Genomic DNA, 117,998 nt, shown 5'->3' with positions numbered 1-117,998 from the left:
TCGGGTAGTGAGCCAGGCCACGGGGAGTTTGAACCAGGGCCACATGTAGGGGGGTTGAACTGTGGGGCCTGGAGGGTTGAGCTGGAGCCACACGTGAGGGGTGATGAGCCGGAGCCAGAGCTGTGTGCAGGGGTGGGGTTGAGCTGGAGCCGCATGTGGGTGGTCAGCCGGCAGGGGAGTTGAACTGGGGCTGGGGAGGTTGAGCTGTAGTCACGTCTGAGGGATGGTGACCTATACCCAGAGGCAGGGGTGAGGAGTGAGTACGAGCTATGTGCAGGTGGTGAGCGGAGCTGAAGGGGCAGAGGCAGGGGCTGAGCCGGGGTTGTGCTGAGCTGGTGGGGTTGAACCAGAGCCGGGGGGGAATGAGTTAAGTGCAACTGGAAATTGCACATTTCCCGGGTTTGCTGTCGGAATCAGGGTGAGCTGCGTAAGAGTGGGGTTGCGTACTCTGGGTTCGCGTACTCTGAGACCTAGATGCCACTGAAATCAATGGGAGTTACCCAAGCATCTTTGAGGATTTGAGTCTGTAATTTCACTTTCAGCATCTGCTGCTCTGGATGCTGTCACACCCCTCCCATAGTATAGGAAATGTAATTAGTCATATCTTGATATTATAATTAAAATGTTGATTAGTAATATATAAAATAATTCGACATAATTAATGACCATGCCTCTTTGCTTTTCTTGGTCAGGCATTTTTTTCCATTTCATAAGGAAATATTGTGTAACATTTATGAAAAGCTCTTATCTATAAATATGATCCCACCCAGATAAGTCACACAATACATAAGAATAGTAACCAAGAGTAAGCCGTGCTAGTCTATACACTATCAAAACAAAAAGCAGTCAAGTAGCAGTTTAAAGACTCGCAAAATAGTTTATTAGGTGAGCTTTCGTGGGACAGACCCACTTCTTTAGACCATAGCCAGACCAGAACAGACTCAATATTTAAATATTAAATACTTAAATATTGAGTTTGTTCTGGTCCGGCTATGGTCTGAAGAAGTGGGTCTGTCCCATGAAAGCTCATCACCTAATAAGCTATTTTGCTAGTCTTTACAGTGCTACTTGACTGCTTTTTGTTTTGAATACATAAGAACTAACTCAGTTGCAAATGTATGAATTGATTAGAAAGGGAAAATGTGTTTTACTTCAGTGCCTGCATCGTGTCTTAAAGAGTAGAACTTTAAAAAACAAATCAATATTAAAAGCTCATTTTGAGCTGAAGACTTTCACACTAGGTGCATTCTTCTCTTTTCAAACAAATCCAATGTTTTGCCTTAATTTTACCTTCATAAAATGTTTTAATAGTTAGAGTTATCTGCTGTGTTTCTGTGGCTGCTGTTACAATACCGAAAGAGATGATGCTTAGGTGATTGAGTTTTGAGGCTGGCTCTAGGAACAGTCACGGTGCTCTCTATGGAGATGGAGAAAGAGAACAATTCCCATGTGTGCTAAGTGCAGGCAGTCATGGTGACTTTCAGCAGACAGACTCTTTGGAGTTAAGCTCATGCATGATGAAATAAATTACTTACCTATTGGTGTTTTCATCTATGGTGCCCTAAAGAGAAATAAGGAAGAAGAGAGTGGTTTTTGTTGTTTAATGGTGGTGATAAAACAAAAACTGGTATCTAAACTGTCCAATACAGCAGACTTGTCTTAGATGACATTGCTTTCTTTGTTGGTGTGGGGACAATGGTTACTTAGGTTGTTTTTGCCCTCTAGTGGCTGCCTATAGATCCATAACTGCGAACTCAAATTTTATTTTCACAGAAATCTTTTTACAATGTCCATGATATGACTTGGTCATGTATTTAACTTTTTATCGTAGTCTGAAGTGTTGCACTCATCACCAGAGCTACAACAAAACTTTAGTAACCTCAAATTACCTTAGTGAAGGCCTTGTTCAAGGTGACCTATTAAATGTTGTTTCTCTGAAGTGTACAAAGAGGGTCTGCATTTTAAAAGCTTTTTTTTCTTCCTGGTTCTTAACATAGGAATCTAAATTATTGTCTGTGCTCTTTTTCCTGAAGAATCTGTTGGAGACCTCATTGAAGGGGAAGTGGCTGAGGGGAGATGAATTTGAACAAATACATTATTTTTGCTATATGTTTTGAAGCCTGACTAAAATCCCTTTCCTTCTCCATTGCTTTCATTCTCTTGGCTCTTATCAGGTAGTAGGCATCCTTCAGTCTGCATAGACTGTGGATCGCGCCCTTTATAGTTTCAATTGAGGACTTCATTTACAGTGTCTACTGTGACTATGAAGACCCACACGAGAGTGACAGTCCTTGCTGCATCTCTTGCAGATGTGGTGGGTGTCTGGCAAGTGGCTCTTGTCATGTCATACCATTTAATAAGTACTACAAGCTAAACAGGTACGGAAAATCTAATGTTAAAAAAATATCAGGAGAAACCCCATTTTATAATTTAAAAAAATGTTCAGGGTTTCTTTATATATCGTAAAGAAGCACCAAAGTACGCAGTCACAATTCTTTTCTGGTCACCTTTAACAAAAAAGTTTAATCCCAGTATTTGCAAACATACATGTAAGTAACCTTCCATTTGTAAATAATTGGTTAGAACTGATCACATAAAGTTACTTATATGTGAATATTTGTAGAATTGGGACCTCACTGTTTAATGTTGGATCATGGCTTTGATCCTCAAGTTGGATCAGCATGGGGGACTCTTGCTGTCACACTGCGCTGCATTGAAGTCAGCGAGCCTCACATGTGCGCAGGGATACCTGGCATGGATCTAGTTGTTAGACAGTGATTTCCCAGCCCTCACCTACACTTTCTTGGCCAGTGTGGTTTGGGGTGTTAACCTGGTGATATAAACATCAACAGAACTGGGCAGCTTCTAGTGCAGTCAGAGTCAGGTGCTGTCACAGCCTATGATGTGTCTGCCTTCCAGATTTTTCTGTGTACTACATCAGGACAACCCCTTTGTGTTGATTCACTGCAATAGTGGAAAAAGAGGGCTTGCAACATTTGTGCAAAAATCCCTGACATAAACAAGCCTTTGGACTCTCTTCAAATGTAAAAAGTATGATACACTGTGTTCATGCAATTATGTAGAAACCACTCTCTATGATTCTTGTCCACTTGGCTGTCTGGCATTCTATTACATTTTTTTGTTTAATATGTTATACAGTATAAAATACTACTGATAATTTACTGTTATATTTGAAGAGGCTGAGCCATGTGCAAGGTAGTTTACTGGAATTGCAGGAGGTACTTCAAACCACAGTGTGATCTCTCTCCACTCAGCTTACTCTTGTGTCTTTGTCCCATTGATTTGGGAAGGTAAAAATGGGTGAAAAAGTTAGGAGGAGGTTAAAATGGTTTTAACTATAGAGTTATCCTTTGGGTTATTATGTAACAGGCTATAATTTTATGTGGGTTTTTATATTTCTATGATAAGCATAAAATTAAATCTATTTCTAACTCATATGAGATGACATACATTGCCAGTTGCATCTTTCATGAGCATTCCATCATGTTGCTTTGTACATAGTCAGAGCTATAATTTAACAATATTTCCATCCCGTGTCAGGAATGGCCATCTGAGCCTTAATTATGGCATCTACCATATATGAAAGAGTATCTGCAGGTGCACAAGCTAAAATGCCAATTGCTGTTTGAAAGCCATTTAAAGGTGGTTTATTTATATCTTTTGTATTCTGTGGCTTTTCTATCATAGAAATCAGAGCTACATTTTAATAAAATCAAGTAAATCTGACATCATGTCAATTGAAAATTTTTTGAGGCAAGGGTTTTCTTCCTTTGTGCATGGGCACAGTACTTAGTGCATTGATGGGGCAGCCTATCACAGTACAAACTAATAATAATAATTATAGTTACGATATTGCTTTTCTGTTTTAAAACCACCTTTCCACTCTAGTGATGCTTTGTTTACACTTAAAATTGTAGCTTGAAAGAAACTTACTGTTAAGTAACATAGCTATGCGAACTTAACCACCAACTTAGACACAGCTATGTTGATGGAAGAATACTTGCATTGATGTCATTTGGGAAGGTGGCTGCTCCTACGTAGTCAGAAAGACCCCTTCTATCAGGGTACATTGCATCTGCATTACAGTGTCATGTCAGAAGATTCTTCATAAACTCCATAGACAAGCCCTAAGCCTGGGGTAAATTGCAGACATGGAGAGTAGATCTATAGGCCTGATGCTTTCCTGAGCTCCACTTGACAGAACTCTGCACCCATGCAGCGGTCATTGCAGGATCAGTGTCATGGTATTTAAAATGCCATTGGGTGCATTGAGTCTATTTGCCATAGGGATGTAAAGTCCCATTTGATTGATAAAGGCTAACTGATCAAATGGGTGGGGGAGTGCTGGGGAGGCTGCTCCAGCCCAGCTGGGCTGGAGTGCCCCCACCAGAGCTGCTGCTGGAGTTGATGGGGCGGGAGGCGCCACCACCACGGCTGGGGACACAGGAACAGCTGGGGCCAGAGGAGCTGCAGGAGTGGCTGGGTCCACCAAGGCTGGAGGAGCCACAGTGCTGAGTGTGGGAGGTGGAAGGAGCCAGACTGGCATGCTGCTCCTCTCTCAGTAATTGGGAGAAGGATATGGAAGTGTGAGGGGAAGAATGGGGCAGGAAGGTGAAAGGGAAGCAGGGGCAGAGGACAGGGCTGGTAAGGTCAGTGCATCCTCATAAGGTATAATGATTTGGATTTAAGAGACTTGGCACTAACGGACACTCCTTCCCCCATTAGTTCGTTAAATCGAGGGTTTACTGTATCCTATCTTCAGACAGTGGCTAATGCCACATGCCACATAGGGAATGACCAGCCTCTGGCAAAGACCAGGGACACCATTCCTACCCATCCTGTCTAATAGCCATTGATGGACCTAACCTCCATGAATGTAAAGTCCTGGTCTTCACAACATCCTCTAGCAACGTGAAGTTGAGGCCTACAGACAGTGGCTGAGGAGTACCCAAGGTTATTGTAGAAGAATGGAGAACGCTCATTCACATGGGAGAGTGCCTAGTTTGTTCGCCAATCGGAGCCCCACGTGCTCTTCGCATGGGCCAATCAGCGAGCAGGGGACGCACATTTAAACACCCTTAGCGGGCGGCAGCCGCGCAGCCTTAAATGCAATAGCGAGAGGCGGGATTGTCTCCTGCGTACCACTCAACGATCGGCGCGATGTGACAGGCAAGCGGGCGCGCCAATCGGGCAGCAAAGAGCGTCTCAGTGGAGCACTTTGGAGGCGTTCGGCATCAGCTACCCCCCAGTGTCAGGAAACCATCCCGGGGGGTTCCCCACCTCCTACCAGGACAGCTCTGAGCCATGGCTAAAGGTACTCGCCCAGACAGGTGCTGGGGGGGAGGGTAAGTTACTGAGGGTCCGCGGGGGCTGGATTTGGGCGGGGGGCGAGGGTTCTGAGTCACACGGGGCTGTCTCGGAGGGGGTAGCAAATGGGTTAGTGGACGCACGTGGGCAGCGAGGGGCGCTGGACTGGGAGCGCGTGCATGTAGTGGGGTTCTCGTGGAGGGGGAGCTGCCCAGGGGTGGGTGTGACGGGCTGCAGGTAATGGGTTCTGTGGGGGGGGGGGCGACCTGCGGGGGCGGCGTGAGCGGGTAGATGAGGGCCTAGAGAGTGTGTTAATTGCGGGGCTCCGATACCCGCTCCCTGCGCCCAGGCTGGCTTGTCCCTGTTCTCTGCGCTCCCCCGGGGGGCAGCGTTTGCGGCGCAGCGCTGGAGGGAGGGGGACTGCGCGGCGCTCCTCCCCCGAGCGGGGTGCGCGCTGGGCCGGCCCCGAAGGGGGCTGGGCTGGCCGGGCTTCCCTCGTTGCACTGAGCCCTTGAAACATGGCGCAGGCAGCGGTGTCCCCGGCCGCCGCCAGGCAGTGAGGCGGGCGCCGGGCATGGCTCTGACGCCCCCCTGCCCTGCTCTCCCCTAGGCAAGGCCATGCCCAAGCCCCGCGGAGGCAAAGCGGAGGAGGTGGCTCCGGAGAGCACAGAGCGGAGGGGTTCCGGCCGCGCCAGGATGAACGGGGTAAGCGCCCTGCCCGCCCCCACCCTGCGGCACTGGGCAATGGCTTTTTCGTGCCCCTTCCAAGCCCGGACCGGCCACCGGGCTGTGGAGGGCGTGGGGAGCCGCCCCGGGGAAGTGGGGCCGGGGAGCAAGGCAAAGCGCCCCCCGCTTCCTCCTAGGGCAGCGGCAGGCTGCTGGCGTCCGGGTGGGGAGAAGGGGCCGCCCCTTGCAGCCAGGCTGGGCCTGCCGCCGCGCTCCCCAGCTAAGGGGCGCGGAGCTGCTCCCCGCCCAGCAGACGTGGCCGTGCAGGCATCCCGCAGGGGCTGTCCTCTGGCCTGGCCCTGCCAGTACTTCCCCGGGGCACTCCCTGCAGCAGATGCGCCGCAGTCAATGGGCCTGTTCCCAGGAGTGAAGCGGCGCACGGTGTTGTTGCTACTGCAGTCGCCTTCCAAGCCCTAGGCAGGGTCAGAGCTTCACTGCAGCCTCACTCTTGCAAGCTGATCCCCATTCACCGGGGCTTTGGCTGGGCTGAAGGGTCTGTCTGTGGGAATCAGATGGCAACAGAACGGCCTATGGGAACTGTAGAAGTGCCTACGTTTTGTATGTCACTGTCTGGAAGCATCGGCCGTCTTAAAGCCCCAGTCCTCCAAAAATTTACCGAGGTGCCCGGCTTCTAGCATGCCATAATTCGCACTGGTTAGAGGGTCTGTAAGCGCCCACAAAACAGGGACCTAAATATGACAGAAAAAGAAGAAAAACACAGCAACGTTAAGTGGTTCATCAGTTTTTAAGGTTAAAATATGCATGTTCCACAGTAGGCTCCCTTTAATTTTCAGTGCTTATGCACCCTTATATTGAACTATGTGGTGCGTTTCATCCTTAACTGAAATGTTCCTTTTTGGGGTGGGGGGAAGTTTTGTTAAATCTTAAATCTGAAAATCGTGATGTATGCAAGGAATGTATGTAGGTAAGCCAAGACAGTCTTGCTTCTGGCTAAATTAGTTAACGTATCTTGAGACAATGGGGTTGAACAATTGGCACGTCTCTACCTAGACCCCTACCAGTCAAACTGGGAGAGGGAGAGAAGATGATGGTGGTACTCTAAACTTCCACATAAGTCCTTCCTGCACAAGTGCAAAGGTTGGGAGTGGATGATGGGGGAGTGGGTGTGGGTGTGGATTATTCAATAAAACAACCTGTCCTGTTCACTTTCTTTGAAGTGTCTGGCACTGGCCACTGTTAGAATACAGGATACTGGCCTTATGGGAAAGCAAGCATGACAGTTGCTGAGGGCCCTTTGCTCTCAGTGGCTGTACCCCCGCTGTCAGCGTGCTGCCTTGGGCACCAGCGGTCAGCTTGCTGCCTTGCACCCTGTGAACACTTTGGCCAGACCTGACTAGACAGCCATTATCTGTACTGGATCAGCCCATTCTTCTGTTCTTAGATCACTGTAATGAGGCACCACTCATGGTAGATTGTGCATGTTTTCTGAATATGCCCAGGAGCTCTGCTGGGCTCCTGGAGCTTGTCTCATTCGCAGTGGGATTTAAATATACCTGTGAAACCCTTAAAGGGGCAAAACTGGGGTCTGTTGTGTTCCTGAAATCATTGATTTGAGTGGGTGGAGGAAAAATTAAAGAAGTTACCTCCCAAACACCCTCTAGTCATGATACCAAAATGAAAAGTTCAGGTCTGATTCTCATCCCCTCCCCAGGTCTGATTCTTGCCCCCTCTCCGCTCCTTTGCTGACTCCCAACTGACTTCTTTCCAATGATGACACTTAAATATTGTGTAAGGTCACACCTTTCAGTCCTATTGTTCCAGACAAATCTTCCCTGCATTGGTTATACTTGCTTTGTGTTTTTGAGATTTTCCTTATAACGGTAGAGACTACTTTAAAATGTAAAGTTAAGATTCTGATCCACAAAACTTGAGATATGTACTGTTAAGTGAAACTGTGCTATACCTGCCCAATATAAATTCTGAAGAGATCATCTTTAAGGGGCGGTAATTTCAAATAAGCCAGTTTGTCATGAAGAGCAAGCAGTAGAATTCAATGTCATTCAGCAGATTTTACATTGTCCGAGTACAGAGGAGCACTGAATGATGCTATCTGTAGATATTGGAGTGCTTTCTAACCTGCTCCGCCAATTTGCTAGAAACAATGCTGCTTAATTTTACAAGTGGGTCAGACTGTTATTTTCTGATGTCATTGATACCTCTGTGTACTGCAGGTATTCATATGTGTCTTCCAGTTTGTTTATTTATTTTTTGAATGGGGTGAAAGGGGAAATGGCAAAGAATAACCAAAGCTGAGGTTTTTAAAAACTAGCCTTGGATTGATTTTGATGTCTTTTTTGTTTTTGTTTTGTTTTGTTTTTATTTTAAATTCAATTTCCTGGGGACAACCAGATTCCTAAACAGTGGAATATATTTGTCTCTGCACTTATGCAGACAAAAATAATCAAAAATAAAATCTATCAAAAATAAGAAAATTTGAGAGAGAACTTGTTACATAGGTTCATGGAAAAAATACTAGCACAAAATTCTGCCCTTGGAAACTAGCAGGTTTAAACCACTTGGAGCTGTGTACACTTCCAAGAAAAGAATTTAGGCTTGTACCCAATATTTAATTTAACTAATCTGATGCATTTATTTATTTTTGAGGAAGTGTCTGTGCTGAGAACTTGCATGTCAAGTTCTGTTCAACTGTTACTAACCATATGCTTTTGATTATAGACTTCTATTTGTCTGTCTTTCTCTCTATGCGTCCTCTGCTATTCAGATGCAAAATATGCTGCAGTAAGGTAGGTGTTGGCCTCTCTAGTGCAATCCAGATAATAACTGGAGGCTTGAGATGGATGACATTTCTTGGATGTAATGAGCTTTGTTGGGTCTCTGTTTTAGGAGAACGTATTTCTTGGCCAGTCCAAAATCTACAGCTATCTAAGTCCTAACAAATCACCTGGTGCTCGTCCTCCACTTCAAGAGGAAAACTCGGTCATGCTTCATGAGGTGAAATGTCAGGGCAAAACACTAAGTGAAACGTGCAAAAGAGGAGACGGTAAGATTGACCTTAAACAGTTAGTTTGTTTGTGGGTTGTCTGGCTCTCTCTCTTTCTCAAGTTTTCAAATTAGGTACAGTTTAAGTTACCTTTTTTGGTAGGTTCCTTGCCCTCCTAGCAAATAGTGGATACGGGATTTCAAGTGTCTTGCTAATACTGACCCCTTTACTAATTTATTTTAAACTGAATAATGCATCTGCTTGGCCCAAATTTCCCTCATTTTGGCTCTTGGTTCATGTGTTTTCTTTTTCCTTGGTGTAGGACTTAAATATTTAGTTCTTAATATCCCGTAAATTGCCTGACTTCTCCATTTGCATTTAATCTCTTTGGCTCATTTTGCAGTTTAGCTTGCCCTCCTTTGCATGTTTGTTACCCAGGGTTAGTTTCTTTTGAAAATTTGATTACTATTAAATTAGTGCCAAGGAAACACCAAGCCAAGAAAGGTGTGAAGCAGCCACATAGTGTGAAAAGAGGTGCCAGTGTTCAGGTTTAATTAATTGGTATCTGTGTGGATAGAGGTATGGGTGCGATAGGGAAAAGCATCTTTTGAAAACTGACTTTTTTGGACTAGATCACTAATGCTAGAAAACTGGTGGCTGCTTTTCCCCATTGTGACAGACTTGGAATTTTTCACGTATCAGTTTGAGAATCGTGGATCCGTTAAACCTTTGGCCTCACCAATTTTATAGCTTCCTAAAACCACCTTTTATTTTGTTGACCAGCATACAAATCTTATATATATGGCTTTTTAGATAAGACACTGGGTTGCATGCAGTAAACATCTCTTTCTGTGATCATGGACTTAGTTCTACCTCACCTAGTCTTACTACTTGCGGATTATTACTAGGATTTCTTGTGCATCAATCACTGTTGTACTTGGGTGCCATTTAAAAAAAAAATAAACAGAAAATAAATGGCTTCATCCTTTAAGCAAGATCCACCTACCAGCAAAAGGAGCAATGACAACAAAAAAGATGATAAAACAAAAGCACATCTTTTCTTACTAGTGTCTAGGATGGACCTGTAGAAAATGTTTCAGAAATACAGAACCTCTCCTATCAAATCTGTGCCATAAATCATTCTAGGGCAGGTGAAGCTCTAGAATGTTGTATCTGAGGTGTCCATTCTGAGTCAGTAGCAAAGGACTGCAGCTTCAGCATATAAATTTGTTACATTGTGTACAATAAGGGGAAGCAGAATTGCTGTCCTTCTGCTTCCTTTGCTTTTTCTTGAAAGTCATCTGCTTCTTGAAACCAATAGCTGCAGTCACAATGGACCTTACAGTACCCCATCTGACTCCTTCAGTCACTTGCCTTGCAGAATATTGTCATGTCAGTTTTATCATTCAATATGGCAGGCATGCTGGTTTGGACAAGAGTTCAATTGTTACTACAAAGGGAGTTTTGTATCTGCTATGTTGAAACTTGGGGAAATCATTTCGCTGGATAATATCTTTAACTAGATGAAATACTTGTGCTCAAATCCTTCCCTTTCCCGCTTTGTGAGCTGTAGGAATTAGATGCATAATGGATAATTTGGAACAATTTAGCCCTCTGACTATTTATTTTGTGTTTCCTCTGCTCTCCCCTACAATTAAGGTTTCTAATCTATATTTGTCTACATCTAAAGAGTTTGGGGCAGTTGGGTTGTCAAGCAAAGGAACTTAGAAGACAGCTTATGTTATTCTGTCCTGTATTTTCTATCCACAGGGAAGAAAAGTACTCTTAATACAATAGAAGGTGCTATAAAACCAGAAGACAAGAATGATAAAGAAAGTGGGTGTAATTCTTCAGTGACCTTTCCTAATCAAAAACAAGAAGCTTCAGAAACTCAGAAAAATACAACTTTGCCTTCTGATTCTACTGATGCAGCAAATGCAAAACAAACTCAGAAGGTTGTGAAAACAAAACACGGACCAAGGAGAAAGTAGGTGATACATGGGAGCAACCTCTTATCTTGGATTTTTTTTTAAGCAAATTTGCCTTTTTTTTTTTTTTTTCTTTTTTTGCTATAGAGACTTTAGGATATTTTTCAGAAGGAAATCCCTAAGTCAATGAGGAGTCTGTGGTACCTTAAAGACTAACTGCTTTCATGAGAAATGCCACTTTATCAGATGCAGCTTGGACCAAGGTTTTGCCATCTGATGAAGGGGAGTTTTGCCCATGAAAGTTTATGTCCAAATAAATCTGTTACTTCTGTGACACCTGAACGATTCCTCATTGTTTTTGTGGATATAGACTCATACGTATGTCTTGCTGATAATGTATTACCCTAAAGAATAATTTAACATAAACTGTGTTGTGATGTAAGCATTATGTGCCCTGTAAAGGTGGTTTGTTTGTTTTTTTTTTCCTTGAAAGTACAGGTTTCTTCCTTATATATCAGTTGATGAACATGTCCATTAATTTTTACTAATGGGATCTAACAAAAATGGTAAGAGATCATTTTTGAGAGGAGGGCAGAACAAGAAGTTCTTGGGGAAATATCCAGGATATTTCATTTCTAATTGGTCTGATTGCTGAGCTGGTATCCAAGTTCACTCTTCCTAAGCAATATGAACCAAGGTTCTGCCACATGCTCGATGCATCCCTTTCCAGCAGCAGCCAACCATGGAACAGCTTTAGTGATGCAAATTCTAGAGCATCTTATGTTGAGACACTCAAAGATGTTGTGTAATATCTCAAGAGGTTGAACTGGAATACTGCTGATGGGGTGAGGTAGGGAAAAATGAGTGCGTAGAAGGTGTTGTATCAGAGTGAAGTGTGCAGACAGCAAGGCTTTAGTTCTGACTAGCTATCTTTCAAATCACTATCTTGGCAATAAAAGCTTTTTAATATATTCTCTTGGATTAGGGCAATGAGGGCAAAGAAGCTGAAGTATTTATGTATCCTTTCCTTATCCCTCAGAGCACAAAGAAAAACATCACAGAATCGAAAAGTGACAGACTATTACCCTGTCAGAAGAAGTTCCCGGAAGAGCAAAACTGTGTTGGAGGTGGTGGTTTTTGTATAATCTATCGAAAACTGGATGTTTCTGTGCTGCCAGTCAACTTAAAGCTTCGGAGGATGAATGCAGATGCTTGTAATCTCCAAAGTACCGTTTAGGAAGATTCTTAGATAAAGTACAATATAACTATGTAACACTTCCTCAAAGAACAAAAGCCTAAATTTGGATTCCTTTAGAACGCATTCCAACTGCTCATATAGAAAAAATGCATGTTCCTGGAAAGCAGTTTGAAATTCTTTTCAATGTTGAGTCACATTTCTGACAAAACTGACATGCCTGAACTCCTGAGAGTATCCCAAAGTGCTTAGAAAAGTGAGATTAAGCAGATAAATGTCTCCCTAAAACACTTACCTTAAAAGCCCTGGTGGAAATCCTAGTAGCAATACTATGGGTTTTTCTTTTTGCAGACTGAGGAAAAGAGGAGAATAGATGAATTAATTGAAAGTGGGAGAGAAGAAGGAATGAAGGTAACTGCAACACCAACTTGAATAGCATCACATTATCTGTGCATTGCTATTCATATTTTTTCAATGACTTTAATGTGTTATGATATACCACTTTTAATGTCAAGCTGTGGTGCTAGCCTTCCTTTCCTCTGTTGAAGGGGCAAATATGCAGCTCTGAATATGTGTGTTCTGTAAAATATTGTTGATGAGGAGGCCTTTGTAATCCTTCCAAGGAAATGAGTGAATCATCTGTAGTGTATACCACTCCTTTCACTAGCTTTCAGGAAAGCTTCAGATGCCCATGAACACTGTCTACAAGGCTGAGCTATTTTGGGATACCTCGGTATCCTGAAATAGCTACTCAATGTCTTTTAAACGTGTCCGGTATTTTGAAGTACTTTTCCCAAATTATGAGCACGCTGTTTTGGCATCCCTGTACACCTCATTGCAGGAGTAGTAAGTGATGACACACTGTGCTTCATTATTTCAACATTTGGTGCAGTTTCAAAAGGCCAAAATAGTTTATTTTGAATTACACTAGAAACAAGCTATGCAGTTACTTAGGCTATGCAAAAATACTAAGGCATTCAATTAATATTTCGCTTGTAGGTATAGTCATATTTATGCACATTCCTAATAATATAGTTGTTGTTGTGCGACTCGTGCTGAAACAGACATGCAGAAACACCCTTCCCATTTAAAAAAAAAAAACTGCCAAATATAAGAACACAAAATTTAAAAATATTTTTCCAAACCTAATTTGCTTTGCACTTCTCTTTTTTTTTCCCATAAAAATGTTTTTTAAGCTTAAAGGAAGGACAGACCTTTTTGAACAATATTGTGCTTCCTATTTTAGTACAAAAGAATTACACTAACTTTCCTTCTTTTGGCTATTAAATTGATGTTTTGTTTTGAGTTTATACTTTATACTTTATAGGGTTACTCATTGTCCTCCTGTTAGAAGGTCATTAGTTGTTCATTCAGATGACTTTCTCTTGTTGTTTTGTTCATCTTAAAAACTAATTCTTTTTAATCAACTTTTGAGCATTACCTGTGGCAACTTCTCAGTATAAATCCCCTTCCCTCTCCACGTCCATTGGACCAGCATGTGTTTGTTCCGTCAAAATATTCCAAGCCCCATAGCGTTCCATAGCTAAATTAGTTTGGGAAATGATGAATTAGGTAATAAAATAGAGAATGTGCTTTAAGGAATACGACTATATTGGCTGTGGACTAGACTAGCTTCCATGATTGGTCTTTGTGTCTCTTAATGCCTACTGTGTTGCACTCAAATTGGACACTGATTGTGTCTTTATAGTCTTCAGTATAAAGACTACTTCCTCCCCAACTGCCCACAGAAAGCAAATAATGGCTATAAAGAGGACTAAACCCATTTCTTCATGTACAGTCTTGTTGACATTGGTCTTTTTTTCTCTAGGAAAGCCTCTGTCTAATGACCTACATCCTAAGATCATCCCGTCTATTTTCTTAGACGTGCAATATACTTGTTATCTAAAGTACTTTTTCATATGTGCTGTACTTCTTATATTGGTGCTAATGTCTGAGGCAAATCCTTGTAGGTTTCTTTTCCCACAAGGAGGAAGGAAATAAATTACCTGAACAGTCAAAATATTTTGCAGCTTTGCTAACTGAGCTCCTTTTCTCCTTGATAGATTGACTTCATTGATGGTAAAGGCAGAGGGGTAATTGCTACCAAACACTTCAACAGAGGAGAATTTGTGGTAGAATACCATGGGGATCTCATAGAGATCACTGACGCTAAAAAGCGAGAAGCTGTATATGCCCAAGATCCATCCACAGGCTGCTATATGTACTACTTTCAGTATCTAAGCAAAACGTACTGGTAAGATTTCAGTTCTGTTTGTTTTTAAGTTTATATAAGGAATATAATAAATGGATGAGCTTTGAAGGTGCTGGACCCTTCAGTTTTCCTGCTCAGTGTAAAAGTTCCAAGGTGAAGGTTTACCTTGCGATACTGGCTTTTTATAAGAATATATTTTTTCACTCCTACTGCTTAAATATTTAAAACTACATGCTGGGCATCTCTTCTGGTTATAACAAGTGAAATTGGAATAAGAGCCAGTATGGAAAGGATAGAACTAGGATTTGAGGTTTGTGTATCAGATTCTGAGCTCTGATGCTGGCTTTCTGACTAGCTTTATTTACCTCTCTAATGTTAACCTACCTCACCACGCTGTTTTGTTTATTTATTTATTTATTTATTTGTAAAAACAGCTCAAGCTCTGAGGAGTAATAATACCCCAGGATTTATTTAAAAATAGTGCAGCTAATTAAATCCGTAAGTAGTATCTATTCAATACTGGAATTTAAGTTGTAACAACTCCTCCATAGTTAATATTTTTAACAGTCATGGATTCTAAAAGTCTGACTTTTACTCTGTTGTCCCAATGACACTTTTTTTTTATATTTAGATGTCATAGCAATAAGGACTATTCATCTGTGGACAGATCTTGGCATAGCAACATGTAGGTTCACTTTGGGAATATTCTCAGGTCAGTGGAGGCTGAGCATGTGGTGGACATGAAGGATAGCCACTCCTACAGGAGTAGGGGCAGGGGCGTCTTTATTGCTACCTGCGTATCCTTTTGCTATCTAACACAATGAATACCTCCACAATAGGAGGAAGCTGTGTGTAAGGGAAGCCCTTTTGGGTAGTTGCTCAATGGATGCTAATGAGAAAGGGCTCCAGGATGTCAGTTTTAGAAGTTGTCCGTAGTTGATTTGAAAGATCCATTTTTCACACTTATAGAGATGTAGTGAACATAAGCCACAGGGCATTGACCTGTGGTAATGTAAGGCAGTAACTAGGTTTTCTAGAGCAACTTGGTTGGTGGTCCTGCCTTTCTGGGCAGTGGTGGCATCAGGATATTTAGTATTTTTTTTGTCCATTTTGAAGCCTTTGTGCCGACTGCACACTTCCTTTTGATCTCTTGATTTTATTTTATTCAGTGTAGATTTCTCTCTTCTAGCTGTGAGCCGGAGACTTATGGGTGCTGTGCCGAAACCTTCCAACCTGTTTTTCTGTTCTTTCAGTGTCGATGCTACAAAAGAGACTAATCGTCTGGGAAGGCTGATTAATCACAGCAAATGTGGCAATTGTCAAACAAAGCTTCACGATGTTGACGGTGTACCTCATCTCATACTGATAGCCTCACGAGACATTAAAGTGGGTGAAGAACTATTGTACGACTATGGAGACAGGAGCAAAGCTTCCATTGAGGCTCATCCATGGCTGAAACACTAATCCATGAGCACTGTTGAAGAGAGTTGATGGATTTTTTTTTTTTTCCCTTGAACACGGCTATCTTAGTCGGTTGCTTCTGGTGTTTTAAAATGTTTAAACAAACACCTTTGCTCCGTAGTATTTAAATGTTACAGGTTTCCACACAGGCCTGAACAGATTATCATAGATTACAGAAACTTTTATTAGTTTTGTACATTTTTGTAAATAGATTGATCTGTGCTTCCTGAGCATGCCATCAAAGATTTAACATATATTTTGTAATGGGGGAGGGAAGAAATCAAATCTGAATATCTTGGGTGGTACTCCTGCTTTGGCAATGAAATCTCATGCCCTGCTGGGGAGAATATCAACTGTTTAGCTTGATGGTGACATGTCTCGTGTAGTCCAACTCTTAAGTCGTTTGATGCGATTTCTTGTTAGCCTATTTAAACCTGGCACTGACTGGGCAAGGACCTTTTCATGAATGAAGCATTGCTTCTTAACTAATCTGTGAGGAGTCCAGTTTTCTCCAGCACAGTGCTCCCTGCTGGTAATAAAAGCACCAAATGCACTCTAATAATGGGATTGAGTGATCAAACTGGCTGCTTTTATTCCGGAGACAAAACTCCAATCCAAATGGAGCTGGATTTTTATAAACTGGGTTGATGCTTTTTAGAAATGTGAAGATAAAACAGGCAAGTCATCAAAATTGAGGAATGTTTTTTGGCATTACTCTGTTTTCTAAAGTTTGAGTGGTACCTTTTTATAGCTGGTGGCTGATTTGAGGGAGATTTGTTAGAGGGCTTTTTTAAAAAAAAAAAAAAAAAAAAAATAAAAATACAAAAGGCCTCTCTAAAAGCATATGGCCTCTCCATGTTAATTGGCCACATCAGAAAATGAATTATTTATTTACTGTGAATGCTGGAAGTGGATCAGAGCATTTCCAAAATTAGGAGTCTTGTCTTCATGTGCAGCTTCAGTCTTGCTTTTGGAGCAATGCATATGCATTGAAGAGACTAGATTTCTTTGGGCCTGATCCTGTAAGCTGTCATGCACTGTTGGATCTCATTGACTTCTTCAGTGGGAGTTGAGGGTGCTTAGTACCTTGCAGGAGATGCTCAGTACATCACTGGTTCAGGCTCATTATTGGGGGAACCAAATCTATGGTGTGGGTAGGCTATACAGTGGAGATCCTTTACAGTGAATGAGCTCTTATGAATAGAAACGTTTGCCAAGGCGTGCTTGGCATATGTGTAAGTGAAAGGTGGCCTTAGGCCATCAGCAATGCTTGCTGCTGGAAAATGCCTCCGTAAGAGACTTTGTGGCTTAATAAATGTCCTTTGCTGCTTCGTGTTCTCAGAACTGCTTTTCCTGCTCATGCTGTCCCACGGCAGTCTTGTGCACTTGTGTGACAGCCAGGATGATACAGTCCAGCCTATGTGTTTCAGCAGCAAGAGGGGTGGTGTATTTTTAAAAAAACTTGAAGAAAACGTGTCTGTAAAATAAATAAAATATATATATTTATTAACAACGAATTGGCTGTTTGAAGTGTCTGTCTCTGCATCCTATGTTTTTAAGCAAGCTGCGAAAATGGTTACCCTTACATGCTTGTTTTCTTCTTCTCCATACAGTGAAAGCTCAGGAGGGGAAGATCTGTTCAGGTCCACAGTTTGTGAAGCTTGACAACTCTCTTACCACAAATGTATGTATGTATGTATGTATGTGCAAGCTACTTGGGGACTATGAATTAGATCTGGGCAGAGAACAGAGTTCCTTCTTGTCCCTCTACTAGAGAAGCCAAAAATATGTGCAGATTCCCTTGTTCTGAAAGAGCTCTTGGAGTATGGACAGCAGGGGCTAGTGGCTGAAGCACAGACTTGGAACTGGGATAAACCTGTGATTTATTCTACCACTGGGTTAGTGTGACCTTGGACATATCACTCTTCACCTCTGTTTTCCCCCATTTTTGTAACACAGGGTCTAAGGATAGCTACCCACCTTATTTACAAAAATACACTCTGGCCTTGTTTGTAATTGATAGCTAGATGCTGCTACATTGAAATGCAGCAATAAAGCTAGTGCAACACAGACTGGAGTTCACTGCTTTCCTGTCGGCCATTGTACTGTCTTTCAGCAGTTAGACCTGTATGCTAAGCAGAATACCACCTAATAGCAACATGCAGTTTGGCTTTAGCATGTTTTGTGGAAGGATCCCTAACTTACTGCACTCCCTGCAAGATGATATTTAACGGATTCATAAGTGAGTCAGAAATTGCTTGTGTTAGGGTCAAACTGTCCTATGTATTAACTTATATACATACAAGCTGTCTGAAGAGGCTGGATCTAGTCTTCAATATCTTATTTAAAAAACTTAACAATTTGACTTTTTCAGCCAATCCCCCTCTCCAGCCTCAGAGAGGCTGCTCATACTGTTCTGAAACAGTTTTTAAATCGGGAATTGTAGGCAGTTAGGCCGGGGGCCTCAGTTGTACACCTTTTAGCCTGCTCCCATGTACCTTGTAGTAAGCAGGGTCTAGAATTTTGCAGCAAGACTGGACATAGCATGGCAGCTTTGTACATCACACGGAAGTGAATGCATTAATTAGGGACACAACACAAGAGTACAACATTTCTTACTTACGTACAAAATCTGATGTCCCTCAACTGTCGCCATACTCTCTGCATGTCAGCCCAAGACCAGTAGCGTTGCAGATGTTGGCTATGGTACATTGAACATCTTGGGTGCTGAAAACAGGATATTTGGGGAATTTGGCAGTTGGGAAGGGTTGAAAGGCAGATTGGGATCACAAAAGACCAAAATCTACAAATTTTTCTCTATTGGTAAAATTCAGTGTAAAAGATGTTTAAGTAGCACTAACGAAGATTTAGGTCAACATCCCATTGAAATTAATGGGGTAGCTACCGTCTGTGAGCTGTTGGTTTCAGGTTCCTGGTGGATCTTCTTTCATGACTAGATGGAAGTTGTGGTGAAATTGTGATCAGGCCCATGGTTGCAGGTTGTTTGCTGTGTGTTTTATAGACTACCAAACTCATATGCTTTCTTTGGGGGTAACTGCAACCACTCACTCTGTTCTGAGAGGTGCATTGTTTCCCCATTCCTTGAGGAGCCACTTCAGATGGCCTGATGTTCCTCTTTAGTGGTCCAGACTGGAGTTCTCCATGAATGGCTGTCCTCTCTCATTTAATTCACACAGTGGCTATGGCTACATTAGCAAGTTTTTTTTTTTTTTTTTTTTTTTTTTTTAACCAAAAACCTGAATTTTGTTAACAAACTCACTGCACATCTACGCACAAAATGCATTTTGCTGACACTGTTGACAAAACTTGGCACTTCTGCTGACAACCTTCTGCCTCTCCCAGATGAGGGAGAGTGCCCTCTTTAACAGATTAGGTCAACAAAAAATGCTGTGTGGATGTTCTGCGTGAAGACAGGGCTTCCAGAACACTGGGTAGCCCTGTCTGCTGTGCTTCCAGTTGGCTGTTTTGTCGAGAACAGCTGGACAGTCCGGCCTGTCTGTTGACCGAGCTGTCACTCTTTCAGTCCACTTTAGTGTATGGCTGCACTGTCTACAGATGTTTTTTTTGGGAAATCTCTTCTGACAATGTCTGCCAGATGCTTCTAGTTTAGCTATAGCCAAGATGACAACTTTCTACAGGAATGCTGGAGTGGTCAAGTTTCCTAGTACTTGCATGTCCTGTACAGTGCTATCCTATAAGAAACTCAGAACCTGAGTAGATCTTACCACCCCTCCTCCATCCTAAAAGTAACACTTAATTCAATACTGAGGTATGTTTAATTGACACTCCCTTTGAGTAACAGGAAGAAGTGGTAGAATACACAAACCACTGTCACAAAGTTATGGTTTAATTTTGTTAGCATCAGCTGCTGATGTGGTAGCTACCTTACAAATAGACTATTTTTGGGTTGGTCTAATATTCTTTTTCATTATTGATAGAATGATTCAGTTTAGTCCTCAGACCCAGACAGGTTATACAAAAGGTATACCCAAGGTTTGGGTGTAATAATTTCTTAAAAATTACAAACCCCATGTTGCAATTCTCTGCAATAGGTATGCTTCCTGTAAAGACAAATCTTTTCAAGTTAATCTTTGCTATTGTTTTAACAGTCTGTTAGTGAACACATTTGAAAATGACTATTTTTCTACTTTCTGTGTAGCTATAGTAACATGCAGATTTTGTAACTGAGGATAAATATACGGTACACATCAACTGACCTACATTCTGCCTACTGCTCTCATATAAAATAGAATCAAAGGAAATCTTGAAATTTACTTTCCTTTCGAAGGGGAGAATACTGAGTCTTTTTTTTCCTCTGTGTGTGCGTGCGTGTGCGTGTGCGCGTGCACGCACACACCCCCCCGTCTAATTGGCATAATTTCTAATGTGGTTAAAATAAATTTTGTTTTCTTGGATGTAGATGAACAGTATCTCCCCTACGCCTGCCTTCAATCTGTTTGACCTAAATTCATTTAGTAGCAGAGAGCAGCTAGATAATGAACATTCTTCTCTCCTGTCTCTTCTGTATATGCAACTCGTTTAGCTTATTCTTTGATCAGTGATTTTTCTCAAAACTAGAATTCTCTCTCTTTAGTGGTTCCATTTCCCTTTAGTACCTATGAATATGCTGTAGCTCAGGAATATGTTTATTGCCTCTGAAAGGTTCCAGTTCTAACTGTAGTTCTATATGTCCATCAAGCAGGATGAACACACAAGTGTTAATCCTCTGGTTCCAGTTTGCTTCTGTTTCTGGGTTTCTTTAGCATATGGACATTTCTAGTTGTGCAGTGTTCTGTTACAAAACACACTTTAAATTTAAAGAGACCAATTTTTCTCTGCTGGTTGTTACTTTTATGAACAAAGTTGTAGCTAGAGTAACTCGAGAGAAATGTCAGCAAGATCATTCTAGCCTTTAAGAATCCCCTAACCCAGGCACTGAGATGTGAGTAGAAAAGCAATTATTCTTTCTTCCATAGGATATGTCTTTTCAGTCTTTTGAAGAACTATGCTAAGAGCTATAGCAGTCTTTTTTTAAAAAAAAAAAAAAAAAACTGGCTCCATACCTCATGAGCCTGAATAGGTCTAGAGGAAGTCTCCCCTCCTTTGCAAGAGGTAAAAAAACACTTTTATTCCTTAATACAAACAGTGTAAGAAATGCTATTTTAAAAAGAAATCAAAATATTATACAAATACATATTCTTGATGTGGCCTGAAACTGATGCTTTGCTTTCAAACATTCCTTCTCCAGGGCTTTATATGCTGCAGCTTTCTGAGCAGATGTGTCTTAAGTTCTCAATTATGTTTGTTTTCCATGCTTGAAAGAGAACCTGGAGCAAAAAGAAGCCGGGGGAGGGGAAGCATCTTACAAAAAAGAGGCTACAATCACCAACTGAGTCTGTACTGTCAACACACTGGGATGCTTTAAGCAGCTATAAACCCAGCGCTTGAGCAGGCTCCTGGTGCATCTCACCACTTGAATCTCATCACAAACCTTGACAGATAGTCCATGCCATGCAGAATATGGAGAGTGTTAGTGAAGGGGAGGAAACAGTGGTACAAGACAGTTTAATGATTAGCTCTGAAAGGCTGGTAATTTGTGGATCGAGAAAGCTAAAGCCAAGACAAACAAATATTGTATTATTTCATGTGTCCCCTGGCTGAGACCTTAACTGTTTGCATAGCAAGGATGATTTGGAATGTCTTTGGCTTTATAAGGTACTTTTCACAGGCACAAATCATTTTTATTTGCTATTGTGCTAGTACGTGAAGCTCTCGCACTGTCCAGTGGATGGGTCAGGGGAGCTGATATGAAGGAGAATGAGTTCTCCCTCTCTCTGTACTGCTGAATTGCTGTGACCTCAGGCAAATCACTTCATATGTGCCTCAGTTTCCCCCTCTGTAAAATCCTAATGCTCACCTTTATAAGGTATTTTGAATTCTACACATATAGGCCATGTCTACACTAGCCAAAAACTTTGAAATTGCCATGCAAATGGCCATTTTGAAGTTTACTAATGAAGCGCTGAACTACATATTCAGCGCCTCATTAGCATGCGGGCGGCTGCAGCACTTCAAAATTGATGCAGCTCGCTGCCGCGGGTTTGTCCAGACGGGGCTCCTTTTCGAAAGGACCCCGGCTACTTTGAAGTCCCCTTATTCCTATCTGCTCATAGGAATCAAGGTTCAAGATCAAGGATCTGAGGGGGCAGTATTTTTAAGAATCTCCTTCCTCATACAAGCACTGCTACTAGTTAGAAGAGATTGTGCCTGATACCTTTTATTTAAACTCTGTTTATGCAAAGTTTGTTTATTCATCCTGTCTGTTTCTAGTTCAGAGTATCCCTGTAATGAGATTAACCCACAAGTTAACTGAAGCAGCAATTATTTTCTGCCAGTTTATCAGAGAGGAGTTATGCACAGCTGCAATTTGAACCAATCTGCTTCACCCACCAAAGCAGATGGACTAACAGCGGAGCTACAAGATCGCTGTTATGATTTCTAATGCTTGTATCACTGTCACTAGTGCCTACTGCAATATGTGTTATGAAACGAGGTAACTGTCCTTGTCAATAGAAAGTGTTGTCTTTCAGTACTCTGGAAACACTATAATGTAAGAATCTGGGGTATTACTGTAGCCCCTTGGTATTTTACTGTGCTAAGTGTTGTTTGAATACATAGTTAAAAAAAGTATAAAGGTAAAATAGACAAGACCAGCAAAAGGTGGGAAAGGCAGTAGAAGCACAGAGAGGTGAAGTGATTTGCCCAAGGTCAAAACCAGAATTGGAGCTAGAACCCAGGTTATCAGACTCGCCACACTCCCCAGTCATCCACCAGCCCTTGCTGCATCTCACTCCACAATACAACATTGAGATACTTAGTGCTACCAAATTCTGGTTGATTCCAAGCAGAGGTCTGCCTACTTTAGGCCTCTGGTAGCAGCCCTTAATTTTTATAAGGGGGATATGAGGCATTTGTGGGGGGAGAGCAAGTATCCAGTTAAGTCAGCCTACCGCTATAAAGTGCTGCAAGAGAAGTGACAATACTTACAGACGTTTTATGATTGTGTTCTCTTCGTTAGGCTTGCTTGAGCCAGACGGACTGCGGACAGTGGATTCCTTTTGTATTGGCCCAGCCTGGTCCCCCCTCTGTGAAATGATGCCACTGATATAGGAGGAAGATGGAAATTTCTTTTTAACATATGCTATATATATATATATATATACACACGCACACGCTCTCTCTCCTGGCAAATGTGGCACCTGAGCAGATGATGACAAAATATCCTGCTAAGGACTGTTACACTTGCTGAGCTTTGACCCTTTCCTTTGTGGGTAAGACACTTATGGTTTTCATTTGCTGGGGAAGGAAAAAAAAGGCTTCTAGGAACTATGCTGTGCTAGTCTGAAAGCTAGGACATGCACAACGAACCCAATATTACGTCTTTATTAACACAGGCAACGATTCAGAAGTACGTAACTTATGCTGAAGTCCCACTGAAATCAAATTGTGTGTAAGTGCTGTTCTCAAGAGGAGCTCTAATTTCTTTGGAAACAGCTAACCTGGACTAATACAAACAGTGAATCAGTCTTATTTTCGTTGTGCACTGTAAAGTAATTTAGCTGAGATGTAGTGCAATTAAAGCAGTGTCATTACCAGAGTATTACAGAGCCAAGGCAAGTGAGGTAATATATTTTATTACATCAACTTTTGTAAGTGAGACAGACAAGTTTCTGAGTGAATAAAGCTCTTTTCCAGACCTGAAGATGAGCTCTATATGGCTTGAAAACTTGTCTCTTGCACCAACAGAAGTTGGTCCTATAACAGATCATCCACCTTGTTTCTATAATTTAGGATATTTTTATAGGTACCTCACTGATAACTGTTAGAAGCTTGAATGTCTGGAGAGGGAGTGTTATATAATGATTCAATAGGCAGTGAGAACTGATCTTAATCATGCATTGCATTTGTAAAGCAAGGATCTTAGAGCACTTAAATTCCAAGCTTAGTCATACTGATTCAGATCTAGGGTAAGAGCAGGTTCTGGACCTAATCAGAGCAGGTCACTAAGACCCCTGTGAGGTAGATATGTGTCACCTTCCCCATGCCACTTCCCTTCCCTATACTGGAAATGGTAACAGAGAGGTAGCTGTGTTAGTCTCTATTCTAACCAAACAAGCAGTCATGTAGCACCTTAAAGCCTAACAAAATAATTTATTAGGTGATGAGTTTTTGTGGGGCAGACCCACTTCTTCAGATCTGAAGATACGTAATTTCCAGTACAGCACTGAGAGTTTTATAATACAGCGATTAAAAAAAAAATTGAAATAAACACTGGCAAGTCAGATATTTAGGACTGAAAGCGTGGGGGGGCAAAGGGTCAGGAAGGAGGGGAGCGAAATACTAAGTGTCCCGCATGAGACCACTGTGAATATCAAAGAGCAGGAAACTGTCTTTGTAATGTGTGATGTAATTGCTATCTCTATTAAGGCCAAGCCTCAACATATCAGACTTGAGCATTAACTGCAGTTCATGCATTTCCCTTTGTAATCTGCTGTTAAAGTGTCTTTGTTGGAAGATGCATACTACCTTGTTTTTAACTGGAAATGTTCACTAGGCACAGCGTTAGAAGATATAGCTGCACCAACGCAAACCCCTACTATAAACAGGTAAAGCTACAATTTGAACCAAGGCTACTTCTCCTTTGTGGGCTGGGATAAGCTTCCCCAGTGCAAGCCATGACTACAAGCTTTTCAGGCCTGTACTAGGGCTTTGTACAGCCAGACAGAGGTTACTTAGGTCTGTACCTTCACAGCCATCATGGCACTGACCTAGCCTCGCTGTAATAACAAGCAGTTGCTGAGACTAGACTGACCCTGGTTATCTTGAGGTCTGAGGGGATCAAAGCCCCCAACACATGCAGATAAGCAATACTGTTCAGTGTGGACACGGAAACATACTTCTTTAAAAACACCTGAGCCAAACTCTCTTCTTTAATAATGCACCATCTAGCCACTAAAACATTCTCTATAAGTCTTAAATTTAGAGCATAATATTCACATGTGGTATGTAGCCACACCTATAGAAGTATACACATGAAATTCTAAAACACAGTTTTTATTTCAAAAGTCCCAAATGTATAATACTTTGTTTTATATCTGATGCCTTCAGTTGTTTTTTTTCTGCACTCTGGACACCTTGTTAGGAGGTTACTATGTAAATCAAATTATAATTATTCCTCTGATTTGCTGGCACTGAATCCTACCACTGCCATTATTAGTTGGTCATTGGAGTCCCACCACTCATGAATTAATCATTCACATGGTTAATTTGTAACTTGGATTGAAATGAGCTGTATTAGGCAACTGGAGAGTCAAGGGCCAAATGAGCCATTAATGTGTGACTGAGCTAACTTTAGTACAGGCAGTCAGCTGAGCTGGGGGAGTGGGTCTTTAACTGCAATGTTGACAAAACTGCTGGATAAGTCTGAAACTAGCTTCTCCGCAATAATTTATATTATCCATGTCAGTTACAGAAGTGTACTCAGGGTGGATTTTTGTTATTCACATTATAGTATCATGTGAGGACTTCAACAGAGATCAGAGCCCCATTGTGCCACCCACTGTACAAAGAGAATTAAAGACAGTTCCTGTCCCAAACAGCTGTTGGTTTATGTAGTCAAGCTGGACAAAGTGTGGGAGGTGATAACAGAACCAAAGAGGAGTGATGAGGTTTGCCCAATAGATCAGCAGCAGTGCCAGAAACAGAGCCAGGTCATCAGAATCAGGACGGACCCAATGCCATTTGGTATCCTAGGCAAGGAACATCTTTGGTTCTCCCCACCTCCCTGTGGGGAATTTTTTAATTCCCTATTTTTATTGCATCTGTAGCCCACTTCTTGACATTGATGGCTGATTTGCCAGCATGATTTATCACTGTCGTATAAGACAAACTGGCAGGCTGGGATCTCTAAATCTGTATTTATTCATGCAAATATGGAATACCGGAGCCATCTTACTTCAAACGGTCTGTCTTCATTTTTGTCACTAACAACAAAAACAGCACCACTAGCCTGACGCCACTCAAACCTGGCACCCCAGGCAATCACTCGGGTCACCTGCCTCTAAATATAGCCCTGGTCTGAATACTAGTCCAGTGCCTTATCCCTGGGCAGGTCTTTTATAGTAAGTGCCTTATGCAATATTCAGCTGGTGGTCCTACAAAGTAAATGCTAGTGCTTTCATCCTTTCATCCTGAAGGATCCTAAAATTGTTTGCAGTTATACATACTTTATCACTGAAATGCACACATCTCTGAAGTGAACGAGTGTTAGGATGCATCAGTCTGCACAACAGAAGAAGGGACATTTAACTACAGCCACAACAGAAGTCCCCCTGCTCTCAGGACAAGTGGTATAGAATACCTAGAGCCTAGGTTTCATAAAAGTGCCTGTGTTCAATTAGTATGATTGCATGTGTGAACAAGGTTGTACCTACACATGGGATTTGTGTGCCCAAATTCCTATTTTACACATACAACTGAAGTCACTGCATGCAAATAATGATATGTGCAATGACACTTTTTAATTCACATAAAACAAGCAGGACTTCATTTGTAAGGTTGATTTATATACAAAATTCTGTTTGAAACCCCCCGCCGCCTGACCCCTGTTGGCTTGCTTGTTTTGCTTTATGCTCTAAGTTTTTAGGAGCAGGGAGATCTCTTCATCTTCCTTTTATTACAATTATATTATTTATTGTGGTAGTGCCTAAGGGGACCAACCAAGAATAAGCCCCATTGTGCTAAGTGCTCTATAACCATACAAACCCACAGAGTTTATGGTCTTATCTGGACAGTGCATAGCACACTGTGGGTGTTACAGCAAGCAAACAATAGTAATCGTCTCTGAAATGATCCCCACATAATAAATGGGTTTTATAAACATTTATAAATGTTTTTGCTGACTGGATGACCTTGTGATCTACCTCTTATAGCACTGCAGTTCCTCTTGTGTGATAAGCAGTTGAGCTTTCAGCTGGTTACGTTCCTGAAGTACGTCTCTCAACTCCTGCAATGTGAACCGTGGACGATTTGGATCTGTAAGATCTATTATCATTTTGTCTGGTCCAAGGCTCAGCTGCAGAACAAAAGGCAACAATGTAAAAAACAAAACAACCTTAAAGATGCAACATGTCCAGAAAATAAATCCCCGAGCAGTGGTCAGGCCTGTACCTCTGACAAGTACTCAGACTGACCAATTCCCTTATTTTATGAACATAACAATCTTGATCTTTCATAGCATTTAGGAGCAAAATAATTATTTTTATTTCAAAAGTACTGCCTGTGGGTCCCATTGTGTGAGGCAATGTATGCACATAGTTCCCGCCTCAAAAAGTTTTACCTCTAACCTGCAAAGGAAGTGCTATTATCTCCATTGCTACAAACAGGATAAGAGACCTAGAGAGATTAAGGATAAGCTTGAGGTTGCAAAGTGAATTTGAGCAGAACCAAGAACTGAACCTAGCTTTCCTGAGTTTTCATCTTGTGCCTCATAAACCACAAGGCCATTCCTTCTCTTACACATCCAATTTGCACAAACACAAAGATTTTAACACATACGCAAACGGTAAAATAGATGCTTTTGTATGAGTGATTGTATGTAAAACTTAGCCATGCAGTTTTACATCTAGACTACATGAAAATCAGGGCCTGTATGTTTGAATGTCTCTCTTTAAGCATAGCAAATCTGTTCATCCAAAACCATACCCTGTACCTACAACACCAAAGGACAGTCCAGAGCCAGTCTCTCCTCAGGCAACTGGGTTAGGATTTCCAACAGGGAAGAAAAGGAAACTTCACTAACAGGGCCTGTCCACACAATGGTTTTAATCATATCAGTAAAAGTTCTTTCCAGTGTGGGGTGCCAGAAAGTGCTCCCAATAGGTGGGGATTTTTGACACTGAGAATTCTGCTAGCCTCAGTCTGTGCCATAACCTACACACTCATGAGGTTACCCACAGTAGATTCTCACCGGAACTGTAACTTTGCCAAGAGGTTAAATGGAGTCACTAGTGTAAAGTGTAGTTAACATACCTCCCATATTGTTTCCCAAACTGTATGTTACACAATAAGCAGATCAGTTCTTGAGGTTACACCTGCCGTATACCTACCTGCTCCGCATTCCCTGGAGGACACTCCTTTCTGAGTCCCTCCACCTCCTTTTTCAGATTGTCTCTCTCCATCTTCAGCTCCTCCACCGTCAGGTTACTCTCATTCACCAAAGCTTCCAGCACTTCCAGAATCCTCACGATCTTAAACTGCAACTGGGCCACCCTGGTGGGCAATTCCACGTGAGGCTCGCTGCTTATTTGCAGGAGCTCCCTGCCCAGCACGTAGGAAATGTCATAGACATCCTCTGCTGTCAACTGGAAGGGGCTCTTCCCAAAAGCATTTTCAGGGCCAGGCTCCTCCTCCTTCTCTTCCTCCTCTTGGTGCTGATGATCCTGCATGGCAAGCACCAGTGGGGAGTCCAGCCTGCCGAGGGGCTCCTTCTGGGGCAGGGCTGGTTTCAGAGCAGCTGCTGCAGTTGTAGCCCTCTTCGGCTGTCGCACTCCACGACTTCCTTCCTCCTCCTCCTCCTCTTCGAAACTTAACTTGTGACCATGTCTTTGCCTCTGCCTCCAGGGGAAGCACCTGGGGCCCAATCAGATAAGCAGGACGGGAGGCAGGGGTGGGGCTAAGCGGGAAACTCTCGGACATGTGAGAAGTGAGGCCGGGTGGAGGACCGCTTCCCTTCTGGCTGAGTGGGTTCTGCTGTCGCTCTTAGGCCGTGTCCTGGAGACGGAGATTGGCGGCGGGGCTACTGATCGCTTGCCTGTGTCGTTGCTAGTTGTGCAGACAAAACCACCGCAGTGGGCCAAGGCTCTTGCGAGACAGGGCTGTGGCTGGCGTGGGAGTGATCAGTGAAGTAGAGGGGTGTGGGCAACTGGGCATCTCCCGCTGCATTGTGCAAGAGCTCTGACAAAGCACACATTGGCCGAGGCAGACAGTCCGCAATTCCCTGGCCAGCCTGCGGCGGTTTCCACGGGGAGGGATTCAGACGCACTCCTAGGTAGGGCCAATCCCAGGTCCGCCATGCCTCAGGGTATATGGGGCCAGATCCTTAGCTCAGCCTCCGAAAGTAGGGGCCGGAGGTGCCCTGCGCAGTTAAACCCGTCCCCGGTAACTGCCGCAGCTCCGCCCCTCCGACAGCTAAACCAGGAGACGGGAATTTGTTGCTGCTCACAAGCGCCAGCCACTGGGACAGAGCGCACACGCCAAAAGCCCCTGGCAACGGGCAGGCACGGCAGCTGCGCTCCAGGGTCATTGCAAAGGCGCTGCTGTGTCAGCCATTGCATGGGGAAATAAACCGGCCAGGATTGTTCTGCAAAGAAAGACTCGTCCCAGGAATCCCCATGAATTGTAAAACAGTCTCAGCGGGGTAGCTGTAACCTCACAGATAAGGAGTCCTGTCACATTGACACCATACAGGCTATCAAATGTAGTACAATATGAGCGTTCGTGGGTAAAGCCCAGTTTCAGCCACCTGATGAAGCGGGTTTCACCCACGAAAGCTCAGGACCTAATAAATTCGTGGATTGTAAAAGGGTCCACAAACATGGCAGAAACTTGCCGCTGCCTCTCCGGGACAGAGGATTTAGCTGCTGGAGCCGTCCTCTCCAGGAGCCGATCATCAGCTAAGCAAATGCATCCGCAGCCAGCCCCCGTCAGCAAGGCAAAGACATCAGCCCCAGATCCTCCCGTAGGAGATCAATGCATATGCATCGTGCAGTCAGCCCTCTCCAGCGAGGGATTAGCAAAACAAATGCATCCACACTCACACCTTGCAGGAACGGGTCAGCAATGCAAACGCATATGCAAACGCATTTGCAGCCGTCCCCCTCCAGCAAGGCAAACGCATTTCCGGCCAGGCCAGCCCAGCCCCCTGAGCAGGGGATCAGCACGGCGACGGAATGCATCGGCTTTCCTCTAGCGCCACGTGCGGCTGGCGCGGCTCGGGTGGGGCTCGTCTCGCACAGCCTCCCGCAAAAGCCCACCCCCGCGCGAGGCGATGAGCGGTGGAGGGAGGGGTCGTTTTGCAACGTAGAGTCACTCCGTGACTCGCGCGCCGCGCACGAATCTCCCCTCCCACTCCTGCTACGCGCCGCCCGTTGGGCGGGGAAACGTTCCCGGCGCGCGCCGGGTGGTGGCGGAGGAGAGGCGGTGAGTTGAGTGTCCGGGGGGGGCCCGGCGAATTCGGCACCCCGCCATGTATCCGCGCTGCGGGGGCGGGTAGTCCCCGGGCTCGGCCGGTGTCAAGGGGCCCGTCCCCTGCACCAGCTGTAGGGGAAGGTTCAGCCCCGGGTGGGGGGAGGGGCTCCGCGCTAGGCCGGAGCTGTGCTGAGTTGGGTGGGGGAGGGAAGGGGGGAGGGACCTATTGACCAGTTTCGACTTCTTAAACCGTGTCTCTGGGGCGGGGCTGCCCCGGCGGCTGGGGGAGACTGGACTGTAAAGCGCAGGCCTGGGCTGAAGCGCTCAGAAACACGTGGCCCTGGCTGTGTCCCTCGCTGAGAGGCCTGGGGACCGGCCGCCTGACCCAGGGCCGCTTTTCTGCAGGCCGCCAGCGCCTGGTGCAGAGGATAGGCCCATTGACATCTGCCGGTCTCCTCCTTTTACGCTTAAAACCACCCACCGCCAGAGCCCCCCAAGGCTGTGCTCCTGAAATAACAGGGAGGTCAGGCAGCACTTCCTCCCACACCAGGAAGTAAGCGCTCCCCACCGCCATAGAGACAATCGCTTTCCATAGGGGGCTGGGGGAGTCTAGCAGAAAAGAGGATTCAAGTGGAGTCAGTTTTAATTAACCATATAAGGGATTCTTTGTAATTTCTGCAAAATCTAATGGGATTTATTAGGAGGCTAGAGTTTTCTGTGCTCTTTAGGGCCTGTGGAGGAGCATTAGTAGACAAATCTGTGCTAAGAACTGAACCTCTATGTGTCCTAGTTTTCCCATCTGTAAAATGGGGATTAGCCTCTGTAAAGTGCTTTAATAACCTGGGATGTGAGGTGCTACAGGCAGATGTCAGGTATCGCCATTAACTGCATTTTGCGATTCATCCATGGTGAACATTTATCTCGAATGTTAGCAGTGATACCAGAGCGTGTTTGATGCTTGTGTTCCCTCCAGAAAATGAATGAGTGGGCGCCCATAGCGAAGGAGTATGACCCCCTCAAAGCAGGGAGCATTGATGGCACAGATGAAGAGCCGCATGACCGTGCCATCTGGAGGGCCATGTTAGCACGGTATGTACCCAACAAGGGTGTTACAGGAGATCCCCACCTCACTCTGTTTGTAGCGAGACTGAATCTACAAACCACGGAGGAGAAGTTAAAGGAAGCTTTTTCCAGATATGGAGATATAAGGAAGATTCGTCTGGTTAGAGACTTGGTCACAGGCTTTTCCAAGGGTTATGCATTTATAGAATACAAAGAGGAACGGGCACTGTTGAAAGCCCATAGAGATGCCAACAGACTGGTTATTGACCAGCATGAGATATTTGTGGACTTTGAGCTGGAAAGGACTCTCAAAGGATGGATCCCTCGGAGACTTGGAGGAGGGTTTGGAGGCAAGAAGGAATCTGGGCAGCTGCGGTTTGGAGGGCGGGATAGGCCTTTCCGAAAGCCCATCAATTTGCCAACTATTAAAAATGACTTCTATGGAGAGGGGCCAGTGGAGAAAAGTGAGAGGAGTTGGTCTCGTCAGGGAGTGAGAAACTGGAGAGCAAGGGACCGAGATGCCGAAAGGAACCGAGACAAGAGATGGGCAGAAAAAGAGCGATCGTGGGCTTGGAATGAAAGCGATCGGGAGAGGGAGCGGGATTCCAAAGAGGAAAGGACCAAAGGGAGAGAGAGGAAGGACAGAGAGAGAAAAGAAAGGGAAAGAGACCAGAGCAGGGAGAGAGAAACGAAGAAGCAGAAAGATGACAACAAACATCGGTAGAAAAACATTTCTTTTTTACAGATAAGTTTAACATCTGGAAACTGTGGGGAAATTTGGGTCAAAATTGTGCAACCAGACACCACCAAAACCTACTGATCCAAACAACCTTGAACTGTGGTCCAGTTCTAATCTAGGGTTGGGATTCTCTTTTTAAAAAAAGAGATGGGAAGACTCTGACAACCCATTAGTTTGCTGTGTGATTCTGGCCTGCAAGGAACACTGCCAATCTTTGGAACAAGACCTTCACTGAGTATTAACTGGATTAGAGCCACTGTCTTCAGCAAAGCTTCACCAGTGGAGTAGCTGGCCAGTTGTCTCAGTTTTATTGTTCTTTAATTAATTTCTCCGGTGGTTTTGCAAGAAAGCAAGATAAATGACTTCTGCAGTAAACTGTACCTATGTTGAGTTGTGGACCTCTTATTTACAGAGCTTTGTTAACAGTCTCATGTATTATGTGCTAACTGGTCTTTTTTGGCTTGATTCCCCACCCCCAGCTTGTTAAATTAAAATGATCTATGTGTGCCAGCAAACATTCCTGGAGGTTTATTCTAACTGTGGAGATTGTCTCCTGTCTTCTTTGGAGGCTGGGACCGTAGCAGTATTCCTTAACATGTTTCAAACACATTTTGAACCAATCTGCATTCAAGGCTCAAGGTCTCTTGTACACAGGGCAATTTATAATGTTGCATTATGACATGATTCCCTGTACTCAGTAGTTTACAGGTGAACATTCATGCCACTTTAAATTCAGCAAAGCCCTCCTCCACTTACTCATTTTGAAGGAGAGAGAACTGCCATTTGCACTGGTGTCACAGTTCCAGCCCTTCAAAGATTGACAAGAATCCTCCTTGAAAAGAGGAGAGCTAGAGCTGGGCGTTCCCAGCAAACGTGTTAGAACGCAGATCTTGGGACACACTTATTGCTCATCAGTGCATACAGTGGGAGTGGTGTAAATGGGTAGCAGGACCTGAGAAATAACAGAAGCATAGTAAAATGCAGAATATTGCATTTAAGAGTACTGGGCTCTAGGTTCTTCCATTTCTAAGAGCATTAAGGAACCAATCATCACTCTTTGTTGTGGGTCCACTATGATACTGTGCTGCGGGGAGACCCAGTGGAATGTACAAGTTGTATGTAACTAGGAAAATTAAAAAAAAGTATATTTTTAAACCAAACAATACTTGTTAGCATTCTGTAAAAAACACCAGACTTTGCAGGTATATCTGTTTTTCCTCCTGAAATGTATGCCAAGGCTAGATGGCTATTCAGAGAATGGCTTGTTTGGTTATGAGAAAGCCCAGTCCTTTAATATTTCCCATATATGCCATGTGTTCATGTGACAGATCTGTCTTGATAAAGTCACCCATGTAAGAAATATCTATAAAGTCATTTTTAGCTATTGAATTGTTTCTCACAATGTAAGACTGATGGGAAATGATTTAGGTGCTTGAGAGACACTAGGAGAGGTGTGATCTTCAGAAATGATTGAAATCGGCTGCAATAGGGTAACATACCTTAGGAATCTCTCTAATTTTATGGAGGGCTGCTGCTTCCCTTCTTCATTCAACCCTCGCCTTAAACTTGCAGAGTTTGTATGTCCATCTATGACTTTTCAGGTTAATTTTCAGCAGCAAGTGTAGCTATGGCACATCTTGATGTAAAGTCTACAGAGAGCTCCCAGACAAAGTGAAGTGACAGGACTTTCATCTGTGTATCTCTTTGTTTTGAAATCTCTGCTCTACATTTAAGAATATCTTTGCCAAGAGGATAATTATGCAGTATTACAAAACAACCACTTAACCTGTAATCTGCCACTTTGACCATCACAAAAGCTGTTGGGTGCTGCTCTTATATGAATGTGACTTGATTTCTCCTTTCTTGATGTTTACAACTCCACATGGGCCACATCCACCTTGACTGAATAGACCTTGTCAGCTCTGGCCCTCCCCTTTACTGAAACTCCCTCTTTAAATCCTCCTCTGAACCTGCCCCCACCTGCCACTCTTACATCTGACGAAGCAGGTCTTTGTCCATGATAGCTCATGCGCCAAAATATCTGTTAGTCTTTAAAGTGCCACAGGACTTCTTGATGTTTTTGAAGATGCAGACTTACTCGGCTACCTCTCTGATACTTTGCAATTTTGTTAGTCTGTCCTTGTCTCCTGCTCCATTTGCACCTCACTTGCTCTTTATTGCCTAGGGAGTACAACTCTGAGCTAATGCCCATCCCTTCTATTTTGTAAAGCAAAATAGAAGTGCTTTTCTGGGTCAGCCTGATTCCATAGACAGCAGAGCTGCCTCTAACATGGTTATAGTTGTAATTGAGATGGAACCAAACCATAGCCCCTTGACAAGGGTAAAATCCTGCCCATTTAGGATGTTAATCTGTATTTGGGGATAAAGTTAGTTGCTGTATACACTGAAGCTGTTAGTTGTAACCAACTCCCCTACTTCTGTTACCAGTGTAGGGTAGACTGGGGGTTTTTGTGCTAGAACCTGTGTAGTTCTGATTCTAGCAAGACTGGCATATTCATGTTTAGGTAGGAGGAGGCCCTGTTAAAAGCATGGCATTAGCAAAGATGTAATATTTCTTACCAGAACTGTTCTAAATGTTATCTTGCCAGGACTCAGAATAAAGTCACCCTTTGTTTACAGGCCTGGAACGACTCTACTCTATTTTGAGGCTAGTTTAGTCCCTGGTGTAAATCAGAGCAGCGTAGAATTGTCCTGACTTAACATATCACCCACATTTCAGCAGCTGGGGACTGGTGTTGTGCAGGGATACCCAGCCAAGAGCCAGAACTGTAGTGACCAGGCATTTCTGCCACGCTTCTGTGTCATCCAGGTGTTTCCCCACACAGTAAGAAGCCCCCTGGGGGTTGCTTTGGGGCAGAGTCTAGCATATGATCCATTGCCTCCAAGTCCTTAATTCAGCAATGAAAGCTGATCTTATTTAACTAGAAGCAGCAGCAGAATAGGAGTGACACAGGTGTTTCCACCGTGCTTCTGTGTCATCCAGGGATTTCCCCACAGTGTAAGTACGTGCCAACTAACCTTTTGTTTAAAAGAAACAGGAACACTAGAAATCTGCAATCATGGCTTCCTCTTTAAACTACTCCCCTACCAGGCTTTTGCTCCCTACTGGTCTCTCCAGACTCCAAGGAGTTTAGACCAAGGAGACTTCATTTGCATGAGGAGTTGTACAAGCAGTGTGAAAATATGAAGAAAAGGTAACCCTCCAATTATGTGCCAAATGAGTCCAACCCGCTTGGGATCATGTTACACACCAGATAACTTTGCAAGACACTCACACAGCAAGTCAGTTATAAATCTTTATTAGATTGTTGGAGATTTTCTGTTTGACCAAAGGAGCCTCAAAGATTCTGCACAGTGAATACAGGACTGCTATGCATCATACCAGACTTAGAAGAAGAGAATTTAGTTGAATGTGAAGAAACTACACGGTAGATATTCAACCCTTGGCCTATAAAGAGTGAGTAACTCTTCCCTCAGCAACATCCTTTCAGATGATTCATCTGAGGGTGATGGCTGAAAGCAAGGGCAGCAGGAAGCCTGCTAAACAATCAGTGCACCACTGAAGTTGTTTGGCAACCTGCAGCTCCGGAGCCACATGTGGCTCTCTGAGGTGTCACCTTGGCTCTGAGCACTGCTGCTGCTGACTTCTTTTGTGGCTCTGGAGGCTGCCCCTGCTTAAACAAAAAAATTAAATTCAGTTGCATGCCATTAGACCAACTGAATTTAGGTTTTTGTTTAAGTGGCAGCAGGCTCTGGAGCTGCTGAGCAGTCAGCTGCAGCAGGGCAGGGAGCCCTGGAAATGAAAAGCCACAAGGGCAGATGAGCCTGCCCCTGCTGGAGCTGCACCCGCACCAAGAAGGCAGCAAGGAAGCAGCGGGACAGCCATGGAGGAGCTGCGCATGCTGAGGGGAGTTAATCCTGGGGATGGGTGGAGGTTGAGGCTCAGAGTGGTTAAACCTGGGGATGGCAGGGGAGAGGTTGGGGGTCTGGGGCAGATTTGTGGGCTGGAGGGGGGTTAAAGCCTGGGGATTGGGGCAGATTTGAGGTTGAGCAGGTGAAGCCTGGAGATGAGGGCAATTTTACTTTCTAACCTGTACAAATCGTGTGTGTGTGTGCTGTTCTTAAAATAGGGGTGACAAAAATCATGGTTTGATGTTATTTATTAAGGACTGTCTCATTCACATGCATTGTGGCTCCTGAATGATTGATTTTTGAAACTGAATTTAAAAAAATGGCTCTTCTCATTATTTCAGTTGCAGACCCCTGCACTGGATGATCTGTGCTAAAGGAGCACTCAGGGAAGACAATGCTGCTTAGCAGAAGCTAAATTAATTCTTTGCATTGGTCTTCATTGCAGAGGATGTAAGGAAGATTCCCAGCTGAGCCATTATCTTAGCAACTGTCTCAGACTGAGATGTCAGAGGTTGAGGTGTCAGAACAAACTGATAAACAGTAATAAATCACAAGACTAGATGTTATTCATCCAAGTCTTCTGAAGGAACTTAGATGTGAAATTGTGGAAATACTAACTTTGGCATACAGTCTATTGCTTAAATCAGCCTGTGTGCCAGGTGACTTGTGGATAGGTAACGTGATACTGATATTATTAAAAAGGCTCCAGAGGCAATCCTGGCAATAACAGGCCAGTAAGCCTAACTTCAGTGTTGGGCAAATTGGCTGAAACTACAGCAGGGTCTCACCATTAGTGAGGGTTCCCTGTTGGGAACCTTCATGATTGTTGAATTTTGCAAATATGGCAGCTCCCCAGCTGCTGGCGCTCCTGGGCTAGATGGACCAGTGGTCTGAACTTGACCAGTTTTATGTTCTTTAATGTTTGTGGAGTCAGGAGTGAAATGGGTAATATTATGTTTCAGTAGTTAATTAGATTTCCAAGGTAGCAGCCCATAAGGATGAATGGGGGACATTCAAACTACTTAGTGTTGTTTTTCAGATGGACTTTAGCTTTCACCCAACAATAGGCCAGCAGTGTAGAGATGGAGGGGGCTAGATTTACACACACAGCTATAAATTTTCTCTTTAATATAAACATTTGGATATTGGGCTAAGTATGTTTACATATTACTGTGGTCTTGAGGTACAGCTAATAGTTTTGAAAGTGGTTTGCTTATTTAGGTTGTAAATCTATTATGGTCTCAAAGTGCTTAATATTGCTGTATTTGCTGTGAAAAGGGCCAGACAGTTATAAACTGTAAAGAGAATTTACAGGAACACCCTGGTAAATTTCACAGCAGAAATATAAACTTGACTATAAGGAGCAGCAATAGTATGGAGTGTTATCACTGTAATTGTTTAACACAACTTATGCAAATGCTGTCTCCAGCATAACGCTATCCCCTAACAGGGTGAACTTCAGCAGTTTGGAAAGCTTTTTTCTTCTGAAGTTATAGTAACATGATAGAGAGTAGCATATTAAAGGGTCATTGTCCAGATTTTATGTTTTAAGTGCCTCGTACAATAGCATATCTTTCTGATTTCATTTTTATTTTCTCAACTTAAAAACTTGGGAAGGTATTATTCCCATCTTTTATGTCAGGGCTTATGCATAAACAAAGCTGTATACTCGATCCACATTTTGAGTAGGCAGCAGTGATCTTTTCTATAGGCGTGGCTTCTCTCAGAAGTTATTTTAACGTTTCTGAGTTTGAATCTGTTTTCATAGCACTGCCTTCAGAAAATGCTAGTGTTGCACAGTCAGCATCTTCACTGTAGATGCATTTTAAGAATCAGACCCTTCTCCAGCTGCCTGTGGAAGTAAGCCTGCTAGCCTGGAGAGGCAAGTTCATGGCATCAGGGCTCGTGATGTGCTAAAAATAGCAGCATAGCTATTGTAATGCCAGTTGAGACTTCGGCTAGACACTTAGTTCAGCCCCAGCAGCTAGTGGGGGCTTCACGTTAGTGCCTGAGCTGCTGCCTGAGCAGCACCAACCATTTTATTTTGTGGTGCATCCAGGTGAGCTCTGGCAGTACAAGCCCATATGCCAAGTCTGGGAGGCTTGGTCCCAGCTCCAGTATAGACCCAAGATATAGAGGCTGAATCTGTGGTGACTAACATGTGGCTAATCGGCTGGTTGAGTGTGGCTAGCTGGGTTGAACAATATTTTCAGAATAATGTGGCTAGTTAGCTGTAGGAGTGGCCACTAGAGTGTCTACTGCTTCAGACCTGGTTGGTCACCATTGGCTAAATCATAACCAAGCCAACCCCCTCTCCTCCCACCACCAGTTATTGGAGTTGTGCTACAGAATTAATCTGAGGAGTTCTGAACATCTACCTGCATGAGAGGTGGTAGCTATGTTGACAGGAGAAGCCCTGCTACTAATATAGCGCTGTCTACAGAAGGTATTAGATCAGCCTAACAGCATCACTTGAGGGGATGGGACTTTTCATGCTCCTGAGTGAGTGACATACAGAGATAAGGTTGAAGGTAAGATAAGGCCTTAGCCTCATTTAGAGCTGCTAATAGACAGCTCCTTTCTATTACCAGTTAGAGGCCTAACAAAACAAAGCTCAACCAGCACACAAGACTATAATGTGGGAAACATTGATGATATCCTGTAACGTGGAAGGGGTCTAAGGTCATCGCACAGTTCATTCACAGTACAAAAAGAGCAGCATTTTATCATGCTATATCAGCACTTGGGTCCTAGCGTAGGTTGCCTGACCTGCACCTACAAGCATTTAAAAAAAAAAAAAGCCAAGAACAACAGTATTAAACCAGGCAGTCAGCTCCAAAGACAAGTTTGCAGCCAGAGTGGGGAGAGTATTTGACCAACTCCCTAAAGCTTATCTTCCACTTATAAAAGTTTCCTGGTTGGTTCAGATCCAGCAGTGTCAGCAACAGTGGCAGTTTTAGTATACACAGAATGCAGACTGCTGCCATGCTAGGACAGGACACTACCCCACTAAGTCTACTCATCAGGCTGTTAAAATTGCCAGCGTAACAGCAGGCATCAATAGGATTTTGTTAAAAAAGAAAGTTAACTCTAGGGAAGACAAGCCAATCTGCAGCTACATCTCACCTGTGGCAGTACTGTGCAATATGACTCCATATACTGCAACTGAACACGTAAAATGGCTTACAGTGGAGTTTAACAGAACGAGTTCTCTCTCTGCTTCCACAGAGCAGACAAGGTCTCTCACACTAGGGTGGATAATATGTAGCATAGTTTTGGGAGAAGTGTGATTCTCAGGGAGCATGGTTAGGTGTATCCTTTGTGGGCTGGCCATCCATTCCAGCAACCACTACTGAGTCATGAATTTGCTAGGGGATTGCTGTCGCTTGTATTGCTGGCTAAGTTTCAGTGTAAGACCTTCCCACAGATAGAGATAGGCTTTTCATTACCGTTAGAACCCACTGCTCAAAGCAGTTACATGTAAGGTTGTGTCCACAGGGAGCACTACTGCAGCATGCAGTGGAGAATGCTCTGTACAAATGGGGTTTTAGAGTCTATCCTCAGCATCCCAATAGAATTTGTGGGAGGTCTGTAGGTGAGATTCTGGGGTGGGACTGTCTAATAAGAACTGCCTGGGGCTTTGTTCAAAGCCTTTTGTAGAAAGTGAGCTATTTTTCGTACAGCGGAAAGGGGGAAAAGGACATGGTACAATGAAGAAAACAAAATGCGGAGTTTATATGAGCAATTCAGTTTTTGTTAATACTGCATAACAGCAAAATGCAAGGCACATTCACCTTGTACATCAGTATCTACACACTTTAGGCACTATAAACAACGGGGAATATACAATCACGGTCCTGCACACCTACTCCAATATTTTTATCATCTGAAATTCCTAGTAGTTTCTCTGGAACCTGCAAATTTCACAGGATACCGCTGTGATAGGACTTACCTTGGAAATAGTTTATACACTGCAAACTCTCTCTCTCTGAAAATTATCAAGAGAACTGAGAAGAGGATTCCCGTCCCTCCCCCAAGTGTTAACAGTATTAGAGTCTTCATCAATAGGAATTGTACAATGCAAGTAAACCTCTAATGGCACAGGTGTTTTGTTTTTTTTTTGGTTACAGATGCTTGTGATATTGTAATTAATGCAAGAGTCAAACATTTGTTATTTAGCCCACAGTCAGTTATCTAGAAGCTCTGTGATACCCTAGAGTATAAATAATTACTACAGATCTTGGATTCTGTTTTCAAAGACTTGTCACCAAGTAAACACTGAGGAATCCCTTGGAGAAATCCATCTGAAACAACTTTCGGTGTGTGTCAGGCAAATAAAAAATGAGCTGCCAAATTTGGTTATGGAAGCTTCTTATTACTAGATTGTCCAGATCTATTATGGTAAGGAACATGGCTTGAAGTGTTAGTCACAGGTGCTGAAGGGCCTCTTGGCCTTGTTCGGTGTAGGAGTCATCTTTGTTTGAATCTGCCCATTCACCAAAAGAATCCTGGAAGTGGATATTTTTCTGTGTCGCCTGCATGCGTTTTTTATCACGAGAGAAGAAACTAAACCTTTTAGAAAGGAAGACAGACAAGTTAGGACCCAGGGGTTTGGACACACTTGAGATAACAGACACAGTAAATGATGCAACAAAATCTTAGAACAAAATACTGTTTGCATCTGCAAAATAAAGGCAGTGAAGCCTGATGGAGTCAATTACTCAAGATGAAGTCACTGCCAGTTTCAGCTGCTTTGTTACTGAAGCTTCAAAAAGTTTTAAATGCTGTGATCTATGCACACATGCAATCTTAATTTGGGTGTATTAGTTTAAAAAATTACAAAAGGATTAGTTTTATGCCATAAACAAAAGAAATTGGAACAGTGTCTTTTTTACATGACAACAGTGCAGTCAGTGTTCCCTACAAGCTGTGCTATTGTGCAGCTGTTCAGAAGAGATTCAGATGCCACCCAGCTGATTAGAGTGCCCACAGGTAGGTTTGTTTCTACTGGTGGTGCACGTTTACATGTTAGTGCACCCAAAATTTTTTTTTCCCCCACACGGATGGAAAGATTAGCAGGAACATTGACTACAATATGCTTGTAAGCAGAAAGAGTAGTCAGAGGGGAGGGGGAAGGGAATAAGTATGTCACTAAAAAGTCAAAGAAATGTTTAAAGTGCATACTTTTAATACCTTAAGCTCAGTTCCAACACACACCCACACACATTTGTAAATGCTGGCAGGATCAGAGCCATAATTAACACAAATGTGAAAATCATTTACACACAGACAAACTGTAGGTCCTCAGTTAATGGCGCATGTGAACTGATAGCAAAGCTATTTTAATAACAAATGCAGAGCTGATTCTACATAAAAATGAGATTAATTTTCCTTGTTCATGTGGCAGAGAAGTTACCAGTTTAAGCAAAATAATGTTACAGTGAACCATATATTAAAAATGCAAAGTATTCGTGCAATGCTAAAATGTTATGAATATCTGTTAGGCAATGCAAAAATTAAGGTCCCATCTTCAACATCAACCATAATGTATATCCTTCACTTTTTATGGTGTTCTTTTTAGGACTTTTTGTTCTGTTTGTATAGTACCCAACACAATGGGGTCCTGGTTTATGAGCGGAATCCTTTGGTGTTACTATAAAACGCAAAACATCAGAACACTTCATTAAGCTACTTTTAAGTACAGGATATAAACTACAGGTTGAACTTCTCTAGTCTGGCACCCTCGGGACCCGACCAGTGTCAAACCCAGGACGTCAGTATTGTCTAGTTGCATTACCAAACATTTCGACTGCTTACTGGGTTCTCAGAACACATTTAGGTGTAAATTATAGCTAAATATCAGCAAAGAGCCAGGGCTTGTTAGCTGTAAAAAGGCTTTATGGGACAATGGGGAACATAGCCAGATATCCACTTAACCATTGGTGTGGCCAACTAAACTCACTGTGGACCACGGATGCTGCAGGACCAGAGAGGTTCAACCTGTATTAGGATGTGACGGCAGCTGAAGCAAGTTAACTTTGCTGATGGGATCTCAATGTTGCATTTCCTACTTTTTGATTTTAAGTCTGCAGCCTTGACATTGCAGTGTATTTCATTTCATTTCCTGTTTAAGAAAATACATCAACACTACCCTACTGCTTTCACACTGGAGCTGTAAATTCAGTATGCTGCATCTGTTTTTGGTTGGTTGGTTGGTTATGATTGTTAAAATGCCCATTCCAAATCCTTCTGGCATAAGCACATTGCTAAATAGGGCTTACCCCTGTACATATTTTCCCTGCATTTTCAAGTATCCATTTTTAACATTCTTCAAGGTTAGTAAAGCACACTGTTCAGTGAGGATGGCTGCATTTACCTACTGAGTTTCTAGGGTCAAAGTTCATAATTTGAGAGTAAATCAGATGTCTGAAGGAGGAAAATTTGATATTTTATATATAAAACTATTCTAAATCCAGCTGAAGAATTTTTAGTAAAATTTTAAGTGTGTGTCATTGGGCTAAGAGTATGCAAATGCTCTGTCCAAAAGTTGAATGTTTAAAAAGGTTATAAAAAAAGCTTGTGTGGGAAGGGAAGGAATTTAGACTGAAAACTATTTTGCAGCCATAAGTATAGTAGTCACTTAACATGACCACTGTAATACTAATCAAAATTCAACCAGAGATTTCATTATTGATTGTCAATGCCATCTTTTGACATAAGTTCTACAACTATATTCTTGGCTAAGTATCGTTTGTAGCATGCAACAGGAGACCAAAATTCACAGTTAACACATACTCAAACATGTAAATGACAGCCAATAAGCAAACACTAGGAGTTAACACACCAGACACTATATTCTATAGAATTAATTTGTAACAGGTTAAAAATTTGACTTTTAAAAAAAGCAATGGTATGATTGCTATAAAACAGGCTTAGTGAGCAAAATTATCAGATATTGGTTAAGATGCTCTTATTGAATTTCTGAATGACTAATAGACAAATTGGTTTAGCTTAGTAACATTAAGACAAAAAAGATGGAACAATATTCAAGACTGTGCATTCAGATATTGAAATGAATATGTACTGATTGATCATTCTGATTGGCAGCTTTTGATCCCACAGTCAGCCAATGAGAATGCAACCAGCAGCTTATGTTAAAACACATGAGGGTCATGCAAAAGAAAACCACAGTACAAAACATTAAAAAATTCCTACAAGGGACACAAGTCTTCTTATTGGCTGCAATGTGGGATCATCTGGAATCAATCCAGCTGCTACCATAGGCATTATGGCTGTAAAGATCCTGGTTAGAAAAGTACAGGCACAAGAGAGATAAGACTGAAATAATAAGTAAGACATTCCATAAAAGACAGGTAAACAAGAAACAAAGGGTTACTTTGAATAATAGTCAAATATAGGAGTAGAAAGGGAGGGAGAGAGAAAAAAAATGTATCTGCATCACCCAAGACAGCTGCTCACTGACACTTCTGGGTTAGAGACTGATAAATAGTTAAAATCTGGTTGTTATGCTGTCGTAAACATTCCTAAGTGAGAAGTCAGATTTCTACAGTGATGCAGCACACCACCTTGGTGTAATTCACTAAAGGATAACAATGCAGAGCAGGAGAATACATCGTTTTTCCAGTTACAGGTTTGTGAAGGAAACAGGCACATACATAATGGTGAAATGAAAGATGAAAGTAGATGTTAAATACAAACAATGCACTTCTAGTAGCTATTGTCTTTCCATGGATATTTGCATAGGAAATTGGATTAGAAATGATCAATTTACAGCTAAGAGTATTGCTAGTGACAAAACTGATAACTGTCAAGCTATTTTAAAGAGCATTTGAAGACCTTAAATAAACACTATTGCATTCTACTTAAGAAGGGGGCCAGGTCTTTAATTCCAAGAGGTCCTACATGAATACACATGCAGAAATGCCAACTGCAGGCAGGTTTGCTACTGCTTTTCAAAGCCTTGCAACTGCTAGAAGAAAAATTATTCTAGCTGATTTGCTGTGACCAGTTTCTTTTTAAGCATTCAGCCCTTTTACCACACACCATACTACTCATGCAACTAGGAGGTACACTCTGGTGCTGAAAAATCCTGAGCACAAGAGAGTACTTTGCCTAGATTTTCTGCATGACCTGGTCCACATAAATACCTTCGTCCATACCTGCAACACTCTGTGCTGTTCTAAGGCTTCTCCATTGCAGGTGTGGTCAATTGTGGCCAATTTGTTTTTGTGCTGTGGACTAATGTCAGTTAAGGATGAAATTGAGATAATCAGAATCATTTCACTTGTGACCTAATGCAGCTTGAAAGCCTTCCTAACAGCAGCTGTAGCTGCTATTCTTGGATTCAAACAAACATATCATTAAGCAGAACTAGGACTTGAAGTTTTACACACCGTGGCCCACTCTGAATAAGCTACAGATCTCAGATATCAGAAAAAGATGTAAGATTGCTTCCGGTATTATCACACTTGTTTGTTCAGTGTACTCAAAATAAAAGTCTTTGCTGTACCTTGTACAAAAAAATACAGCAAGCATTTTTAATCCCAGCGCTGATGCGTTTTCTGTAGAAGTATCTCCCTGTGGCTGATAGATTTGACCATTTAGAGGAGTAGACACAAACTTACTACTAAATCAAGGTGATATTAGAAGATCAGTGGCCCATTAAACTTGTAGAGCATCAAAAAAAAAAAAATCAGGATCTAACCCCAGGGATTAAAATGTCAATTTCAGAATTAATTTTTCCCTTAGCTGTTTGCAAATGTAGCAGGTCACCAGTTATATGAGCAAATCCAAGATGTGCCTGATGTCCTTTTAATATTGTACTGATAGTAAAAGGAAAGATGTTTTAAAGAGGCAGACATACAGCTTTTCTTGGTGATAGGTCTGTATTTACTTAGGCTGCGTCTGCACTTACCTGGAAGGTCAATGGCTGCTATGCAATTTTTGGTACCCCAAATGTGTACCAAAAATTGACTTTGTAGCTGTCGTCTACTTTGCCTGTCTTCATGGCAGGTGGTCGACAAAAGTCTTCCCATTGACCTTCCTTAATACCATGTGGCTCAAAAGAAGTTCTGGGGTCGACACTGACCCTGGAATGTGCCCTTTTGCGCATGCACAAAATGGCACCCCAGAAGAATGACCCGGAGCAGTCGATCTTCTATGGTAAGTGGAGATGTAGCCTTAGTTAAGCTTTGTTGAGAGACAATGTGGAAAAAAGGAGTAGCATCTAAGAATGTCAATTCTAATCCCAGCTCTGCTTCTGTTTCAAAAGTATCAGTAGAGTATTGTTTTTAATCTGGTACATTTTATCCCAGTTCTACTGCAGGTTTAGAGAGATTACTGTAGAAACCTGTAGTTAAAAATCTCTCTTTATGCACTTAAGTGACTTGGGGCCTGATCTTACAAGGTGCTGAGTAGTTACGAGAGTGTCCATGACTTCCACAGGAGGCACTCAGCACCTTGTAGGATCAGTTCATAGGTAAATTGAATAAGGTCCCTCTGCTGCAGTTGTCTCTGTTGTCTCCCCCCATACACCTGCAACAGATGGGGGGAAAATAAAGCACAAGACATTGAAAATGCCAGCTGACAAGCCAGTTTCCACTAGTAACTGGTTTGAGACACAGTCCCATATTCCACAAAAAGCTCCCCTAGCCTATTCTATGCTCAGGATGACAGCTTGGGAATTTACTCCAATGCTAAAACAAGTTTTTTGAAAGAAGGGAACAAATCAAAATAGTGGGTTTAACATGGGGGACTATAAAAGACACAATCATAAAAAGGAAAGATCTGAATAGCTGCCTAGTAGTTTTCCATTTGATTAAGTGGTCAGCTGCCCAACATACTTCCCAGAGCACTCCAGAAAAGTCACTGATCAGCTAATCAGAGGAAGAGCCCTGTGAGACAGCCACTCCTATAACATCCATACTCTCCTGCCATGATTCCCTGTGTATGTTAGAACCAGAGAGAGCCAAAGCTAAGAATGTCTAGTTAGCACTGCAACAAAATGTTGTCAGTTTACAATTTTGTTCTGCTTTTGCTCATGATAAACCCAATCCACAAATTGCAGTCACCACTCTGCTGCTGATGTGGTAATTCCCCACAAATGGTCAATCAGGCTAAATAAAGTAAAGACTTAAATAAGTGTACAGGAACAGAACATTTAGGATGGAGACAAAGATACACAATAAATCCACTAGTCACATTGTATATGTCCTACTTTTGTAGCATCAAAGTCATGGTCCAAATGCCAAACTCAAAGTACAACTTTAAAATAATACAATATAAAAGTATCACAGCAACCAGACTGAAACCTTTACTATTCCTATGTGCTAATAGCATGAGCCAGCGTCTACTGGAGTCAATGACCACATTCCCAGTAATGTTACTAAAGTCTGGGTCAACTCAGATCATCAAATGGAAAGCACAAGACAAATGCAGGCATGATTTTACATGGAAGCTGAAGGTTATATGCATATGGTGACAAGATGGGAGAGTTTTGCAACTAAATAAAAAATGAAATATCTAAATTACTTATGTATTATTAAAATAGTCACATTGCACATTTTATAAATAAACCTGAGTAGGTTCAAAAGAGATTATACAGAATACAAAGATGAGGAGTGAGCTCACCAAGAAATGAAGATTCAATAATTTTTTTTTCTAATCCTAATTGCATGTTTTCCATTAGTTTTTTTGCACAGCATTGTTACTTACACATCACTATCAGGCGCATGGAGCTTTACAGATCCCCTCTGACAGTGAGGGTAAAAAGCAAGCAAAGTGTTAACTCTGTGCTTAACCTAATGCAGGAGTTCTGTGTATACCTAAGTGCATATAGGAAAGTGGCAAGGTTTAAGCCTTAAGGAGTTTACTATCTAAATGTAAGCGAGCACACACATGAAAAAGTGCCCAATTCTACATTCCTAGTGCACCCAGATCTTGCACTGGGCTCAGCTGCAATTTGGAGTGCCTAAATAATGCAGGATCAGGCTGGATCACAGCCCAGGGTGAGAAACCAACAGTTCACTTTCATAAGCAGACATGAACATGCTCAGAGTCAGAAAAGACTGACAAGATGATTCACAAGTAAAACAGGAGTATCTGTGGCTAACAGCTTGATAGTTCATATTAGGGATATAAAATCCCATTTAATTGGTTAACTGATTAAAACACACATTTAACTGGTTAATTAAGGGGAGTGGTGGCTGTCCCAGTCTGTGCCAGTCCCTAGCAGTTAACCATAACTGGTAAACCTCGTTTAGGATGAGGCTTCCTGGTTAAATATTAACATTCCTAGCTCATATGCTGTTACAATCCACAGCAACATATGCCATTCTACTCAGAGTATTATGAACAGTACTCAAGAAGGGAATACTATAATTAAACTAGGCTCCTCTGGTGTGTAAATGCAAGTACATAGAATACTTACTCTTTTCCCTGTTGTGTGGGATGGGAACCTCGCAGAGATAGGCAGTCACCCAGAAATAAATCAGTGCCACATTCTGTTTTGTTTGATAAAAACCTATATAATGTGTTTTTATAATACTGTTTATGATAGGATTATTTCCAAAACACATGTGCATATGATATCACTCAAAGATTAATAGCGGGGGGGAACAAAAACCAAGAACTAAACATAACCCAATTCCCCCACCCCCACATATGCCCAGTTCAAGATCCTTTGAAGAGAATGCTACTTACAGTCGTTTGATTCCAGATTCTGGCTGAGTTGAGGTTTTTGAATTAATTATGGGTGTAGGTTGAGGGGTCCTAGTTTCCTCTTCTGTTTCCTCACTTTAAGAAGAGAAAAGAAACACCACAGTCCTAGTTCTTTCATTATTTTTGAAAAATTTAAAAGTAAAATTTGAAGGACTTTGTAAATTAAGAAAAAACTAAGATCCTGATCCAGGACACATGAACAAATTCCCACTGATTTTAGCGGGTTTGAGTCATGCCCTCAGTATAATGAATCTGAACAAGTTTTGTAAACTAAAAGTAAACGCAGGGCTCACCCAAACCTGTTAGTGTCAGTGACAGTCTCTTCATCACTAGTGGAGAAGGCCCTTAATTTCTTTTAATTTACAGAACTCTTTAAATTCAAGTCACCAATGTTGGATGAGTAGTTCTACTGCCATCACAGAAGAAAGATTTGTAGGGTTAATCACATGCGGCAAGTGCGATTAAAAATTGTCAGACTTCTGTGGAAGCTTTAAAGCTTGTCTCTCATCAACAGAAATCAGAATACTAAAAGGTATGACCTAACCTATGTTGTCTCTCTAATAAACTTGGCTCAACATGGCAACAATATTGCATATATTAAAAACATCAACATTCAGATAGCCAAGGTACCAGAAATAGCTTTTTAAAAACTCAAACAAGACAGAAAACTGCTGTGCAGTGTACAGCAGTCCCTGGAGAGGGACAGAGCAAGTTTAATGGAACCAACTATTTATGAAAGGAAAAACCAACCATGTGTTTTTTTTTTTTTAAAGTAATTATGTGCTTGATTGATCGGTCAGGAGACCCATTCAGTCAAAAAACAAGTGCAGCATGGGGACCAACAAGACAGGCTTATTGTAATGGTATCTCTCAAAATGACAGGCTAAACAGAGATCCTGTAGGGGAGAATAAGTGGTCCTGTCTTCGGAACCCATTTAGTTCTTGACCTTTATGAGGAAGCCAGAAATCATTGGCATGCTAATGGCAAGAGTTTTACAATTCTGGCACTTCTCCACTGGATGCTGAATTGCAGCCATCACCTTGCTGAACTTGGGCCCCAGAACAAACATCTGATGGCAATACATTTCTGGAGATAGCCATGTGCTGAAAGACAAAATTTAGCCAATAACAGGCTGTGTCTAGATTCAAGAGATTTGTTGGGAAAAAGATACACAGATTAGGCAAAGGATTTGCGTATCTCCTGCCGATAGTTCTGTCAGGAGAGGCTTTCCCAACATTTGGCCCATAAACACAGGACCAAATGTTGGGAAAAACCTTTCTGCCGACACCTCCCTTCTTATTCATGGAAGTAGGATTACCAGGATGTTGTCAGAGACCTCCTGTAACGGCAGACTTCTGTTGGGAGACCTCTGGGCTCCCGACAGATGCCTGCAATCTAGACATAGCCTTAGAGGTGAAATATTCGGCATCGAGTCCCAGGGGCACATAGAACCTTTACAGCTTTGCTGAGGATGTTAGATTGTTTCCTTATGCTCATTTATCCCTAAATGAAAGTTTAGTATTTTTTTTTAAGAGCTGATTTAAATGGTTAGGGTTTTGGAGAGTGGGGGAGCTATTTTTTGTGGAACAAAAACTGGCCTGAAATTACAAGTGTGGAAGGTAATAATTTACCGCTTCTTTGAAAAGAATTTTTGGTTATTAGTGTTTTAATTCACCTATCTCCTATTTTGTCACAAAAGAAAGGGATAAGAAAATGGGGGGGAAAAACCCTGAAATTTGCAAATATTTCCATCTTTGTCAAAAGGCCATTTTCTGACTGACTATTTTAAAAAGTTAGATTCTAGCAATTTCTCTCTTTTAAAACTATGCATTTGTTTGACATTTTCACTATTAATAGATCTCAGGTTCTGGAGGCTATTAAAATTAGGGATGATCCTTCCAAAACTTTCTGAAAATGTAAATGCACTAGATTTTGGAGTCATCGCTATTTTTTCTTAGGGAAGCCTAGAATCCACTGCCATCTCTTAGAGACTACTCAAGCAGACACAATTTTTAGATCCAACCTCTGATTTCTCTCTGTTCTGTAACCCCCCCGCCCCGCAGCAAGTGTGACACACTGGAAAAGACAGAGGTAGCAATAACAACAGTGGGAGCCAACACACCTCTTATAATATAAAAGCTCCTCCTGCAGCAAAAATACTTTAGATTTCAGTTCATTCCGCTCATGCAAGACATCCCGTAGCTCTTGCAGAGTAAATCTTGGACGGTTTGAATCTTTCAAATCCACAGCCATCTTCTCCGAATCAGAGAGGTAGTCATCATTGTTGGGTTCTGCCTGGAGGATGAAATACAAGCTTTAAGTAATTCATTGTGTCCTCAGTGATGGTTTAATTTTCCTTAGAGATGTAGATGAATCATCCATCTCTGCTCTTAATACTGAGCAGATCATCTATTGTAAAAGCCATCAACAAGGTGAAGTACTACAGAAAGCCAACTCCTGCTTTGCGGCTTAGGTTTAATAAGATCTCCAGCAAGAATAAGTTGATGGTAGGATACTGCAACATTCCTTATTGTGCTGGAAACTTAAAAAGGCTATCAATACAGGAGTAGCTTTGGGTTTTTTAAGCCTTAAAAATGGCGTGAGCCGTCCTTATCACACCTTCTCAGACACGAGGAATCCCAAGTGGGTGCCAACAGCAAAGAGGCCCTAAATCAGTGGTGGGTAACCAGCAGCCCATGGGCCACAAGTAGCCCATTTGTGTTCTTCGTGTAAGTCTGTGAGACATCTTGTTTATCGCTGCCTACACGCACAGCTTCCAGATTCTGGTCATGTAAATTTTTTTTCCTACCAGTATTACAAAAGAAATACACACATAAAAAGCAAGAGCATGTGAAGTGAGGTACATGTGACTGCACACAACACTGATCGTAAGAGCTGGATGCTCTCTGTGCAGCCAATCAAAGCCCTGTGAAGGTTTGATCAGCACATCTGCATATTCTAGGCACAAAAGGGCAGTTAACAAAACTACTCTATTCCAGAAGACCATCTTGGTTACAATGGTCTTGTGTCCCACTGAGATGAAGGAAGGCCACTTATGCAGTCCATTCACTAACCTAGGTTGCTCATCGCTGCTCTAAATCTTAGGATCCATCAGTTAGTGCCCTTGTCCAGTGGAACTTTTTTTCTACTTTATCTATCCGGAGGCTGTATTTTCAGAAGTGACTAGTGATTTGGGGTGCCAACATTTTTGGGTGTCCAACGGGATACACATTAAAGAGACCTGAGTCAGAAGGTCTGAGCATTCAGATAAACAGTAGGGCCTGTGTTAGACAAACTGAGGAAAGTAGGCCCTTGTCAAAAGACTGTTAAACCTAGATATTTTAAAAGAAATGACCCTTGCTTGTGGTTTGTTTAGTGTATTTCTAATCATAAAGAGATGCTATTTTAGAAGATATTTCACATTTCCCTGAATATGTAGTAACCTACTATATCATTAACACCCCTGCTCAATTAACACCTTTTTGATGTCAATACCAGTGAACCTGAACTGTAGAAAGGAGATCTAAAGATGTGTGCAGAGCACCTCATATTCCCTATTGGTAACAGAAGGGCTGGCTTTCATTTACTCCCTTCATTCTTCTATACCTTTCTATGAGTTTGTTCAAAAACTCCTCCTAAATGACAAAAAGGTGAGGATCACCAAATTTGGTATGCGGCTTTCTCTTATCGTAACTTAAAGCAAAGTCGGGGTTGTTGTTGTTCAAGGACAATGAGATGTGCCTGAATCAGATTGTTTCTCATTAAATGGAAAGGGAAGGGCGTGATAGCAGCAGTAGATATGCTCTGCAATGACCACAGGGGGGTAGCAAGTATGGGAGACAGTTATACTGCAGAGGAGCTGCCGCATCTGTAAGAGAGTGGCCAGGTAGGGCCAGGGCTCCGGATGTTGCAGGTCACCAAACATATGTAAGTGGCCCCCATGTCCCAAAGCCTCAGCCCAGACAATTTTCCCCCTACTGCCACGCTCGCCAACCCCTCAGCAGGCGCCACCAGCAAGAGTGTGCAGTCCCAGCTCTCTGGGGATCTGGGGTTGGGCAGCATGGCTGTTACAGCAACTGGCTCCTCCTGCTCCCCAGCTCGGAGGAGACACTGCTAAGGTGGTGCAGCCCTGGCCATCCTCGGGGCTCCCCTGAACCCCGCCACAAACTTTCAACTCCCTTGCCTGAGCGCCCACCCTTGCCTTGAGACTACCCCCCCACAACGTCCAAACTCCCTGCCCTCAGAAGGCCCCACACACAGCGCATACACACCACCCCGCAACAGCACACAGTGTGGTCCCAGCCCATACTAGGTAAATTTTCTTGTAATAGTTATATACAAGATTCATTCAAAGTTAGGAAGTTTCTCCAGTTTTGATCCTGCAGATATTCTGCCTCTTGCATCCTAATTTCTGCCAAACCTGGACCTTGATCTACACAGATAGTTTCTCATACCTGTGTGGGAGCCCTACCAAAGTCAACAAGATCCTGCATGGATCTGTTTGCAGGGACATGACCCAAGGGACTGCACTGCAAAAGAGAAGAAAATCACTATATTGCTGCTGTATTTAGTGACATTGGGTGGTCAGATAAAGAGTGAGTGAGTGATATGGAGGAAATAAAATTGTGTTGGAAGTGCATACTTGGAACTGGGACACTCTGCAAATACAATTGAGAACCCTGTGGAGTCTGGGAAACTTCCAGCTGTAAAACAGAAGTTGGAACAGACCATGCAGCAAAGTATATTTGAAACTCCGTACTTGTTGCAAGAGCTGAAAGGGGTGTCAGCACATGGAACCAGTGTCCCTGAATGGGAGGAGGCACACAGATGACTTGCATATTTGGGCCTGATGAAGACAAGCAAGGATGTATACAAGCTGCCCACCTCACAAACAGGGTTTTAACGAGTGGTACCAAGAAAGTCCTAGAGTTTCCTGTCTGCGTCGCTGAAGTCTGTTCAGTGGCATGAAGGCTCCTAACTAGATATTTTCTATTTAAAGTATAGCTACCTAAATGGGTATGTTCCTTTTAACGCCCAGTGGAACAAGGCCGATTGAAAGCTCATTTCCCACAGAAAGCTTCTGTAGAGTAAACCCCCATTTTACACAATTTCAATGTACACATTAATTGTATTAATGCATATGTCAAAATCCCAGGCTTCAACTGCCCACTTCCCCCAGCTGGGATGGGGTGGGGGGGCATGGCTTCTCCCAGCTGGGAGGTGGGGGCAAAAAGGCCCTCAGCCCTGGGGAACCGGGAGCCAGGCACACCAGTATCTGGTCAGTGTCCCAGTTCCTGCAAGGAGTGGGGAGCTGGGCAACTGACCAGGTGCTCCTGTACCTGGCTCCCAGCTCCCCGCAACTGAGTGGGAGCCTGGAAAGTGATCAGGCACTCCTGTGCCTGGCTCCAGGCTCCCCAGGGCTCAGAGGAGGAAGGAGGGATCCCCCTCCCCCAACTTGCACAAAATTTGAGCTCTGCAGGGGTTGTGAGGAACATAACCCTGCGTACCTTGGGGTTTTACTGTACATAAGATGCACCCCCATTTAGGGCCAATACAATAAAAGTAAGTATTACGCACTTCTGTACTGCCGTGCTTTAGAATAGCTCTTCAGATTTGACTCTATTGATCACCAAGACCCTACAGAGTAGGGCAGTGTTGTTATTTCTGTTTCACAGAGAGGAAAACTAAGACTATGTTTACACTGCACACCTCACAGTGGCACCGCTGTGCTACTGCAGAAGTCCTGCTGTAAGGTATACAGCATACCCTCTCTTTGTTAGCACAAGGGAGCATTTCTTCTGACAAAAAAACGAACACACAAAAATTGCACTGCTTCTCCATGTCAGGCATATGGGCTACACTTAGTAACAGCAGTGCAGTCCCTAGTAGAGCCACTTACAAAATTAAATGCAAACTATTTTTGCAGAAAAGTTTTATATATTAAAGTTTTCCAACCAGCCCTAGTTCCCAAGAAATATCCTGGGGTTTTAACTGGCGTTAAACTCATTGGATTCAAAAGGGAAAAGATCATTGACATAATTCAGGAAAATTACTGGCCTCTAGAGACCTCTTTCTAGTTAGGAAACCTACGACTAGAACAGGTTATCTATTTATACCACAGTTAAAACAAGGTGGTAGCCATTTTCCTCTGTAAAGTACCACAGAGTGAGCTGGATTAGCGCATGGGTTGGCAACCTGTGGCTCTGGATGCTGTTGCCACTGACTCCTCTATGGCTCCCTGCCCTGCTGCCGCTGAAAAAGTGGAATGAAATTTAATTGGTTTAATGGCTGGCAGGGCGGCGAGAAGGATCCAGCTGTTAAACCAACTGAATTTAGTTCCATTGTTTCAATGGCAGCAGGGCAGGGAGCTGCAGAGAGCCCCTCACTTGCCCTGCTACTCAAGCAGCCACACCCCTCCAGTGGGTGTGACTCAGCTCACCCCTGCCAGCGAAACACCTCCATGCCAGCCTTCCTTACATGGGTGCATGTGACTGCCTGGCATAGGCTCCCCAGCCAGCACCAGGCATGGGTTAATCCCAGGGGCTGGTTTGGAGCTGGGGTGGGTTAATCCTGGGGATGGGAGGTAAGTTTGGGTGCCAAGGGGGATAGAGCGAGAGGGAAGTGGAGGGTTTATGTGAATGTTGCTCCTTCCTGCTTAAGAGCCTGTTCCCAGGTGCTGCATTTTCCTTGTCCCTGCTTGCTCTCCAATCCAGGAATGAAAGTAAATTAAAACTTTCGAACTGGCACAAATCACTGTGTGCGCTTAAAACAAAATAAGGGTTACAAAAAGTACTGTTTGATGTTATTTATTAAGGACTGTTTTGTATTCACACGCATTGTGGCTCCTGAAGCATTGATTTTGTAACTGAATTTGAACAAATCATGTCAAACCAATCTGATAGCTTTCTTTGATAGGACAACAAGCCTTGTGGATAAGGGAGAAGCAGTGGATGTGGTATACCTAGATTTCAGTAAGGCATTTGATATGGTCTCACATGATATTCTTATCAATAAACTAGGCAAATACAACTTAGATGGGCCTACTATAAGTTGGGTGAAAAACTAGCTGGATAACCGTACTCAGAGAGTAGTTATTAATGGTTCTCAATCCTGCTGGAAAGGTATAACAAGTGGGGTTCTGCAGGGGTCTGTATTGGGACCAGTTCTGTTCAATATCTTCATCAACGATTTAGATATTGGCATAGACAGTACGCTTATTAAGTTTGCAGATGATACCAAGCTAGGAGGGGTTGCAACTGCTTTGGAGGACAGGGTCAAAATTCAAAATAATCTGGACAACTTGGAGGAATGGTCTGAAGTAGACAGGATGAAGTTTAATAAAGACAAACGCAAAGTGCTCCACTTAGGAAGGAACGATCAGTTTCACACATACAGAATGGGAAGTGACTGTCTAGGAAGGAGTACGGCAGAAGGGGATCTAGCGGTTTTAGTGGACTACAAGTTAACTATAAGTCAACAGTGTGATGCTGTTGCAAAAAAAGCAAACGTGATTCTGGGATGCATTAACAGGTGTGTTGTGAACAATACACGAGAAGTCATTCTTCTGCTCTACTCTGCGCTGGTTAGGCCTCAGTTGGAGTATTGTGTCAAGTTCTGGGTGCTGCATTTCAAGAAAGATGTGGAGAAATTGGAAAGGGTCCAGAAAAGAGCAACAAGAATGATCAAAGGTCTAGAGAACATGACCTATGAAGAAAGGCTGAAAGAATTGGGCTTGTTTAGTTTGGAAAAAAGAAGATTAAGGGGGGACATGGTAGCAGTTTTCAAGCATCTAAAAGGGTGTCATGAGGAGGGAGAAAACTTGTTCTTCTTGGCCTCTTAGGATAGAGCAAGAAGCAATGGGCTTAAACTTCAGCAAGGGAGGTTTAGGTTGGACATTAGGAAAAAGTTCCTAACTGTCAGGCTGGTCAAACACTGAAATAAATTGCCTAGGGAGGTTGTGGAATCTCCATCTCTGGAGATATTTAAGAGCAGGTTAGATAAATGTCTGTTAGGGATGGTCTAGACAGTATTTGGTCCTGCCATGAGGGCAAGGGGCTGGACTCGATGACCTCTCAAGGTCCCTTCCAGCCCTAGCATTCCATGACTGAAAATGGCTCTTCTTGCTATTTTGGTTGCAGACACCTGGATTAGAGAAACAGAGATGTCAACAGCAGATATTCTTTGTATTAGGACTATTATCTACATGCTCCTAACTGAGAATGCTATTTTCTAGCACTCCAGGGAATACGTAACCAAGGGCCCCAATCCAGTAAATACTTAACTTTATGCAGCCGAGTAGTGCTATAGAGTTCAGTGGGATTTTTCCCATGTATTTCAAGTTCAGTACAAGTATACCTGTTGGAGATGTGGATCCCTTCAAAGTCCATGCTGCAGTTACACTGATGAATACAAAGCTTCCTTTCCATTGGGAGGGGTCTAGCGGTTGGAGCTGGGAACAGGCAGTCAGGAGCCCTGGATTCCGCTCCCATCTTTTGCTCTAACTGTGTAAGATACACCCAGTGATTTTTCCAATATTGCCCACTAGTTTGGAATACCTGATTTAGATGCCAATAGCCTGATTCATCACAGGCCCCGAGGTGTCTCAAGCTACACTTGGGAAAGATGGCTGCTCAGCAATTCACAGGAAGAAAGGTAAATTTGGAGACCCATACACTGGAACGTCCAAACACAAGCCTCTCTTGAAAGTATGGGCTTGATGGTCTTCAGCCCTTTGCTCACCCATCAACAAAATAACCTTCATCCATATCTAAGGGTTATGGAGACAACTAGTTAATGGACATTTGTAGAAGTGCAAACTATTCTATGCATCCAGCAAAGATGGAATAGCCATTTGAATGCTAGCTTGTCTCTGTCTGTCAATTCCTTACTGTTCTATTATGTTTTTTTTCTTACTGGAATCTAACTGTATAAAATGAAAAGCATAGAACAAAAAATGTTCTCAGGAAATTGGAATGTAAATGCTTTTCTATATAATTACAGCCATCTTGGTCATATGCATCATTTCTGAGTCCCACTCAATTCTGCTTCCATCCCATTCCCCAGACAAGTCATCTTGTGCAGGTCTCATCTAAGTCAGCAGAGACTAACATGGGTGCAGATAATGCAACAAAGTTTACTCAGACCAAGCTAACAACTGGTGCTATTTCCAGAGCAGGCAATTACTTCAGCCTTCTGCTTGCCACTGCAATTACTGCTTAACCTTTGCCCTGGCAGAAAGAATGGGAATGGCTGTAATTAAAAGAGATGCCACTGCCATGAAACTGATGAGTTACAGCAATGAGAAGAAAGCATCCTTTCTCTCCAGAGGACTGAAGACACTTTCACGCTTGCTGGCTCAAGGCCTAGGCTCCAGAGTCCTGTTTACAAATCTGGGTTTCCCAGATGAATTAACAGTGAAGTGAAGTCATCCCTTAAACTGTAAGTACCAGCCTCATTTAATTCATTACTAAAACACTGACTGACACTATCACTATTCTTCAGAGACTAGGACACCTTAAGCATCCTCAAATGCCCCTGTTCACCTGTTTTCTCACTTATTTTCCTATTTCTCTCCTGCTTTCAGTTGTCCTCTCTGGCTGCAATCTTTTTCCAAGGCATTTATATCATGCTCATGATCCTGGCATGCCTGTGCCACCTTGGAGGAGAGGCCAATATTTTAGCTGGCATTAAGCACTCAAGAGGAAAATTCTTTAGAACATTGGTCCTCATATTCCTTTTAACTGTGGACCACTTCAAACAAAGGTGCTCCTTTGTGCAGTGCATGTCCCCTTCCAGGCCCAACTCTACCCTACAGTAAATGGACACTTTGTTATATGGCAAGTTTCATTAGGATACTGTTAAGGAGACAAGATCTAAGTATGTTTGCTCCAATGGGATGGAGGTTACTGCTTGATCCTTCATCCCGACTGCATGTCTGTTGTTTATTTCTTCCGTGCACACGTGTGTGGGACTTCGCCTTAATTCAGAATTACTCTCCTCTTTGTATCTGCATCTCCTATTATTCTAATCTCACCAGGTCATTTTGCAAAACCATGCAAAGCACCAAACTACAAAGATTTGATCACATAAGTTCAAATTTACTTTCCATAAGCATCAGTGCAAGCAATATTCTATTGCACAAATGTTAATGGATAGCTAATGCATTAATAGGGCTAATTCAAGTTCCTTTAGAACATTCCTACAAACATTTGCAAACTTGTTTGGTAGCATTAGCCCAAGTCAGGTCTTGACAGTTGAACAATACCATAGCCACTTTAAGAACTTAAGTCTTGGGCCCATTAGAATCACTGGTGCAGGACTGCAGCCTCTCCTCACTTTTATGGGTTTGTAACCAGCCCTGCACATTGTTAATTCACATTTTAATTCTGAACATTCACAATTTGTTTAGGGGAATGGGAAGATGGTCAGTTGTTTGGCAATGATGAGCCAACAAAAAGGACAGAAAAAATAATCTCATTAATCCCTAGAATGCTGGCATCTTCCAAATGTTCAGTGAAATGAATGGGACAGTCACTGGAAGAAAACGATTATTATATATATAGGTAACTTTTAAATCTCATGGTGATTGTCTCAGTCATATCATGGTCAATCTGGATAATACAAATGTTATGATCATTATGCTTCATAGTACAAGACAGTCACCCATTGGGCTTCAGGAAGAAGAATTTCCCTAAGAGATAGTAAGTTCCTAACTGAACAGCACTATCTTTTGGATGCATGTCTAGTACAAAGATTTTAACAGCATGAATTTGGGATGAGGACAAGTGGCAAAAAAAAGTTATTCAGGTCATTCCAAATGAGTACTTGTAAAATGTATAGCTCCTCACTCCATCCTTCTCTATTCTCCATATGCCATGTATGTCACAAAAATACCGCTTTTAGGAATGTGATAGTGAGCTTTACAGCTGTCCTTTTAAAATTTGGACTACATTTGCATTCCTCTACCTATAAATCCAGGTGCTTTGTGACCACGAGTCCCGCCGTACAAAGCTCAGATGGAACTTTTTAAACCTCTAAGAGTGACTTGCTGTAACAATTCTGTGCAGAAAAATATAACCATTTCATATCAGCAGCTCAGGTCCTGACAGGGTTACATGTGTAAGGGTGTCTCCCTTCCCATTGGTATAAGGCTCAGCAGAGGCCTGGCCAGAGTCTTTGAAAGAGGAACTTTAAAAAAAGTGTCCAATCTGGTACAGTGAAATGAAGGTTGGAATGATTGTCTTTATGAGCTGTTATTTGTAAATGGCAGCTGGAGCAAGCCACTGAGATATTTAGAGTGTAGGAAATATTCCCAGGTGGGCTGGATTAGTGAATGGAGTGCAGATGAGGCAGCCAAAGATGCATAGTGTATTTATCTCATGGAGATTGTCTCTGTGTACGTGTGCTGGGCACAACACTTGCACTTAGTAATACACATTCCTCTGTTCTATGTTTGTGGTCTCCCAGAGATCAAACATGTTTATCTGTCAGAAGAGACCATATCTATTTGTGGTGTCAAGACACAGTGGCTCAGGCCTTTATTTTCAGTAAGAAGAGGCAGGCGAGTTTCCCCAAGGCCTGTAACCACTCCAAGAGTGCAAAGGGCCAAGTACACCAATGTGTTTTTAAACATTTCACTGCAGAGAAACCTGTTTCTCCAGCTGAGTACCTGGAAAGGTGTGTGCCATTCCATTTCTATCCAGTGTACTCAGCAGGTCCATCACCAATTAAGCTGCACTAAGCCCCAGGGGCTGTATTATGATGTACTTCTAATTGGTGACACACATGGTCATTTGCATTACATATGTAAGCCAGGTCCCTTCAAGCCTCCTGCTCTGTGTCTCTCATGTAACTGAGCTGTAGACAAGTTAAGTGATGTGCTCAAGGTCACCAAGAAATCTGTAGAAGAACAGGAAACAGAATTCAGGTCCTCTAACTCCCAATCCTATTCTTTAGGCACAGCTTCTCTGGTTTCCCTTTAATACCAATAAACTAATATTTTTCCGACACAGATTCTTTTTCTTTCCACTGTGAAGGCTGTGAAATGAGTGAAGTTTGGAGTTTCTAAACAGTCAACTGTTTATGTTATGCAAGTGCAAAAAAATACAAGGCCCAGTTCTTTTCTTCCTTACACCAGTTTTTGGCTGGTAACTTCAGTGGCTTTACTGAAGTTACTCATGGTTTATACTAGTTTCTCTCAGCACTGGAAAAGGTTCAGAGATGGGAAACAAAAATTATAAGGGGTTTGGAACTGGTGCCACATGAAGAAAAATTAAAAAGATTTTTCAGCTTAGAAAAGGGGAGACTAAGGGATATGATCGAGGTTTATAAAAATAATGACAGATATGGAAGAAGTGAGTAAGTTATTTACTTGTACCCATATGAACTAGGGGTCACCAAATGACTACATAGCAGGTTTAAAACAAAAACAAGTATTCATGATGCATGTGGTCAACCTGTGGAACTCCTTGCCAGAGGATGTTGTGAAGACCAGGACCTTCAGGGTTCAAAAAAAAGAGTGAGATAAATTCATGGAGGATTGGTTCATCAAAGTCTATCAGCCAGGAGAGGTAGGAATGGTGTCCCTAGTCTCTGTTTGTCAGAGGCTGGAAATGGGTGACATGAGAGGAATCACTTGATGATTATCTGTTCTGTTCACTCCCACTGGGGCATCTGACATTGGCCACTGTTGGAAGACAGGATACTGTCTGACCCATTGTAGACATTCTTATGTTCAGTATAAGTGAAAAGAAAATTAGGATCAAAAGTATATTCCTTCCATCCTCCCCCCAACAGACACACTCACAAAAAGCTGGACCAATGGAGAGCTTCTTCCCAAAGGGGAATTGTTTTAAGAACACTGGAGAGGAGAAAATATTTTTAGAATAAAAGTTTCAGAAGAGAAACTGGAACTCAAGCATAACGTTATATAGTACTTCTACTTACTTGCCACAAATGCTGTAACATACAGGAGATTTTTAACTCCCTCAGATGTTAATGCAGATTTTCAGTATAATAACTTGCAGGCAGCCTATGGAAATGGAGCAGGGAAGCTTTGGTAGTGATAATAGATGACAGCTCTGTATAAAGCAACATTAAGAGGAACTATATGTGGGACAAACCTAAAACCCTAGATCATAACTCCTCACACAAAATTTGGGAGGATTCAGAGTGACAAAAACTGTTAGAGAAAAGCCTAAGTCACAGAGATTTCAGTTTCTTTGTCAATATACCAAAGTGAAAGCCAGGGACCAGAAAAGAAAGTCAGACCATCCTGCACATTTCCATTAGCACCTTTCACTCCAACATGTAGGATGGTCACACAGCCCCTCTGATGTGGGGGTATAAGGAAAATGCCTTCTCTGGCACACTGCACACAAGTGAAGCTGATATGGAAAAGAAATTTTAGCCAAAGGACACCTGTGTCATAAGCATCCTGTTCCTAATGAAGCCAACAGAAATTCTCATTTCACTTCAGTGAGACTAGACACAGGTTTCAAGCCTCGATGACAGCAAACAGCTTCTCTTTTGGTGATACCTTCATGCCCATGTACAAGTCCTGGAGCCCTAAACTTTCCTTCCCTTCCTTGCAGGACAGGTGGAGAAGAGGGGCTTTAGCGTTCTAGCAAGTGGAATTCCATGAATACCAATGTATCTGTAAAATGAAGAGATCCTGCCTACAGCAAAACATGGGGACTGCTACTTCCCAATGCCATAAACATTCCACCAACCAACAACCGTACCACCCATGGTACCCATTAGAATTTACTGACGTATAGACTTGGTGAAGATTAAAACTTCCTAAGCCACTGCACTTTGGAACACTAACTATGGAGGGAGAGATCAAGACACAAACTAAAACAGCACAACCAAATACTGGCTTCCTTGAATATAAGCCAACAGCTGACACTAGACACACTCTGGCTTCCAAAAGGCATATTTAATACTGTGCTTGCATGTCAACTCTGTCACTGTATCTGGAGAATTCAGTGATCTGTCATGCAATCAGAAAGTCACACTTCCTGTGATGTATATGACAGCTGCTTGACAGGTTGCTAAATGCATAGAGGAAATTTTCTTCTTTCATATGAAACTGTTCCATCACTGAAGACTGCCATTTACACAGTGTATTTTCATGAACAGCTGCCACATCTATAGGAAGATTCCCCAGCAATATTCCCCAGCTGGCTACCCTACGAAGTTACAAACACATGGAATTATTATTTGTTGCGTTATTTGGAAATAAATCCTAACTCAGACCCTGCCACAGCTTGGATGCCTCAAAAGCACCCCAAGCATTTACACTGCAAAGTATAAATAATAAAACTGTATACGCCTCCCTATGTCTTCAGGTGCCTTACTAAAGCTAGGTATTATCACCCCCCACCCCATACACACACACACTTTATAGATAGCAAGACAGAGGCCAAGAGTTAAGAGTGGTAGCTTTAATCTAGCTAGCAGAAATAATGACAGTAGTGTAGACAATGCAGCATGGGCTACTCACAGTCCAAGCCCACGAAGGAACTTTGACACATATTCAGGTTGCCAGCCCATGCCACCCATCTTCACTACTGCCACCTGTGCCATCTGGATTAAGCTAGCTCAAATATGCCGACCTCTACCACAGGAATATCTTTATTTGCAGTGTAGATGTGGCAATTGTCCAGATTATTCAAAAACTGAGAAACTCCTGGATTCCATCCCATAGTCTACCCACTAGACCACACTGCTTCTCACTACAGTAACAATGCAAAGAAACCATGGCTTATAACAGCATTACTACATCATTTTGTAATTATTATTGTAATGGGCGGGACAGACCTTTGGGACTTTCTAGCTGTACTTCCACCGTTATTCTGGAACATGCAGCGAATTGTTGTAAGTGGGATGGGTATGCGAGGAGGGACGTGAATAGCTGGAGGTTCATCAAGTTTGGAGGGCAGTACTAATTTTGGGAGATGCTGCACTGCTGTTCACACCCTTCTCCAGAACTTATGGTCATTAAGCAACACAGATCTCAAATCCAAATAGCTCCATATCCCAAGGTCCAGTCTCACAGCTGTACCACAACCTTTGATCCTAATTCCTAGAGCCCTGCCAATCTGTGGGTATCCGCTTTACATGCACAGGTATAGATATCTGCAGATGCGGATATCCATGGATCATTTTTGCGGCAGCACATACCAATTTGTGTCCACGGAAGGCTCTAATAATTCCCATTGAAATTAGAGGGGATCAAAAGACAAATGGCACAAGGTACCCCAGATGTAAAGTTATCCCATACGACAATGGGACTCACTTGCTCAGGGAGTGCCTCTTACCTTTATGTCTTCTCCATTTTGGCTGTACTCCCCCTGTAGCTTCTCTCTCAGCTTCCCAAGCTCTGCCCTCAAAGTGCCCATTTCCTGTTCCTTCGTCTGAATGTAGGCTTCCAATTCCACCTTCTGTTCGATCAGCGCCTTCCCTTGAGCCTCAACTACCGTGATTCTGTGCCGAAGGTCATGATTAATTTTCATGAGCCTGTTCTGTTGTTGTTGCAGCTGCCATAAAAGTGACACAATAAATTATGCTCCATTAAACCATGGCCATTAAATCACAAGCATTAAAGAACTAGCAATATGTTTTTGTTATATTTATCTTGAATTATTTTTATTTTTCACAGTCACTTTTAACTATCTGATCTATTGTTGTGGTCTCCACAATTGGCTTTCAGACTAATTAGGAGATTTTCCCGCCCCCCCCTTTAGCACAGAACACTCTCCTTCAGTCATATTCAGCTCTTCAAATGTGACATTTCTTTTCTCCCCCCCTCCCTTTTTTCCCAGAAAAGCAAGATTCAGATATTGGATGGCTCAGGGGATACCAGATCAAGCTTTGACCCAGACTGGAAGTGGTCAAAGGTTATTGCCGTCTGATTATCAATCTGTGTCAGATGCCAGAATAGTTCCCCGGAAGCCTAACAGGTCTTTTCAGTCAGTGCAAAGCATAGCTACAAGTATGGTTGTGGAAGGAAAGCTCTTTCTGTTGAGAATATCACCAGTTCAGTCATCGCTGGGTTTTGCAGTCACTCGCTATCCAGTTTTTAAGTTCAAGCCTTTGATACTTGTATGATGAAGGTACGGCCAGGGCTCACAGTCAACATCAGAGCCACACTGTGCCAGAGATGGTTTGTCTTGCATCAAAATAGGCAGGACAGCCATTGAATGGGAGGTAGGGAGAAATACCATTTCTATTTTACAGATAGGAGACTGTGGCAAACAGATACCATGTGACATAATTCAGATCACACAATCTGCAGCAGAGTCAGAAACTGAACACAGGACTCTTGACTCCAATCCAGAGACTGAGCCACAAGCCTGCCCTACTTTCTGGTAGTTTGGTGGCATATGTGAGATGACAAGGTGATTTCACTCTCTGTTTCTAGGGAGCAAATATCTGCCTTCTACAAATAGCATCCCAGTGGGTCTTCCTTGTTGACGGGCTCACAGAAAACAGACCAAAGCTTAGTGGGCCATGCAACCCTCTCTTCTCCAGAGCTGACACCTCCAAGGGCAAGCCTGGGCTATGTGCACTGTGTGAAAGAGTCTGCACCTCTTACATGGAGATTTTCTAAAGTCTTTAGAGGAGTTAGATGCCCATTAGGGGAACTGGGTACCCAACTCCTTTGGTACAGTGAAAAAATCTGCTCCCTCATCATTCTCATTTTCCAGCTAAGTCCTTTCCGTACACAGAAGAGGGTTTGGTGCCTGCTCTGAAGATCTCATAGTCTTCTGCAGATATAAAGAAGACATCACTCTTTGAGGATAATAATTTGGCATCCCGCACAAGCCCTAAGTTGATTAAAAATTTATCACAACCATTTAAGTGGTTTCTTCAAGAGAGAAAAGGCCAGCAATACTTACTGCCTCCACATCCTCATTTTTAAGTCCCAGTTCCCGGTCCTTGGCTCTGATTTCATCCCTTTGTTTATCTACTACTTCCTTCAGCTTCTTCATCACTTGCCTCTCCCTCTCAGACATTCCTGGTTGAAAGAAGTTAAAAAACAAGCAAACAAGAACCCCTTGAGAATGACTGTGACACTGGTCAGAAACATTTCAGGATATAGTATGATTTACTCCTCCAGCAAAGCAGGAGAGGTTGTTAATAAATATCTTGGCTAAAGGAAGACCAGTTATTTAGCCAATATATGGGATTCATGAGTGAGAGGAAAACAAGCTATGCAGTTCACAGGGCGAAGTAAAAAACTGAAAAGCGATTAATGTGCTTCTGGTCCATTTATATGTAATGCCATTACCATGGTAATATTTATATGCTGGCCCCTTGGATTAATACCCTATAGTTAGAATAGTTAGAAAACTCTTTAGAGAGCGCTATTTAATGTCGAGAAAAGATTCCCTCTGAAGTGGGAAATTATATTTGATATTGGCAAGATCTATTCTCGTTTTATATATGTGCCACTGGGGCCTGAACTAACATTCTGTATCTCCATTTCTAGTTTCTCAGATCCTGCAGTTCAAATTCAAGAGCAAATTTAACAGGAGTTTAACCTGAGTTTGGATTGTACTGTGTATCTTTTTCCATCCTGGACTTCCCTCTCTCACCCCATTGCTGAGATTCAAATTTAAAATAATTATACTTTACAGGGAAAAAATAGAATTCCCTTGTAAAGCCTGTTTCAAGTGTGAAAGATTTCACCATCAATATAATTTAAAAAGAGTAACGGGGATTAAATTAACCTGTCATTTGATCAACAATTAATTAGGATAATATCAACGTCACAAAACCTGAAACTCTCCCCCCATTAACCACCAGTAGGGAGAAAACAGAGAGCACCTAAGGATCACAGTTGCAGATAGCACAGCAACCCAGAGAACTATAACATAGTCCTGCTAACAAAACCAAGTATTTAAAATGGTGAGGTTATAAATTCATTACAGCTGCTTCTCCACTAATCATCATCATTTTATAGAGGTCGATAGTTTGATAATCTTAGTAAGAGAACTTCAAAAAAGAGATACATTCAAGTAAGATAACTTTTAACTGTATCCAACACAAGCCATAATTCTGTAGCTTGGGGCTAATAGGCTACCAACAGGGACAAAAGAGATGCACTGATGAAAGTTCAGCTGAGTGGTTAAAAGGGGACTCTGGGATTCAGAATCAAGGGTTCTCTGTCTAGTTCTGCTGCTAACTGGCTATGAGACCTTAAGCTAAGCAGTTAACATCACTGTTCCTTAACTTTCCCATTTGCCACAATGGAGTGTTTGCAAAACCAAATTCAAAGTTCTTTTTAACACACTATGATAATTCTCAGCTGTAGTGTGCTACATAAGCAGATTTACCAACCTTGGGTTTGCAGGGTGTGTTCTTTGCTCTGTACCATGAGCTGACTCATTCCTTACTGGTTTTTCCCTTTTGTCACTCAGGATACAAGTAGACCCCAAACCCAGGTAACACAAGCTCCCTCACCCACCTTAGAGTAGAACCCTTCTAAAAGCTCTGGCCTGAAGAGCACTGATGTTAACAGAGTACTAGGAACAGGCAACAACAAGACAAATTTGAGAGACAAATGAGTCAGAGTGAATAATTCCCCTCCCCTGCAGACAACTTTCCTTTGCCAGTTGTTCTGCAACTTGCAATTTGGAGCAGGTGCAGGTTTGTAACAAGGTACAAAACCATATAACTAGAGAGGGGGAAGTCACATTTCTCATGGGCTACTAAAGGAAGTCAGGAAGCTGCCTAAGCTATGCAAAAAACAGAGGGGAAGATAGCCTTCTCCAAGTCAGTGGATCTTGGAGTGGCACATAGGAAAAGCTGGTAGGTTGTTTTGGAGGAGATGTTATTATTAAAATTTATAAAGCCTTGAGAGTGACTTAGCTATCCATCATGGACTTACTTGTCTTGTGATTGTTTTCTTTGATTTCTCAGTAAACTGCTTAAATCTGCCAGCCTGATCTCTGAGGCTTGTTTCTCTCCAGCCTGCGTTACGTACAAGAGACCTGTGATTCTCATTCCTTTCAGGAGGTGTTAGTGATATCCTATAGGAAGAGAAATGGGCTCCTGGACTGCAAACTGCTTCTCTTTTCCCTATATCTGCTCTCTTCTGATGAAACACACACCTGGAGAGCTAGGACAGCATGGTCCTATTTCCAGTGTTGCTACTGACTCGTTTGGGCTCATTGAATGTGCTCCTGTCTGCCTACCTGCAAAACAGGAACAGTAATATAGTGCACCCCTGCTAACTTTTCACAAAGGAGTGAGAGTTCCATTACAAATGAGTAAATGAACAAGGCTCCTCCAAAAGCCAGCATATAGCACCATGTGCCTTTACACAGGTATCACATCAGTCATTCTATTTTATAGGTTATGCTCCATAACCTGCTAACAAATGTCAGTAGGACTCTGAGGGCACTAGGACCCCTCTACGCAGGGCCTCGAGCACCTTTCTTGAAAAACTTTCCTTCAGAGTACAAAGGAATTAGGTATTCTTAAAAAGTAAGTGGATAACAAGTTTCTCCCATAGCTACTTCACAAAGTTAGTATCTGAAAAGCTAGCAGATGCTAGTTGAAAAAGAGCAAAGCCTCATAGTAACATTCAGGTGGCTCATTTTTTCCCTTTTAACTTTTGGTGAATATACCGTGAACTCTTATCTGGTATTTGGTCAACTAGAACTTTTCAAATAACTGGCATAACTCTGGCAAATCCTGAACCATAATGCTCCTTCCCCTTCTTACTCTGCTGGAGAGCAGAGCTGAGCCTGCTCAACACCTGCCCTACATCTCTCTGTGCTGCGTATGTGTGCAGCTGGTGAGCTCCTCCGATCTCCCACCCAGTGTCTGCTGCCCAGAGCAGCTCCAGGCACAGTGCTGCCATGTGTGAGCCCAGCAAGTGCCTCCACACTGTCCCCACCAAAAAGATAAATGGGGCAGTGGTTGAGTGGAAGCTGATAGGAGGAGCTGAACTTTCTTATGTGGGGGGCCGCTGTCCCTTGCTTGTGCCTCTCCACACAGCTACTCTCTAATAAATGGAATATTTGAACATCCAGCAATCTCCTGCTCCTGGGGTTACTGGATATGAAAGAGTTTACTGTAGACAACTTCAGATGTATACACTGATCACTGGACTTTTTTGGGGACAAAGATGAATGGAGATGTTTTGCTCCTTTGCATTTCTTTAAACATGCAACATGTGCACGAAGTGCAACATAACTGATGCTGAATGATTCAAACCTGTATATCGGCAAGATCTTAAAATGGCATCTCTGGCTGGTTTCCCTAAGCACAGCCCATCGGCAATTTCCTGAGGAGCGGTGTGGTATATGCCTTGTTCCATGGATTGATAAGAAAGCAAACACTCTTAAGAAATTTGTGACTGTTTATGTTCACAGACTGTCTACCACTGCTTTGTACCACAGGGCTCAAACTCAAATATAACATTTACCTCTACGCTTGCAAGAGGATTTGAATATAAATTGTCTAGGTTATGGTTAAGGGTTCTTGACTTATTGCCTTTGGAGGAAAATTATGAACTCTTAAGGGTTTGAGTCTACTCCCAATTAATTAAATGGCAAAATTCCATGGGCTTCCTGGCAGCTGTGTCAGGACCTGTCTGAGGTTTTTATCAAAGGGATTAAGGATCACGGAAATTAAAGAAGTGGGAGAGGGCTTATGAGACCTTTAAGGATGTCTCCCTGCAAGTGCAGGCTCTAGCCAGTAAGGAGGAGTTGTCTGATGTTACAAAAAGACACTTGAATTTAGATTAAAGACAAACAGGGGGTGTGACATTGCAGGATAAACAGACACAAAATCTCTTCTCCCTGGTTCTTCTCCTTCAAGCTGCAGGGCAGCCCTCAACTCCTACTGCCTTACCTGACCGAGAGTTGAGATTGCTCTGTACCTTCTCGGACTGGGCCCACTGAGCCCATTTCTCTATGCAGAAAAGCTCACTTGACACCATTTCTTTAGGACTATAGATAACTGGGACCCAAACAAAGTCTGATTCAGGATCTAATGAGAAGGAGAGTGTAACTGAATGACTTCGTAACACATACATGAAAGACTTTTTTGTGATTCTTGTTTGTTGGGATGTCCTGCTTATTGTACCTCACAACATTGATCCTACCTGAGATGGCAGGATGTGAGACTGCCTCTCATGGCATCTGTGCTGCTCTATAAGCAGAGCAGTATATCTGCATGCCCTGTCTGACATACTATGGCCCAGCTTCAGGGTCTCACCTTGGATCAGTGGCGTTACATAAGGAATATAGTCTGTTCAGTCACTGACATTATGCTAAGTGTTTGTTTGATCTCAGGCTTAGGAGTGACATTTCTAACGCTGCAGCTGAAGATCCTTGTGCATTTACTTAGAATTCTTTTTTCTGTCACATAACTTTCATATTAACACTATGCCACTTCTCGGAGGTCTCTGCTGAAACTCCTGAGGATCAGGGCCTCATGCTTATTGCCATTCCATCACGTGGATCTTAAAGATGAGTGGCTACAGTAGGGATAGCTCACTAGTTAGAGTACTGGTCTTGTAAATCCAGCGTTGTGAGCCTGATCCTCAGGAAGGCCTTTCAAGGGCCTGGGGCAGGTTAGATTAAAACAAAATCTGCTGGGGATGGTGAGGGGGACTGGACTAAATGACCTCTTGAGGTCAGGTCCCTGCCAACTTTGACACATGTACATGCAATTATTTAGGCTAAAAGAGCTGGCTTTATGGAGCAAGGCCACTGGAAATATTTCACTGTTTCCCTTAATAGTTTGAGCATTAACAATGTGTTTATTCCAATTAAAATTACAGAAGTCCTTGCTACAAAGGACCCCAGTCTACACAGATGCAGGGTAGTGGTTTAAAAATTACTAATATATATGAATGATACATAGGTTCACACATTTACCTTTTGTTGCTGCTCAATAGTTCTCTTAAATATACATTGTATATGGGGGTGGGTTATTAATTCTGCATTTGTCATAGATTTTTTTTGTATAATCGCCACGATCTGGAGACAATGGGAGTTCTGCCGGTGGCTGTGACAGTTGACAACTTGAACAAATTTCCCTAAGAGCTGCCTGTATAAAATCTGAGCTGTGTGGGAGACTGAGATACATCAGGAATGCTCCAAATAAGGAACAGAGCTTTCTCATGTACTCCCTGACTAGGGAATCCAATTCTGTGATTTCTTTGTGTTTGGAGGGTAGCAGAATTCAGGCAGCTGGGCTGAGACTGCAGTTTGTGCTGCCTTTGCTGGGGGTGGGGGGAGATGGGGGTTTGAGCCTCTTCACACTGAAGTAAATTGCAAAAAAAAAATCCCATTAACTGCCAGGGTGGGGAAACAGGCTCAGCAATAATAAAGCAGCTCTGGAGAAGGGATGGCAGCATTTCTCTCCTGCCTGTCACCCTACATGGCTGCAGGACAGAAAAACCCTCCTTGTCAGGACCAAGGTTTAAGATTGCTATCAAGTGGCTTGCAGCCAGTGTTATTACACAGGAAAAGCAAATATGACAATTCTGTGAGCTGTCACTCTTGCCAATTTTACTATAATTAGATTTAAATATTTAATTTAACTCTCTTGTCCTTCCATGAGTGACTGAGTTCACTCTACCATTATGAATAAAGGGGCACCTAGGTGAACTACTCATGGACCAGGACACGAGGGTGCTAGAGGCTGTGCAATCCTTGCCCAAAGAGTATCTGGTCTAAATATATTGCATGAGCAAACTGCTAGATATGCCCCGAAGAACGCAAGAAAACAGTGACAGTGTTGGGCAGCACGACACAGTGGCCACAAGCCCTCATTATCACTGAAAGGCCTCAAAGAAGGATCAAGTTTTCTGGAAGGATATGAATGCAGTAGGATGCAAGAGTCCCAAGTGTAGCAAACAGACTACCACAGCCATTAGTGGGGAACTGAACCTGAGATCTTAAAACTAAATCCATGGTAGTGATCTACTGATGACGTCGCACAGGCTGTGTCTACACTAGCCGCCTTCTTCGAAGCGGGCATGGAAATGACGTGGACAGGGAAATATCAATCAGGTGCTGTCATGCATATACAGCACCTCATTAGCATTATGACAGCCGCACGTTTTTCAAAGCTGCAAACTTCGAAGTGCTGATGGGCAGTCTAGATGTGGGTGCTTTGAAATATGCACCAAACTTGCAAATTCCCTTACTCCCAAAATAAAGAAAGGGACTAGTGTAGACACGGCCAGACTGTTAGTCCCTGAGGCCAACCACTCCGAGACATAACACCACCTACTTAATAGTGCTTAAAGTGTACAGATTAGAACTGGAGTACAGCTACATGAACTTAATTTTGGGACTGGGAAAGCTGCATCCAACAATGCATTGTGGCTTAGGTTGTTTTTTCCACTCTTAAAAATCAAGCAGCTGTTTCAATGTTTCCTGCTACAGGAAATTAAAACTTTAATGTGATGTGTGGTCCAATCCTGGGCCTGTTTGTTAACCAGCAAAAAAAAAAAAAAAAATTTCCCATTGGAATGGGCATCAGTAAGTCCCAGCGTCAGTCGTAAGGGATTCCCAGTTAGGATCATTGTTAATCTGTCAAACTCTGCTCTCACTGAAATAATGAGATTTTGGCCCTTAGTGTTCTTATGCTTTTTCTTTGCCTCTTTACCACACAAAGTAAAAATAACCTTGAAAAGCATGTCTGACGCCTGCTTGCCTATAGAGGTTGAAGAGTTATTTTTAAGTACAAGCATATAAACTACACTGAGCTGGGTCTCCCACTGACTTGTTTTTTGTTGTTACAAATTATGACTCATCTCTTATATTCTGATCCTTTTCATGAAATCATGAGTCCATTAAATTCAAAGGAAACTGTCTTCACAATCCCAAATACAGCCTGTTAAATTGGAAGAGTTGCATTTATGTTAAAGAAACAGTGACTTTGAGAGGTAAGAGATCCTTCTTGGTAATACGCCATTAACACACTTATGCAGAAAAAGTACAATGGTACTCAAATCTAAGGGTTGACTTCAATGTTGGTGAAGCAGGGGAATTGGGGAGACAAAAGGTTAAGTACCATGAGCCACCTGTAAGTGCTTGGCCTTCACAGCTTCCCTAGATGAAGTACCATTATTTTTTAAAAATAAATAAATAAATGAGTAGAATATTTACTCTGAATCTCGATCTGAGTAGTTGTACTAGTAGGCTTTGACCCTGCAGGTATATACCTGTGCAGAGCTCCTGTGATGTCAGCATGGCTCTAGATGGGCACCAGCAACCATCCACACAGAACCAACTGCAGGATTGGATTGCCATTCAGGACCGTGATTTCTGTCTACTTAATACTGAGACAAAAGTCACCCAAACTTGGATGAGTCTCTTCATTGAGATGAAGTGAATGCTTAAACTTACTGGCTTTCTCTCCTTGGTACTTACGCACTGTCCTGATTATAAATTTAGCTTCTCTCCCAAAATAACTTAAAATGAGGCCTGAATCATGTTTAATTCCTTCCTTAAACCACTTCCCCCTCTTTGTGCAATTTTTTGAGATGGCTTCCGAAGTTATGGCAATACATCTGAGACCACATTGTGATTCTCTCCCCCCAGTCCCCTCCACAAACGAATTCCACCCCTGAATGCTGTGGGTTAACTGGTATTCTATAGTTCAGCAGTAAGGAACTTGAATAATTGATTGTGTACTAATTATACTGAACTAAAGGCTCACATGCAAATGCTGATTTATATATTTCCATGTTATCATATGTATACCATTAAATGAATATTAAAAAAACCTCAGTAAAGGAAATAACATTTTTGAAGCTAGCAACTTGTGAAAATTTACATCCAACCAAAAGAAAACTAGATTTGGCTTTTTTAATTTTCTCATCCAAAAAGTGAGTAACTCTGTTGCAATCTTTATTTTGTTTCCAAGATTTTTTTCACAGCTTTGTATCCTGACACAACAGACCTGCAACAATCTACAGAAACAAGGTAAAACAAGTGTACAAATCGAGACACTTGGATCAGGAATTTTTTTTTTTTTTTTTAAACAAAATGATATCATCACTGAATTTCAAATGTCAGACTTGCCTTCATGTTTCTGAAATTCCTCTTCTGTAAAATTGATGTCTTTATGCGACAGGTTTGTCATCAGCTGTTTGTTCTCTTCCTGAAGCTGAGCAATTTGGGTAAGAAGATCTTGGGCTTCTCCTCTCCATACATCCTCCACCAGTTCTAATTCCTAAAGTAGAGCCGGATCATGACATAACATAAATGCTGTAACATATATAATCAATAGCTTTTGACTAACCTAAACTATATTTGCAGAATACACTAAGTCACCTATAAAGCTATCCTTTCGTAATAAAACTCTGCATTTCTTTTGTAACTAGTTGAGGACTTCGGTGTTTTTTTACTGTGCTAACTGGCCCTATTCAGGATTAGGCCCTATGGTACTGCGGTGTGCGTGTACATATGAGACTATTCCTGTCCCACAGAGCTTACAGTCCACACAGTTAAAACAAAAGATGTATTTTTACTCCCATTTCACAGACAGGGAACTGAGGTTCATGGCTTTCTCAAGGTCACACCAGGAATACATACAAGAGGCAGGAATGGAGATCCTTAGTTCTCTGCAGCAGAATCAAAGCACAGTATAAACACACAGCTCACAACAGCTGAAGTCATTCAGTGGCAAAAAAAAAAAAAAAAAAAAGCTTAATGCTTCATTACACGGAGGGGATCACTAATCTAAATTGTAATATATGATACCGTAGAATATAGACCACCAGCACCAAGAAGGCTCAGGCATAACTTTGTTTCATTTTTGTCTAAGGTAAAACCCAGAGTTCCTGACTCCCAGGCTTGTGTTCTAACCATTTATTTATACTTACTTTTTCTAATTCTAACTTCCTGGAATCCTGTTTTGCAGCGTGAACTATAGAGAGGACAGCAAGCATGTTGAAAATAGCAGTCCCTTTATTCAAGACATTTAGTGTCAAGTGCAGCTGTTACCAATTCCAGAAAAGTCAAATCAGGCTACTAAGTATAAAGACCTCCAGGAAGAGAGGGGACCATATTTATAGATTTATTTTGGAAAGCTTCATTAGAAATATCAGTATTTCACACTGTGGGCAAACTGTGCTTCATGTGTGTGCTGTGACCAACCTATATTCAGAACCTAGCATCCCAAGCTGAGCTAGCTGTTTTTTTCCCACATGTTAGAAGAGCATGTTCTAGCTATGTGAAATTTCAAAATAAAAGCACAGCTCTAACCGAGGATTAGAGTTAACTCCACTGAAAAGAAAGGTGGAGAACAGTTAACCTTGTCAGAATTAAATTTTATTTTTTATAATGTTGATGAATATGAAAGTTTTTTGAATTTTATATATGTCTACAGTTGTACAAAACTATGGTTTTAAGCATTTTTCTGATTACAATTTATTTACATTTTCAAAGTTGTGGGAAACTGAGTGGAACAGATAAGGGAGAGGTAAGGCAATAATTTATTTAATTCAATAAACACTGATCTTCAAAAAGTTATAAACCTAACTGTTTCAACACAAATTTTAGCCACTCCTGTCAGTACTAAGTAATTATCCTTAAATCAAAGACATTCTCCTTTGTCTGTTTCAATTATTATTGATGGAAATATTTTTGTTGCTTTGTGTGTCTGTGCAGTAAAATCAGTGTTTAGTAACAAAAATTAAATCCTTCCATGCCTGAGAGATTTAAATAAAAACTCTTCCTACAGAATTAGAGGACAGTGTTGGCACATGAACAAATGGGTATAAACTAGCAGGGAACAAGCTGAGGTTAGAAATTAGGTTTCTAAGCATAAGGAGAATGAAGTTTTAAAAGAGCCCTCCACTGGAAATAATGAGGAAAAACAACCTAAAATAGTTTTAAGGAGAAACTTATTATGGGATGCCTGAGATTAGATCTGATGACCCAGGAGATCCTTCTCCATCCCTGTGAAACTTCACTTCCATCCATTTCTGGCCCAGTTACTTATTCCAAATTCAGCCTAACAGTTTTATAGTTTCCAGAAGTGTCTGGGGGATCACACAACAGACAGAAAGGATGACCGCTGCTGGTGCTGAACTAGGGGAATAACAAACTGTTTTCCGTTATGGATATTAAGGCCCACTACCATTATCTCTACCTTGAAATACAAACCTATGGGGAAGAACTTTTTGCCAGACCCAGTATAGGAAGAGATGGCACATATTGTAGCTCTGAGCCTAGACCTATGATATGCAGCACACTAGCCACCACTGGCTATTTGACCAGCTGAGCGTGGCTAGTTGGCTAGAATAATGTGGCTAGTTTGCTATAGCAATAGCTGCTATCAGGACCACTGCTTCAGAACCGGTTGTACACCATGGGCCTACAATGACACATGATGATCACATCTTTATGCACTGAGGTTTAGGAGTGTGTACACTGTTAACTAATGGTAAACTTTCTGACACTGCTACCTGGTATAGCAGTCCCTTCTACATGGAGTGTTCTTTTTTTAATAGTGAAAAAGTGATCACCTGCTGGCTGTTTGATGGGTCACCTATAATGTGTTTGTGTGCCTCAAGTTATAGCAGGTTTTACCAGACAGGTGCCGAGTTCACAAAAATGCCTTGAGAGTGAGGCGTCCAGGGATACTTCTCCATTGTAGCAGAGGGACCAATGCCTAAAAAAGGCTGGAGAAAGAGCTGCTCAGCTCTCCAGATCAGAGGGGAGGGCCCTTCGGAAGGGCAAGTAAATGGGAGTAGGAAGTGACTCTGTCTGCTCTATCTATCAGAGATGAGATCATGCTTGACGGATTTACCAGCACTTTCTTCCTCCTTTACTGCTAAAGGCACTATTGCACGTAATTCCTATTTGCAAAATTCTAGCTCACAATGCTCTGGGCTGGTACTAATCTTTTAAATATATTTAGCTAAATTTCTACCTGATATCTCTGCTGCATGTGGGGAGGTTATATCTTGAGTTAGTGGCTCCAAGGGCACCTTTGAGAAATTCTATAAATATCGATTTTTGCCTCCTGTCAGCTATTTGCAATGACTGATGATGCTGGTGTGAGTTTGCTGAAAAAACTAAGTTTTATCCAAATTACAGTTATTTGGATATTTTTGGAAATGAACCTGATCACTCCTTGTACAATAATCAAAGCAGCTCATGCTGTCCTCTTGTTGATGTATTGCAGTAACAGGGTTTGAGAAGGATGTCTGTCTCTAGCAGGCAGGTGAACAGGAATGGGAGCACTACCTTGGTACTAATTTAGTCCAAATATTGCATCGTGCCTGAGAGAGGCCATGCTATTTTCAGATCTGACAGAGGTGGGTCTAGATCCCCACCACATTAAAGGCATACGCTGCCCTCAGCTAAGCCCCAGGAACCACAAAGCCCAGGTTTCAAGTCAGTATATGGGACAAAGGAGGACAAACGGATGGAAGAGAAATCAAAGGTTGAAAGTCTGGGAAACAGGAGACGCTGAACAGAGGACCCCAGGCACTGCCCACTGCTCCTAAAAGGTGTCTGAGGGCATGCTCACACTTGGGTTAAAACTGCATGGCTGGCCCATGCCGGCTGACTCAGGCTAAGGGGCTACTGAACTGCAGCACCAACGTTTGGGTGCAGGCTGGAACCTGGGCTCTAGAGCTGCAGGGTGGGAAGATCCAAGGACCAGGGTTGCAGCTCAAACTGGACTTTGTACAGGGCAGTTAAACATCCCCACCTGCTCAAGTGAGCTGGGATGGGCCAGCTGCAGGGGACCCACAGGAGGGTTGCCAAACTCTAAGGAATCACTGCACTCTGCAGAGACTAGGGAACAGAAATAGGGGCCCCCTGGTCACAGCACATCCCCTGGGTAGCTTCTTCCTCCTGGGCTGACAGACGCTCATTTTTTACTAGCTCTAGTGGACTGAGCAGGAGTCTGGGAGCCAGATTCTCCCACTCCGGGCTCTGGCACTGATTTCCTTCCCTTTCCCTGCAGGCCCAAGGAGAAGGGTATTGACCTGTCACTCAAGGGGACTATCCTCCGTGTTCCCACAGAGCTGTGCTGCAGGCTGTCCTGCTCCGGCGCTGCCTCCCGCAGGGGAGCAGGCTCAGCGGGAGAAGATGGGCATCTCCGCAGAGAAAAACCCCGACGGGTCGCATCTGGAGCACGGCGGGAACCAGGCAGCTCCCGGGGCCACTCCCCTTCTCCAGCCCATTTCCTCCGGCTGCAGCGCCTCGGACCATTCCCGGCCCGGCGGCTGCCCTCGCTCTTTGTGCGCGAAGCCGCCGCGTGAGCAAGTCGCAGACGCAGGTCCCGGGGAGAAGAGCGGCACAAAGCCCCAGCCCGGGCGGCAGGAATGACCCCCCACTCCGGCGGGGCCGGACTGGAGTTTGTTTGCACGAGGGGCAGCGCTTCTCCCAGGCCCCCTGCAGGGGCAGAGGGCGGGGCAAGTTTTGCACTGCCCCCCCACGTGGTGAATGCACAAGGCCGCCCCCCCTCCATTCCTACCTTCTGGTGCTTCCTCTCCTTCTCGATCCGGTCCACCCGCTCCAGCCGCAGCCGGTCCAGCTCCAGCCGCAGCTCCTCCATTTCGGGGTTGATGTGGTTGCGGCTCACCAGCACCTCCAGGATCTCCAGCACCCGCACCACTTTGGGCATGAGGCGGGCGATGGCCTCGCAGCCGTGCTGGTCAATGAGCCGCTCGAACTCCTGGCCCACCAGCGAGGCGATGTCGTACACGTCCATGACCGTCAGCTCCGCCACGTTCTTCTCCAGGGCCGAGGAGCAAAGCGCCCCCCCGTCCATGGCTCTCCCCTTCCTGCGGCGTCCTCATAGACCGCAGCCGCCACCCGCGGAGCAGCGCCGCACCAGCCCCTCCAGGCAGCGGCCGCACCTCGCCAACTCCGCCGGGGCTTGGCTGGCAAACGTGGCGGCTGCCCAGGGCTGGACCGCCACCAGGGCGGCTAAAAACAGCTAGCGGAGCCCAGCGGGCCTCCCCCTCCCCTCTTCTCCTCCCCCGCCGCTCGGCGCCTACCAACCGGAGCGTGTCGCCAGGCGAGGCCGCGCACCACGCATGCCCGCTGCTCCAACTTGGGATAGCCGGAGTCGGCGCCGGGAGAGGAGGTTTGGGGAGCACGTGACGCCCCAGGCTGCTCCTGCCCTGGGAAATGTTTTGTGCGTGGCTGAGCCTTCCTGCTGCTGGTCCAGCCCGTGCGCGCCCCTCCCTCCAAGCACTGCAGCCGCCCTGACAGCCAGCGGGCAGCATCAGCCTGAAGGAAGTGTAAGTGCTGATCTGGAGTTTGCGGGGGGGGGGGGGAATCCGGAGAAAAGTGACATCAACCGCAAAAATTCCGTTTAAACTGTTAGCTGGAGCTCTGCTGTGATTTCTTCTGCATAAATACTATCTAGATTTCCTGATTTGTAATTTGATTTCTCCTTATATTTGTAGGGCCCCAGCAGGGACGATTTCATTTGGATTACAAGGCTGAGTTTTGCCTCACTTGTTGGCTGTACAGCAGAAAATAGCTCCATCAAGTTAGTTTTAGTAGACTGATGTAACAAATTATTTAATATCAAATTATAGAGTGTGATAACATGTTTCCAAGGATACAAAAACGTACAGGTATTTTAAAATCTGGGTTGGATTAAAAAGATTTAACAGGTGGAACTCAAGGCACCTTAAAAAGTAGCAAGAAGTCCTGTGGCACCTTACAGACTAACATATTTTGGACCATAAGGTTTTGTGGGACTTCTTATTGTTTTTGAAGATACAGACTAACATGGCTGACCTCTCTGATACTTAAAACGTAGGTATCAAGTTTTGAGAATTCTTTCTTAAGTGAACAGAACATTTTTAAACATGAACTTTAAACAAAAAGTGTGAACTCAGGGCCTGAGCCTACAACTTAGTTGCTATCATTAGTGGTCACTTTATAGTTAGTGGCATTACTCAGAATAGAATACACTTCAGATCCATCCTTTACTTTTGGAAGTCAAGGTGGCTGCTCAGGTGTACAGGGTCCACTAAAACAGATCCTTTTGCTGGATTTGAGCCCTATTGTTGGATTAAATTGATTTTTCTATAAAAACGAGAAATCCTGTGGCACCTTATAGACTAACAGCTGTTAGTCTATAAAGTGCCATAGGACTTCTCCTTGTTTTTGTGGACACAGACTAGCACAGCTACCTGTTAGATAATTTAGTTTTCTGGATTAATTGTTCATTGCTTTTAAACTTTGAGACTGAGTCTTCAAACACTACCCAGAATAATATACTGAGGAGTCTCACTGATGTTGGTACAGGGTGAACCTCTCTAATCTGGCACTCTTTCATCTGACAACATCCATAATCAGGCGTAATTACAGTTAGTCGGAGGACCACTTATCATGGGTGTGGCCAAGTTTCTTGTGGTCCCATTAGGTTGTTTACAGCCACCAGTCCTGGCTCTCAGTGTTCTGTGCTGCTTTTTAGCTGTAATTTACCCCTAAATGTCTTCTAAGAGCTCAGAGAACAACAAGCAGTGGAAGTGTTGGTAATGCTGCTAGACAATATGACTTCCCATGGTCTGGGAAATTCTCTTGTCCGGGACTGGTCAAGTCCCAAGGATGCCAGATTAGAGAGGTGCAACCTGTAGTAACTGTCTGTAGAATTGGACTCACCTCTGGAAATTGAATTTCTATTTAATGTAAATAAATTTTCATATACAAAACTGTGTACATGTATTAATGGCATCTTAATATTTTGCATACAATATTATTTATATAGAACACAAAAATGTATTAAATAATTTGCAGATAAATTTAAAAAAATCACATTTTCTGCCCTGGAGAGATTTGTTTAGATCCTTATCCTGCAGTCCAATCCATGCATTGCAAGATCAGAGCCCTAATTTTAGACTGTGAATGACAGCAACAAACAATGGGATAGGAATAAGGGAAAAAAGTCACAAAAAATAAATAACAGAAGTGACTTAATGATAATATCTTATATACTGTGGTTTTTGGACCTGATCCTGCATTTTTTGTGTGCCTGAGCACACACCCCCCCACCTCCCCCTCTCTGTCCATTGGCTTGAGTGGCAGCTCTGAATGTACAGAATCATTGCAACATTGGCCTGTGTAGGGAGATCAGCTGACTAATTTCAGTTGTCAGTATGACATTGCATTCCATCATCAGTGGTAAAATTACTAACTTCCCCAGACTGGCCAGGAGGTATTCATGTTCATTGAATTCTGTGGCTCTATGGGTGAAGAAAACAGTCCAAATGTATTTGGATTGGAAGCTCTAGTAGCCTGCTTAGCATTAGTCATGAAGCATCCAGGTTTTCCAGTAAAAACTGACTTTTATACTGGCTGTTAACTAACTTGCGAATGACAGAAATGCTCCTGTGTAGAAGAGAGAAGGGATGAGAGAGAATAACACCGAAGTCATCACTCCCTGGAAAACATGGCCTAAGGAGACGTGATTCATGAAAAGCTATGGGAGTACAGTGAGAATACATGAACAGCCACACCAGGGGTTTGTCTACACTACCACCTTCCTTCAAAGGAAGGATGGTAAGTAGGGTGTTGGGAGTTTACTAATGAAGTGCTGCTGTGCTTAGGCAGCACTTCATTAAGCAAATTCCCCTCCCACCCCCCGTGGCAACTTTGAAGTTTTAAACTTCGAAGTACCAGCACACGTCTAGCTGCGGTGCACCCGCCGGTACTGCGAAGTGCCAGGGCAACTTCGAAGTCCCCTTAGTCCTCGAAATTTTGCACGGCAGCACTTCATTAGTAAACTCCAACACCCTAATTACCATCCTTCCCTCGAAGAAAGGTAGTAGTGTAGACAAGCCCCAGGGCACCTCGGAGGAAGAGACAGGCTGTGAAGTGAATGTCTTCCCTGGGTTAAAGAAAGATGAAACAATTGTGTGACCACAGAATAATAAAGACCTGCTCACACTTAACATGGGAGTGTGGAGGGGACTGGAGGAGGGCAGAAAAACAAAGCTGGATAGGAACAACCGAGGCTAGATATAGCTGCAGGGAGACAGCTGGTAGGTGTACAGTAGAACATCACTAATTCACCCTGATGACTGGAATGTAAATCAGAGCCTGGCCAAAGCCCATTGAAGCCAATGGGAGTTTTTCATTGACTTCAGTGGGCATTTTGATCAGGCCCTTGGAGGAAAGGGGCCAGATCCTGTGAAGAGGTCAGTGTTCCCTTTCTGGAATTAGAAGGTGTTTTGCATATGGCAGGATTGGACCCTTAGGCCCTGATCCTGCAGGTTTATAAGCATTTGCAGGATCAGACCATTAGTGAACAAAGTGAAAAGAGTAAGGCTTAGCACGTCGCAAAATGCATTCTGTGGTTTTGGTTCAATGATTTTGATACCTCATCAGTGAACTTGTAGGTACTGTGGTATTTTTGTAACAAGTTTTTAGTGATGTGAGACCTTACTTCAAGGATGCTTCTACTGTTAAATCTTAACTTCAAAATGGGAAGAAAATGATATTTTGTGAATTATAAAATATACGGATTAAGTGTTTTGCTTTCTTACTCTTGACTAATTCAAGTGAACATTTATTTTGGAGCCTTTATCTTTAATATAGTGCTTTCAATAAGAAAAGCTTTTTCAGCTCTTACTAAAAACAAGTGTAATTGCTAAGTAATAAGTGAAATATCTCTAAATGTCTGGCTCCATTTCTTTTGTTCTTTATGAAAAACCATCCATACTTTGTGTTTTGGGACTTACTCAAAGCAAACAACCTGAATCAAATATCAGAGGTAGCTGTGTTAGTCTGTATCTTCGAGAACAACAAGAAGTCCTGTGGCATCTTATAGACTAACAGATATTTTGGAGCAAATTATCTTGCTCCAAAATTTGCTCCAAATTATCTGTTAGTCTATAAGGTGCCACAGAATCTGAATCAAAGTGGTCTCTACAGCCCATATCACACTGTTTTAGCAAGACAAGCACCGCAAATAGATATTTTTGTTGTTATTGTGGGAAAAAGATTATACTTATTGGTATTTTGAGTAATTAACAATAAGAAATTACAATTCCATTGTCTTGACGCAAATAGACTTGTATCTTAATAAAAATTAACATTTAAGCAATATACAGTATATTGACCACATGTTCTACCCTTAATATTTGCCCCCATCCTCTCAAGCTTACTTAAACAGAACCTTAACATTATGCCTAAGTATGTGTGTAGAATTTCAGGTAACTTTTGCCCCAGGGGCTCTCTGAAATAGAACCATTCCAGTATGTATCTAATTTATGTGTCCTTGTATAGTAATAGCTCTTGAAGTCTCATAATGCCAGGCCTCCCATTTTAACTGGATATTCGAGTCATTCCATTTTGATTCTTGGATTCCAGTATGACCATAGGAATCTCTGAATAAGTTCAGAAAAGGTCAACAAAAATGATTAGGGGTATGGAACGGATGCCATATGAGGAGAGATTAATAAAACTGGGACTTTTCAGCTTAGAAAAGAGAAGAATAAGCAGGGGATATGACAGAGGGGTATAAAATCATGACTGGCATGGAGAAACAAACAAGGAAAAGTTATTTACTTGTTCCCATAATACAAGAACTAAGGGTAACCAAATGAAACTAATATATGGCAAGTTTAAAACAAAAGGAAGTACTTCTTCACACAATGCACAGTCATTTTGTGTGGAATTCCTTGTCAGAGGATGTTGGGAAGGCCAGGACTTTAACAAGGTTTTACAAATAACTAGTTAAATTCATGGCGGTTAGGTCCATCAAGGGCTATTAGCCAGGGTGGACGGGAATGGTGTCCCTAGCCTCTGTTTGTCAGAAGCTGGGAATGGCTGATGGGAGGATCCCATGATGACTGCCAGTTTGGTTCATTCCCTCTGGAGCATCTGGCATCAGCCACTGTCAGAAGACAGCAGAGTGGGCTATAGATGGCCCTTTGGTTTGACGCAGTATGGCTGTTCTTATGTAATGTCTGGAATTTTTTTCACAGGTGTAAAGGTAATAATGCACAAAAGATATGGGCACGACATGAGTTTTAATTATATGAAGTCTACCTATCAAAATTGCTAGTAATAAAACCCAACTTTTTAGGTCATGGTAAATAATTGTCATTAATGGCTCAAGAGTTAAACAGCTCCCCCAGTTTAGACAATACATTAATGCCTAACTGTCTAATGTACTTAGTCACAGCTCTCTGTGGGTGTTTGCAAAAATAGCAAGAAGTCCTGTGGCATCTTATAGACTGACATTTTTTGGAGCATAAGCTTTGGTGGCCAAAGACCCGCTTCATCAGATGCATGGGTGTTTTTAATTTATTGGCTCATATGTAGGGTGACTATACCTCCCTATCCCAAATATGCGATGTGGGGGAGGGAGGATAGCTCTGGCTCCACGGCTTCAGGAGCCAGGCAGCAGTCATGCTGGTGTGCTCCTGGCTTCCCTGTGCTTTGGGGCGCTGGGAACCAAATGGCAGCTGCGCTGGTGGGCTACTGGTTCCCTGAGGTGCGGGGAGCTGGGAACCAGGCAGCAGCCATACCAGTGCACTCCTGGCTCCCCCTAGCCACCAGGAGCTGGGACCCGGCAGCAGCCACATCAGTGTGCTCCCAGCTACCCCAAGGTGGGGTGGTGGTGGCTGGGAGTGGAGTGGCAGCCACCCCTGGTGCCACAACCTACCCTTAACTTTGCAGGGCCCCCTGCTGGCTCCCTCTTGGTGTGGCCGGAGAGCACATCCGTACGTGCTCCACACATGCTCTCCAGCCAGCAGCTGTGCTTGTGCCGCTGGTGGGGGAAAAGGTCACCCAACAGGGGGCTGGATACAGGACAATTAGCTGTTTTGTTCAAATAACTCAGGACGCCTTCCTGGTGCTCGAAATATGGGACTATCCCACGCAAAACAGGATGGACGGTCACCCTAATCCTATGGAGCCAAGGCGTAGTATTGCTGAGTTAGAGTAGTTTAGTCTATATCCCAGTTCCTGACCAAAACCTTCAAATAAGCTTGTAATACTGGCCAACTTTTATTTATAACTTTTATAAAAGAGTATAAGATTATCAGTGTATAATGAAACTGTTTTCCATTCCCAATAAACTTATTTCTGCAGAGTCTCATATCTTTCCATCTTATGGTTCAATAATTAAATTAAATAATAAGGGTGGTAAGGGGCATCCATGTCATGTTCCTCTTTACAATTGTGTTAGCTCAGTTTTTTGAGACACTTCCACAAACAGATGCTATAGAATTTTGGTAGATTATTTTTATTCACTTCTGAAAGTCTTTCTCTAATCCATCTGTCTCCAACAGTCTAAACAAAGCCACTGCTAATAGCTGGGTCAGAAATGCATTTCAGAATGTATTCAGGATAGGAAATATTATTAAAATAATCTTTTCAACTATGGCAAGGCTAATCTATGTAAATATCAGTAGGTACTGGAAATCCGTAGATTATATAAAGAACCGTAGGGCATAATATTGTACTCACAAGGGAATAGCCTCAGTGACTGAATAAACAATCTCCATATCTAACTTCTTTGGTACAGCTGTGATTTAAGAATTATAGTCTCACCCTGCTGCACTAGTACTTCAGGCACCTACTGACCTTGGTGGGAATTTTTCACAGGTTTAGCACAGCAACTGGCAGTAGATCCAAGAAACTCTTCTGACTGCGATTGAAATGAATCTGGTCACCACTGGAAACAAGACAAAACAAAGAAACAAACAAAAAAACCCACCCCAAGCAAACAAACATTTTATTGATGCCAACAACAGCTAATGAGTATGAGCTATCACATGAGAGACACTAATCTCAGCTCTGACGCTGATTGGCTATGTGATTTTAGACATGTCATGAAACCTCTCTAACTTAATTTCTCCTTCTCTAACATGCAGATGACACCCATCGTACCTATTTTATACCTGGGAAGCATTTTGAGTATCATTCAGCCAAGTAAAACTGAATTATATGAGGCTAGCTCATCACCACTTGCTCAGAGACTGAACATGTTCCACTTCCATTCAAAAAACCGTCAGACCACATTAATAAGTTACATCCCACTGTTATGTTCCTTTTGTGTGAAATTATCTGCTGTTTTTGTGCTTGAAGGTCCATTAATTTGAGGAGAAGGGATTACTGGAGTCAAGATTCACTGTGTATATGGAATAAGGGAATGTACCTGTATTGTTTAGATCTCTTTTAAATTAGAAATCATTTTGTTATAGCATTGTTCAAATGTGGATTTGGCAGAGCCACATCTGGAGTTAGTGTTCAAGATGTATTTCAATAAGTTCTCTTACAGTGAAGAAAATTTTAATTCATGATCAAGATACTAGTTGAGAGATATAATGCTCTTTTTGTTAATCAACAAGGCCTTCAGCTCACTCACTGCCCTTCCTTTATTTTGACCATTACAATTTATGGTGCTATTATTGCAAATGTTAAATGCTGCCCATCCTTCTCCATAAGCCCAGATCCTGCAAAGACAACATTGAAGTCAATGAGATTCTGCACACGCATAGAGATCCATGCAGTTCTTTTTGCAGGATCAGAGCCATAGTTTGTCCAATCATTGTGCAGACTGGTCCAAGCTATATGTAATGCATGTAACGTTAACTTTATGCTCTTTGGATTTGTTCCAAAGTTATCTGTCACGACTAAACAGAGGTAAACTGAATGGTTTCACATCGCAGCCAAGTTATACTTAAAAGTGTTCTGCATGGATCCATTATAAAAGTTACTACTTAAAAGAGGCCTATGTAAATTAATTTGTCACATTTTGATTCTCCCTGTACCTTACCAAGACATTGCAGGGAGCTGGAGATTCTTCAGTCTGTCTTTCACCATTTGTTGTTAGACTGAACCTGCAACTCTGACTTCGATACCTAGTTCAGTCGACTTCCTTATTGACTGTAGCCCTACAGTTCTTTAGATAATCTATGTGTTTCCGGTACCTACTGGTATTTACTATGGCCCTGATCCTGTAAAAAGAACTGCACGGACCCCTGTGCGTGTGCAGAATCTCGTTGACTTCAATGTTGTCTTTGCAGGATCTGGGCTTATGGACAAAGACCAACAGCATTTAACACCAGCAATAATAGCACCATTAGTCCATGCAGAACTTTAGTCACTCATGAAAGAGATGTCGCATGAGCCTTAATTGTCATTAGTTGCAAGTGAGCTATAGCTGCACTATAACTCCATGGATAAAAATTCTGATTAGGTAGTAACTAAATGCAAGTGCAACTCAGCATATGAGTTTTGGCAAAAAAAAAAAAAAGTGTGTTGTTGATACAAATGTATTACCTACAATGACTGTTAATCACAATTGTTCTTCAGCAAGTCCAGCTTATGGACATCGAGGTTATGCCTGTATTGCAGAGAATTGTTGGGAAAAGATATGTTAATTGTGCACGCATTTGTGTATCTCCTGACAACAGTTCTGTTGGGTGAGGTTTTCCTGATATTTGGCCGTTCCTCATGGGGTCAGACGTTGGGAAACTCCCTCTGACAACACACCCCTTCTTCTCCGTGGAACATGACCTGGATATTGGCAGAAGATTCCCAGAGTGGCAGACTACTGTCATGAGACCTCCTGCAATCTAGACATATAGCCTTAGATAGATGACCAAATTGTATACTCACGTTACAAACTCATCTGTTTGTTTGGTGCAACAAAACAAAAAAAAACACAACTGTTTTGTGTTTATAACTGGCACTGTTGATTATTTTCCTAGTGGCAGTGAAAAGGGTACAGAAAGAGGTCCCTACTGATAAGTGGAAAGCATCAGTCCTTTGAGTAAAAACATACAGGTGATGCTCTCTCTCTCTCTCTATATATATATATATCACAATTTATGTGTTGTTTGCAATATCTAAGTTTACATTTCCATTCTCTTTCTAGCTCCCTGTTGCTTAATTTCCTTTTCAGTCTTATTTCTGTTGGTCCTAAAATAATTGCAGCTCCTGCAATTTCTGCCATTGCCCGATGTTTATGGGACTGTAGCTGTGAGTGATTGTCTTAAGCACAAATCAAACAAGACAGAACTGATATTGTTAGCTGTGCTGCTGTAGCCACGCTGGGGCCGGGATATTAGAGAGACAATAGCTTTTGTTGGCCCAAGTGATGTTGTGAAAGAGACAAGCTTTGAAGCTTCAAAGAACTCTTCTTCACGTCCTGTACCTCTGTGTGTTTCTTTCACCAACAGAAAGTGGTTCAATAAAAGAAATAATATTCACAGCTAAAAGGAAGTATTTAGGCGACTTGACAAATGCGAGGTCTGACTCCTACTGGGGGCGTTTGTTAACACAGGCCAGGGGATCCTAGTGGAAGAACCCTGCAGCTCCCCTTTATATCTCCGGGCATCCGCAGCTCAGGTTTGCAGGTATGGCTGCAGACACCGGTTTCCTATCGATAACCCTGCACGTGCGCGGCTCTCAGCTGCATCTCGGCGGGTGTCCGCGGGCCGTGTTTGCAGCCGCAGATACCGACTTTCTGTCTGCGCAGGGGATCGGGCCCTTCCACGGGACGGAGGCGGCAGAAGAGCCAAATGAGAGCGGAGCCATCCTCAGGCCTGGCTTGGCAGACAGCAGCAGCTGCTGCTGCCCTGAGGCCGCTTTCCAGAGGCCAGAGCAATTCGCTGGTCCCAGCCCGCCCGGCAGACGCGTCAGGGACCCGCTGTAATCTGCTCTGCAGTAACGTCTGTCCTCCTCCCCGCTCCCCGGGGCCCACTGGTGCTCAGACAGCCCCATCCGACTCCCACTGATCCCTGACCCGGACCCGTTCCTTAGGCTCTGACAGACCTAAGTCGCGCCCGCTGGGAGGATTGTCCCCGTCGGCGTCCCGGCGTTCCCCAGGCGGCGCGGATTGGGCCTGCCGGCTACCGTCCCGCCTCCTGCCTAGCGTGGATTTCTCTCGTCACCCTCCGCACTTTGGCACCTCCCCCTTGGTCATGTCTCTCGATGGCCACCGTAGCGCAGCCTGTACGTGGCAGTCGGTCTATCTCGGCCTATGAGCGGCGGCCCCGTGCCCCGGAAGAGGCGTGGTGTGAGCAGGAAGTGCCCCCTTCTGCCGCGCCGCTTGGTCCCCCTCGGCTTCGCCATGTCGCCGGTGAGGGCGGTGCTGGCGCTGCTGGCCGCGCTCTCCGCCCCGGCTGCCGGCTACTTCGTGAGCATCGACGCGCACGCGGAGGAGTGTTTCTTAGAGCGGGTTCCATCCGGCACCAAGATGGGGCTCATCTTCGAGGTGGCCGAGGGGGGCTTCCTGGACATCGACGTGGAGGTGAGGCGGGAGAGGGCAGGCAGGCGGGGCCGGAGGGCGAGTGGGGAGAAAGAGAGATGAGGACCTGGGGTCTGGGCCTGTGGGGTAGGGCCGGGGACTCAGGGCCGGTGAGGGAAAAAATGAGGGGGGCGGGTAGCGGATCTGCGGGGGGCTGGGGAACAGCGCCCTGACCTTGGGTGGAGAGGAAGGGAGGGTAGCATGAGAAAGGCGGTGCCATACTATAGCTGAGAGTGAGGGACTCTAATCGTGGCTGGAGAGGCCGCGCGTTTGGCTGTTGCCTTTTGCTAGGGTGAATGTTGGCTCCTAAAGCGGGAGAGGAGCGCATCATGGCTGAGGTGGGGGATGCAGTTGTCCAGGTGAGGATGAGCGTCCTGCTTCTGGTATTGTCCCATCCAAGGGCGCGTGGAATACCCAGAGATGAGCTCAGTCTTGTTGTCTACCTGCTCGTGTTGAGGAGAAGTCAGTAACCCAATGCTTTAGTTAGGTAGGCAAAGTGAAGCTCTTTGGCATTGGGCAGCAGAGCTGTGCCAGGCTTCATATTGTCAAGGGCAGAAGCTATGCTCTTTGAGGGCCAGGGCATTGTATGCATGTGCCTTGTTGTGCGTGGAGATTCTGAGTGCAACTGTGGGGAGAAGATATAGGTGTAAGGCTACTGGGAGCAAGGGGAAGGAAACAGACGTTGCACTCTGAGTTGATGATAACCTAATGGCTAGTAATAGAGATACATAGGTATGAAGCTAGGGTACGTGGCTGCCCTGGTGGAGATAAATCCAAAATGTGTTAGCTGGAATGTTCATATAGCTCTCTTTATGTTCACTTTCACTGTTTTATTTTCCAGGGTTAGCTGCTAAATTCCTACTTGTTAGGAGTACTATAGCATGTAAGCTATATTATGATCTCTGCTTCTGGTTATGTGAGATGTCCAAGTTCCCCTAAAAAGGCTAAACTACTTCTGCAGATCAAATTGCCAAAGGGCAACTGGTCTTTATTGTCAGTGTAACAGCAGAAAGCAACTTGTAAAAGCATTGCTATGTCTAGTAACTGCCTTTACAATACCACATCTTAAAATCTTCCTTCCTTTCTCCATCCCACATCCTCTTTTAAACGTTTTAAAAACAAGCTTTCTATTAGCAGTGGCTGTGATGGGGAATGCTTCTTACAGAATACTGCTGATCAGTTTGTTGGTTGGGGGAGCAGTTCCCTAATTTTGATGCATGAATTGTTGACTTAACGTTGGATTTGACTGATATGTTGTGAATTGGGCACCTTTAATTTTTTTTTAAACACCCCCTGCCCCCAAAATAAAAAAAAGAAATCAGGGTCTTTAGAAGGATAATATACACATCTCAAAGAATCCCAAACTGGTCTACAAGTAGACTCTCTTCACCAGTAACAAATATAGTCAGTTTTAAAGTACAATATGACAGGCTTATCTTGAGCATGTTCACAAGAAAAAGTTGGATATAGTAAGGCAGAAAAATGGTGAATGATTTTTGTGAATGGAATGATCAGATGTATCAATAACATTTTTGGTGCCTTCTGCAGTTATGGAGTGACAGTAGAATAGGTAGAAAACTATTAAATGCAGTTTAAACTCATCATACCTGGCACAGGAGAATATAATGAAACAAGGCCAAGATGCAGGATTCAACATTCTGCTTTGGACAAAAAGGAGCCTTAAGGACCTTAATGACCATAGCTCATTAGTACACTGGTTCTCACATCCTAAAAATGGTACCTGCCGCAGCACAGAATCATATAGTTATAAACAACAGTGACATGTCAAAAGGAAGTAAGTTGGTTTCTCATTTACTTTCCTGTCAAAAATGAAGGTTAGGGTTCTGTGTTTCCCCTGCAGTCATTGGTCTCATGTTTATTTTTGGATGGTAATGGATTTCTGAAAGCTAATACAAGCCTTAGAGAGTAGAAAACCTTCACTGCACCTTCAAGAGGTATTTTCTGAAAGGTTCACATTAAGATAGAAAAATGCTATGTTGCTTTTGGTTGTGAGGGGTATAAGATCACATAGTCTATTGTTGTTGTGTATCAATTGTAGAAGTGCAAGAGAGCAAATTTCAGTTAAACTCATGATATTATTCTAAATGTATGACTTCAAGAGACACACGTTAGTGAAATATTCTTTTTTTGCCCCCAGATTACAGGGCCTGATAATAAAGGAATTTATAAAGGAGACCGTGAGTCCAGTGGAAAATACACCTTTGCTGCTCACATGGATGGAACTTATAAGTTTTGCTTTAGCAACCGAATGTCCACAATGACTCCTAAGATAGTGATGTTCACTATTGATATTGGAGAAGCTCCAAAAGGCCAAGATATGGAGACAGAAGGTGAGAACTTCTGAACGAAAAACCGGTCTGATTAGTGACCTCGAAAGATTGATTTTTAGAAGATTTTTCTCTGCACACAGCCTTCCAAACTACTGTAGTAGAAATGTCAGATTTTTTAAATCTCATTCAGTCCCTTTAGTTTGCCATTTTCTTGAGCAGCTACAACTGGGGTCAAAATATTTTTGGATACTACTGTATTGTATAATGACCAGGTAATCGCTCAGCTGCTTGCAGACACTAATGCTGTCATTCTTTAGTCTTTTCTTCAGTTTCACGCTCTGACTTCCAGTTCAGGTGCTCTGCAGTATATAAATGACTACATGCATTAATTGAATTCTTTGATAAGTGTGCTAATATGTACTTTTCTCTGAGCCATGTACATACTGGTTTATCTGCAGCCTTTTGTCCTGTACTTGTGTTCATCTCTCACACTTTTCCCTAGGTGGTGGAGATACCTGGGATGGTATGTGTACTGCTTTTTGAAAGCTTGTTAGCATCTTGTCTTTTGCATATGTTTATTCACTAACATCTAACTTGTGGTTTTTCTCTTCTCTAACATCTGTTTGTTAGCATGAGAATGTCTTTTTTTAATAAACTACACAGAATGAAGGTCTGATCCCATTTGATGCTGAGTACCTGCTGTTTCCATTGAGATGTGTGGGGACTTAGCATCTCTCAGGCTCAGGACCTTAAACTGTTAATGAACATTTGTCTTCCAGTGGTTATTTATGGCCACAGGAGACATAATCAGGAGTTTCTGTTAAGTAGAATTCAATTTAAAGTACTGAATATCGAGTAACTTCATATATTTCATAGAAGGTTTTGCTTTTTGTTATTAAAGAGAGTGTGGAGAATTGAGGGCATTTGGAAGGGGAATGAATCTGTTTCTTGTAATATTTTACAGCTAATGCATAACCTGTAAGTGGGAAAATTATAATATGTCATTTACCTTAGAGCTAAATTAATTTTTGGGCAACAGGCTGAATCATAAAATTTAGAAAGCAGTCCAGCAGTACAATGAGCAGAATATGGTAATGCCTTTTGACTTCTGTTATAGCAGATAAGTAACCCATGTGTGAAGTGAGTGCTTGACATTTTCTTTAAATATTTAACAATTACCTAACTGAGCTCTTATTCACAAGAGATAGTTAAAGGATTCTCTCAAGTCTGTAATGCAGAATACTGATACAAATCTAGTTTCTTCAGCTTAAGGCAGGCGTTTGCCTATAAGCAAGTATATTTTCAGCATGTTTATACATTCCATATAGTAGTAATCTTTGTTCTCACTAATAAGCTACCCATATTGCAGTAACCAGCTGGCCATGAAAATGGGTGGCGTATCTTGATATCTGTAAGGTAAGGTTAGTATTGCTCAGGCAACCATAAAGTTTTTTTCTTTTCTTTTTTTTTTTTTTTTTTAAGTGATTGAATTAGTAACTCGTGTCATGAGTTCCTGCCTGAAAGATGTGTGGCTTTTGAACAGCCTTGTTCTTTTTCTTATTGCTAACAGAAGAAAGGTCCTTCGTGTAGCATTAAAGGCTGCAGCTAAAATATCTGCCATTTACAAGCAAAATTAATGTATGGTGGCTCCTGTGAATTACCCTAAACTTGTAGGTAATTCCTACAACCTATTTAAACTGTTAGTAGCAGAGGTCAACCTCTGAGGGATTGACTTGAAGTTCTTGGTGCTAGAGAATTTCAATAAGCACGCTTTATTAATCTGAATGTGGTAGAGTTATACGTTGCTCTGAAAATTGAAGGTAGTAAACAATATCCTAATACCATTTGACATCAAAACTGCTAAATACAGGATCTTGGTTCCCAGGATTTGGTGAGCCATCCCAAGACGTTGTTCTCCTATAATCTTTTGGTGGTGTTTTTCTCTTTCATTATCAGGCCACTTTCATTTCATGCTAGAAAAGGAGGCGTCTTCCTTTAGAACTGATTTCATCCCATGTGTTAACTACATGAAGGTGGTTAAAGGAGTAGCTAAACACACCTTTTCAGAAACTCATTTTATTTACCCAACATCAACAGTGTATGCTCAGTTCTCAGGCTATTCTGCACTATAACAAAAAGTAGAATTAAGCAACGCAACTCCAGCTACATGAATAACATAGCTGGATTTGATGTACCTTAAGCGCTTTACCCCAGGCTCTCCGCTGTGGGAGGGGGGAATTGAGGGCAATGGGAGAAACTCTCTGTCAACTTCCCTTAGTTTTCTCATCTAGGGTACACTAAGAAGGTTGACAGCAAAGCAATCTGGTCAGTTTGGCGGTCTTAAGTATACTTGCTAAATCAACTGCCAGTGGCTTGATCTTGGCACATGAATCCAGGCTGTAATGTCGATGTAGGCTCAGTTGCTATGCTGTTGGCAGTTAGCATTAAAATTATGCATTAAGAGAAATTTTGAAGGATATATAGTGAAGATAACCCTAGCATGACAGACAGTGGCTCATTATTGTACTGGTTTGGTATGTTCAGGTAAACTTTACACTCTGCTTCTCAGGAAAAATGTGCATATATTTGAAAGTAACTGGTCTGTGTTGACTATAAAATTGGTCACCCCTGCTTGGGTCTCCAAGTTAGATATCGTGGAAAAGGAGGCCTACCTAAAAGTAAAATAAAAATTTTTAAGGAAGAAACCCGTGAACCTGGCTCTGAGGCTTTTAGAAATATCATACCTGTCATTGTCAATAATTGGATCTACTTATCGAATAATCTTTTCCTACAAGGTTGAAAAGTTTTCAGCTGTATAAACTATATGTTCTACAAAATTAACTGTAGTGTGGAATTAAATATGACTATTCATCCACTTTCAGGAGAAGCTGTTTTGGTATTTCATTAATACAGACTTTCTGACATCTTTTTAAAATTATCCTGCAGCTCATCAGAACAAGCTAGAAGAGATGATTAATGAGTTAGCAGTGGCCATGACAGCTGTAAAGCATGAACAGGAGTACATGGAAGTTCGTGAGAGAATACACAGAGCAAGTATGTGGTGGTGTTTGATATGCATCCCTTTTTCTTTTTTTTTTTTTTTAAATGCTTGACTACATTGAGCTTTTGGGAAGCTATCTAGAAACGACATTTGGTTACTTGAGAATTTGAACTCTTTGAGTCCTGTCAGCATGATAGGATCTCAATGTCATATCAGTTTTTCTTTCTTTAAACTTGTCTTTTTCTAATGTAACTAAAAATTTCTGTTGTGCAAAATGTGTGTCTGCTTTGCCAATGTAAAATTTGAAAGATAACGCAAAAATTATCTGCAGTTAACAAATGGAGCGTTCATGAATGTCTCAAGATCAGTGATTGTTTCTTGGTGGTAGATGGATGCATTGTGTCACTTGTGAAATTTAGTCTGGTTTATGTTGCTTTAATTGAGCCTAATTCACCTTGTTGTCTTTATGCAGAGGTAGACTTTTGGACCGTATGCCATGTCTACATGACATAAAAGTTGACTGCTGATACATGATATTAGCTACGCAATTGGCATAGCTAAAATTGACTTACAGCAGTTGACTACAATGGCTGTCTGCATGGAAGAAGGTTGATGGGAACATTTCCCTCACTGACCTTTTGTAATCCTTGCCACTTGTGAGGAGTTCACGGGTCGATTTTGACCCCGGAAAGTGCTGTTTCAGGCATGCAAGAAACAAAACCACAGAAGACTGACCCTGAGCAGGTCCATCTTTCATGGTAGTGTGTCTTTGGCCTAAGTGGAACTTATTGCTACCTCATGTGAGAAGGGTGAATAAGATCTAAGACACAATCCTCACTACTTAAAATAGAATTGGCAGATAGAGTTCTCCTTTATTCGTATTGGACTTACTCTTTTTTCCTGTAAAACACTTAACTGTACGTTAGAACTTTCTGTATCGGAACCACCTACGAGCTGACCTTATAAATGTACATTAACATCAACTTCTCATTGTCTTAAATTCAAAATTGTTTTGAAAGGCTTTTTATAAAAAGAAGCAAACTCAATGGCTCAGGGAAAATTAGTCAGATTCCTGAGGAGACATTTATCAAACAAAATCCAGTTATTAAATTCTTCTATTGCTGCATTGCATTACATAAGTTCTGGCAATTGTGGTGCATGTTCATAACTTCACATTCAGGAAGAATGTGTCTTGATGTTTCAGACAATAGTGATTACTGTGAAAGAACTGATCTAACGCTTTTGTGAACTATGATATCCATATCCATTTACTATAGTCTTAACAATGCCCATTTTGCAGGCTTTTTTAAAGGCTCTAGAAGATATGGTAAAGCATTAGACTCTAGGAAAGAGTGTTTTAAACTCAGTGGCAAACTGGCTGTCACAAGATTCTCACCGCTTGCTGTTACTAGCAGTTGGGACTATTCTAGAATTTTACCTGAGAAAGATACTTCATTCTTAATGTGCCAATGAACTCTTTATATGTATATAGTAAAACTGATTTGCAGTATGTGTAAATTAAGTTTTTGTGGCAGTGGGCTATATTTTTGGTTTATCATACAACACTAGAACTGGAAGGACCTCAAGAGGTCATCGAGTCCAGTTCCCTGCCCTCTTGGCAGGACCAAACACCATCTAGATCATCACCAATAGGTGTCTGTCTAACCTGCTCTTAACTATCTCCAGCAATGGAGATTCCAAAACCTTCTGAGGTAACTTACTCCAGTGTTTAACCACCCTGACAGGAAGTTTATCCTAATGTCGAATCTAAACCTTCCTTGCTGCAGTTTAAGCCCATTGCTCCTTGTCCTATCCTCAGAGGCCAAGGAGAGCAAATTTTCTCCCTCCTCCTTGTAACGCTCTTTGAGGTACTTGAAAACTGCTATTTTGTCCCTTCTAAATCTTCTCTTTTCTAAACTAAAGAAGCCCAGTTTTTTCAGTCTTCCCTCATAGCTCATGTTCTCTGTAGACCTTTAATCATTCTTGTTGCTCTTCTCTGGATCTTTTCCAATTTCTCCACATCTTTCTTGAAGCATGGTGCGCAGAACTGGACACTACTCCAGTTGAGGCCTAATGAGTGCTGAGTAGGGCAGAAGAATGACCTCTCATCTTGCTCACAACACTCCTGTTAATGCATCCCAGAATCATGTTTGCTTTTTTGGCAACAGCATCAGACTGCTGACTCATATTTAGCGTGTTGTCCACTATGACCCCTAAGTCCCTTTCTGCAGTACTCCTTCCTAGACAGTCGCTTCCCATTCATTTGTGTGTGAAGCTGATTGTTTCTTCCTACGTGGAATACTTTCCATGTGTCCTTGTTAAACTGCCTCCTTTTTACACATGAGACTATTTCTCCAGTTTGTCCAGAATAATGGAAACTGTACTGACTCTGTAGAATGGTGGATTGATAGGCTGATTGATTTGGAATACGTGTTTTGACTCTGGGCCTATGGCCACGCAACCAAGTTATTTTGAGATAGCAGCTGTTACTTAGAAATAGATTTGCTGTCTACGCTATGCACACGTTATTTTGAAATACTTTCAAAATAGTGGGTGCATTATTTCAAACTCTAAACCTCACTGCAGGAGGAATAGTGCATATCTCAGAAAAAGCACAATCCCCTATCTTAACATGCACTCTGTGTGCAGACTAAGTGTGTGTAGCAGCCCTATTTTGAAATTGCTATCCTGGAATAGCTTATTTTGAAATAAAGCTGCTGTGAAGGTGTAGCCTGGTTGTTCTTATGGCAAAGAAAGCAGATACATAAATCTGGAGTCGTGTACCAGGTGTGACCATCAAACTTGTGTAAATTAGTCTGGGTTAGTAGGTGTTCTTATGAAGATGGGGTAGAGGATTGAATGATCTTACAGATCAAAACAGCTTCTGGTGTCTGAAAAGCAGAATTCCAATAGGAACAGTGGCCCTTGTAACTGGCAAATTCTCCTTGGACCTTTAAGCTCTCTCTCTCTCTCACACACTTTTTTTTAAGATGTAATTTTAAAATTATGTGTTCTTTATGTCAGCTTTATTAATCTTTTAGAGAGTAATAATCACCGTAGACCACTCACTTGGCTGAGAATGCTGAATATGCTAGCATTCTAATGGTTGTATGGATGAATGTACAGATTTGCATAGTACTTACTGTCATGACCATATAGACCTTATTAAACAAAATATCTTACACCACGCTTATTTAAATATTTTAGTAATAATCTACTTTTTTTTTCTGCTCCCAACAGTTAATGACAACACAAATAGCAGAGTGGTCCTCTGGTCATTCTTTGAAGCTCTTGTATTAGTTGCCATGACACTGGGACAAATCTACTACCTGAAGAGATTTTTTGAAGTCCGAAGAGTTGTTTAAGAAAACTTTTCCTGATGATCCCAAACACTCACTCTACTGTTCACCAAACATCTTGATCACAAAAAAAGTCATTTAGTTTCTAACCCTTGATTTCTGAACTCTAAAACTTATTTGCTTAAGTTCCTAGTTAAAATGAAATGTTTTTATATATCTTCTGTAGCAAAGGCTGTGTTTAAAAAAAAAAAAAAAATCTTGTCACTTAATTGGCAATTTTTTTTCACTTGAAATCTGCCTAGTCTTTATGCTAAGAGAGGTCTAAACAGATTGCAAATGCTATAAATCAAACATAGTAATAAGCAATGTTACTGCCTTTTTCTAACTTTTTTTTCTGTTTTCATAATAAATAGCAATGCTGTGTAAGGAAACAGTGAGAGGTCCTAAAGTGACTATTTGCATTCTTCACATCTTTAATCCTGCAGTAGACTTTATGGAATGAAAGTAATCTGTCCTTCACTTTCATGTACTGCCCAGAAGAAGCCATTGAAGCAAACCTTCATTTTGATATGATTAATGTTGAATAGAAGACAGCTGACATTTGCAGTACAGTATGCATACTTGATCACAAAAAACTACAGTAATCTGAACTTGATTTATTCTCTAAATTCTTTTTAATTAAAAATTGATATTAAAGTACATGCTTTCCTTTTATTACCAGGCAATTATGTGGTTTTAGTTTCACAGGTTTATAACTATTGAAGTCAGTTATGTGTGCAGTGTCTCAGCAAACAGTAGGTACTAACCCCTTGATGCTTGCAGGTCCAAAGCTCATGCTGTTGACACTATTGCAGAATGCACCAGTGTTCAGGAAATCTGGATTTCTAACGCCAAAGGGTTAGTGGTTCTTGGGGGTTTATTGCAATGCTATGCAGCCCTTATTTTAATTTAAGTGGCATTTTCTACCATTTTCTGGTCCTAATTAGATAATGCTAAGTACTGGCATGTTTTTTTCTTTATTTCAGGCACATGTGGATTTCAGTTTTTGTATAAACAATTTCTTTCTTGATATCTGTTGCTGGGTTAGAAAAATTTAAAGACTTGTCTATGGTGTGGGTGCTGATCCAGGATTATGTTGTGACTGATGTATATTAGTTGTAATCTTTTATTTTTTGGGGTGGGTAGGGGTCTTTTCAAGAAGGGGAAGGTCTACAAGTAACACACAACAGTTTTGTACAATTAATTTAAAATTTGTTACAGGTTTTCATGTTCTAAGTAAACTTTTTCAACCTTGGGCAAACACTTGCAGCAGTTCTTTAAAAAGGGTGGCTGTTACACCTTAGTGCAACTGTTGTGTGCCAATATTTTTGTGTGAAACACTTCAAAATTAAATTCTAAGATGTACATTGCTTGTTAATCTAAATATGACCCAGGTTCAATAAATAAATTCTTAAAAAAAGGTTTGTTTCTTGACCATTAACTAAGATACTCTCTACTTTTTCTCATTTTAGATTTTGCTTTTTAAAATATTTTTTTAAAAAGTGCAAAATAAAATGTACCTTAATTGAAACATCATACTCTGTTTATGGGATAAGAGGAATTTTGGACAGCACTAAGTATACAGCTTTGGATAACATGCAGACATATTTGAATTTTAATCCTTTTGTTATCAGTGTGGATTTTTTGCACTAAATAGTATGTTGTCATTTGTCTATGGGGCCTGATTTTTTTTGATTTGGGGAACAATAGTTGTCTGAACATAAATTAAAAAACAGTTGTTGAATTAGAGTTGGGTATTTGAGGGCATGTAAAGAAAATACTTAAAAGGGGATGTTCAGCCAAAAGAATATGTTTGATGGAAATTGCTAATTTTAGTCTTCTAAGGAGACTTTGTTTAAAACAGCAGGGCAATAGTTATTTCACGAATACCTGGTGGTATTCTTACAAAATTAAATAAAATCAACTTTAAAAATTGAGAAGTCTGACCCAGCAGAAGAGATGGGGTCTCTATTTTTCTTTCTTAAGCTGGTACAGATGAAAGCACCTGGACTGCTTGTGAAACAGTGTTGACACAAGTGCCTGAAGTACTTCACGAGCTTTCCAAGCAGCACTAAAATTACGTGCAACCCACCTTTTTTCTTCTTTGCAACTATTGTTTCTGATTGATGTCACTCAAAGGGTCAGATCAGACAAGCAAATTTTTGTATCCTATAAACCGTACCTGGGTTTTGCTCTGCATGTCTAGCAAGCAACCACCCATCTAGTGCTGCTGCATTCATAGCACATCTACAATTGGTCCTGTGTGTGGCAGTTACATATTCTCTTGGTTGATAATAAATATAAACTGTTAATGCGTTGTATAAAATGCCTGGCTTATAAGAGCCTACATTCAAATCATATAACTTTAAAATGTATTCTCCCTGTGTTCAGTAGCACCTCAAATTTGATGGTATGCCCTAGATATCATAAGTTGTTCAGTGAATTTTTTTTTACTTTCATATAAATTATGCATGAAAATTAAGACTGACTATCTTGGGGACTGTCATCAGCCTTGATAAGTAGAGGTATCTCATTAAAGACAATTAGATAAGTGAATGTGCTAGTTAAGTGTGAAATGCACTTGCACAGTTAATTTTGTATTTTTGTAACTTAAATCTTACAGAGGCTACTGTAGCCTTTGCATCTACCCATGGTGAATTGTCTTATATGTACCTTTCCAAGACATGTCATTGAAGGAGAAAAGGGTGTGTGTGTGTGTGTGTGTGTGCGCGTGCGTGTGTGCGTGCGTGCGCGCGAGAGAGAGCGAGAACCCTCCACAGTCTAAGCATAGTCAAGGGTAGAAAAACTCCCCAGTACTGTATCCTCTAAAACAACGAGAAGTTTTCTGGCCTAACGGGCTTTTTGGAGGATAAGCTTTCGTGGGTAAACACCCATTTCGTCATATGCATGTAATCAACACTATCCTGCTCCTCATACTCGTCTTTAGTAAGATGTAAACAGATGTGTTTTGATACACGTGAAGAACTTATGAAATGTACAGAACCTGCTTCTTAGTTTTACCTTCTTAGATTTGTTAGTGACTCGGCGCTGGCGAAGGGCAAGTCAGAATGGGATCCAAAGCGCGCGGCGGTAGAGAAAGGACCTACTTTCCTACCTCGGTGAGCTTAGGGGATGGAAAATGCAGCATTTTCCTCTCTGCCAGTCGTGAATACAGTGAGAAGAGCTAGAGGAGCAAATGATCCTTGAAAACTCTGGAAGCTAGAAGTCACCTCTGGAACGCCAACTCAGCACGTACTGGAACGCTTAGTCAGAAGAGGTGTGAAACAAAAGCGTAGGTGGAGTTGGGAAGGACGTGGCTTGGTGCCCAAGCAGCCGCTGAGCCGTTTTTCCCTCGCCACCGGCAGCGGCTCTGTACCTGCTGCAGAGCGGAACGCATCTGCGCCGGCTGCTCTTTTCCCACGGACTCAATGAGGGGGACCCGCGGGGGAGGGGCTGAGCGGGCGGAGCGCGGGGAGCCCGTTCAAGATGGAGACGGTGACGGAGGGGAGGTGGGAGTCCCTGCCCGTCACGCTCAGCCCGGGCGTCCTGCAGACCCTGCGGGAGCTGGGCTTCCCCCACATGACCCCCGTGCAGGTAGGGGGAGGGGAGCAGCCTCGCCTCGCCTCGCCTCGCCTCGGGGGGGGGCGGTTCTGTGGCGCGGTCCGTGATCAGGCCCCAGTCGGTATTGGAGTGGGTGTGCCCCGCCCCGCGAGGCTGTGCTCGCCATCATCCCCCTTTAGTCCGGTGCGGGGGAGAGCTCGGCTTTATGTCCCCCCAGAGTACAGCCGGGGAGCCTCGCCCTCAGTAAAGTGTGTGTGTGGGGGGGGCGTGTAGTGAGCCCCTCAGGGCCCCGCCGTGCAGTTGAACCCTTTAGCGGCGGGAGCCCTCGCGGAGCCGCCCGGCCCGGCCCGGCTCGGCTCACCTCCGTGCAGTGCAGACTCCCCCTCCGCCCAGTACAGGGGAGAGCCCCTCAGGGGTGTCCACGGTGTGGTCTTTGCGCTGCCTTTTTTGTAATGCGATGGAGGGCAGTTTGTCACCGTGTGTAGTGCAAAGGTGGATGGCAGGTCCCAAAGGGAGCTGCTCCATTGTGGAATGAGTCGGGCCCCGGGCGGCAGTGGGTGCTAGTGTATGTGATAGTGTAGTGACCCGATGGACGTGACAAATTGGTTCAAGTCCTCGTCTTTTGATGATGGGCTGGTGCTTAGAACAGGGGAGTCAGAACTCCTGGGTTTTCTGTTCTTGGGTCAGTCCCTGATTTCTTGTGTGATCTAGAGGAATTACCTTTCTGGGATTCATTTTCCCATCTGTATGGGATTTAGGACACTTTGTATGTGCTTTTGTAAAGCACTTTTAGAGCTTTGGATTAATTAAGTTACATAAGATTTGTTTAATAAAACAGGGGAATGTAATTATGCAATATTTCTTTTTCCTTTAGTCTGCAACCATACCATTGTTTATGAACAATAAAGATATTGCTGCAGAAGCAGTGAGTATTTTTGTGCATTGGATTAGCTGTTTTTTTTTTCTTACAGACACTTGCACTCATAAAGAATCTAACTTTTCTTCAATTTTCACAGGTAACAGGTAGTGGCAAAACATTAGCTTTTGTAATTCCTATGTTAGAAATTCTTCTCAGACGGGAGGAAAAGTTAAAGAAAATGCAGGTAAGAATGAATTGAGGGATTTTGAATATGTTAATAAATATGCATCTGTAATTGAAGATTAAAGACTTCTTATAGAATTACTAAAGAGTCAAGTTACACATTTGCAGATCGGGCCCTTACTAGATTCATAACTAAGAATTAATTGAAAACTTTTTTGAAGTACAGTGGCGTTTTTATACACCTGAATAACGTGTTCCTCAATACAGCAACGAAAGGTCCTGTGGCACCTTATAGACTAACAGAAAAATTTAGAGCATGAGCTTTCGTGAGTTAACTCACTTCTTCAGATGCTGGTCCTGAAAATCTGCAAGGCTAGGTATAAATAAGCCAGAGCAAGGCTGGGGATAACGAGGTTAGCTCAGTCAGGAAGGCTGAGTTGTATTGTCATCAGTAGATCTGGAGGTGTGAACTCCAAGAGAGGGGAAGCTGCTTTTGTATTTAGCCAGCCATTCACAGTCTTTGTTTAATCCTGAGCTGAGGGTGTTGAATTTGCAGATGAATTGTAGCTCAGCAATTTCTCTTTGGAGTCTGGTCTTGAAATTTCTTTGCTGCAGGATAGCTACTTTTAAATCTGCTACTGTGTGTCCTGGGAGATTGAAGTGCTCTCCTATGGGTTTTTGTATATTGCCATTTCTGATGTCTGATTTGTGTGCATTTATTCTTTTACGTAGAGACTGTCCAGTTTGTCCGATGTATATGGCAGAGGGGCATTGCTGGCACATGATGGCATAAATTACATTGGTAGATGTGCAGCTGAATGAACCCACGATGGTGTGGCTGATCCGGTTAGGTCCTGTAATGATGTTGCTGGTGTGTATATGTGGGCAGAGCTGGCAACGAGGTTTGTTGCATGGATGGGTCCCTGAGATGGAGTGACTGTGGTGCGGTGTATAGTTGCTTGTTAGGATTTGTTTTAGGTTGGCGGGTTGTCTGTGAGCAATGATAGGTCTGCCTCCCAAGGCCTGTGAAAGTGTGGGATCATTGTCCAGGATGGGTTGTAGATGCCTGATGATGCGCTGTAGAGGTTTTAGCTGAGGACTGTAGGTGATGGCTAGTGGTGTTCTGTTGGTTTCTCTCTTGGGCTTGTCCTGTAGCAGGAGGCTTCGTGGCACACATCTGGCTCTGTTGATTTGTTTTCTCACTTCCTCAGGTGGGTACTGCAGTCTCAAGAATGCTTGGTGCAGATCCTGTAGGTGTTTGTCTCTGTCGGAGGGGTTGGAACAAATGCGGTTATATCTAAGTGCTTAGCTGTAAACGATGGATCGTGTGGTGTGTCTGGGATGGTAGCTGGAGGCATGAAGGTAGGCGTAGCGGTCAGTGGGTTTATGGTACAGGGTGGTACTGATGTGTCCATTGTGTATAAGCACAGTAGTGTCAAGGAAGTGGATCTCCTGTGTAGATTGGTCCAGGCTGAGTTTGATGTTGGGGTGGAAGTTGTTCAAGTCCCGGTGGAATTCCTCCAGAGTCTCCTTCCCATGGGTCCAGATGATGAAGATGTCGTCAATGTAGCGTAAATAGAGCCGGGGTGTTAGTGGACGAGAGTTGAGGAAGCGTTGTTCTAGGTCAGCCATGAAAATATTGGCATATTGAGGGGTCATGCGGGTACCCATAGCTGTGCCGCTGATTTGAAGGTATATATTGTCACCGAATCTGAAATAGTTGTGTGTGAGTATAAAGTTGCAGAGCTCAGCCGCCAGATGTGCTGTAGCATCATCAGGGATACTGTTCCGGACAGCATGGGCCTTGGGAGGCAGACCTATCATTGCTCACAGACAACCCGCCAACCTAAAACAAATCCTAACAAGCAACTATACACCGCACCACAGTCACTCCATCTCAGGGACCCATCCATGCAACAAACCTCGTTGCCAGCTCTGCCCACATATACACACCAGCAACATCATTACAGGACCTAACCGGCTCAGCCACACCATCGTGGGTTCATTCAGCTGCACATCTACCAATGTAATTTATGCCATCATGTGCCAGCAATGCCCCTCTGCCATATACATCGAACAAACTGGACAGTCTCTACGTAAAAGAATAAATGCACACAAATCAGACATCAGAAATGGCAATATACAAAAACCCATAGGAGAGCACTTCAATCTCCCAGGACACACAGTAGCAGATTTAAAAGTAGCTATCCTGCAGCAAAGAAATTTCAAGACCAGACTCCAAAGAGAAATTGCTGAGCTACAATTCATCTGCAAATTCAATACCCTCAGCTCAGGATTAAACAAAGACTGTGAATGGCTGGCTAAATACAAAAGCAGCTTCCCCTCTCTTGGAGTTCACACCTCCAGATCTACTGATGACAATACAACTCAGCCTTCCTGACTGAGCTAACCTCGTTATCCCCAGCCTTGCTCTGGCCTATTTATACCTGGCCTTGCAGATTTCCAGGACCAGCATCTGAAGAAGTGAGTTAACTCATGAAAGCTCATGCTCTAAACTTTTCTGTTAATCTATAAGGTGCCACAGGACCCTGCATTGCTGCTACAGATCCAGACTAACACGGCTACCCTTCTGATACGTGTTCCTCAATAGTTTGTGAAATTGATTAGTAGTAATTTCTGTTTGTTTATTGCTTGATGTTTACCAAGAGCAACAGATGTCTGTAAACTGTTAACAATAAAGATAATTTAAAATATGAAGTACACTACAGTAAACTCTTTTATCCAGTATTCATTCAATTGGAACTCTCAAATAACCAGCACAAACATGCCACAGCATGGAATTACAGTAAACCCTTGATAAAATGGGCTAATGAGGAGGGAGAGGTGTCCATTAAAACCAAAAGTCCCTTATATCCTAGGGTTTACTCTCAGTGTTTGCTCCTCTGGCTCTGAGCTGCACACGCTCTGCCCTGAGTGTGGGCAGTTCCTTTGGCTCTGAGCCACCCTCCCCCGCTCAGGGCACAGCATGGGAGCTGCTTCTGCTCTCAGTCACCGGTTGGTGGGGAGATGCGGCAGCAGCGACTCTCCAAGCTGCAGCCAGGGACCCTGCAGTTGTAGTGGTCTCAGCCATGGCAAGGGACCCTGTGGCAGCGGCAGTGTCAGCCGTGGCGAGCAGAGGGAGGAGACACGGCAGTGGTGGCTCTCCAAGCTGTGGCCAGGGAACACACAGCTGCAGCAGCCCCAGCCGCAGAGGGACTGGTTGTGTCTCTGGTGAGTCGCCATTTTCAGTACTGGAGAGTACAGTACAGTATTTTACTTTCTTTGCGGGGGCAGCTAGCAGACATCTGTTTTTACCAATATCTGGTAAAATGGGGTCCTCTATATCAAGGGTTTACTGTAACTCCGACCCCCAAGAGTTCCCCCTGTCTCAGATGACCTCAAGGGGCTGGAGCCGTTCAAGTTTCCCTGGCCTCAGAGTTGTTGGCATGTTTCTCCGATCCCAGCCGGCTTCTTGGCCCCAGAGCTGCCAGTGCCTTCCTCCAGCCACTGCCAGCTTCCCGGCCCCAGAGCTGCCGGCATGTTCCTCTGGACCCAGCCAGGGATCTCACATCTTTGTCTCTCCCTGGCTGCCTGTACCTCCCCAGCTGCTCTCTTATAACCGGCATATTTGCATATCTGGCAACCTCCTGTCATTGGGGTTGTCAGATATGAAAGAGGGTACTGTATAATGAAATTAAAGACATATAAGCTTTAATTGTTTATTGTAATGTCTCTTGATTTCTGAAGAAGTGTGAATTCAGATCAGTGTTAATTGTTACTAAAGATCTCTATCTTTGTTTTGTGAAAAACAAAGTGAAAAAAAAATTCACAGGAGTTTTATTCTGTTGTGTAGTGTGTTGTATGATGCATCCCATTTTGTTATGTTTCATTACCTAACGCTTGAATTGGATCATTTGTTTATTTCTCAGCCCTTGAACAAAAATGAGATTTGCACATGGAAAATTTAGCAACATAATTTCATATGGTTACAGCAAATAGTACAGGTATTTTGGGTATTTGTCTTTCCTTTTCTTTTAATGAGCAGGTTGGAGCCATAGTCATCACACCCACAAGAGAGTTAGCTGTTCAAATCGATGAAGTGCTATCACATTTCACAAAACACTTCCCCCAGTTTAGGTATGTATGTTTATGTTTGTAATGAAAACAGACCTTCCTTTAGTTTTTGTTAGCAAATTTTTGAGTGAAATATTTTTTGTTTTAGCCAGATTCTGTTGATTGGTGGTAAGAATCCAATAGAAGATATTGAAAAGTTCAAAGAACATGGGTGAGTTCACTGATAATTTAGGTATTGGTGCTTCTCAGAGCAGAAATGAGGCATAATCCTTGACCCAAAGAGTTTACAAATTATGGTGCCAATCCTGTACCTATTTAAGAATATATTTAACTCCTTGCCTCTATAAATCAATTTATTTATGGGCTTGTGTTTGTAGGGATTGTCTTCTGAATTAAACACAGCATAATGATGGCAGTAGGCAGGGATCAAATATAAAGTCTGAGTTACTGAGTAAGGGCTAATACATAACATATATATTTTTTAAACTAAAGCGATGTGTTAATTGGCTAATTTATTGTAAAACTACGACATTGACCCAGTATTGCTTGGGTGTTTAAGTGAAGTAAAGGTTTTTCCCCAAGCCCCTTCCACTCCAGTGATAAAAGCCCCAGCCCAGCAGGAGTATGGGGACTGGAGTTGGGGCCATGGTGTTTTTCCCAGGCTTCGGTCCACTGGCAGTGATGGGGTGGCTGGGGACTGCAGCTTTTTTCCTTGGCCCTGGCACAGCAACAGTGTGGGAGTTGAGGGCCATAGCCATGGAAAAGAGTCGTGACCCTGGCACTGCAGCAGTGGTGGGGATTGGGACCTACCTTCCCTAGCCCCAGGGAGAGTGGCCAGGGGGACCTGGCCTGGGACTTCGTGGTTTTCCCAGCTCCATCATGAGCTGATTGGTGGGCCCAGCTGGGATTTATATCCGTAGGGTCTCAGGAGGAGAGGTGGGGGGGCCAGCTTTGTGGGGGAGATATGGAGGACACTAAGGCTCCCCCATACAGTGTTGTAGTTGAGTGCTGTGGTGGAGTGGGGAGAGGGATTGTGGGAGGGAGGCAAGCTTTTCCTTGCACTTGCTGCCACCAATGGTGAGTCTGAAGTATGTGGTTCCTCCTATCAGTGGCCTTCCCTTTCCATGTTCTGGGAAATCCTGGGATTTCGGGCATTTCGTACTTTCCAGGCACAAGCAAACCCTGACCCTGGTTTAAGTTAGGGTATGAGAAACCAACATATTAAATGTTTTGGTCATGTCTCATGGTTTCATAAGAGTTCTTGAATAATGCTAGTGCAGACAGGCAGGCAGATGCACTCTAAATATATAGTGGATGTCATAGCAAGTGTAAGTGCTTTTTGATTCAGCTCAGGAAGGGTGGAGCTGAAAAAAGCATGTGACTGGCTGATCAGTATAAGTAGCTGGGGAGCTGTTATGTGCTAAAGTTGTCTATCTTTAGGGTTTTGTTTTTTCCACACTTAAGCATAATATCTGAGCACTTTATATGTTAATAAGAGAGACAATGGCAAAGTCTTCAGCAGACAGAACTGTCTTCCACAGTTAAATATGCACAGGTCAGTTCTCACTTGAAGATTCCAGACTGTCTTTAAGTGAAGGTTTGTGGTGTGATGAGATTCTGGGGTGTTGTTGACAGCCAAGTACAATTAAAATATAGCCTAAGCTACATATTTACCATCACTGACAGGGGGAACATCATTGTAGCCACACCAGGTCGTTTGGAGGATATGTTCCGAAGAAAAGCAGATGGATTGGATTTAGCAAGTTGTGTGAAATCACTTGATGTGCTGGTATTGGATGAAGCAGACAGACTTCTAGATATGGGATTTGAAGCAAGGTATTTTTAATATAAATTCTAGTAAGACTTGTCATTCCTATAATGCTATCCATCAAAGGCTGCCAAAGCACTTTACAGCCACTGATGTGATCAAGATGTCATCCTGTGTCACCTTATAGACCAATATGTATTTTAGAGCATAAGCTTTAGTGGGCTTATGCTCCAAAATATCTGTTAGTCTATAAGGTGTCACAGGACTTCTTGTTTTTGAAGATACAGACTAACTCAGCTACCCCTCTGATACTCAAGACGTTGATTATTCCTGTGCTACAGATGAAGAACTGAGTCACACAAAGGTTACATGAACTGCAAAAGGTCACAGAAATGACACTAAAATGTGGGAGTCCCAGGTCCCAATTTTATGGTTAGGTATTTCTGATATCCATCAAGCTGGTATTAAAAAAAAGCTTCACAATGAATTTATCCTTAGCACGATGCTTGCAAATAGGGAGGTATTATTTGTTTTTATAGAAGGGTAGTTGAGGCACAAAGAAATTAAAGGCCTTGTCTACATTAAGGAAACCTGAAAGGCCTAAATGACTTGCTGTGGTGGGAGTTAAACCCATTTCTCCTGCATCTCAGTGAAGTGATTTAACCAAAGATCCTTCTGATTTTACCATTACACTTTTTTAACTTGGCAATGAGTTGGGAAATGCAAGTGAAGCTTATTTATACTCTTTTGCTATTAATGGTACCATCACACTAAATAATTTGGTACTTCAAATATGAAATGAAAACTGATCATACGCTAAGACAAACTCACAGGAAGAATTATCAAACTGTAGTTTACATCAAGGATCTACTCTTTTTTGACTTCATCTTTTTGAGCTTCCTTGTTTAGGTTTTTTTTTGCCCATTCCCTGCGGACCTTGGAAGAAAAAAAGAAAAGCCAAGTGAAGGAGGCACCATAACAAGGCTAATAATCAAAAACATAGTTATTCATAGGTGTAGTGCATTCAGATAAATCATATTTAAAACCTCAGATGCAAACACCTTTAGGTTATAATCGAACACATGATTGTTTGTTAGGCTGACCAGCCATCCTATTTTTCCTGTGACAGTCCCTTATTTAAGCTGTCTCACAGGGGTCCCGACTTTTTTAATAAAATAGATTAATTGTCCCATATTTTGTGGGGCTCCTGTTCCCTGGCACTCGGTGTCTTGAGGTGGCATATCTGCACATCAGCTGCTAGAGAGCTCCTCCGCTGGGTAGCTGCCCCATTCCTTGGCACCCCACGGAGGTAGCCCCTACCGCCATTGTGCTCTACCATGGGGAAACGTCTTCATTCCCTGGTGCCTCCCTGCTGAGAGGTTGTGGAGCTCCCTCTCATCAGGAGGCTGTGGAGCCCCCATCCCTGGTGCCTCACTGTGGGACAGCTACCCCCATCGCTGACATGAAACAGCAGCCCCCCATCTCTGGAGACCAGTGTCCCGTTTTTGCCATAGGGCTATGTGATCACTCTGTTGTTGGTTCAACTGCCAGTGTTGGGCACAGTGCCCTTTTTAAAAAATTATTGTTGAAGATCTGATTATCAAACATTCTCTTGATGGGAACCTGGAGCCCATTTTCTTTTACAATTGTGTTTACTTGCAGTTTAAATACCATTCTGGACTTTTTGCCCAAGCAAAGACGAACAGGCCTGTTCTCAGCAACTCAGACTCAAGAGGTAGAGAACCTGGTGAGAGCAGGTCTCCGAAATCCTGTCCGCATCTCAGTGAAAGAGAAGGGAGTGGCAGCAAGTAGCACTCAGAAAACTCCCACCCGGCTTCAAAATTACTACATGGTGAGGCTCGCTGCTCCCCATATGCATTGTTTCCCTCTTAAATAGAGCGATGAACTCAGAACCTTGTACTCCAGTGTGCTGCAGTTTGCCAATCTTCTTGCCCTCAGAAGCAGCACAGCAGTGAGTATTCTAAGACTGCAGCAAAAATAGCTAGTAAGGTAATTGCTGTAAACAAAGATTGAATAGGAGCTTCCCCCAGAAGTATTCATGCTAATAAATCAAATACTAAAGGAGGCCTTAAGGCCTTTCAAATTCTTCTGAACTAGTATTGTCTAGCAGACTGAGTTGGAGATACTAAGTTGCGATTGCTGGTCTTCATTCTTTGGTCAGCCACTAATTCATTTTCTATATCCATGGGGAACCTGCTTAACTTTTCTGTGCCTCATTTTTCCCTGTCTTTGAAGTGGGGGTAAAATCTAACGCTCCCTAGCCCAAGGTCGTTCTTTATTTACTCTTTGAGAAAATAGTAATTTCAACCCAGATTTGTAAATAGGTAGTAGTCAGTAATTCAGCTTCAGGAACCTGAATAACAAGTAACTTTAAAGTTGAATTCCAATGTTAACATTTATTTCTTTTTAATTAACTTCAGCAAGCACCAATATACATAAATGACGGTGTTCCCACACTATGTGAAATACACCTCAGCAAACATTGAGATACTAGTGTAAAATGTCTCTATTAGTGCATGAATGAACTACAAAGGTTCTATACGAGAAACAAGCGAATCAGTTCATCTTGAATCCACTGTTTTATTTTCCATGTTTTTGATGTGTAGATATGCAAATCAGATGAAAAATTTAATCAGTTGGTGCATTTTCTTCGACAACATAAGCAGGAAAAACATCTAATTTTCTTCAGGTAATTCATCTGGGCTTCTTTGTGAACACAGTGCAGTGATTATGTTTGTGTTCAGTGCTGCATGAGGCACAGACCTGCTAAAGTTGTTATACTCTAGGAGCATATTAATCACTTTCTGTGTAAAATACAATGCACAAAAAGTGGGGGAGGGTGGTTGCTTCACACTGAAATTGTCTTCTACTTTGTCATAATGAAAGAACTCCTCAGGCCAGGTTAACTTTCAATGATTATTTCTTAACCACAACAACGTATTACCATAGATAGCTGTAAATTAGTTATTAAAATTTCATACATATAGTAATAAAAATAGCCAACTGGTATAGTACCTGTCTCTTTGATCCCTTTCCACCTGTAAGGCTAGATCTTAAATTCCTGGTGAGTGCAAACTTAATTCAAAGTGAATTTTGGGTGTGCAAGGAATTGAGAATCAGACCTTTAAATTGACAGGCAAATTATAGAAGTAAAGCAATTTCAGTAGTCCATAAAATGGGATGGAATATAATTGGTTTAATATCACTGATGTTTGTTAGTTAAGAACACAAAGTGATGAAAAATGCTGTCTGACATTTCTGGGGCGATACGGTAAGACACTATAATTGTAACCCTCTTTAGAATTTGGCTGTAGTACTCAGAACCAGTGTTTCTACTGAAGTGAAAAACAGCATAGGATCTTGGGTAATCAGGAGTTGCAGGACCTTAATTTTAGGTCTTGTGTGAAAGGCTTTTGCTGTCACAAATCATGTTAAGCTAGTTTTAAAGACCTCTTAATATTTTGGATCATAGAGTTGTTAGTGCTTTAAGGGTCCTATAGGAAACCATTTAATCCTGCATTGCTTTTTTTTTTTTCCAGACTGACAATACAGCTCTCCGCTCAGAGAAAGAATTAAGTCTAGGAGGCCGTGTCTACACTGGAGTTTTGTCGACAGAAGGGGCCTTCTGTGGACATAACTCGGGAAGCGCTGACACACACACAGCCTTCTGTTGACAGAATCTCAACAGAACTCTGCATTTGCCATTTGCCTGTAGCAGAGAGCATTGCAGTCTGGTAGTTCTCTGTCAACAGAGCAAGTTGTATGTAGCAGTAATCTGTTGATAGAGATTCTGTTGAGATTTTTCTGTCAACAGTAACATCTGTCGACAGATGCTTTTAGTGTAGATGTAGCCAAAGAGCTACTGTAAAAGCTCTTCAGGTCCAGTCCGTTTTTCGTAGTAACAGATTTTCCTAGCAAGAGACTGGATGGATCATAGAGCCAGTAATGGTGATGTAATGCCATTGGTTTTCAGCTTAGCTGTTCAAATCCAGCACATGTTGGTAATGACTGAAACTCATCATCTGATGGTTGTTCAGTGACCTGCGTGAACTGGGTTGATAGTTCCCCATGGATAATTGTGTCACGCACACCACAAGCATGACTGGTGACTTTTTTAGAGAGGCCAAGGATTAAACCATGGAGGTTTCTCTGCATCAAAATTTAGGCATGTTGGCAGGGCAGTATGGAGAAAGTTTGCAATATCTTGTCATGTTTTTCCTTCTGGAGTTAAGTAGAGAACTCAGCCTCCAGGGCTGTCAAGGCAGCAACTTTCACCAGCATTAAAACCACATGCAGTTGTAACATTAAAAGTACAGCTTACAAACAAAAGTTGATGCGGACTTTTTGTGCTTTTTCACTTTCTCCTCAGCACCTGTGCCTGTGTGGAATATTATGGGAAAGCTCTGGAGTCCTTAGTTAAAAATGTGAAAATAATGTGCATTCATGGGAAAATGAAACACAAACGTAACAAAATTTTTACTGAGTTTCGGAAACTCCAAAGGTAGGAGTGTGTGAATAGGTTACTCCAGCCAAAAGGATTAATACTAAGAAATGTAAAATTCCATCTTTCAGCATATGGAAGTACATACCACAGGAGTATAGAAATGTGGCATGCCTGTTGAGTAGGCTACTGAAGCATCTGGGATAATGTGGATGGTATAAATCACACTTGCTTTTAAGTGTGTATAGGTGTACTTAGTGAGGGAAAAAATAGATTAATTGGGAAAATATCACAAACTGCTCTTGGGTGGCACACTCTTTTTCAAAAGAAGCAATAGTGGACATTCCCCCAACTGATAAAAGGAATTGAACACCATCATATTTATTTATTAGTACAATAAACCCTCCAAATGTGCAATTTTGAGGTGCGCTTAACTCACATTAATGCAAGTTAAGTGCACCTCAAAATCCCGCTCCCTTGGCCCCAGTTCAAAGTCACCATGGCTCAGGCCACTGCCCCTCGCGTGCAGCTCTGGATCGACCCCCTTGTCCTGGTTCAACACCCTCCATGGCCCGGCTTACTGCCCCTGCGCACAGCTCCGGCTTAACCCCGACCCCGTGTCAGATACCCTGTGCATGGCTCTGGCTCACCCCCCTTCATGCAGCTCTCAAGTCCACCCCTCCCCGCAGCCCTAAGTCACCCCAGGCTTAACCTCCTGCCTCCCTCGCACGACCCCAACCCACCGCCAGGCTTAACCCTCCCCAACCCTAGGACTTCCCTTTAAAGTTATCTGCTTTGGCAGTTTTGCAGTCATCAGGGCCCAGCAATATTTGTATCTCACTGGAATTCCTGCACTGTTATGTTCTTTTTATTGCCATCAAAGTATTAGGATTTAGTTTTAACTTTCTGTGTGGAACTGAATCATTCCCCCAGTCTCTTGTTGGTACCGTCTTTTTTTAGAGAGTTTCAAAACCGCAGCTAGATCATTTGCTTTTTTTAATATGCTTATAGTATTTAGAAGCAGGGGAAATTATTTAAATATGGAACTTGTAAAAGAAAATGTTGATGCATCTTAAATTAGTGGTATGTAGAGTATATTAGAAAATACATGCCTTCTCCTAAATACATAGTGGAATTTTCATCCAGTGTGAATTTTAGCTCCTCTGTAATACCTTTTATAACTTTGATAATTGATATTTTTTAAAAACTTGTGGCCAAATATTCTGCCTTGATGTGCACCCCACAGCCTCCATTGGGGTTCAAGATGTGTAAATTTGGAGCAGAGTTGGCACTTCTCAAATAACTATTTAATCAGAACTTTGCATTTTCTTCCAACTTTCTAGTGGCATTTTAGCTTGCACAGATGTGATGGCCCGTGGCATAGACATTCCAGAAGTAAATTGGGTTTTACAGTATGATCCACCTAGCAGTGCAAGGTACAATTTTAATTCTTAACTTTAATCCCACTTCTGTTCATGTCAATGTACTTTTTATGTGCAGAGTAAGCTTAGTACTGTACAAAACACAGTAGAGGACATACTCCTTGCCCAAGACTGAGTCTGAATGGAGAGACAAAACAATCTAGCTGTTCTGCATGCCCCAAGGAAGGCTGGAATATTGCAGTTTTTGTTAGGACTGACATTTGTAACAGCACTTACAATTACATTTATAAGTGAGGTAGGTTAACATTAATAAAATGGTAGTGGCCAGTTACATGGGTATGAAAGAGTTCCGAGCATAAGGATGGCAGGAAAGAATACCAAAGGGGTGGTAAAGTGGTAGACGTTCAGGTCATGAAAGAAATAAAAACAAGAGCAAAGATGTATGCAAGGTTAGAGCTGTCCAGGAAATGCTGTAATGAAGGTGAAAAAAATAAAGCTAATCAAAGTAATGATTTCCCTGTCATATAGCATCAGTGTTGTCCTTTTACTGTCTGTCTCACAAACACACACACACTCTTGATAAATCACCTTTTAATATGAACATATTGAGTAGAAGTATGTGCTGCTTGGAGAGTATTCAGGTATCTCCTGTTCACTTACATCAAGATTACAGTACCACTAGATCTTCCGTTCCTTAAGACTTGCCATTCCACTCATTGTCTTGTATTATGTTAAAAGCAAATTGAGCAACTCGTGTTTAAAACTGCCTGTTCTGTTTTTAGTTCCTTTGTGCATCGCTGTGGTCGAACAGCTCGAATTGGCCATTTAGGCAGTGCTCTCGTATTTTTGCTTCCCATGGAAGAATCTTATGTTAATTTTCTCTCAATAAACCAAAAGGTGAGTTAGCTTTTATTTCCTAACTGTAGAGAAGAGTTACAATGAAAAATAACTTGTGGAACCTAAAACTAGGGTTTTTTCAGTTCAGAATGAAGACATTTTAAAACAGGGAGATATGAGGTATTTTAATCTAGGTGAGTAACAGAAAACAGATGTGAACTACTGATATAAACAAATTCATCTCCCTGTATTGTGTAATTATCTGCTTAGCTGACAACAGAAAAGTTGTATATTTTTTGTGACAGTCTTCTAATTTTTGGGCTAAAAGTAAATTAATGGTCTGAATTCCACGTGATTAGCAGTAGAACAGTTCCAGTGAGATCTAGTAATTAGAGTTGAGTGAGGATTTATGCATCCTGCTTCCTATTCTCTCAAAATTCAGTGTGACACTTAAGTCAGGCCACTTAAGTTGCCTCTGCTTATTAGTAAAAAACATGAGGTTGGTAAATGTCCTCCACATATAGAATGGGAAGCGACTGTCTAGGAAGGAGTACTGTGGTAAGGGACTTAGGGGTCATAGTGGACAACAAGCTAAATATGAGTCAGCAGTGTGATGCTGTTGCCAAAAAAGCAAACATGATTCTGGGATGCATTAAAAGGAGTGTTGTGAGCAAGACACGAGAAGTCATTCTGCTTTACTCAGCACTCATTAGGCCTCAATTGGAGTAGTGTTTCCAGTTCTGGGCACCACATTTCAACAAAGATGTGGAGAAAAGGTCTAGAGAAGAGCAACAAGAATGATTAAAGGTCTAGAGAACATGAGCTATGAGGGAAGACTGAAAAAACTGGGCTTCTTTAGCTTAGAAAAGAGAAGACTTAGAGGGGACATGATAGCAGTTTTCAAGTACCTCAAAGAGGGTTACAAGAAAAAGGGAGAAAAATTGTTCTCCTTGGCCTCTGAGGATAAGACAAAGAGCAAGGGGCTTAAACTGCAGCAAGGAAGGTTTAGATTAGACATTAGGAGAAACTTCCTGTCAGGGTGGTTAAACACTGGAATAAGTTACCTAGGGAGGTTGTGAAATCTCCATCACGGGAGATATTTAAGAGCAGGTTAGATGGACACCTATTGAGGGTGATCTAGATGGTGTTTGGTCCTGTCAAGAGGGCAGGGGCCTGGACTTGATGACCTCTTGAGGTCCCTTCCAGTTTTAGTGTTCTATGATTCTATATTGAGGCTTAATTGATGTTGAGTTATGTGTTTGACATTCCATTGCTTCTTTTAAACCATTACATTTAGCTCTTGCTTATGTTTTCGGTTAAGTGTCCCATGCAGGAAATGAAACCACTGAAAAATGTGGTAGATGTTCTTCCAAAACTGAAGTCTACGGCTTTAGCTGACAGAGACATGTTTGAGAAGGGGATGAAAGCATTTGTATCTTGTGTGCAGGCGTATGCCAAACATGAGTGCAGTCTCATCTTCCGAATAAAAGGTAATTCCCAGCAGCAATTGGTGTTTGTAGTTGTATTAAAGTTAGTGTTGCCGCACAAGCTCTAGAGTCTCTTCCTCCTGCCAAGTTCCCAGGCACATAGACACCTTCTCTTATGTTAAATATTTATATCACCTGAAAGATGTAAAGTGCTATTTAAACATTAATTAGTGACTTGAGAAGTTCTTTTGAGCGAAGGTGTAATCCTGTTTTATAGTAGGGTGAACTGAGGCACAGATCTCAAGTGATTTGGTTAAAGCCATAGAGGGGAGCTAATTCAAATTTGCAGATAAGAAGCCAGGCTATTCTGATAAAGAACGAACACAAATCTTAAGACACACAGACCTCTGCTTGCAACATGCAGAGATCCTTTTCCGAGTTTATGAAAACAGTAAAGGATGCATTACACCTTTGACAGATTTTTCTTAACACTGTGCTGATCTTGCAGAAACATGTATTATTTTAAGGATTATTTACATGTCTGGTGTGGGTGACTGAATAATGTATTTCTAGACCTGTGAAGTAAAGCTGGGTACCAAATAATTCTTCTATCTCAAAAGAGTTTGAGCATTTGAATTTTTTTTTCCTGCATGGAAAGGGGATGAAAAGTTTTGTCTTGAAAATGTCTGTGAACCAATAAGTTGAAATGTTTTTTTTAGGTCAATCAAAAGAGTCTAAGCAGCTGTTGACTTTTTTTTTGCTTTTTTAAAATATATATTTTGAAGTGCTTTGTTAAAACATTGTAGTGAGCTAATGAGACAACTTCAAAACTTCTTCTCTACAACTATTTTGTATGGGGAGATTTGTGGAAATTTGCCTTGTAAACTATTTTCATTTGCACAAATTGACTTTTTTTTATTTAAAAAAAAAAAAAAAAAAGGATTTCATAGGTCAGTTTCCCACTAATAGGCATAGACTTACACAAACTGCTAAATAGAGAGGCAGTTGAGTATAAGAACTCAAGTAATGCGCTAGGGAAGGAAAGGGTTTTACATACATAAATGGTCTGCAGTTAACACTATATAAATATATACATGCCTTCCCTCCCAGTCCAGCAAAGTACTTAAACATACACAGTCCCCTTGAAATTAGTGGAACTGCTCATGTGCAAGAGCTTTGCCGGATTTGCCTATCGCTTTGCCACATAATATCTTAATCCTTACTTTAACAGATCTGGACTTTGCTAGTCTTGCTCGAGGGTTTGCTCTGCTGAGAATGCCAAAGATGCCTGAACTAAAAGGAAAGTGTTTTTCAGACTTTGTGCCTGTCACGATTGACACAGACTCCATTCCGTTTAAAGATAAAAATAGAGAAAAACAAAGGCAAAAACATTTAGAGCAACAAAGAAAGGAAAGACAAGAAAATGAAGGAAAAAGAAAATTCATAAGGAATAAAGCCTGGTCCAAACAGAAAGCCAAAAAGGAGAAGAAGAAGCAAGTTACTAAGAAAAGGAGAAGAGAAGAGGTAAACTGCGTTCCTCAAACTCACCTGTGACTACTTCAGTAAAATCACAGCCACGTTAGACTAACACTTCCAACAGGCAGAGAGTTAAGGACTTCAGGGCATGTCTTTGTTACCCATTGCATCAATGGGCAGTGACCCAACAGGGGTTGATTTATCATGTCTAATGTAGATATGATAAATCAACAGCTGAGTACTCGCCTGTGGACTCCAGTACTCCACCAAAATGAGAAGGGTAAGCAAAGTCAACAAGAGAGCATCAGCTGTCAGCTTACTAAAGTGAAGATACTGCAGTAAGCAGACCTAGGTATATAGACTTCAGCTATCTGAATAGCTGAAGTTGCATATAGCATAATTAAGGCTTCTGTCTGGCTGAAAGTAGAGCTGTCTGTCCACAATGGAGATAGCAGGCTCACATAGAAACAGCTTGATGAATTCAAAAGCTAGTTCCATCCAGTCCTACTCCCCAGATCTGTAAGCAATATAAAATGAAGGGACCTGCAGTATGAGTTTCTTGCCTTCTCAAGAGTGCTTCGGAAAATAAGTGAGCAGTCAACCTACTATAGAAAGGGACTAGGCTCTATTCCTTGCTTTGCTTCAGTCAGCAGCACCCTCTTCTGAGCCTCCAGTAGCAGAAAGTCAAGATAGACCGTACAAGCCTGAGTTCTCCAGATGTGGTCCAGAAAGGGCAACAGGTAGAAAATATATTGATTGGCATTTTCCTCAGTCTCCTCTGGAGCAAGGTGTGAGGCTGCCCACTTCTTGCAGTTGGGCAACACCCTATATTCCATGCAAGTGTAATATTACTTCTAGCAAAGTTCTTTGTAACAACTTCAATCACACCCCTTAATCTTATGTGGGGTTTCCTTTTAGCAGGGCCAGGGTTGGGTTAGCGGGGAAAAGGAAGGACTTAAGATTCAAACAGCATTTTGAATCCACGGTTCTTTATTTCCTCTTCTGTTGCTGCACATGGATACCCCAATATGGGTATGTAATACATGACAGCAGCACAATATATGTAGCAAAGCACCAGCAGGGAGGGAAGAAATTTCCTGAGGGTTCAAATACCAAGCATAGCATTTCAGTTCAGAAATAAATCAGTCACTGTTTCAACTATCTGCAGGGCTCTGATATTGAAGATGAAGAAATGGAGGAGCTGCTGAATGATACACGACTTTTGAAAAGGTTAAAAAAAGGTAAAATTAGTGAGGAAGAGTTTGAGAAGAGGTTGATGAGCAGTGAGAAAAACATCGAAGCTGTGGCTGACTCAGAGTCTGAAGATTGACATTCCAGCATCTCTCTTTCAAGATGCGCTATATTAGTAAGGCTGCATTCATACACAAGGCCACTTTGTGGTACTGTGCTGTGCACTGGAAGTTGTGTACAAAACAGACTTGGCTTTCATAAGTACTACGTGCGTCTAGTAGAAACTCTGCAGTCTTTACTGGGGGAAACACGTATAGCTGCAACTTCGAAGACAACAGAATCCTACTGCTATTCCAAAACT

The 117,998-nt window shown here is 42.4% G+C and overlaps 6 protein-coding genes and 1 long non-coding RNA gene across 12 annotated transcripts; 5 read left to right on the top strand and 2 right to left on the bottom strand.

Moving 5' to 3' along the window:
• The first annotated feature begins 5,645 nt into the window (after nt 1–5,645).
• KMT5A (lysine methyltransferase 5A) lies at nt 5,646–16,639 on the top strand. 2 transcript variants are annotated; one of them, XM_075012456.1, is made up of 7 exons: nt 5,646–6,033; nt 8,920–9,076; nt 10,787–11,003; nt 11,984–12,071; nt 12,491–12,550; nt 14,203–14,393; nt 15,605–16,639. In XM_075012456.1, exons 1-7 carry the CDS (start codon nt 5,947–5,949, stop codon nt 15,813–15,815), a joined length of 1,011 nt encoding a protein of 336 aa, XP_074868557.1. In that variant the 5' UTR covers nt 5,646–5,946; the 3' UTR covers nt 15,816–16,639. The 2 variants fall into 2 exon arrangements, with proteins under 2 accessions (XP_074868557.1, XP_074868558.1); XM_075012457.1 differs by lacking the exon at nt 12,491–12,550 and having other exon boundaries at nt 5,647–6,033.
• On the bottom strand, nt 16,575–29,150 carry RILPL2 (Rab interacting lysosomal protein like 2). Its single transcript, XM_075012458.1, has 4 exons — nt 28,001–29,150; nt 26,816–26,967; nt 22,881–22,994; nt 16,575–21,160 (listed from the first exon to the last, which is right to left on the bottom strand). The coding sequence occupies exons 1-4, from the start codon at nt 28,337–28,339 to the stop codon at nt 21,130–21,132; spliced, it is 636 nt and encodes a 211-aa protein (XP_074868559.1). The 5' UTR covers nt 28,340–29,150; the 3' UTR covers nt 16,575–21,129.
• Nucleotides 29,151–29,884: 734 nt separating this feature from the next.
• Nucleotides 29,885–34,393, top strand: SNRNP35 (small nuclear ribonucleoprotein U11/U12 subunit 35). Its single transcript, XM_075012579.1, has 2 exons — nt 29,885–30,092; nt 31,054–34,393. Exon 2 carries the CDS (start codon nt 31,057–31,059, stop codon nt 31,864–31,866), a length of 810 nt encoding a protein of 269 aa, XP_074868680.1. The 5' UTR covers nt 29,885–30,092; nt 31,054–31,056; the 3' UTR covers nt 31,867–34,393.
• A 2,793-nt stretch (nt 34,394–37,186) lies between these two features.
• RILPL1 (Rab interacting lysosomal protein like 1) lies at nt 37,187–77,496 on the bottom strand. 3 transcript variants are annotated; one of them, XM_075012325.1, is made up of 8 exons: nt 77,033–77,496; nt 72,619–72,769; nt 64,459–64,577; nt 62,878–63,096; nt 49,677–49,849; nt 47,536–47,628; nt 43,995–44,073; nt 40,246–40,386 (listed from the first exon to the last, which is right to left on the bottom strand). In XM_075012325.1, exons 1-8 carry the CDS (start codon nt 77,327–77,329, stop codon nt 40,381–40,383), a joined length of 1,137 nt encoding a protein of 378 aa, XP_074868426.1. In that variant the 5' UTR covers nt 77,330–77,496; the 3' UTR covers nt 40,246–40,380. The 3 variants fall into 3 exon arrangements, with proteins under 3 accessions (XP_074868424.1, XP_074868426.1, XP_074868425.1); XM_075012324.1 differs by lacking the exon at nt 43,995–44,073 and adding an exon at nt 43,030–43,117; XM_075012323.1 differs by lacking the exon at nt 43,995–44,073 and having other exon boundaries at nt 37,187–40,386; nt 77,033–77,492.
• Nucleotides 77,497–77,685: 189 nt separating this feature from the next.
• On the top strand, nt 77,686–84,632 carry LOC142022468 (uncharacterized). The gene is made up of 3 exons (XR_012647975.1): nt 77,686–77,804; nt 77,973–78,146; nt 84,405–84,632. It is a non-coding gene; the product is annotated as an uncharacterized LOC142022468 (long non-coding RNA).
• A 2,919-nt stretch (nt 84,633–87,551) lies between these two features.
• On the top strand, nt 87,552–97,958 carry TMED2 (transmembrane p24 trafficking protein 2). 2 transcript variants are annotated; one of them, XM_075012876.1, is made up of 5 exons: nt 87,552–87,790; nt 89,946–90,138; nt 90,581–90,601; nt 93,025–93,132; nt 96,320–97,958. In XM_075012876.1, the coding sequence occupies exons 1-5, from the start codon at nt 87,611–87,613 to the stop codon at nt 96,442–96,444; spliced, it is 627 nt and encodes a 208-aa protein (XP_074868977.1). In that variant the 5' UTR covers nt 87,552–87,610; the 3' UTR covers nt 96,445–97,958. The 2 variants fall into 2 exon arrangements, with proteins under 2 accessions (XP_074868977.1, XP_074868978.1); XM_075012877.1 differs by lacking the exon at nt 90,581–90,601 and having other exon boundaries at nt 87,555–87,790; nt 96,320–97,956.
• Nucleotides 97,959–99,881: 1,923 nt separating this feature from the next.
• Nucleotides 99,882–117,777, top strand: DDX55 (DEAD-box helicase 55). 2 transcript variants are annotated; one of them, XM_075012268.1, is made up of 14 exons: nt 99,882–100,011; nt 100,853–100,903; nt 100,995–101,081; nt 105,066–105,157; nt 105,243–105,305; nt 106,781–106,930; nt 108,525–108,714; nt 109,490–109,572; nt 111,253–111,384; nt 112,668–112,760; nt 113,489–113,603; nt 114,865–115,033; nt 116,202–116,494; nt 117,615–117,777. In XM_075012268.1, the coding sequence occupies exons 1-14, from the start codon at nt 99,904–99,906 to the stop codon at nt 117,774–117,776; spliced, it is 1,788 nt and encodes a 595-aa protein (XP_074868369.1). In that variant the 5' UTR covers nt 99,882–99,903; the 3' UTR covers nt 117,777. The 2 variants fall into 2 exon arrangements, with proteins under 2 accessions (XP_074868369.1, XP_074868370.1); XM_075012269.1 differs by lacking the exons at nt 108,525–108,714; nt 109,490–109,572.
• Nucleotides 117,778–117,998: the final 221 nt, after the last annotated feature.

Source organism: Carettochelys insculpta, chromosome 18, assembly GCF_033958435.1.
Source record: "Carettochelys insculpta isolate YL-2023 chromosome 18, ASM3395843v1, whole genome shotgun sequence".
NCBI lineage: Eukaryota > Metazoa > Chordata > Testudines > Carettochelyidae > Carettochelys > Carettochelys insculpta.
The sequence above is the reverse complement of the archived record's forward strand: the minus strand, read 5'-3'. Positions and strand labels throughout refer to the sequence as shown.

Excerpts from the sequence above, each read along its gene's own strand:
- RILPL2 (XM_075012458.1), bottom strand. The coding sequence starts at position 28,339 with ATGCAGGATCATCAGCACCAAGAGGAGGAAGAGAAGGAGGAGGAGCCT. Across the intron at positions 22,995-26,815 it reads GAACTGCAGTGCTATAAGAG|TGGCATCATTTCACAGAGGG; the intron begins GTAGATCACAAG and ends CTCCTATATCAG. Across the intron at positions 21,161-22,880 it reads AACACAATCATAAAACGTCT|GTTCTCTTTCAAGCATGGAA; the intron begins GTAAGTATTGTC and ends TTTTTGCTCCAG.
- KMT5A (XM_075012456.1), top strand. The coding sequence starts at position 5,947 with ATGCCCAAGCCCCGCGGAGGCAAAGCGGAGGAGGTGGCTCCGGAGAGC. Across the intron at positions 6,034-8,919 it reads GCCGCGCCAGGATGAACGGG|GAGAACGTATTTCTTGGCCA; the intron begins GTAAGCGCCCTG and ends TCTCTGTTTTAG. Across the intron at positions 14,394-15,604 it reads TATCTAAGCAAAACGTACTG|TGTCGATGCTACAAAAGAGA; the intron begins GTAAGATTTCAG and ends CTGTTCTTTCAG.
- RILPL1 (XM_075012323.1), bottom strand. The coding sequence starts at position 77,329 with ATGGACGGGGGGGCGCTTTGCTCCTCGGCCCTGGAGAAGAACGTGGCG. Across the intron at positions 47,629-49,676 it reads GAGCTTTTATATTATAAGAG|TGAGGAAACAGAAGAGGAAA; the intron begins GTGTGTTGGCTC and ends CTCTTCTTAAAG. Across the intron at positions 40,387-47,535 it reads GAATCTGGAATCAAACGACT|GTTTAGTTTCTTCTCTCGTG; the intron begins GTAAGTAGCATT and ends CCTTTCTAAAAG.
- TMED2 (XM_075012876.1), top strand. The coding sequence starts at position 87,611 with ATGTCGCCGGTGAGGGCGGTGCTGGCGCTGCTGGCCGCGCTCTCCGCC. Across the intron at positions 87,791-89,945 it reads TCCTGGACATCGACGTGGAG|ATTACAGGGCCTGATAATAA; the intron begins GTGAGGCGGGAG and ends TTTTGCCCCCAG. Across the intron at positions 90,602-93,024 it reads TGGTGGAGATACCTGGGATG|CTCATCAGAACAAGCTAGAA; the intron begins GTATGTGTACTG and ends ATTATCCTGCAG.
- SNRNP35 (XM_075012579.1), top strand. The coding sequence starts at position 31,057 with ATGAATGAGTGGGCGCCCATAGCGAAGGAGTATGACCCCCTCAAAGCA.
- DDX55 (XM_075012268.1), top strand. The coding sequence starts at position 99,904 with ATGGAGACGGTGACGGAGGGGAGGTGGGAGTCCCTGCCCGTCACGCTC. Across the intron at positions 115,034-116,201 it reads TCTCATCTTCCGAATAAAAG|ATCTGGACTTTGCTAGTCTT; the intron begins GTAATTCCCAGC and ends TTACTTTAACAG. Across the intron at positions 116,495-117,614 it reads AGAAAAGGAGAAGAGAAGAG|GGCTCTGATATTGAAGATGA; the intron begins GTAAACTGCGTT and ends AACTATCTGCAG.